Genomic DNA, 144,179 nt, shown 5'->3' with positions numbered 1-144,179 from the left:
CACAGGACATTGATTTATGGTACATGAAATAACCAAATTGCACTTTTGAAATTTAGAATTCTAGAGTTCTCCTTACATTATTGGCCTTGAACTCAGCTATTTTGTCCTTTAAGTTATAAAATATATACCCTTTTTAATTGAAAGGTATATATTGCCTAGTGCAGCAAGTATATTAGCTCAATGTTTGTCTGAGATTAATGGGTCATTTTTAATGTCATTAATGTGCTATTGAATCACAATAGAACATAGCATATCATAAAACTTTCATAATTTCTTCATTAGCCTCATTGTAGTGTAACTGCAATGCCTAGAATACCATTTTTAACTTGTTTTGTTGCTTATGTCTTTTGAGGTTTTTTTCTAAGTCCAGAAAGAAAAGATATTGATAATGCCTAAATGTGAGTACTGCTAGGAATAGTATAGGCTTTTAGTTTATACTGCCCTGGTGGAGTGTGAGTGCTCAGCATGTTTCAGATGCAGAGATTATTAGGGAGAACCCATTTGGTAAAAGTGCCTGAATTAGGAGAATACATGGGGAAATGGCAGGATAATGCCAGAGAGACTAATATTTACTTTTTTTCCCCAAGCAAACATGGATATTCTGAAGTCTGAAGGTAGAAGTCTTTGGGGTTTATTCAGTCAGGACAGAATTTTTCCCTGTCTCAGCATCTGACAAAAAAAGAAATCTCTTTTAAAATATGTTGGACTGGGCTCCTGGGTGGCTCAGTTGGTTAAGCAACTGCCTTCGGCTCAGGTCATGATCCTGGAGTCCTGGGATCGAGTCCTGCATCAGGCTCCCTGCTCAGCAGGGAGTTTGCTTCTCCCTCTGACCTTCCTCCCTCTCATGCTCTCTCTCTACCATTCTCTCTCTCTCAATAAATAAATAAAAATAAAAATAAATAAATAAAATAAAATATGTTGGACTGATAGTCCATCAGTGGTCACGTACATTGGTTCCTACAGTCTTGCCAGGTTAATGCCCAAATCCATTAGCTGGCATATGCAAAGCACCTGGCAGTGACATCCCCAAATTCGTGCAACCGATACTATTGAGTATCTTTTCTATACAGCCATTTTCTGGTCACTGGTGATAATATAAAGAACTATAGAGGTACAGCCTCTATTCTTATGAAATCTGCATTTTGGTGGGTTGGAAAAGAGATAGAAGGTTTTAAGTAATTCATTAATTGCATAATTCAATAAATACTTCTGGAAAAGTGCTACAAAGGAAAAGTGTAAGACGTTATTCCAACTAACAAATGAGAAAGCCTAACCTAATTCTGGAGGGCAGCAGAGACTTCTTGAGTCAGGTATAAAGCATAGACAGGTTGGAGAGGAAATGTCCTGAATCAGAAAAGAGTCTGATAAATTCCAAGACCTGTGGTAGAACTGCTGTGGGTGAATCTCCATTAGAAGGCAAGAAGATGAAAAGCACAAGCAGGTACTCTTGTGGTAGGCTGCGTCCAGACCCTGCAAGGTTTTAGAGGCCATGTTATAGATGTTGATTTTAACTTAATGCTAATGAAACGCAACATCTGTCGAGATATTAGGACCCATTCAACATGATGAATAGCAGGTCAGGCGTAAAGGGATTCAGGTTCCTATTCTTTTCAGCTTTGATGTAGAGATTACAAATATTCTGTGACTTCTTTATAAATGGTAGATTATTTGAGTCAAAATCATCCAAGGGCAGACTAAAAGTACAAACAGGTCTCTTTAAGAGACTTTTAAATCCACCATTAGAGTTGACCCTTCCCAGCATAAACATCAGTTTGAGTTTGTTATATAAAAATCCAGTGTTGGAGCAACATATACAAACTAGGGGAAACTTTGGAAATATTAACAGCATGCAGTGTCCTAAGTTGTGTTTCTCTCTTTCTTTGTAGTGTCCATAAAGCAGTCTAACTTGTAAAACTTCCCTTGGCTTTTCACTGTGTCTTGCTATTGCTCTAATGTGGCAGAGCGTAATGGTCACAAGTATGAAAGGTTCTTTTACATTAAATTACACAGAACAAATTTCCCTCCTCAGAAGATGATAGCAGCTGATTTCTTCAATTTAGTTGCAGAAGATTCTAACATTAAATCTGAAGCTACCACAGAGTGATCTAACTTTGAAGATTACAGTGATGATAATGGGGCTTCTAGTGAACTAAATGAAGGTTTATGGCTTTTTCTTTTCTGTGTTCATTGTTGTTGTTGCTGCTACTTCTGCTGATGCTGGTTTTGGTGCGTGCCTTTCTCAGTAGTGTTGGCTTTATGAACACAAACAGAATAAATGTACATGCAAATCGATAGAATTCCACAAAGCCTTATATTTCTCTAGGATTGACAGGGATGTTTAATAGACTACTTGCTTTTTGCTCCCAAGTTTTAGTTTTGATACCCAGCATAAACCTGTTTTTAAAATTTCCTTGAATTTGAAATGATACTAGTCATCGGTAATTAGATTCTCCTTAAGAATACTCCGTTTATATGATTCTCACCCTCTATTATATTTCTGTCAAGTTAAATCCAATATTTTGATGTTTTACTCTTCTTTCTAAGAATCAAATATGATTTCAACAAAACTTCAAGTACATCAGATTCTCATATCTATCATATTTTATAAGCTGTTTTTAGTTACTACTCTGAATTGTTTTATTTTCCTTTTCAAAATTTAAATTCTTATTAAGAAACTTTGTTAAATGGTCCTTTAGTTTTCCACTTATTTAAACTCTTACCAATTGATTACAATTTTTCACTTAGAAACGGTATTTACCAAATATACACTTGTAGAACAATAAGGAGAATTATAGGATTACTGGCCTCAGAATATCAAGTCAACATGCATTAGAGTAAATAGGAGAGTGGGCTCCCTCCTCTTCAGTAGGAATGAATGAATGAAACTCAGTTTCCTACAGGACCAAGTTGTGCCTTTTCTCAGAAGCTTGAATCTCAATTTTCATAAGGATCTGGAAAGCTAACTTACTTAAGAATCCTCAGAAAATTCTCCTTGCTGCTAAAATTGAGATGTAGATTGCTTGATCCTTAAGTCCTCCCTGTTGATCCCTGCCAAAGTATGTTTCTTTATTTACACTATAAATAGGTAAAGTGTAAGGGGGCCTTGTTCCTCTTTGGAGACGCTATCCCATTGGCCACTGCAAGTCTCTTCCTGGGATGATGATGAATCATGGGTCTTTTCTTTCTCTTGCTTGGCTTTCGGGCTTCCCTTACAAAGCCTGTCCCTTAACTTGTAGTGAATGACATTGTGGTATTTACCTTCATTGACTTTACTACAACCTTGGTACATGGATTTTTGCAAACATTTCTGATTGTTTCTCTAAAGAACAAAAAAGAGAAAAATTACAAATATTCACAGCATTTTATTATACTTGAAATGTCAGGAAATTTGCTAAGCTTCATGTGTGTTATTTTAATTATTTTTTTTTATTCTTTTTTATTTTTTATTTTAATTCCAGTATAGCTAAAATATAGAGTTATATTAGTTTTAGGTGTACAATACAGTGATTTGTCAGTTCCGTATATTACTCAATGCCCATCAAGATTAAGTGTACTCTTAATTCACCCATTTTACCCATCCCCCCACCCACTACTTAATTAATTTGATGGAACTTTAATAACCCCATTTTACAGATGAGAAGACTGAAAATTTAAGAACCTAAATATCATGCCTAGAGTCACATGAGTAATTAAGATAGAGCTCATTCACATCTGAGTTCAGCTTAGAAAGGGACAAAACACACTTCTTTCTCTTCTGAAACTGGCAGAAAGGGAGTGATTGAGATGACTCTGAAGGAGTAGGAAGCAGGTGTGCTGGGATTAAGGAAGTAAGGCAGAGGGAAATGGGAAGCTCTGTGCAAAGATTAGAGCTTTAAGATTTTGAACTTGAAAAGTCTCTTTTGTCCTTTTCAGGTCCACTTCAAGTCAAGTTTTTCAAGTTTAAATAGACTTGAAAAGTCGATTTCAAGTCCATTTTGGACTTGAAAGCTGATAGCTGAAGTGGAGTTAGGGTGAAGCTTATTTTCATATAATAATAGGAGAAGCTTTGTAACTAGGGCATTGTGTGAGTTGTTCAAAGCCATATCTTAATTTCAGATGAAGGCTTAAAATAAAAAGTATAACTCTTCCTGCTTACCAGTTTATTCGTAGAACTAAAGGAATTGGTAAGATCTTGATAGAATTATGAACAGAAATACAAAGTAAGGTGGTTGCCATGCAATTCAAAATAGGAGGCATATGGTTATGTTGGTGCAAAATTAATGACCTAAAATTGACAATAAGGAGATAAGTGAATATTCAGACTATGTCTGGCCTCTGAGATAAACAGAGGATGGAAAAATTTAAAAATTCCCTAAAAGACAGAAACTGTGAATGAGATCCTGGGTTTAGTTATGTGAAGAGGTAGGCAAAAATATATGGGTAAAGGCTGAAGATGAACATGTTCTTAACAACCACATGGAAAGAGTCAGTATTCTGATAAGGAGTGGAGAGAGACTCAGGGCATGGAATGCAAAGTTCCCTGGAGGATATTGAGAAGAGAGAAAATATCCTGATACGTAAAGAGGACAATTATGAGCAAAGTTCATAGGATCTGTATAACTGAGCATTCCTACCTAACTTTCCATATTGCATTAATATAAGTTTCTAAAGTCACATTAAACTCAGTGCTACAATAAATAAAATCTAAGTAAACTTTAAAAAACATCATAGGTTATTATTTTGATTTTGGATTAAAATATAACTTTCTTGGCTCTGATATCTTAACAAGGAACTAAAGGTTATAATCAAATAAATATTAACCAAACTGGATGAATCTTTTCATTACACATTTAAGATTTTGTTATTTGTTGAAAGAAAATTTGTCTACATGCTAACATCATATATATATTAGATTATTTTTCACATCTAAGAAAGTACTTTTCTTCTACATTTCAAGAAGTTACAGTAGGAATTGAGATCAGCTGTATATTGAGTACATTAATTTTACCTGCTTTTGGTTTGATATCTGAATTGACTGTAAAGAATTGATATGTCTGGGCATCAGAAGTTATCTGGAATGATATTTTTGGAGGAGTACATGTATCATTCTTGAATGGATTTATTGCATTCTGTGATAACCTTCTTCTTTGAGGTTCATTTTAAACAAAAGGGGAGAACCTATAGTAACATCCAATAAAACAAACAAACAAAAAGCAATATTGTAAAAAAAAAAAAAGCCAGTTCAAAAGGTAGCAGTGATTGTGCCCAGACCGTTAACAGACTAATACAAGGAGTGATGACCTTGTGGAGTTTGTTGGTGATGAGGTCATAAAATGTGACAAAAAGAGATTGCAGTTTTTATTGTTCCATTGATTTCACCTTTTCCCTTTTCGATATGAAGTTGGATAAAAGACTTTATTTTGTTACTCACTGAGTCTAGGGAGTGTGCACAGAGAATGATATTGGCTTCTAATAGGTGCTAACTGTATTTCGAGGTGGTCAAGCAAGTTTACATGAAGAGAGAACTAAGCTGAAACTTGAATCTTGCAATAAATCCAGGATGTATGATGAAAATTGTAATAGTCAACTCATTAGATAATATGTAAATATCAAGAGCAGATGGGCTTTCAGAAAACGAAGAACTTATTTTCAGGAAATTGTCTTGACTATATAAAGAGACTATATAAAGAAAGGCAAATATAGAACATTATTAGTGTTACAGAAGTGATACTTTGTTTTTTGTTTTTTGTTTTACATATTTCCATTTTGTTACATCTGTTCAGGTTTTCTGATCTCAATCTGTGCTCAACTTGTGACACAGACTTGGTATATAAATATTAAGATGAAAAAGTAAGTAGGGATCATTTCAGGCTTTATTTTTTACTTTTATAAACTTTCTACCAAATGACCAATATTTTACTTAATACAATATGACTTTGAACTTCAAGAGTCCATTGTTTGAGAGAAAGAACAAATTTCCAAATATTTTTTTCTTATTGTTAACTTGCAATGAACCAGTAGGACTGATCTGAGTAAAATTTTAGAAATTGAATTAAAATGCAATGGCTATGTAGAAGACTCTATATACTCTCCTGGGGTAGAATCAGTGAGGAAATATTACAACTGTTTAATCTTGAGAAAGTCATTTAATTTTTCTGACTATTTACTCGTGTGAACTGAGAGGAATAGACTTGCTTTCCAGATCAAACATACTGTGTTTCTGTGATATGTGATGCACGGGTAAGATAAATTCCTCAAAAATACCAAAATCAATCTAAATAGATGAGTTAAGTCAACCACAAAGGAAAATATCCACCAGTTTCAGCTTCTGCCCAAAAAGGCAAACGGCAAAGCCAGTAAAGTTTTGAGGACAGTGGTTCAAAAGCAAAGAGATATAGAGAATATATATAATATAATATTATATATATGATTTTTTAAAAGATTTTATTTATTTATTTGACACAGAGAGAGAGCACAAGCAGGGGAAGTGGCCGGGGAGCCTGATGCGGGACTTGATTCCAGGACCCTGGGATCATGACCTGAGCTGAAGGCAGATGCTTAACTGACTAAGCCACCTAGGTGCCCCATATATATATATATATATATATATATATATATATATATATATATATATATTTTATTAACCACATTATGTGCAAAAAAGAAATGAGACTCATCAAGTTTAAGTAATATATTCAAGGTTACTAGAGTTTTAAGATTGAGGTTCAACCTCTGGTACGTAACTTATAAAAACATGCTTTTCCCATTATTCCTTGTGGTCTATCCTTTCTCAGCAATTCAGACTGAAAATTGTTTAAATGATGGGGGTGACTGGTTTTATTAGAAACTTTACAGTAAATTGATTTACCTTCTCAAGGTGTTGTCTAGGCCTGGTCTATGATATTAGTATTAATTTTCATGTGATCATTTTTCCTTAAAAAATAAAATTATAGAATTTAAAATAGGGGCACCTGGGTGGCTCAGTCAGTTAAGCGTCTGCCTTTGGCTTGGGTCATGATCCTGGAATCCTGGGATCAAGCCCCGCATTGGGCTCCCTGTTCAGTGGGGAGTCTGCTTCTCCCTCTCCCTCTGCTGCTCCCCCTGCTCCTTCTCTCTCTCTCTCCCCCTGTCTCTGTCAAATAAATAAGTAAATAAGTAAAATCTTTAAAAAAAGAATTTAAAATATTCCATTTGGACATGACCACAGGATATTTAATCCAAACTATTTGATTTATAAGTTTACAACATAAACTTGAGATGAAAGTTTAAACATCTTTAAGTTCACATGGCTAGTTAGAAAAATTACAGTATAAAACAAACTATAACCTGCAACCCATAATTCTAATTTTAAGCTAAAAGCTCTTTACTTGAAAAGCTTTAACAGAAAAAAAAATAGCTATGAGCTTTTATTACACAAACTTTTGATATCATTATTACAAATTCTCATGGCCATATTCAATACAATTTGATCTCTTTGTCCATTATATTGGTTGTCCCCAAAATTCAGTATAGAATATGATCTAATCAAGTGTGGGACAATTGCCTGAAAGAAGTAATAAGTACAAGAACAAAAACTTGTAATGTGAGGTGAGTACTTCATGGCTTGGAAACGGAATTTTGAAATCATAAAAATCTATTTGAGATCTCTCTAATTTGGCTACAAGCTATCTTCCCCATACAGTTTATTACCTTTTTCTCTTAGCTCTCTACTGCAGCTAAATGTAGGCATGTCCCCATGCTGTGTTCATGCCCCATATTTTACCAACTAGGATCACTAGCTGTTTCACTCCTTTGAAATGCCCTTTCTGATACCATTTCTTGAAACCTTACCTCTCTCCAACAAATATCAGTTCTTATGCATGATCAGCCTCCTCAATAAAGTTTTTACTCATCAGTCCTTCTTGTTGTGGTTTCTATAGATTCTGAACCCTTAACAGCCTTCACCATTTATACCACTCTTTTGATTTTTATCACCCAGTGCCCATGCTGTTCGTTCCTGAGCTGCAGTTCTTAACAGTCCCCCAATATTTCAAGTACTTCTTCCTCTAGCTTCAATTGCACTGAAGTCCCAGTAGTTCTGACTTCCTTTATGGTCAGGTCAGTTAATTTCCTTGAGATAAAATTTTGTCCTAGATAGAAAGGAAATAAACAAGACAATAAATAAATTTAACTTGATACAAAATGGACATGGCAACAGCAATGCAAGCATTTAAACTAAGTCCCTCTTTATGTCTAATCCTGTGTCCTTTCTCATATGCCTCTCTGGAAATCCATGCCACACTGCTATATGATTTTATGCTATTGATTACCGATTCTAATTTTGTGGCACTTTGATTGCTTCTAGTTGGTAGCAAATGATTCAGGGAGCTCTCAAAAAAAATCTTGAATTCTTATCTTTTTCAAGGTAAAGACTGTCAAACCTCTATAAAAGTAGACACTTTATGGAACTGAACCAAGAATAGTTAAAAATGTTTAAAAACATGAGGAAGTACAGATAGAAGAATTTTATACCTTCTCATTTTATATAAATAGAAAATGAGGTCCTTTGGATCACACATAGAGTTAATGATAGAAATTATTTTCCCAAGAAGGCACCCATTTGCTCTTTGGTTGACCATTTAATTTATCATCATCATGATTAGCATTGTTAGTAGTAGAATTAGTGATAATAATAAGATACAGCAGGTGTTATGGCTTGATGATGAATTGGATTACCCTTCATTATAACTGGCATTTTTTTCCTCTGTGTTTTCTTACTGTTGTATTACAGTTTTTCAATAAATTATAGGCCTTTTTAATACATCTGAACCATCCTTATATTGTAGGTGACACGCACAGAATCTGATACCTAACATATATTGAATATATATTTATTGTTTTCACAACAAATGGATGAATGGATAATTTGGTTATTGAAAACTTTCTTTGAAGGAAAAATGACTATAAAGGTAAAGAAATTAAAATAAATAAATGATACTTATCAGGCTGAAGAAAATCTCTCACTATGATATATAATTTACTTATACTCATTGTCAAATACTAAAAAGAATCCCAGAAACAAATAATGATTGAGGAATTTTGTCAAAATGGAAATTGGATCATGTCACTCTTGTGTTATTACCCCTCTAGTGGCTTCCCAGTTCTCTAGGAGGCCAAAAGTGTTTCCATTTTATAGTGGCTTCTGAGGCAGAACCTTTTATGACATTCTTCCCCTCCCCCTCAAGTCCCTTAGTTGGCCTTAGTCACATGACCACCCTGCAGTTTCTTTTTGAGGCCAGACATCTTCCAGCCATAGAGCCATTTTATTTACCTCTGCCAAGAATACTCTTCCCCCATATATATATATATATATATATATATATATATATATATATGTATTTTTTTTTTACCTCCCTCAGCTTCTTTTCTTAGCAGTGAGATCATCCTTAAATACCCTATATAAAATCGCAACTTCCCTGTCCCATGTAACACACACACACACACACACACACACATACAGCGCAGTTTCTTTCTTGCTTGCTCTGTTAATTTTCAGAACACTGAACACAATACTTCATAGCACTCATCACCCTCTAAAGAACCATATTGTTTATTGATTGCCTGTATTCCTTCATCAAAGTGCATGCTTCAAAATGATGGTGATTGGTTGGTTGGTTGGTTGGTTTATTGGTATATCCTCTGGCCCTAAAACAGAATGTAGAACATAGTAAGTGCATAATAAATGAATAGCCAAGTCAGTATTAGCTATAGTGTACCTAGAAATGAAAGTTTCAATCGCAGTGTTTCTGCCACTTATGAGGCCACATTTAAGTTTTGAATGGCAAAGAAAACTTTTTTGGGATGTTTTACTCCATAAAATTTTTTTCACTTATTTTCCAGTCATGAATTTTTCCCATGGAGGTTTGTGTACTTTATGTCTTAGAACTTTTTGGTTGATGGAAGTATTTGACAATTGAGGTTAGTTTCATAAAATAGAATTTTATTCTAAGGAATAATAGCAGTACTGATAGATGCAATTCCCAGATCATTCCTCATTTTAGCTGAGACTAAGCAATTTTCTTTTTTTTTTTTTTACCAAAAGAACAGGAAATGGGCTGAGTTGTTTTACTTCTTTTCTCAACTGTAATCATATAGTTCAGGGGTGGGCCATGATAGCTGGTGGCTCTGATCTGCCTCACCTTCTGTTTTTGGTTTTGTTTTGTTTTGTTTTTAATAGGCAGTAAGCTAAAAATGATTTTATATTTTTTAAATGGTTGCATTTTAAATGATTATATAAGTATCTGCATAACATCCTTGATTGTTTTTTCTTGACCTACAAAGCCTAACCTATTTACTATCTTGCCCTTTAAGAAAAAGTTTACCAACCCCTTTTCTAGTTATTTGATATGAAACAAGGATCTAAAACTCACTCGTAAGATAATGAGTAGCTCCCATTCATTAAGAACCCACTGTGTGCTTTGCACTGTGATAAACTTTTTATTTGTTATTTCAAGTCCTTAATATTTATGCAAGTAATATTTTTAATCACAGCTTTACATGTGAGTGAATAAAGGCTCATAAAGATAAACAAATGGCCAACATCATATTAGCAGCTTCCCCATCAGATTAACAACTATTTGGGAATGGAAACCTTGGTCTTCCAAACCCCCAAATTCTGTTTCCCCTCAACCTTCTTGCCAAATAACAGTAAAGATAGCCTCAGCAACAACAATAAGGCTACTTAGGGAAAAAATTAAGACTTAATGAAAAACCTTTGAACTCCTTAGAGTTTAAAATTTCCTAATGGGCAGTCTGCTGCCTTAGTTTTCAGGACTGTCTTCTATTTTCTGCTCTGTGTCAGTAGTATATGAAGCAAAATGGAGTTTGTCAGCTGGTGGCCAGGAAAATAAAGAATTCTTGCCAATATCCAGATATCCCATCTGGTGGTTGGTCATGACTCTGTGCTTCCCACATGTTGCCACAACTGGGGGTGCATCCTAATTTCTGAATCGTATGCCATGAGTAGAAACTGTGGTTACTAAAACAAAATCAGATGTTCCCAAGGTAAAGCCAATAGGAGCTGAGTGTCACACCATAAATATTTTGAAATATATTGATCATATGAATAGTATTTCTTGCAAATTGCAATAAATGTTTGAATATTTAGGTTTTTGAGAGATACTACCTTGAGAGAACAGACTGCCTATTTCTTTTATAGGTAAAGACCAAATTAAGTAGTTCTCAGGTGTGAATTAACACTGGATGATTTCATAGAAAAGTATGTCTATAAAATTTTTCATTAGACCTATATGAATTTGGAAGTAATTGATAAGTGACATAGTGTGCTTAAAAGAGAACTGAAATAAGAATCAATGAGAGGTGTCCAATCCATGCTTTCCATATTACCTTTTGTGAGATGTACAACTGACTTTTAAAATAAGCTAGTCCTTAGTGTGTGTGTGGGGGGTCATCACCAATTAGTTCATTTTTTCCATGTGTAAATTAAAAAAATAATGTTCATTATTGCAAAACCATACATACATACATACATATATACACATACAAATTAAACACAGACTGACACAACTACCTCTGTATACCTTTCTATAACATGTGGATAAAATATTTTTATCCTTTTTAAGTTTGGACAACCATTAAGTCCATTTCCCAGGGAACTATAGCATATCCAGTTTTTAGTGTATTGTGTTTACAATTCCTGCTGTTTTTCCTGATTGAGTTCTTTGCTGTTATTTAGCATTTGCTGAGATGAATAGGCAGGGAGTCAGCTCAGAACATAACATTACATATGAGCCACTGTCTAATATAGAAAGTGCTAGTCTAAATCCATCTGTATATATACACACAATCTATACAGAGGTAAATAAGTTGGAATATAAAGGTATACAACCTAAAACAATGGTAAATAAATTGGGGAAAATGGAAACAATTTAAATGTAGAAGATATTGGTAGGATGGCAGTTCAGAATACTGATAGGTGATTTCTACAGGATTTACACCAATAATGCACAATGTTGAAAACACACTTTCTCCTATTTGTTTTGCCGTTCCATGTTGCATTTATACAAATACTGCAAGGGAAACTGCAAGCCTGTATATTCTTAGTGCATAGAATTCTTTTTAAAGTCTTAGTTTCTTTAGTGTGTCACATAGCTATTGAATTTGTTACGTAGTAAATACAAATTGAATTAATACTGAATAAAGTGAAATGAGTTGAATTTATTTGAATTCATAAGGGAATTAAAAGGCAAAAATGGTTAAGATTTGGAGACTTTCTAGCAGAGACGGTGGAAAACTGGGACTTCCATATAACAGTGAAATAAAAGGATAAGGAAATATTTCACCAAATCCAGTCAAATAGCTCTGTAACTAAAAGTCAAATTATTAGCTTTAAACTGTATACAACAAGTGAGCCTAAGGCTATTTCATTTTGAAATGGCAGTTGGATATCTATTTAGTTTTAAGATAAAGGAAACTTAAAAATATGTACACACAATTGTAGGAATTATGAGAGTATTGGTATGCGTTAGAGTTGAAACTAACTGCCAAGATAAATTGTTGGACATTTGTAGAACCTAAAATTGTCACCTGAATCCAGTGAGCAATAATACCTTATCTTCTTAAAAGCTGTGTTCTTAAAGTTCATCTTTGAAGCCTGAAAATAAAATATATTACAAAGAGTTTAAATCTTTGTTATCTCAGTAAAGCCCTTTTTCCTATAAAATTCACTTGAATTTTAATTAATATTAGGATATCTTGTCTCCCTTACCAGTATGCTCTGTTTAGAATCTTGGGAAGTAATACTGGATGTACTAATAAAGTAGGACCTTGGGCCATAAAAAGTTCTGCAAAAGGACAATCCACTATATGCCATACACTGTGCTCTGAAACTTATAGCGTTCTGCTAGACTGCATAACCTGAACAAATCCCTGAAAGTCACTTTATCCTCTTTTAAGATTAAAGAAAAATATTGGTAGTGAATTCTGTACTTTTGTCCTTAGGCCTATTGCAAGCTACTAGCAAGGGCAATTTTCACAGTATACTTCATTGTGGGAGGAGGAGGAAGATTTTGTTTTTCTGTAGTAGGTATCACTAAAATTTTGTTAAATACATGGCTTTAACAACCTGCCAAACTGTTTAAACATATTGTGGTAGCCACCTAGGTAGTGATTTTGCTTCTTTGCATTATTGAGAAAAGGGGAAAATTTTCTCTAGCTCCCAAATAGAATTAGGGCCCTAATGTTGGTAGTAACTTTGGAGACCATCTTGTGTATTGAGGTTTACTCTTTTTTTATACAATGAGAAAAATGAGTTGCAAAGCCTTAGAGAAGTTGGCAAGTATTTTACAGTAGAGCACAAACTAGAATCTGAATAAATGGACTCGCATTCATCGGTTCTTACATCAGTCACTGCCACCATGTTGTGATCCATGGGATGTTTGGGAGAAGAGGGAATGATTATTTTCCATGTTCTTAGATCCAGTTTCTGTTTTACTGGCATGCAGTGATAAGAGCCATTTACCTGAAAAATACTGTTTCCCTCATTGTTAGCAAATAAAATTTGAATTTTATGATGTCTATTCTGTGGATATATCCTTCGCATGCATACGTTATTTAGATACTGAGTGAGTGCTAAAAAGGTGAAAAACACAAGATTACTTCTCAGTGTTACTATAAATATGATGAAACAGTAATGTAAATAATATAAAAATCATAATTATGTAACACACCTTAAGGTTTTGGTTGCTCAAAAATCTATCTTCGCAGTTACGTGTTATTTAGGTTAACCATGGTATTAACTTTTTTTTTTTTTTTTTTGGACAACATATAAGCTGATCAATAGAAAGATATTGCGGATGGGTATTTTGGGGCACTAAGAAGTTATTCTGCATTTCAGTATATGATACCACAGTCCAATGAGTGTATAGGCCACTCAGAGATAATGTGGAGCTTATTGCTTATTAAAGTATATTGCCATTTACTTTGACCCTTGACAAATTCTATTCTTCAAGGTTTTTTCTCTGCCTTCCTTTTCCCCTCTTGACAGGTAATGATTTCAAAAGATCTATTAGATATTATATGCATAATGAAAGTACAAAGCTTGCTGTCAGGTAAAATAGACTGCAGTTTTTATTTGAGGCCTCAAAGTTATACTGTGTCACAGGTATCTGGAAGGTCAGTGAGGACTGTGACTTTTTCCTATCTCATTTCTTTGGCAGACATTGGCAAAATGATTTGGTTAACGCACAATAGTTTTCCTTTCTTCTCCTTTTATCTTGAAGGACGGTTTATTCTTCCATAAGGAGAAGGTCAATGATTTTCTCTATCCTAGTTTCCTTCCTATTCATTGTTACGTACTTTGTAAGTTTGCAGTGATATAGTATAATAAAATTTGGCTCATTAATTTACTCTTATAAATAGACATTATATTGTCTAAATACAATCATTTGTTTTAAGGCAAATTCTCAAGGAATAGCAACTTTAAAACATCAGCCATAATTCTATCACTATTTCCATTTGTGAATATTCTCTTCCACATGCATAGTCCTTTTTTACATAATCACTGTCATAGTATATATATTACATGTTAAAGATCTCTTTTTCACTTAAAATTTTGGTCTTAATAATTATGAATAGTAGCCATAGTTAGTTTTTTAATGGCTTTTGGTAATTTTACCATTTCAATGTACCAGATTCTATTTAATGTGTCCTCAGAGTTTGGACTTTTTTTTTTTTAGTATTACTGATAATGATGCAACAGATGTTTTCATGCATACTATTTGAAACTCTATTGAATTATTTCCTTAGGGTAAAATCCTAGAATCAGAATGACTTAGAAGAGGCATGTACATTATAAGACATTTGCTATAAGTTCTCATAATAATTTCCAAAGAGTCTGCACAAAATTATAATCCCACCAGCTCTGAATGAAGATGCCAGTGTCATGACAACTATGGCAAACATTCAGTATGGTCATTTATGTTTGGTTTGTTATAAAATTTTTGCTCACTATTCCAGGTGCTCTTTGGCAGTTCTTTGATAACTTGCAAGAAAGAATATTGGCATAAGTTTTACTCTACTAGTCTTATTTCTTTTTGTATAAATTCCCCATAACCTTTCATATACTTCTATTGGAACCTTCACTTTTTCTAATAAATGTTTGAACTATTATGTATCTTATTATCTTCCTATTTTTATTATTTATAAGACCAAAGTTTGAAAAGTTTTTGTTTAATTTTGTCAATTTTTTATGATTTATTCTGTGATTTAAAAGCAAGGAAATTCATAATTGTTCCACATGGGTAACAAATATTCCCAAATGTTCCTTATCCCTTATAAGTGTTTTTATATAAATCTACAAGTGTTTGATTTTATGTGAAATTTGTCATGGTGCATAGTGTTATGAATGTAATCTGCTTTGCCTATGCTTACCAAGTTATTACTCAGTTTTTCTAAGGTTGCTTTCCACTATTTAAGTAATGCTTTTAACTTATGGTTTTGGAATTCTCATTATATATAAATAAAAATTGGTCCTGGATTTTGATTTTTCTGGGGATATCTCCATCAGGTAAAATTTCGAGAACCATGGTTATTTTTATCATATATTTTTTCTTGAATTTTCTTGAATTTTACTGTAAGATAAGTTTAGGGAAATGAATCATGGACATTTTAAGAAATGCTACATAGTTTAGAGTGAAGAGAGTTTACTAGATACCTAATCTCATATATTGTGTTTTTATCTAAATCCTTATTTTATTTCTTTGTAATTATGGCTTTTACAGGTAAAAACTTGGATGAAATCTTCCTTTTTATTTTATTTTTTGGTAAAATTTTCTCCTTGCATGTCTATTAGTTTTGGCTTTATGCATTTTGTAGGACTAATTGGAACATTCAGGCTTGTTAGTATTATTTAAGCATCATATTTTTGTTAAAATATCTGATTTTCATAAATCAGAAGCTTTACTTAGTCTAGCACAATAAAAATTTTTGAATTTATGAATATGAATATTTGAAATATGAAAATATGAATATGAATATATATACTATGAATTAGCCTGGTCATCATTTCCCATTTTCCATCATTTTATATTTTTATGGTATTTTGAGGTTTTATTGTTAGTTATAAGTTATTGGGATTTTTTTAATACTCTGCAAGTTTTCATTTGTTGCCTTTGCTGATTTTATTCATTAGTAAGTTTAAATCATAATCATTGTATATACCACTATTAGACTGACTGTCACCTCATTTGCCTTTAAATAAAATTAGTTGGAAACTATTTTTCAAATGCTTTTGAATAATGCACAATATTATATTGTTTCCTTTCAAATCTTATAAGATTTTGAATGCAAATATCAAATTAGCATTATTTGTGTTTAATTTGTTATTCAAAAATTTTTCATGCCATTATCCCCAATAATAACCTATTGAATCATAATCACGTTACTCCATTATTAATTTTTTTAGTATTGAATTATCAAGGGCTTAAAACCTCTTACTCTACTTTGCATTTCTACTATCTATCACAAAATTAAAAATTAGGATCATGATTTAGACTTTGGTTACAGCTCTGTTTGGACCCTGTATTCTCTAATGTATGTCTCAATTGCCAGGTTGCAAATGTAGGAATAGGAGATTGGGCCAGCTATTCTAATTATTTCAGTATCTCAAATTATTTCAATATCCCATTTTAAATTTGCCTATGTAAGTAATACATATAACATACAATTAACATACAATTTATATATGAACATAAAATTTCAGTGAGTTCTGAAAAATGTTTATCTACATGTAACTAGCACCCTAATAAGGACATAGAACATTTCCATTCACCCCAGAAAGTTCCCTCACTCACTTTCCATTTCATTTCTATACCCAAAAGGCAATTTAATTTCCATTTCCAAGAGGTTGATTCCTATCAACATGGCTATTTTTGCCTACTGTAGAGCTTCATATAATTAGATTTATACTGTGTGCACTCCTTTGTGTTGGCTTTCCTTTGCTCAACATACTGCTGTGAGATTTATCTATGTTCTGTGTAGCAAGAGTTTGTTTATATTTGTTGCTATGTTGCATTTCATTGCTTATCCTATCTTCTGTTGAAGGATATTAGGGTTGTTACCAGTTTGGGGCTGTTTTGAATAAAGTTACTATGAACATTTTTAAACACATTTTTTGGTAGGCTTATATTTTCATTGTTGGGTAGAAACCTAGAAGTAAAATTGCTGGATCAGAGGGTAGGTGTATGTTTAACTTTTCTTAAGTAGTTGTACCACTTTACAGTTCTTGCTGCAATGTAGGGGAATTCCAAATCTCCATATTTTGTCAACACTTGAAAGTGTGATATTCTTGATATTTGTTATAGATGCTAGTGAATTTTATTCCTTTCTTGATCAAGTTCAGTACATTTTACCAAAGAAAATAGGCAAGAGAGATATTTGATATTTTTACTTACTAACCTATCTAATTTTTCCTTTCCGTTTTGTAACATTTAAAACGTAGTACAATACTTACAGAAAAGTGGAAATGCATAATTGTTTAAAACAATTAGCATAGAGTGAAACCCATGTAAACAATACTCTAAAAATCCCCTCTTGCTACACCTCATTCATTATGTTCTTTCTTCTTTCCTAAAAATAACTACTATCACAACTTAGAATTCTATTATTTAGTTTTGATTAACTTATAATTTGAGTGTTATTAAAAAACAGTTGTCTTTTGTGTTTAAATTATTTCATCCAATAAAAGATGTGAGAGGATATCCATATTATTGTGTGTGGTTATAATTCAGTAATTTTAATTTATTTAGTTATGCCCTCCTTTATCTATTCTGCTAATGAACATTTGGGTTGCTGTTATTAAAAATAAAACTTCAGGGGCACCAGGATTGCTCACTCAATTAAGCTGTCGACTCTTGATTTCAGCTCAGGTCATGATCTCAAGGTCCTGGGATTGAGCCCCACATCAGGCTATATGCCCAGCGGGGAGTCTGCTTGAGGATTTTGTCTCTCTCTCCCCCTTCTCCAGCTTGTGCTTGCTCATTCTTGCTTTCTCAAATAAATAAATAAATCTTAAAAAAAAAAGAATAAAACTTCCATGAATGGTCTTAGAGTTGTCACTTGATGCATTTCTGTTGCATATATAACTAGGAATAGAATTACTGGGTCAGAAAGTCAGCATATATTACCCATGGTAGATAATAACAGAGTTTTACAAATGGTTTAACAACCTGTATTCCATTAGCAGTGTTCACAAAATCCAGTTTCTCCACACCCTTTTCAACAAGTTATATTTTTAGTCATTTTCATTTTAGCCGTATGAGTGAGAGAATTCACATGTCCTGATTACTGAGGAGTTTAGTTCCTTTTTTCAAAGTTTTATGAGACATATGGTTGTCTTTTTTGTTTATTATACATTTTTCTATTCAGTTTTCAGTATTTTTCTTATCAATTCATGAGTTCTTTTATGTTATACTGAATAGTGGCACTTTGTTATTGTAGTGCAAATCTTTTCTTTCCCTGAATGGCTTATTTTATCAGTTTATCAGTTGATTTGATCAATTTATCAGTTCTTTCTCTTCTAGTCATTGCATTTGTATCCAATTTAAGAAATCCTTTCCTTATCTAAAGTCATAGAAATAGTCTCTGTATGGCCTTCTAAAAGCTTTATTGAAATGGTCTTCATAATTAGATGTAGAGTTCAACAGGGATTGATGGATGTGTGAAATCTGAAGTTGGAAATTGTTATCCTTTCTCTACATTGATATTTTATTTACCAAGTGCCCACATTTTATTGAAATGATTGTCCTTTATCCATTAATTATAAAATGTGTCTCCATATGTAGGTGTGTCTATATTTGGCCCTCTATTTTGTTACTTTGGTTTTGTAGTTCAATTTTGGGCCAATGCCATGATATCTTAATTACTGTAGCTTTATATTAAGTTTGATATTCTGTAGAGAAAACCTCTGATTTTGTTCTTGTGTGTATTAACATTTCCTGGCTTGTTTCACTGCCATATATATTCTAGAATCACATAAATTTCTGCATTCCCACCTCAAAAAACAAAACAAAAAAGTGGGTAATTTAATAATTTTTTATTATGTTACAATTGAAACTATATCACAATTTGGGAAAATTTATGTTTACAATATTAATCTTATTACATAGTATTTTAAAATTTTATTTTCTTGTGTTTTATATTTAGAAATGAAATTGATTTTCATGTAGTATCTAACAACTTTAATTACTGATGGATTCTAAAATTTATCAAGTGTAGACAGTCCTGTGATCTGGATATAATGAGAATTTTGTTTTTTTCAGTCCTCAACTATTTCATTTTTTAATCTTGTTTATTACCTAGAAGCTCCCATATACCACTCAACTGAAGTGATGTTTTTAGGCATCATCATCTTGAAACCGATACTGGAGGGGAAAATCTTCAATATTTCACCATTAACTGTGATTGGGATATGTTCTCTCTCTTTACTGTGCAAAAAGTTAGGATTCTGTAGTATTGGTATTATTTATTCCATTATTATTTGAAACTGAAGTTTTCCCTGACAGAGGGGTTTTGATTATAGATTCAAATAATTTAATAAATATAAATTCTTAGTTTCATTTATTCTTGTATCAGTTTTAGTGTGTTATCTTAGGATTTTGTACATTTTAGCTACATTTTTAAATATAATGGCATAAAATCACTTATAGTGTAATCATATTTTCAATGTCCATTGAATCTATAATTATGTCTTTTTTTATATTCATGAAAATATTTTTTGGATCCCCCCTTTGTCTCCCATTTTCTTGATCAAGCTTGTCAGACTTTACCAGTTTTCTTAATTTTTAAAAAACCTTTGATTTTGTTGAGCCTTATATTATTTATTTTATTTTATTTTGAATGAGAGAGAGCATGCATGAGTAGGGTGGGGAGGGGCAGAAGGAGGAGAGAGAGAGAATCTTAAGCAGGCTCCATCCCCAGTATGGAGCCTGATGTGGGGCTCCATCTCATGACCCTGAGATCAAGACCTGAGCCTAAATCAAGAGTCAGATGCTTAACTGACTGAGCCATCCAAGTGCCCCAATTAAAACTGTTTATTAAATATTTATTTTATTAAATTTTTAACTTATTTTTTATGTACTTTCTTATACTTTATTTAGGTTAAATTTGCTGTGTTTCTTTTAATTTTTTTTACTTTGCAAGAAAAAATTTTAATATTTAAAATTAGAATTGTAAAAACATTTTAATTGAAATAATGTGGTAACATTAAAATTTTTTAAAAATATCCCATAATCCCATTTCCCTAATACAATGGCCATTGTCATTTAAATGCACAGTTTTTCTGAAGTTGTGATGATATCATAGATTTATTTTATTTATTTTTTTGAGAAAGAGCAGGGTGGGGAGGGGGAGCAGGAGAGGGAGAGAGAGAATCTCAAGCAGACTCCTTGCTGAGTGTGGAATCCCCACTGGATTCTATTTGCTAATATTTTGTTGAGGACTTTTGTATTGACATTCATGATAGCTATTGGTCTATAGTTTTGTTTTTAGTGTTTTTGTCTGATTACCTGAAGTGTACCTTCCTCTTTTATTTTCTGGAAGAGATTGTATAAAATTGTATAAAATCAATGAGAATTTTTTTAAATGTTTGGTAGAATTTTCCAGTGAAACTATCTGGGCCTGGATATTTCTTTTTTGAAAGCTTTTTTTAAAAAATTTTTTATTATTATTCTGTTATGTTCATCACCATACATTACATCAATAGTTTTTGATGTAGTGTTCCATGATTCGTTGTTTGCATATAACACCCAGGGCGCCATGCAGAACGTGCCCTCTTTAATACCCATCACCAGGCTAACCCATCCCCTCACCCCCCTCCCCTCTAGAACCCTCAGTTTGTTGTTCAGAGTCCATCGTCTCTCATGGTTCATCTCCCTTTCTGATTTCTCCCCCTTCATTCTTCCCCTCCTGCTATCTTCTTCTTCTTTCTTTTTTTTTAACATATATTATTTGTTTCAGAGGTACAGGTCTGTGATTCAACAGTCTTACACAATTCACAGTGCTGACCATAGCACATACCCTCCCCAGTGTCTATCACCCAGCCACCCATCCCTCCCACCCCCCCACCACTCCAGCAAACCTATTTGTTTCCTGAGATTAAGAATTCCTTATATCAGTGAGGGCGTATGATACGTCTTACTCTGATTAACTTATTTCGCTCAGCATAATACCCTCTAGTTCCCTCCACGTCGTTGCAATGGCAAGATTTCATTCCTTTTGATGGCTGCATAATATTCCATATATACCAAATCTTCTTTATCCATTCATCTGTCGATGGACATCTTGGCTCTTTCCACAGTTTGGCTATTGTGGACATTGCTGCTATAAACATTGGCGTGCATGTACCCCTTCGGATCACTACATTTGTATCTTTGGGGTAAATACCCAGTAGTGCAATTGCTGGATCATATGGCAGCTCTATTTTCAACTTTTTGAGGAACCTCCATACTGTTTTCCAGAGTGGCTGCACCAGCTTTCATTCCCACCAACAGTGTAGGAGTCCACATCCCCGCCAACATCTGTCATTCCCTGACTTGTTAATTTTAGCCATTCTGACTGGTGTGAGGTGATATCTCATTGAGGTTTTGATTTGGATTTCCCTGATGCCGAGCGATGTTGAGCACTTTTTCATGTGTCTGTTGGCCATTTGGATGTCTTCTTTGGAAAAATGTCTGTTCATGTCTTCTGCCCATTTTTTGATTGGATCATTTGTTCTTTGGGTGTTGAGCTTAATAAGTTCTTCATAGATATTGGATACTAGCCCTTTATCTGATATGTCATTTGCAAATATTTTCTCCCATTCTGTCCATTGTCTTTTGGTTTTCTTGACTGTTTCCTTTGCTGCGCAAATGCTTTTTATCTTGATGAAGTCCCAATAGTTCATTTTTGCCCTTGCTTCCTTTGCCTTTGGTGATATTTCTAGGAAGAATTTGCTGTGGCTGAGGTCGAAGAGGTTGCTGCCTGTGTTCCCCTTTAGGATTTTGATGGATTCCTGTCTCACATTTAGGTCTTTCCTCTGTTTTGAGTCTATTTTTGTGTGTGGTGTAAGGAAATGGTCCAGTTTCATTCTTCTGCATGTGGTTGTCCAATTTTCCCAACACCATTTGTTGAAGAGACTGTCTTCTTTCCATTGGACATTCTTTCCTGCTCTGTTGAAGATTAGTTGACCATAGAGTTGAGGGTCCATTTCTGGGCTCTCGATTCTGTTCCATTGATCTGTATGTCTGTTTTTGTGCCAGTACCATACTGTCTTGATGATGACAGCTTTGTAATAGAGCTTGAAGTCCGGAATTGTGATGCCGCCAGCTTTGCTTTTCTTTTTCAATGTTCCTCTGGCTATTCAGGGTCTTTTCTGGTTCCATACAAATTTTAGGATTATTTGTTCCATTTCTTTGAAAAAAGTGGTTGGTATTTTGATAGGGATTGCATTAAATGCGTAGATTGCTCTAGGTAGCACTGGCATCTTCACAGTATTTGTTCTTCCAATCCATGAGCATGGAACGTTTCTCCATTTCTTTGTGTCTTTCTCAATTTCTTTCATGAGTATTTTATAGTTTTCTGAGTACAGATTCTTTGCCTCTTTGGTTAGACTTATTCCTAGGTATCTTATGGTTTTGGGTGCAGTTGTAAATGGGACTGACTCCTTAAATTCTCTTTTTTCTGTCTTGTTGTTGGTGTATAGGAATGCCTCTGATTTCTGTGCATTGATTTTATATCCTGCCACTTTACTGAATTCCTGTATGAGTTCTAGCAGTTTTGGGGTGGGGTCTTTTGGGTTTTCCACATAAAGCATCATATCATCTGCAAAGAGTGAGAGTTTGACTTCTTTGCCAATTCGGATGCCTTTTATTTCTTTTTGTTGTCTGATTGCTGTGGCTACAACTTCTAATACTATGTTGAATAGCAGTGGTGATAGTGGACATACCTGCCACGTTCCTGACCTTCTGGGGAAAGCTCTCAGTTTTTCCACATTGAGAATAATATTCACTGTGGGTTTTTCATAGATGGCTTTTATGATACTGAGGTAGGTACCCTCTATCCCTGTACTCTGAAGAGTTTTGATCAAGAAAGGATGCTGTACTTTGTCAAATGCTTTTTCTGCATCTACTGAGAGGATCATAGGGTTCTTGTTCTTTTATTAATGTAGTGTATCACATTGATTGATTTGCGGATGTTGAACCAACCTTGCAGCCCAGGGATAAATCCCACTTGGTCGTGGTGAATAATCCTTTTAATGTACTGTTGGTTCCTAAATGCTAGTGTTTTGGTGAGAATTTTTGCATCCATGTTCATCAAGGATATTGGTCTGTAATTCTTTTTGATGGGTTCTTTGTTTGGTTTTGGGATCAAAGTAATGGTGGCCTCATAAAACGAGTTTGGAAGTCTTCCTTCCATTTATATTTTTTGGAACAATTTCAGAAGAATAGTTATTAATTCTTCTTTAAATGTTTTGTAGAATTCCCCTGGGAAGCCATCTTGCCCCGAGCTTTTGTTTGTTGGGAGATTTTTGATTATTGCTTCAATTTCCTTAGTGGTTATAGGTCTGTTCACGTTTTCTATTTCTTCCTGGTTCAGTTTTGGTGAATGCATCTCTAGGAATGCATCCATTTCTTCCAGGTTATCTAATTTGCTGGCATATAGTTGCTCATAATATGTTCTTATAATTGTTTGTATTTCTTTGATGTTGGTTGTGATCTCTCCTCTTTCATTCATGATTTTATTTATTTGGGTCCTTTCTCTTTTCTTTTTGATAAATCTGGCCAGGGGATTATCAATCTTGTTAATTCTTTCAAAGAACCAGCTCCTAGTTCATTGATCTGTTCTACACTTCTTTTGGTTTCTCTTCTTTTAATTTCTTTCTTTTTTTTTTTTTTTTTTTTTTTTTAATTTTTTATTGTTATGTTAATCACCATATATTACATCATTAGTTTTTGGTGCAGTGTTCCATGATTCATTGTTTGTTCATAACACCCAGTGCTCCATGCAGAACGTGCCCTCCTCAATACCCATCACCAGGCTAACCCATCCCCCCACCCCCCTCCCCTCTAGAACCCTCAGTTTGTTTTTCAGAGTCCATCATCTCTCATGGTTCGTTTCCCCCTCTGACATACTCCCCTTTTCTTCCTCTCCTGTTATCTTCTTTTTCTTTTTTCTTAAAATATGTTGCGTTATTTGTTTCAGAAGTACAGATCTGTGATTCAACAGTCTTGCACAATTCACAGCGCTCACCGTAGCACATACCCTCCCCAATGTCTATCACCCAGCCACCCCATCCCTCCCACCCCCAACCACTCCAGTAACACTCAGTTTCTTTCCTGAGATTAAGAATTCCTCATATCAGTGAGGTCATGTGATACATGTCTTTCTCTGATTGACTTATTTCACTCAGCATAACACCCTCCAGTTCCATCCACGTCGTTGCAAATGGCAAGATCTCATTCCTTTTGATGGCTGCATAATATTCCATTGTGTATATATACCACATCTTCTTTATCCATTCATCTGTCGATGGGCATCTTGGCTCTTTCCACAGTTTGGCTATGGTGGACATTGCTGCTATAAACATTGGGGTACACGTACCCCTTCGGGTCCCTACATTTGTATCTTTGTGGTAAATACCCAGTAGTGCAATTGCTGGATCGAACGGTAGCTCTAATTTCAACTGTTTGAGGAACCTCCATACTGTTTTCCAGAGGGGTTGCACCAGCTTGCATTCCCACCAACAGTGTAGGAGGGTTCCCCTTTCTCCACATCCCCGCCAACATCTGTCGTTCCCTGACTTGTTAATTTTAGCCATTCTGACGGGTGTGAGGTGGTATCTCATTGAGGTTTTGATTTGGATTTCCCTGATGCCAAGCGATGTTGAGCACTTTTTCATGTGCCTGTTGGCCATTTGGATGTCTTCTTTGGAGAAATGTCTGTTCATGTCTTCTGCCCATTTCTTGATTGGATTATTTGTTCTTTGGGTGTTGAGTTTGATAAGTTCTTTATAAATTTTGGATACTAGCCCTTTATCTGATATGTCATTTGCAAATATTTTCTCCCATTCTGTCGGTTGTCTTTTGGTTTTGTGGACTGTTTCTTTTGCTGTGCAGAAGCTTTTTATCTTGATGAAATCCCAATAGTTCATTTTTGCCCTGGCTTCCCGTGCCTTTGGCGATGTTTCTAGGAAGAAGTTGCTGCGGCTAAGGTCGAAAAGGTTGCTACCTGTGTTCTCCTTTAGGATTTGGATGGACTCCTGTCTCACGTTTAGGTCTTTCAACCATTTGGAGTCTATTTTTGTGTGTGGTGTAAGGAAATGGTCCAGTTTCATTCTTCTGCATGTGGCTGTCCAATTTTCCCAACACCATTTGTTGAAGAGACTGTCTTTTTGCCATTGGACATTCTTTCCTGCTTTGTCAAAAATAAGTTGACCATAGAGTTGAGGGTCCATTTCTGGGCTCTCAATTCTGTTCCATTGATCTATGTGTCTGTTTTTGTGCCAGTACCATACTGTCTTGATGATGACAGCTTTGTAATAGAGCTGGAAGTCCGGAATTGTGATGCCGCCAGCTTTGCTTTTCTTTTTCAGTATTCCTCTGGCTATTCTGGGTCTCTTCTGGTTCCATACAAATTTTAGGATTATTTGTTCCATTTCTTTGAAAAAAGTGGATGGTATTTTGATGGGGATTGCATTGAATGTGTAGATTGCTCTAGGTAGCATTGACATCTTCACAATGTTGATTCTCCCAATCCATGAGCATGGAACGTTTTTCCATTTCTTTGTGTCTTCTTCAATTTCTTTCCTGAGTATTTTATAGTTTTCTGTGTACAGATCCTTTGCCTCTTTGGTTAGATTTATTCCTAGGTATCTAATGGTTTTGGGTGCAATTGTAAATGGGATCGACTCCTTGATTTGTCTCTCTTCTGTCTTGTTGTTGGTGTATAGGAATGCCACTGATTTCTGTGCATTGATTTTATATCCTGCTACTTTACTGAATTCCTGTATGAGTTCTAGCAGTTTTGGGGTGGAGTCTTTTGGGTTTTCCACATACAGTATCATATCATCTGCAAAGAGTGAGAGTTTGACTTCCTCTTTGCCGATTTGGATGCCTTTGATTTCTTTTTGTTGTCTGATTGCTGTGGCTAGGACTTCTAATACTATGTTGAATAGCAGTGGTGATAGTGGACATCCCTGCCGCGTTCCTGATCTTAGGGGAAAAGCTCTCAGCCTTTCCCCATTGAGAATGATATTCGCTGTAGGTTTTTCATAGATGGCTTTTATGATATTGAGGTATGTACCCTCTATCCCTATACTCTGAAGAGTTTTGATCAAGAAAGGATGTTGTACTTTGTCAAATGCTTTTTCTGCATCTATTGAGAGGATCATATGATTCTTGTTCTTTCTTTTGTTAATGTATTGTATCACGTTGATTGATTTGCGGATGTTAAACCAGCCTTGCAGCCCAGGAATAAATCCCACTTGGTCGTGGTGAATAATCCTTTTAATGTACTGTTGGATCCTATTGGCTAGTATTTTGGTGAGAATTTTTGCATCCATGTTCATCAAGGATATTGGTCTGTAATTCTCTTTTTTGATGGGGTCTTTGTCTGGTTTTGGGATCAAGGTAATGCTGGCCTCATAAAATGAGTTTGGAAGTTTCCCTTCCATTTCTATTTTTTGGAACAATTTCAGAAGAATAGGTATTAATTCTTCTTTAAATGTCTGATAGAATTCCCCTGGGAAGCCATCTGGCCCTGGGCTTTTGTTTCTTGGGAGATTTTTGATGACTGTTTCAATTTCCTTAGTGGTTATAGGTCTGTTCAGGTTTTCTATTTCTTCCTGGTTCAATTTTGGTAGTTGATACATCTCTAGGAATGCACCCATTTCTTCCAGGTTATCTAATTTGCTGGCATAGAGTTGCTCATAATATGTTCTTATAATTGTTTGTATTTCTTTGGTGTTGCTTGTGATCTCTCCTCTTTCATTCATGATTTTGTTGATTTGGGTCATTTCTCTTTTCTTTTTGATCAGTCTGGCCAGGGGTTTATCAATCTTGTTAATTCTTTCAAAGAACCAGCTCCTAGTTTCGTTGATCTGTTCTACTGTTCTTTTGCTTTCTAGTTCATTGATTTCTGCTCTGATCTTTATGATTTCTCTTCTCCTGCTGGGTTTAGGCTTTCTTTGCTGTTCTTTCTCCAGCTCCTTTAGGTGTAGGGTTAGGTTGTGTATTTGAGACCTTTCTTGTTTCTTGAGAAAGGCTTGTATTGCTATATACTTTCCTCTCAGGACTGCTTTTGCTGTATCCCAAAGATTTTGAACAGTTGTGTTTTCATTTTCATTGGTTTCCATGAATTTTTTTAATTCTTCTTTAATTTCTTGGTTGACCCATTCATTCTTTAGTAGGATGCTCTTTAGCCTCCATGTATTTGAGTTCTTTCCGACTTTCCTCTTGTGGTTGAGTTCTAGTTTCAAAGCATTGTGGTCTGAAAATATGCAGGGAATGATCCCAATCTTTTGGTACCGATTGAGACCTGATTTGTGACCTAGGATGTGATCAATTCTGGAGAATGTTCCATGGGCACTAGAGAAGAATGTGTATTCCGTTGCTTTGGGATGGAATGTTCTGAATATGTCTGTGAAGTCCATTTGGTCCAGTGTGTCATTTAAAGTCTTTATTTCCTTGTTGATCTTTTGCTTAGATGATCTGTCCATTTCAGTCAGGGGGGTGTTAAAGTCCCCCACTATTATTGTATTGTTGTCAATGTGTTTCTTTGCTTTTGTTATTAATTGCCTTATATAATTGGCCGCTCCCATGTTCGGGGCATAGATATTTACAATTGTTAGATCTTCTTGTTGGATAGACCCTTTAAGTAGGATATAGTGTCCTTCCTCATCTCTTATTACAGTCTTTGTTTTAAAATCTAGTTTGTCTGATATAAGGATTGCCACCCCAGCTTTCTTTTGGTGTCCATTAGCATGGTAAATGGTCTTCCACCCCCTCACTTTCAATCTGGGGGTGTCTTTGGGTGTAAAATGAGTCTCTTGTAGACAGCATATTGATGGGTCTTGTTTTTTAATCCAATCTGATAGCCTGTGTCTTTTGATTGGGGCATTTAGCCCATTTACATTCAGGGTAACTATTGAAAGGTATGAATTTAGTGCCATTGTATTACCTGTAAGGTGACTGTTAACTGTCTGTTGTCTGTGTTCGTTTCTGCTCTTTGCTGCTTTTAGGTTCTCTCTTTGCTTAGAGGACCCCTCTCAATATTTCTTGGAGGGCTGGTTTCGTGTTTGCAAATTCCTTTAGTTTTTGTTTGTTCTGGAAGCTTTTTATCTCTCCTTCTATTTTCAATGATAGCCTAGCTGGATATAGTATTCTTGGCTGCATATTTTTCTCGTTTAGTGCTCTGAAGATATCTTGCCAGTCCTTTCTGGCCTGCCAGGTCTCTGTGGATAGGTCTGTTGCCAATCTAATGTTTCTACCATTGTAGGTTACATATCTCTTCTCCCGAGCTGCTTTCAGGATTTTCTCTTTGTCTCTGAGACTCGTAAGTTTTACTATTAGATGTCGGGGTGTTGACCTATTTTTATTGATTTTGAGAGGGGTTCTCTGTGCCTCCTGGATTTTAATGCCTGTTTCCTTCCTCACATTAGGGAAGTTCTCTGCTATAATTTGCTCCAATATACCTTCTGCCCCTCTCTCTCTCTCTTCTTCTTCTGGGATCCCAATTATTCTAATGTTGTTTCGTCTTATCGTATCACTTATCTCTCGAATTCTGCCCTCGTGATCCTGTAGTTGTTTCTCTCTCTTTTTCTCAGCCTCTTTATTTTCCATCATTTGGTCTTCTATATCGCTGATTCTCTCTTCTGCCTCATTTATCCTAGCATTTAGTGCCCCCATTTTTGATTGCACCTCATCAATAGCCTTTTTGATTTCGATTTGGTTAGATTTTAGTTCTTTTATTTCTCCAGAAAGGGTTTCTCTAATAACTTCCACGCTTTTTTCAAGCCCAGCTAGTATCTTTAAAGTCATGATTCTGAACTCTAGGTCCGACATCGTACTAATGTCCGTATTGAGTAGGTCCCTGGCTGACGGTACTACCTCTTGTTCTTTTTGCTGAGGTGATTTCTTTCGTCTTGTCATTTTGTCCAGAGGAGAATAGATGAATGAGAGAACAAAAGGCTAACAGGTTTACAACGTCCCCAGCAAATATACTGTATGCAAATCAGAAAAGACCTGAAACCAGGGGAAAAGAAAGGGAAAGAAAGAAAAAAGAAAGAGAAAAAGAAAAAAAAAAGAAAGAAAAAGAAAAACAAAAACAAAACAATTCAAAAAAGGCAGAATATGATCAAATATGATCAGGCTAGTGCATAGATCAGTGCCACACACTAGATTTTGGGCGTATTTTGGTCTGTTAGAAAAAGTGCCTCCTAAAATTTTAAAGGAAGAAAGACATATATGTACAAAATAAGGGTTGATACAATGAAGGGATGGAAGATGACTGTAAAGATGAAAATTATAAAAGATTTTATAAAAGGACTTGGTAAGATAAGTTGTTTGAAAAAAGAAAGAAGATTTAAGGAAAAAAAAAAAAGGAAAAAGGGAGAGAATGTGATCAGGCAGGAGACTAGAACAAAGCCATACACTAGTGGTTTAGGGTATATTTTGATCTGTTAGAAGAAACTGTACCTCAAAATTTTAAAGAGAGAACAACTTATATATATATGCCAAAAACAAGGATAACTACTATGAAGGGATAAAATATGACTCTAAAAATGAAAAAAAAATAAAAAATGTTTTTTTTTTTAAAAAAAGGGATTTATAAGATGTTGGTTGAAAAAGGGAAAAAGAAAAATAAAAAAAGTCAACAAAAATTAACTTTGATGAAATAATGAATCATGGTAAAAAAAAAAAAAAAAAAAAAAAAAAAAAGAAGGCATGAATCTATGTGCAGTATTCCCCTAGCGCTGGAGTTCTCCTATTCTCCTTGATCGATCAACTTGGTCTTGGCTTGCTGGCTGTTTGTGCTGATCTTCTGGGGGAGGGGCCTGTTGCTGTGGTTTCCAAATGCCTTTGCCGGAGGCGGAATTGCCCCGCCCTTGTCGGTCCGGGCTAAGGAAGCTGCTCCAGTTTGCTCTCAGGAGCTTTTGTTCCCTGCAAGCTCTCGGTACAGCTTTGGAGGACCAGGGCGAAAATGGCGGCCTCCCAGTCTCTGCCCGGAGGAGCCGAGAACTCGGGGCCCCACTCCTCAGTGCGCACCCAGAGAAAAGCAGTCACTCCCGTGTCCCCGGTCTCTGGCCGCACTCCGTGCTCACCCGGCCTGTGACCGAGCGTTTCTATCTCTGGCACCCGACCCCGCTCGGAGTCTCCAAACCCAGCAGATCCCTGCAGTGTGTTCCCGCACCGCTCCTCCCCGGGAAGGAAGGGGAGTCTCCCCGGATCTGCTGCTTGTTGGGTCCCTGCTGGGGGAGCCGTGCCCCGACTGGGCCGCAGATCACAGTTTGTGGCAACCCCGAGCTGAGAGCCCGCGACTCTGCTCCGTCTCTGCAGCCGGCTTCCCTGCTCTGATACCTGGGAGCTCTGCCGCACTCAGGCACCCCTGGTCTCTCTGTGACCCCAAGGGTCCTGAGACCACACTGTCCCGGGAGGATTCCACCCCCCGCTTAGCCACTGCAGCGACGTCCCTCCGCCGAGCCAACTTTTAAAAGGTCCGATTTTGTGCTCCACGGCTCTAGCACTTGCCAGAAGCGGCCGACGGAGGCCCCCCCCCCGCCGTCTATCCTCCCGAATATCGCCTCGGATTCACTTCTCCGCACGTCCTACCTTCCAGTAAGTGGTCGCTTCTCTGTTCAGAGAGTTGTTGCTACTCTCCTGTTCGATCTCCTGTTGAGTTCGTAGGTGTTCAGAATGGTTTGATCCCTATTCAGCTGTATTCCTGAGACCAGACAAAATCTAGGTCTCCTACTCCTCCGCCATCTTGCTCCGCCTCTTCTTTTAATTTCTTGAGATGATTTCTAGATAACTGCTTTTTAGCATATCTTGCTCTAACATATGAATTTTAGACTATAAATTTCCCTCTACATACAGCTTAACCTACATGCTACACATTTGTATGTATTTATTTTTTATCTTCAAGTATTTTCTAATTTCCTTAGTGATTTCTAACTTGATAACATGAGGTGCATTTATGGTTTAATTTCCAAATACTTGGGGATTTTCTACTTTTTATCCTTTGTTCTTGGTATCTATCTTAATTTCATTTCTGTCAAAAAGCATGAGTTTAAACCTTTGACATTTCTTGGGAGTTTTATTAAAGCTCATGTATGCTGAAAGTTGGTGAATGTTCCATGTGTATTTGAAAAGAATGTATATGCTGAATTTGTTTAATACTTTGTTTTATATATTTTGATTAGGCCATTCTCTTAATCTTATTATTTAAATAGATTTATCCTTCCTGATTTTTTTCGCTTTGTTCTATTAGTTACTGAGAAAGTTTGTCAAAATATTTTTATGATTTGTGTGTTTTTTTTTTCTAAGATTGTGTATATTTATTTGACAGAGAGAGACATAGTGAGAGAGGGAACACAAGCAGGTTTTTACTTTTAGTTCTCTCAGATTTTGCTATATTCAAGGCCATCTAAGTTTTCTTCTGTTTTACATTCTCGGAGTTCTAGAGTTTTACATTTTATATTTAGGTCTTTGATTCATTTGCATCAATTTTTGTTAAGAATATAAGGTCTGTCTAGGCTTTTCTTTGCTCCTTCCTCCCTCCCTCCCTCCCTCCCTCCCTCCCTTCCTCCTTTCCTCCCTCCCTTCCTCCCTTCCTCCCTTCCTCCCTTCCTCCCTTCCTCTCTTCCTCTCTTCCTCTCTTCCTTCCTTCCTTCCTCCTTTCCTTTCTTTTCCTTTCCTTTCTTTTCCTCTCCTTTCCTTTTCTTGTCTTTTCTTTCTTCTTTCTCTTTCTCTCTCTCTCTCTTTCTTTCTTTCTTTTTCTTTCTTTCCTTCTTTCTTCCTTCTTCTCACATGTGGATGTCCACTTGTTTCAGCACCATTTGTTGAAAATACAGTCTTTGCTCCACTGTCTTGTCTTTGTCCCTTTGTCAAAGATAGGTAGGCTATTTATGTGGGTCTATTTCTGGGATACCTATTCTATTCCATTGATCTAGTTATTCAACAATATTAACTGTCTTGATTACTGTAGTTTTATAGTGAGTCTTGAAGTTGGGTAGCATCAGTCCTCCAACTTTGTTTTTTTCTTCCAATATTGTGTTGGCCCAGTTTTTAAAATGTATGTAGTAAAAATGTTTATCAAGTGTTCAAGTTGTTCATTTTCCAGAAACTCTAATATATTTTATTTAGATATTATGAGAATTTTATGAAGTAGATGTTAAAGCCTCTCAAAGACTATGGAATTAATATTCATAATTCATAGGGATCAAGAAATCAGGAGTTATAGTAAGCAGGAGAACTGAGCTTTCTAATCTAAGTAATCTGATCCAGATCCCATATATCTAGGTTCTTTTCTTCTTTTTTTATGCCTGCCTTTCTTCCTTCCTTCCTTCCTTCCTTCCTTCCTTCCTTCCTTCCTTCCTTCCTTCCTTCCTTCCTTCCTTTCTTTCTTTCTTTCTTTCTTTCTTTCTTTCTTTCTTTCTTTCTCTCTCTCTCTCTCTCTCTCTCTCTCTCTCCCCCCCTCTTTTTTTTTCCCTCCCTCCCTCCCTCCCTCCTTCCTTCTTTCCCTCCCTCTTTTTTCTCATTCAATTAACTGTAGGCTAGACATTAGTATAGGCCCTAGATGTCACCTGTGGAAAAAACAAATAAAAAATTCCATTTAGCCTTTTTACAGTTTATGATCAAGTGTGTACGGTAGTGGTAGAGAGATGGCAGTGGTGGTGGTAGGGGCAGGGGGTAATTTAAAAAGGAATAAATCAGAAAACTGTATAATATATTAGATGGTGAAAAGTCCCCTGGAGAAAAATAAATCAAGTAAAGACCAAAATAAATAATTATATGACATACTGGATACTATGACATACTGGGATTACAATTACAGTTTTAAATATGGTCATCAGAGACTGTGTCATTTGAGCAAAGACCTAAGGAGGAAAGGAGCTGAGGAGTCATAGTCATACTGGAGGGAAAAATATTCTAGGCAGAGTAAGAGTCAGTTAAAATGTACTAAGATAGTAGTACATTTAGATTTTTTGGGAAATAGGGGAAAATCTTAGTGTAGCTGGAACAAAATGAAGATGAGAATAGCAGGAATAAAATCACAGTAATAATGTGATAAACATTGTACAATATTTTTCAGGCTTAGATCCACAAGATGGTTCTTAATGGATCATTTTCATATACTGAGAATTACTCAAACTTCTTATGAGCCTTAGTCCCAATTTCAGTAATATTCCTAGTTTCTGTTTATTCTCCCAGAGTTTTTTAAAAGCACATTCTAACAATCTTATATAACTTTGATAAATTTCACACTCCTAGGCTCAGTTTTACTCTATTTGGTTATACTATAGTCTCTAATTATAGTTTAACTCTGATTATATTTAACACATGAATATGTTAATATGCGTTTGTCAATTTATTGGATGATTGGAATAAAAAATTTTGACCAATGTTAGATATTGACATTTAAGCCTAATGCTTGCATTTCTAATATGGGACATTGAATCAAGGGCAGTAACACTTTTAGGTCTACCTGTGTAAAACATTATAGACCAGGCTAGGAACAAAATTGTCAGGGGTTAATATGCATATGCATATTCCCAAGTAGATAGCTGCTAATTGAACATCTCTATCATAAATAGTGAACAAATATCCATGAAGACAGCCTTCAGCTTCTAATTAGAATGTGGAAAGTTGCAAGAGATGACACTTTTGCCTGAACAAAGCCATCTCGGTAACTACAGAAATTATAGTCGTTGTTATTTTGCTTTAACCCATCTGAGAGGTAAAGATGAAAGAAATGCTAATGAACTAAATTCTATGTAAGGAGCCCTTTATGGGAGCACAGGGATGTATGATTACTTTTCATACCTGGTGGAGTTCTAGAAAAAGTGGAAATTTACCCTATCCTAGGATAATGAGAAACTAGCTGAACCTTTAGAAACTTTTAACCTGAAGAGCCCAGTTGCAGCGTGAGTCTGCATCTACTCGTTTATTCTTTCCCATGAATTGTCATATAGCATAATGCAGTATTATGCTGAAGAATGGGAGGGGAAAGGGAAATTTGAGTGATATTTCTCCTGGGTATGCGGGCCCTTCTGCAAAAGCAATGCAGGACCCTTCAAATGCTGAGACAGGGCAGCAGCGATGAATGAAGTTCTCTAGGACAGCTCTTTTCTAAAAGCTCAGAAAGCTGGAGCAAGCCTGGAGAATAAAAAATCCTCATGGCCCTCCAAAAAAAGGTGACTGCTAGACATTAGAGCAATTTGAAAACCTGGTCAGTAAGCTATAAAACAAAAGAGATTGCTTGAATCTATCTCATCATTGATTAGATTTCAATTTCTGCTGAAGTCAAAGGAAAAGTCTCCTGTTTTCCTCAAATCATCTTAAGCCAGTGGTGATCTGAATTGAATAAAGTTGCAACAAAGCCCAGACCCAGATGAGCTCAGGTTGTATGGACTCAGCATCCTAAGTCTACTGGTCTTTTTCTGGAGGTAAACACTATGTACTTGAGTCTTTACTGCTCTTACTGTGTGATAAATGTTGAAAAGTTGTAAGCTAATGAGGCTTATAACTTTGGGATTTTGTGAGGGTAAATCTATCAGTTTGAGGTTCTTTGAATATTAGAGTATTCCATTTGTCATCCCTTAAGTACAGGGTGAAAGAGGGTTATAAGGATGAATAGACTCAAGGAGGAATGGCTTTGTCTGAGGGAAAAATGCTGAGGTTTAATTGTGTTGATTGGCATCTGTTCTAGAATTTTTGAAGATAAAAAAATGTAACTTCCAGTTCAGTTAGCTACTGCTGCCTAGCAAACAACACCCGAACTGAATAGCTTAAAGAAAAACCCACAAAACCCCAAAAAACTCATTGTTTAGCTTGCAAATCTATGCATTGGCTCAGTTCAATGGTTCTTCTGGACTCTCTGGGACTTCTCATCTATCTGGGTTCAGTTGCACGTTTAGTCAAGAGGCTTCTCTTGTTGAGATTTGACTGAATTTTGCTTGGAATGACAGGCTGGGGACTGGAGAATGGTTTACAAGGCTCTCTTCTCATCCATCAGGCTTGCATATACGTATTTTATGGTGACTGGGCAGGTCTCTGAGAGAACTAAAAACTGCAAGGCTGCCTGAGGCTAGAAAATGTCAGTTTCACTGTTTTCTATTGGATAAAACAAATCACAAGGCAAAGCTGGATTAAATGGTTAGGGAAATGGATCCCACCTCTTGATGGGAGTGACTGCAAAATAACATTGCAGTGAGTTGGGGAGGTGATTTGGTGGCAGGAGACCCATTATGTGTTGATAATCCAGGCAAAAGAAAAAGAGTTCTTGAACTAAGGAAGTGACACTGTTAAGTGAAAAAGAGAACATACTCTATATATGTGGAATACATATAGAGTACATGTTCCTGCAGCATGTTTTCTCTTTAATCTCTTCCATGTCTATTCTTTTTTAAGTTGTGAATATCATACAATGCATGATTGCTATTAAAATATATGTTACAAGTACATGTATTTTCTGGCTAAGTACCACTGGGCATTCTATAGAGAGAATTTGGAGTTAGATATCAGCAATGCACAACTTCATGAATTTTTCTCAGAACCCAGTGCTGTTATTGAACAACAATAAACAAAGCTGCTTCTCCCAGGAGCTGAATGCTCTGTGTTACAGTGTAAGTTATGCCATCCTGTTTTATTTTGATAATATATAGTTCAGAAAATTACAGTGTAGTGTCTGAAAAGCTCCAATACTGTAGGACATTATTTGGTTTAGAGCCAAAATTTTCTTTATGTATGTATTATAGATGGAGCCAAAATTTTCTTTATGTATGTATTATAGGTGATAAATAGATTGACATTTTAAGTATTTTATTGCTTATTTTTCTGCCTGAACTTCTATATTTTTACAGTCACCATTGGGTGAAATGTAAACTAATTAGAAATTTGACTTTATATATGAAAGTCAAGAAGTAACACAGGAACTCTGGAATCTGACTTTATTGATGATATGGCAAAGAAAAGCACATGTTAAAAAAAAAAAAAAAAAAGAAAGAAATACCAGAGCTAACACTGCCCAAATGTGAAGTGAGAAAACTGCCACCAGAATGTCTCTCAGAAATCATGTGATGAATGAAATTCTTTGTCATCAATATATGAATAAAGAAATGCTTGTTCTGAAGCAAAATCTGTACTTCTTCCTCTCTTAACAGGCAACCTTAAGAAATATTGAATCTTAAAAATATTCAATTTTGAATGTTGAATCTTGAACTAAGCATGTAATTTCACACTGTTTTAAATTGAGACTCTGTCACTTTAACATGACTGTGATATTTAATGACCTATGTCCTTTCTGTTGCTCCTTTTAAAAAAATCCATTATAATTAACATACAGTGTTTGTTCTCTCTAGTGAAGAGTCTATTTTATGGTTTGCCTCTCTTTCCCCCCGCCCTATGTTTATCTGTTTTGTTTCTTAAATTCCACATATGAGTGAAATCATGGTATTTGTCTTTCTCTGACTGACTTATTTTGCTTAGCATAATAATTCTAGCTCCTTCCACGTCATAGCAAATGGCAAGATTTCATTCATTTTTGTGGCTGAGTAATATTCTATTGTGTGTGTGTGTGTGTGTGTGTGTGTGTGTGTGTGTCACAAGTTATCCATTCATCAGCGGATGGACATTTAGGCTCTTTCCATATTTTGGCTATTGTCAAAAATGCTACAGTAAACATCAGGGTGCATTTATCCCTTTGAATCAGTATTTTTGTATTCTTCAGGTAAATGTCTAGTAGTGCAATTGCTGGGTTATAGGGTAGTTCTGTTTTTAACTTTTTGAGGAACCTCCATGCTGTTTTCCAGAGTAGCTGCACCAGTTTGCATTCCCACCTACAGTATAAGATGGTTCCCCTTTCTCCGCATCCTTGCCAAAATGTTGTTTCTTGTGTTGTTAGTTTTAGCCATTCTGACAGGTATGAGGTGATATCTCATTGTAGTTTTGATTTGCATTTCCCTGGTAATGAGTGATGTAAAGCATCTTTTCATGTGTCTGTTACTATCTGTATGTCTTCTTTGGAAAAATATCTATTTGAGTATTATGAAAATTTCCATCTTTGTGTCATCTTCAGTTTCTTTCATCAATGTTTTAAAGTTTTTAGAGTTCACTTCTCTTGGTTCAGTTCATTCCTATGTATTTTATTATTTTTGGTGCAATTATAAATGAGATTGTTTTCTCAGTTTCTCTTTCTCTTTCTACTACTTCATTATTAGTGTATAGAAATGTAATGGATTTTCATATAATGATTTTATATCTATTGACCTTACTGAATTCATTTATCAGTTCTAGTAGTTTTTGGGTGGAGTCTTTTGAGTTTTCTATATATACTATCATATCATCTGTAAAGAGTGAAAGTTTCATTCTTCCTTACCAATTTGGGTGCCTTTTATTTCTTTTTCTTGTCTGATCACTGTGGCTAGGACTTCTAGTACTATGTTGAATGGAAGTGGTGAAAATGGATGTTCATGCCTTGTTCCTGACCTTAGGGGAAAAGTTCTCAGTTTTTTACCACTGAGTATGATGTTTGTTGTGGGTTTTTGTTATAACACTCTTAGTATGTTGAGGTATGTTCCTTCTAGGCCTATTTTGTTGAGGGTTTTTACCACAAATTGATGTACTTTGTCAAGTACTCTGTCATGCTTTTTCTGCATATATTGAAATGATCATATGGTTTTTATCCTTTCTTTTATTGATGTTATATTATCAGATTGATTGATTTGCAAGTATTGAATCACCCATTCTTCCCAGTAATAAATCCCACTTGATTGGAGTGAATGATATTTTTAATGCATTGTTGGGTTCAGCTTGCTAATATTTTGTTGAGGCTTTTTGCATCTATATTTATCAGAGATACAGGCCTGTAATTCTCTCTCTCTCTCTCTTTTTTTTTTGAGTGTCTTATTTGGTTTTGGTATCAGGGTAATACTGGCCTTGTGGGATGAATTTAGAAGCTTCCCTTCCTCTTCTTTTTTGGAATAGTTTGAAAAAAATTAAGTATTAACTCTTTAAGTGTTTGGTAAAATTCATTGGTAAAGCCATCTGGTCCTGGACTTTGTTTGTTGGGAGGTTTTTTTTTTTTATTACTGATTCAATTTAATTACTGGTAATCAGTCTGTTCAGTTTTTCTATTTCTTCCTGCTTCAGTTTTGGTAAGAGATGTTTCTATGAATTTATACATTTCTTCTAGGTTGTCCAATTTGTTGGCATGTAATTTTTTATAATATTCTTTTATAATCCTTTGTATTTCTGTGGTATTGGTTATTCTCTTTCATTTCTATTTTTGTTTGAGTCTTCCCTCTTTTTTTCTGTTTTTTGTTTGTTTGTTGTTTGGTTGCTTTTGTTTGGCTAAAAGTTTATCAATTTTGTTGATCTTTTCAAAGAACCAGCTCCTGATTTTATTGATTGGTTTAATTAATTATTATTTTATTTTCTGTTTTGTTTATTTCTGTTCTAATATTTATATTTCCTTCCTTCCACTGATTTTGGGTTTTGTTTGTTCTCCTTTGTTATAGCTCCTTTAGGTATAAGGTTCGGTTGAGGTTTTTTTTGTTTGTTTGTTTACTTCTTGAGGTAGGCCTGTATGGCTATAAACTTCCCTCTTAGAACAGCTTTGGCTGCATCTCCAACACTTTGGAGTGCTGTGTTTTCATTTTCATTTGTCTCCATATATTTTTTGATTTCCTCTTTGATTTCTTGGTTGACCCCTTCATTGTTTAGTAGAATTTATTCAACCTCCATCTATTTGTATTCTTTCCAGATTTTTCTTGTGGTTGATTTTTAGTTTCATAGCATTGGGGTCAGAAAAGATGCATTGTATGAATGACTTAAATCTTTTTTATTAATGTTCCATATGCAATTGAAAAGATATATGGTTCTGCTGTTTTAGGATTATATGTTCTGAATATATCTCTTAGATCCATCTAGTCCAATGTGTCATTCAAAGCCACTGTTTCCTTGTTGATTTTCTATTTGGATGATTTATCCTTTGATGGAGATGGAGTGTGAAAGTCCCCTTCTATTATTGCATCACTACCAATAACTTACTTCATGTTTGTTATTAGGTTGCTTTTGTATTTGGGTGCTCCCAGTTGGATGCATAAATATTTACAATTTTTATATATTCTTGTTGGATTGTTCCCTTCACAATTAAGTAGAATCCTTATTTGTCTCTTATTACAGCCTTTGTTTTAAAATCTATTTTGTCTAATACAAGTATTGCTACGTTGGCTTTCTTTTTTATTTCTATTTGCATGATAAATCCTTCTCCATCCCTTTACTTTCAATCTGCATGTGTCTTTAGGTCTGATATAAGTCTCTTGTAGGCAGCATATCGATGGGTCTTGTTTTTTTATCCATTCTGTCATCCTATGTCTTTTGATTGGAGTGTTTAGTTCATTTACTTTTAGATCAATTATTGATAGGGATGTACTTACTGCCATTTTGTTACTTGTTTTATGGAGTGGGGTCTGCTCCTTTCTTCTACCCACATCCATGGTGTCCCTCCCTCCCAGGGATAGTCTCATGGGTCTGTTTAGTTTCTGACAGCGTCTGCCCTTCCTGCTTTCCTTGATGTGGCCTCTTCTCTACATTTTGCTGTGGATAGTCTATTCTGCCAGTCTTGTGTCATTTTCTGAGTTATTTACACTAATGTGGGTGTTATCTGGTTGTATTCATGTGAAAAGTGAGTCCAGGATCCTCTTACTCCACCATCGTCCCTCCCTGTTCCTCCTTTAAAAAAAATACTTATACTAAAATTAGTTCACTTAAATGAATAAAATACCTTAAAAAATAATACAGCCTCCACTTTTAAATGGGAGATTGACATTGCTATGGACTGAATGTTGATGTCCCCCTAAAATTCTTATGTTGAAATCCTAATCCCCAAGGTGATAGTATTCTGAAGTGAGGCCGGGGAGGTAATTAGGTCATAAGAGGAGTCCTTATGAGTGGGATTAGTGCCCTTGTAAAAACAGACCTGAGAGAGATGATAACTCTCTCTGCCATGTGAGGATACAGGAAGAAGGTGACTATCTGCAAACTAGTAAGGTGTTCCTCACCACTGAATATGCTGTCGCAAGACATTTTCCAAAACTGTAAAAAACAAATATTTGTTGTTTAAGCCATTCATCCAGTCTGTGGTATTTTGTTACAGCAGCCCATACTGACTAAAACAGACCTGTAATTAAAAGTGCATCTCAAAGGATTCACCTCTCATTTCTTCCTTAGAATGAATAGGTGATTGGAAAGCGCTAGTAGCAAGTAGAAACATTTTTCTACTTTGTTTTCATTTTTCAAAATTCTAACAAGCTTGTGCTGAGATCGATAAGAACTGCCCACTGCTAAGGTCAGTATGCCCTAATTAGTTTTGCTATATTGCCACTGTAATTTTTCTTGACATGACATTGAGGGGAGGCTCAGAAGGCAGTCAGCATCTAAAAACCATGATGAGTTTTAGTTACACCTAGTGACAGAGTAATTAGCAAAAGGATGAATCACTTGAAAGGAAAGAAAAAATGTGTTGCCTCGTCCCCTTATAAAAATACCAGTGACTATCCCCTTCCTACTAAAAATTTCTAACTCATGAAAACCTTACAATAATAATAAAAATCTGTGTCCCTTACTGGTTGTATAGACCCTGGGTTGACTACAAGTGTGGGTAATGTTGTGATCTGGTAATTTATCAAGTTCTGTGGTATTAAACTCCTTTCTGATTCTGTATCATCAAGATCCTTCTTATTTGAGGAATTGGAGAAAGCTTTTTGCATGATAAAGTGAAATTTAGCATCTCTTTACTGACCATATTTTTGTCCAAGGGTCTGTTTAGAGAAATATTCTGGGAAATTGAATTTTCATCAAGCTTATATTAAAAGATTTTAGTAAAATCATTTCCTCAAAGCTGAAGTGAAGACCAACTCTTTTAATTTCTTGATAATCTATTTTCCTTTGAAGATATTAGAAAGAATTTACCTAAATTTCAAAATTTGTTCTGATTCTTAGTGATTAATTCACTTCATTAAGTTGATTTATTGAAGTTTGTGATTCATAATATTTTAATTTCTTGAGTGTCTACTTTTAGGGATATGAGAACAGGATTTATTTAAATTCTGAAAAGTTTCCTAATTTTTTTCACAAACTCTTCTATTGTGGAATTTAAAAAATTGAGTTGATTTTTCTGTTGAAGTTTAAATGACTTCTCTTGATTCATTGCTCAGAAAATCAAAAAGTCTTTTCATCATTCTTTGTGATAATTTTACACTTGACAGAAGTCTCATCTCTTGCCTTTTTTTTTCCTCATAGGAATAACAAAATATTTACACTCATAGGTTTTCCTCAAGGTGTCCATGTTTTCATTTGTGCAAATCTTGCCCCTAGAACTGTAAAGCTGAAATGTTCCCTTTGAATATGTAAAATACCTGCTGACTCATAATGATGGGGAATACAATAATCAGTATTTAATAGGTCCATTTATATTACCACATGGAAATGTAATAACACTTTGCCTGGCTTCATTAAACATGGTCACTTTGTGATACTCTAACTGTAAAAAAACCTGACTTCCTCCATGTGCTGAAAATACATAGATGGTCAGAGCCACTGATTGATTGCCATACTCCTATAATTAATAATTTCAATTAACCAGTGGCCAAACATCTATTTCCTTTTTAAAATATTCTAGAATGCTTCCATTTTAGTCTGTAACACCAATGGGAAAAATTGAAGCACCCTCTCTAGATAGTTCCTCAAATTATCTATGCAACTGTGTTTGATTACTTTATCTTCCCTCAGACCATTGCTCCTGTGGGGAGGAAACCATTTTTCACAGAGCAAAAACGGTACAAATTAGCTTGTTCTTTTTTGTCACTAATATTTACTGAGGTACAATTAATATATTATAAAATAATTATTCAAATTTTTAGTCTCCCCAAAAAAGTTTCCCTCACAGTCTTGTGGTGAATCCTCCCAACCCAGACCAGTCTGGTAACACTACAGATACTCCTTCTGTCACTTAGGTTAGTATCACCTGTTCTTGAATTTTGTATGAAGAAATATATTCAAGATATACTCTTCTGTGTCTGGCATATTTCACTAAGAGTAATTATTTTGAGATTTATTTGTATTGTTATATGATTTTGTAGTTTACTTTTTTTTTATATTCCTGAGTAGTGTTCCATTGTCTGCATTAACACAATTTCTTTATTTCCAGTTGTTAAGGAGAGCTAGATTGTTTCTAGTTTATGACTATTATAAATAAAGTTGTTATGACCACTCATCTTTAAACCTTTTTCTGAACACATATTTTAATTTCTCTTGTGCAAATACCTAGGAATGAAATTGACTAGTCTTATGATAAGTAAATGTTGAGCTTTATAATAAACTGTCACTATGTGTTCCAAAGTTGTTAGACATATTTTATGTTCTCATCATTGATATATGAGGATTCCAGCTGCTCTTCACCAATACTTGATAGTAACATTATTTTTAATTTTAGTCATTCTAATGGATATGAAAGGTATGCCACTTTGGTTTAATTTGCATTTTCATGGTAATTAATGATAATGAGTACTTTTAAGTGTTTTTGGCCTTGTGTATATGTGCTTTTTAAATGTGTCCAAATTATTTACTCATTTTAAAATTGTCTTATTTTTTTAGTTGTGGTTCATTTTATGTATTCTCTTTTTATATTCTACATATCTTATATATGTAGCATATATAACATCCATATATATAATTTTCTTGTCTCTGATCCATTTTCTTCAGAAAATCTTTTGAAAAGCAAAGTTTTAATTTTGATAAATTCCAATTTATAATTTTTTCTATAATTTTTTTGGTCCCATCTAGGAAATCTTGTGAATTCTGCACTTTTCTTCTGTCTATGATCCATTTCGGGTTTCTTTGTATGCAAAAATAATGATTTTTTTCAAATACATACCTAGTTTTTTTAGCTCCATTTTCCCTTTGAACTATACTGTTACCTTATCAAAATCAATTTACTATATACATGTGAATTTATTTCAGTACTGTGTTCTTTTCCACTGATCTACATCTTTATCCTTATTGCAATTCACATTGTCTGAATTTATGTAGATCAAAAATCCAATAGTTAGGTTCCTTTAATTTTGTTCTATTTTTTTCCCATGATTATTTTGGCTATTCTAGGTCCCTGGCATTTTTATATTCATTTTAGCCTCAGCTTGTCGAATTCTAAAAAATGACTTTGTGGATTTGATTGGAATTACCCCGAAACTAGAAAATTTTGGAATGAAAATACCAACTTAATATGAGTTCTCTAATTCAGGCACATGGTACATCTTGCCATTTACTTAGATTATCTTTCATTTCTCTTTTTGTAGTTTTCAATGTATACTTATGTATATTAAATTTATTCTCAAGAATTTCATGTATTTTAGATTTAAAAAAATATTTTCCAATTTTATTTTTTAACCAGTGTATACAGTGCAACTGAATTTTATTTATGAACTTGTATGGTACTGTTTTTCAGTAAATATGGTTAAATAAGTCCTGGGTGATGTAGAAAAGATACTGGATTTGGAGCCAATGGCCAAGAAAGAATTCTTAAGACATCTTTGGTGCAAAAAGGAAGTTTTATTAAAGCATGGGGACAGGACCCAGGGGCAAAAAGAGCTGCCCTGGGATCATGAGGAATGGCTGATTATATACTTTCAAATTGGGAGGGGGTTAAGGATAACGTAAGTCTCTAAGGAATTTTGGAAGTGAGGTTTCCAGGACCTTGAAGGGGCAAGCTATTGTTAGGAAAAGGTCAATTATGACTGGCTAATAAATTTTTTTTTTTTGCATCCTTTGCTTCACCAATCTTCCTTTCTTTCTCCTAAAACATGTAACCTGTTTGACATTAAGAAGTGACTTGGCTACTCTGTACTTCAGCTTCTCCATCTGTTTATGAGATAAAATGAGATGGCAAGTCTACAGATGCTTGCTTAACTGTGCTAGAGGGAGGATAAAAAAGGAAATATATGAAGTATATGAATAGAATAGGAATTAAATAGTATTCTAGATTTAATTTCTTTTATAAAATATATTCCATTTTCTGCATACAAGTTGCAGTATAAAAATAGGTTCATGGAGTAAAATAATGCTTAATGATTTTTAAGTTTGGCTTGTTCATTTTTCATTTTTTCAAAGCATTAAGTAACTATTGCAATAACATGAATGTAGCTATGATTTTTACATCTCTTTTGACCTAGTTTAAAGTTTCAGGAGTGGGCATGAGATCATGAGTCTGGACAAGGGCATTCAGTTAATGGGGGATATAACATTATTGAAGGCAGATCAATATGCTGATGTGTATGAACTATGGACCACACCCATATAGGGAGAGGCTATATCAGTCCTCATTATATATGGCCTAATTCTATCCATAATAATATGTAAAAGTGATGTTATCTCAGAGAGCTCTTATTACACCAAAAAGGTAAGTTGAGCCTGGCTATAACCACATTGTACAAAGAACTAAGCAATATTTACTATGTACACAAAAGGCACAAAAATACGTAGCCAAACATGTTGTGCAACTAATGTGTGTCTCTAAATCCTTTTTCCTAGGAAAGTAGGAAATCTTACTCAGCAAGGTTAAAGAAAAATGTACTATTTTTATGCTTCACTGGAACTTTTCATTTCTCATCTTCTTTGTTATTAGAAATTAAGCTCAATCAAACAGAGATTCTGTCTCCCTTGCTTAAAACCAAATTGCTAGTCTCTCACAGAATGCTTTATGTAGTACTTGGGCTATTTTGAACACTTAAATGCTTTTGAATCAATACATATGTTTTTCTTGGTCTCTGTCATTAGGAGATTCACTCCAATATCCTTCCACTAAAATGTGTTTTATTCCTTCATATATTTCATCTATCTGCATTGAAATAAAGATTTACTGAGCATTTACAGATACCAGGATTTATGCAAGGTTTCCAGGAAACAAAGATGAAGGATGAAACTAAATAGAATAGACATTGTCCAAAGTGTAGAAGATCTCCATTCTGTAACGGAGACCTCATCTATATACCTCTTGTTTCTCTATACCTATTGTTACGGCAGCCCGACAGTACCTAAAGTTCCAGACCCTAGCGTGCACTTTCTTATCTCAAAGGCTTTGGTTGTATTAGTTCTCTCCTGTCAATTGTCATACTTCCATTACTGTGTCTAATAATTCTTTTAATATGTTTGAAATGTGCCTTCTTTTTGAAACACATTTCTCAGATCCCGCACCCTGCTTCTCTGTGCTACAATAAGTTCTGTCACCTAATTGCTTTCCTTTGGGTGCTAATCAGTTTGTCCCTAGATTATGAACTCCTGGAGGGCATGACTATATCTCATTAATCTGTTATATAATATGACAGAGCTCACTGTATATTTACTGAATTACCGAATTACTAAATGGAGATATCCCACTGAAAATTGAGATTTCTTCCCATTTGCTGCACAGTGTCCTTTGCCTATTTACCCTGAGAATGACTTCTCTATATGCTACTGTATTAGGGTCCTTCAGATGAACAGAAACAATAGGATATCAATTATTTAATTAGCTATATATCAAGTGTTATTTATTTTAAGAAATTGGCTTAAATCACACAATTGTGGGGGCTGGTAAGTCCAAAATTTATAGAGTATACCAGCAGGATGGAAATTCAGGGAGGAGTTGGTATTATAGACTTCAAGTCCGAAATCTGCAGACTGGAAACTGAAGCTCAGTTGCAATATTATAGTCTTGAGGCAGAATTAGTGCTTCTTTAAGAAATCTCTAGTTTTCCTCTTAAGACCTTCAACTGATTGGACAAGGCCCACCAACATTATGGAGGTCAGTCTACTTCACTCAAATTCTACTGATTTAAATGTTAGTCACATCTAAAAAGTACCTTTACAGAAACAACTAGATTGATACTTGACCAAAAAACTGGGAACCATAGGCTAACAACAAAGTTGGCACATAAAATTAACCCTCATAGCTGTTATTACCTATCTTTTTGTTCTTCCAAATATATGATTTTTATTAATTCATGTAATAAAGAAATTTTATAAATAATTTTAGAAATTGGTGATAAGAGAAAAGCATTTGTGCTATGTGCAACAGGGAAAGAACTCTCTCTTGTGCAGAAGTCTCCAATCATTAGCTACTTCCTGTGTCTTCCTCTCAAATATCACTCCTGGTGGTGCCTACATGTTTAAGAGTCATTCTGTCTATGTGCACACCTAAAACACATGTTGTGAACATGTTTAAGTTGGAGGCTGCTCCCTTGTGGACTGAGTCAGAGGTGTATTCTCTAACTGGAAAACATCTACATTGGAAGAAAACAAACTTACTGTGCTGAATTATTTTTCAGAGAAGAGTGGCATAGGGTCTAAGTTATAGAAGCACATAACATTAAAAATATAGAAATTGAGGTCTATTAACAGCAACAAAACAGTAAGAGGTTAAATTTATATAATGCTTCTGTGGGCCAGCATGCGTAAAGCATCCTAAGTGCTTTACAATAACTGACTCTTTCTTACAAAAATCCTACAAAAAGATAATATTTAGCTCTCAGAACAGATGAGGAAATAAAGGATAATTAAGATATTTTTAAGTTACATATACAACACTTTGAAGCTATAATATCAACTAGCTATTGCCATATTAATGCTGCATAATACAGAATCCTGACATTTAATGGATTAACTGAGCAGCTGACAACAGTAATTATTTCTTGTCCATCACACACCAATATGGTTTGGCTAGGTAGATCTGTTTCAAGCTACTGTTCCTCACTGAAGAACAGCCTCAGGTTTGCTCCATGTGTGGAGCACAGAATGGGAGGGCAATGATAGTTTTTCTCATGGAGATGGCAGACCCAACTGTACATGCGTATTTTAAACCTTTGAATAAACCACTTATGGTAACATCCCATAACCTGAAATGAGTCACATGGTCAAATTCAAAATCAAGGCTGGATCTGCAGATCACATGGTAAAAGGTAGAAGCAGAAAGCAGTGAAGAATTTGAGTATGCCTCTATCAAGTGCCTTTGTGAGTTAAGAAATATGGCAGTGACTTTACACATTCAATTCCCTCATTCACGCTATGTATCTATAAAGTAGATAGTATAAATGTCATTTTATAAATGATAAAACTGAGACTCAAGTATTTTCTCAAGGCTACACAACTAATAAATATTATAGTTCCATGTATTAAACCATTCTGAAAACATGGTTGTGGCCTATTGTAATATATATCCAAACTTCCTTGAAAGGTGTTATCATTCATGTGAATTTCAGATGATCTTATTTCAATATTTAGTATTTTTAAATTTGAGTTCTCAATGTTCAAAAGTTAATATAAATGAGATTGCATTTGAGAAATGGCACAATATGTTGGAAACAACTTTTTTGCTCTTCTAAGCAAAATTCAAGGCTGGATAGTGTGAAAAGATAAAATAGAGATTAGTTTGAATTTAAGAGGTCCCTTAAATAGTTATAATTTGGAAAGTGTTTAATCTCTAAAGTAGGGAAAAGTTAATTAAATAGTTTGTAAATCTATTTTAATATTTATTAATTTATTTATTTAATCTAAATTAAATAGTTTGTAAATAATTCTTTTAACAAGAATTTTCCAGTGTCAGATTTAGATACTGATTTAGATATTATTAGATATTATTCTGAATAACTGCTCCTGACACCCTTAAGTTATGGAAGTGCGTTAGGATTGTTTATTTAAAACTGCATTAATTATTTTATCAATAAAACCGTGTTGATTTTTATGGTCCTTTAGGGACTTTTTTTTAATTAGTGATCTGCCCTCCCATACATATACCACTTTACTATTTCTGTCCAGTGAGAGTTTAAATATGCTTTACAGAATCTGAAGTACAGCAGATCATTCAAGAAACCTTCAGGGAATTACTTGGCCTTTTTCTCCAGCTAGAATCTCTTCTGTCCCAACAGTGGAGTTTGTAAGGATAAAGAGATAATCATAAATGAGTGCAGGACCAGACCTTATAAGAGAACCAGTAGCAGTTTTGATTCTCTTGCTTTTAATACACTTTACTACCTTAGCTCTTCTGGAAGTGAAAACAGGTATAAAACTGTGGGTTCCTGGAATTTCCAAGGGACAGGGATAGCATTGAGTACCTGCTTTCTACTACCCATTCAGGACCTGGCATGAGAAGGCTGAATTCTAAATGAATTCAGAACTTCCCACTCAGTAACCCATATTTGCTTGTTCTTCCTTTATAAAGGTAGCAATTGACAAGTAGAAAGACTATTTTGTATTTCTGAATGACAAATATAATTGAGAAAAAACTCTCATTGAGCATTCACTATATTTTAAACAGTATCTGAAGTACTTTACTACTATTTCGTTTAAAACTCACCACATTCCTGAGGGAGATAGGATTACCCCCATTTTACAGAGATTTAGTAAGTTTATCTGAAAATTAGTAAACGTATCGAGCAGATAGCAAAGAAAGGATTTTATTTCAGCTATTCTGACTCTGGGACCCATGCTCTCAACCTTTATGCTTTGTCATTCTGACAGATGTATTCACTGGGTAGCAGGGGATCCTATAGGAAAATATCCTAACCCAGAGAGAGGGAAGCTGGAGGAAGCAGTGGGAGGAAATTCCCGTAGGAAAGATGATGCATTTAGATTTACTGAGGGGACAGCATGAGGTAGTAGTTAAGTTCACCATCTCTGGAGACAGTTGGTCTATCTTCTATCCTGGCTTCACCACTGACTGACAGTGGCACCTCGTGTCTCTTCTGCCTCTCAGTGCCTTAAGTTCTGTGTCTCCATCTGTAAAATATCTTTGAAGGTACTTATCTCATACTGTTTCTGTGAGGGTTTAATGAAAAAGTTAAAGCATTTGGTACATAGTTTTGTGCTTAATAAATGTTTGTGAAATTATTGAAGGTTAACTATGGGCTACTTGAAAAGTAAGAGGAGGAGGGAGCTGGTAGACAGGGTATGACAGGCGGAAGGACTCGCGTGCTCTTTCTCGCTGCCCCTTGATTTCTTATGTTTGTCTTTAAAAAACAGGAGATCAAATTAGTTTAAGCCAAAGAATAAATAGTTGAGAATTTGTGTAAGATGTGGGCTTATTTACATGTGGGGAGACATGGAGATATTAAATATGGCAGCTTCCCTCTGAGGTTCTCTGTAATGTGGTTTCCAACTATGGGGATAAAGTCGATGTAATCTTTAAAACAAGTTTATTCCTCTATAAACAATTAAGATATATGTTGTAAGTAAAACCTGTGCTGTTGAAGACACCAACAATGACTTAGATTTATGAGAAAATGGATTCACTGACAATTTTTGAAAAGCGCCAGTTTTGGAATCAAAAGCATTTTAATTTCATCATTCTTTATCAACTGTGTGATCTTGAACAAGTTATTCATCTTTTCTGAGTTTTGCTTTCTCTTATTGACTATGAATTATGAGAGATATACACACAAATAGGAATATAAAATTATATTTACATTTTGGAAAAAAATAACCAAATGCTGTAGTGTATTCATTAACCTTTTAGAAAAACTCTGCATGCCCCTCTTTCTGTTTGGCAGTTCCCTTCTTCCAAACCCTTGCCCTCCAGAAGTAATGTATTTTTGTGTTAATTCCACTGATTTTCTTTATAGGTCTATGCTGTATATATGAATCCCTTAACCATACAGCCTAGTTTTCCTTTCCTTCAGTGAAAATCACATTCACTTTTTGTTCTGTGACTTGCTTCTTTTGCTCAACATTATGTTTTTAGGATTGGGCTGTGTTAAAGATAGAGCTTTATCAAAGATTTATTTACTTATTTGAGAGAGAGAGAGAATGAGTGGGGAGGAGGGGCAGAGGGAGAGGGAGACAAGCAGACTCCCCACTGAGCGAGGAGCTCCATGTGGGGCTTGATCCCAGGACCCTGAGATCATGACCTGTGCTGAAGGCAGATACCTAACCCACTGAGCCACCCAGGCACTCCAAAGATAGAGCTTTATTTCATCTCTTTTAATATGTTGTAGAGCATTTGATGGCATGAATATACCACAGTTAATGTATTACTTGTGCATTCTACTGTCTCTGGGCAGTTTTATCCTCCTGCATGCCTGTGTGTGTCTTATTGGAGAAAAGCTATTCTGAACATCCCTACATGTATCTCTTGTTGATATACACCTAGGAGTACATTTGCTGGGTAATTTGTGCATCTGTAGCTTTGTTAATTAATGCCTGACTCTGTCCAGAGTAGTTGTACCAATTTGTACTTCTACTAGCAGAACTACTTCCCATGACTTTCATTTCACCATTTTTATTACCAATCATTATTTTTTACCAATCTGGTCGGTTTGTAATCTTATCTCATTATGGTTTTGATTTTCATTTTCATAATTATTAAAGTGGTTTGTCTTATCATATGCCTATTGGCCATATGAGCCTCCCCTTTGTGAAAATCCTATTCAAGACTCCTAGCAGTTTTTATTAATTGGTTCTGGGTAATAGATCTTAATTAGCTATATGTGTTGCAAATACCTTAGCTCAGTGTGTGGTATGTTATTTCATTCATTTACTGAATCTATTGAGGAACGGAAATTCTTAATTTTAATATGGTTGAATTTATCAATATTTTCCTGTATAGTTAGTATTTTGTGTGTCAAGAAAATCTTTACTACTCCAAAGCTAGAAAGATATTTTCTATATTTGTCTTTTAAACTTTTGTAGTTTTTTTCCTTTTATTATTCATTCTTTAATTCACCATGAAATGATTTCTATGCATGGTGTGAGGTCAGAGTATATGGTGACCATGAAAATGTGTCACTCAAATCTCCTGACATAGGGAGGGTAATCAAAGGATGACACTCTGAATCTACTGTGTTTGCACCAGGCATACTTCCTCATGAATTAGTGTAGCGGGGAGACTAAGGCCCATTCTTGGGAGATAGTGATCCCCTCTTGTGACTTTGGCTCACTCCATTGACTTGACCAGACTTTAAAAAATTGAACTGCAGGCTGGGCCTCTTCCTTCTTAGGGGTCAGACCTACATCACAGTCTGATGTTTCTCTCGACATCCCCACTCTCTTCCCCTTTTAACTCTTAAGTGTTTCTCCTAATAAATCTCTTAGGTGGCAAATATTTATGTTTGCTTCTTGGAGGATCTATTTTTATTTTATTATATACATTTCATAGAGATAGTTGTTCCTACATCTGAGCTTCAGTTTTCTTATCTGTAAAATGGAATTTTTATGTCTACCCAGTATGCTTGCTCTGAGGGTTAGAGAGCTAAAGCATTTATCACAGTGCTTCAAGATGTTAGCTACCAATTTATTTCCATTCCTCATGATGTCCTTTTCAGAATGTAGATGAATTGTAGTTGGTTGTCGTGAACTAGGTATTCTTGGGTAAACTCTACCATAGAGTATCTCTGTGCATTTAGACCAGCCACTTGACACTCCTAAGTCTCTCCTTTACCACTTAAAGAGCTAAAAGAAGATAATCTGCTCTACCTAGTTGATTACTTTGGTGTAGCTAATTACTTACTGTATTTGACTTTTTTTTTTCTGGTAATTGCTAACTAATCAGTTAGTTAATGTACATGAAAATATTTTTAAGACTGTGAAGAGTTACACAAAAGTAAGGGACAGTCAAGCCTTAGTAATTTGAAACTATTAATTACAAACCAGTACTATATACAGTGTCATCGTGTATTTGCTTACATCCTTTCTACCTATGCCATGGTTCCAGACTACTAAGTTTAAATAAATTACAGGCAGGTGATTTTTTCTCAATGTTAGGTAAAGTAGGTAGGTAGACACATAGAGATATTAGCATAATAAATATTTTGTAACTCCATCATGGAAGCTTTGCTGTAAGCCTATAAAATATAGCTATACATTTAAGGATTATACAGTGATTAGAAGAAAAGCTCAGATGTGCAGAATATAGTTTTTCTTGATTTCTGTTCAAGTAGTTTCATTGTTTTGATAGCACACCATATAATATTTGATAGTTGCTAACTTTGAAAAATGACATCAAGTACTCACACTGAATACAACCACATTTCCAATATTTAAGCACTGCCTACACTAGAAATAAGAAACATGGAGGAGGGCTTTGTTTTCAACAATTACAGATCCTGCCTCAACCTTCAGAGATATGATTCAAAACTTACGATTTAATTTTAACTTCTCCATTACATTTAATGTTATCTTGTTTATCTTTGCTATTTATATGTATCTCAGTATCTTTCTATTATTGAATTCCATTTCTGCACATATTGCCTCTTAAAAAGTTCTCTATGTAAATACAAAGGCAAAGATTTTCAACATCTGGTTACTACATTCAGTGTACCAATTGCATATTTCAAGAAATATTTGACACAGATTCCATTGTAGCCAAATAATATAGTGAGTTCCAAAATGATTAATTAGTACAATGGAATTTTATCAATTTATGAGTGTGTGTGTGTGTGTATAAAATTGATTCTAAGGTAAGGGCAGATTTGGATTTATACAGGCCTGGTGAATGATGACCAAATAGGCCATTCAATTCAATAATAATTTTTAGAACCCAGCATACCATGGTGATGATAGTCCAAAAAATTTGTAAGCCTCACCTTCTCTTCAGTGAAATGAATTTTTAATAGAGTATAAATTATGTTGTAAAGATTCAACTTGAGAAAATATATAAATCACTTGATTTTCTGTCTGAAATTTTAATTTTTTAGTGTGATATTTGCCTTTGAGAAGAAAATTTGTAAGTAAGATGAGGATTTAATTAAACCTTTATAACTTCAAAATATACACAAAGCATTATGATTGATTACATGATAAAATTGAAGATGCTGAACATGTTCTCAGAGTGTGTCCCCTAGAAGCAGAGATATATGTTATTAGATATATTCCAAGAAGAATCCCCAGGTGCTCCTGAAATAAAAGGTTCTGTGGCTAAATTACTTAGGCAAATGTTGACTTTGGCAAAGTTAATCAGGTTTTGTTTGTTTGTTTGTTTTCTTAAATTGCAGAGCTTCTCAAAATTCTATGGTAATGTGAATCCTCAATAGGCAGCTTGAGTTTGCAGTGGTTTCTAAACTTATTTGACTGGAACTCTGTTTTCCCTCAGAGATTTTTATGGTATACACACTGGCAAATGTTGGTATAGTCATTAAATGTAATTGGACTTTGAAGATGGGAGAGGTGACTCTTGGTAAGAAAATGGACAAAATTTCTGAGGAATTAGTAATTAAATAATGGGCTTGGGGATGGGAGAAAAGGGAAAGAACATTCTAAGAAACAGTTCAGGAAGCACTGTGGGATTGATGGGCTCATTGAAGCATGAGAGAAGCTTTCCTACTGGGAAAAACTGGGCAATATATCCATATCTAGAGAATATCTATATCCAGAGTTTGTGCAGTTCTTCACAAGTAGAAAAGAAGATTGGATTTTATCTTAATTTTGACTTTACTGTTTGACTCTTTATCTGTAATGAAATTTCATACATAATGCGAGGTAAGAATTGAAATTCATCTTTTTACCATAAGGTTAAGTAGTTCTTTGAACTACTTTTGGGTAACTCAGTTGTATCATAAATCGTATTTCCAAATACTGTGTATTTCTGTGCTAATTTATTTCATTTGTCTGTCCATCTCTTTGCTAATAATGTACAATTTAGTTTTTTAGTTGTTAGGGCAAGTCCTTGATCATCTTCAGGAGTATCTTGGAATACTTTGTGTTTTTCTCTTATCAAGCTCCACAAAAACAAATAATAAACAAAAATGGAATTTTGATTGAGATTACATTGAATCTATTGATTTATCCTGTGTTAGTTGACATTATTATGATAATGAATTTCCCAATTCATTTACCTTGATTCACGGCATGGATTGAAATTGGTAATCCTATTTTTAATTAGGTCTTTTTAAATATATTTCAATAAAGTTTTGTATCCTTCATAATAATCTTTCATATGATTTATTAGACTTATTCCAATGTGTTTACTATTTTGATTACCATTTAAAGTAGTATGTTTTAAATATATGTATTGCAAATGTCCCCTTGGTGTATAGATAATCAAATGATTTTGTATGCTAATTTATTTTTCAGCAAATGTATAATGATCTCCTGTTAATTAAAATAATTAATTTTTTATTTTGGATTATCTTCATAAAATATGCTAATTTACTATTCAGCTGGATGGTTCCCAACTACAGTGACTGGGTCCCTCTTGTTTTCAGATTGTAGGTTTTTTTCCAGCATTACAAGAGCTGGCTGGGCCTCAGGCAGGCAAAACTCAGTAATGTGAGGGAATTAATATCACAGAAAATTCCTCAAGCAATAGGAGTGGGAGTTAGTGGGTTGATCTCACATCATTTCTTCCCTCAACTGAGGTAATTTGAGGCATGACCCAAAGGGTTTCTTAGGTATATAGTATGATTGAGCTCAGTTGCTCATAACTTATTAATGGCTCCTTCTTTGGCTTTCTCTCTTCTCTGCTTTGTTTTTCTCACGTCACCATTTGTCCTTCTGGGATCACCTCCAAATTAAACTGCTTGTACCTCGTTTTTTTTTTTTTCTTTTAAGTCTTTACTTTTGCATTTGGTGGTATATTAATTAGCATTCTCCAGAGAAACAGAACCACAGAACCAATAGGAGACTCATACATACACACACGCGCGCACACACACACACACACACACACAGGGCAAGAAGAGAGCATGCACAAGTGCTCTATTCATATATATTTCTATTTATTTATTTATAAAGGTTTGTTAGGATTGGCTCACGTGATTATAGAGACTGAGAAGTCCAACAATCTGCCACCTGCAAGCTGGAGACACAGAGAGCCAGTGGTGTAGTCCCAATCTGAGTCTGAAGTATTAAGAACCAAAAAAACTGATGGTGTAAATTCTAGTTCAAGTCCAAATGCCTCAGAACCAGGAGAGTTGATGAAATAAGCTTCATTCCCAAGTGCAGAAGACCAATGTCCTCGCTCAAAAAAGTCAGACAAAAGAGAATGAATCTCCTTTACCCTACCATGTATTCTATTCAAGCCTCCAAGAAATTGCATGAGACCCACCTACATTGAAGAGAGCAATCTGCTTACTCAGACTACTAATTCAGATATAAACCTTGTCAAGGAACACCCTCACAGACATAGTTAGAATAATGCTTAATCATATATTTGGGCTCCTTATAGCCCAGTCTGGCTGGCATGTAAAATAAGCTAACATGATTTTGTCACCCTTAGGATGGTGGAAAGGATCTTATTGCACCTATCTAATAAGAAATAGGCTATCTATGGTCTTTATTTAGTAGAATTCCCTCTGCTCAACTTGAATGAAACTGGACCTTCTTGTTTATCTCCTAAGTCCTATGAGGATCTGAAAAGTGAAGATCAAATTTATGGGGTTTAGTTATAATCTCCAGACAGGGATTAATTTTAGGATAGAGTTCTGCTTTCTGGATTCCCTTCTTGGCTTTGAATTTTGCTGGTTCATTTGCTTTCGTTTTGTTTTGTTTTGTTTTTTGAATAATCTTTTGTTCTTTTCAGCTTAGAAATTCATTTGATGGGGCACCTGGGTGGCTCAGTTGGTTAAGCGACTGCCTTCGGCTCAGGTCATGATCCTGGAGTCCCGGGATTGAGTCCCACATCAGGATCCCTGCTCAGCAAGGAGTCTGCTTCTCTCTCTGACTCTCCCCCTTCTCGTGCTCTCTCTCAAATAAATAAATAAAATCTTAAAAAAATTCATTAAAGAAAAATATATATATACGTATGTGTGTAAATATATATTGTATATATATAAAAGTGATGTTTCTCAATAATTTATATATATATATGGTCTTTATAGTAGATATCCTGTAGGGATTATATTAGTCCTTGGTTCCTTCTGTTACTTTATCATGCAGAAAAGTTCCATTTGGAATTTATTGGGGTAGTGAATTGAAATTCACCCTGCAACAATTTTTATAAAACTAGAAATGTGCAAAATTGGCCAATTTTCATGATATTTAAATATATGCTAATGTGCAATTTATTTGGACTATATTCATTTTGTTGGACATGTTTTATACCTAAGGATTCATTTTATGAAATGTAAAATGCATGCAAATGTATGCCTCATCAAAATGCTGGTCAGATTTTTGCTTTTGATTTTATCTGTTGCTTTAGATGCCAATTTTTTCTAATGTATATAAGGCTATCAGTAGTGTGGCTTATGATTATTTGAAAATTCATCATAACTGATCCTGGCCTAAAAGTGAAAACTCACCCTGCTCAGTAATGAAATATTGAGTTGTTTTGTGTCCTACGGTGACACTATGGGGGTTTCATTAACTTATTTATTCACCAAGTATGTATTGATCACCTATTACGTTCAAGGCAAAAGAGATATAATAGTGACAAATTAAGCAGAGTTAGTGTTTACTATCAGGGAGCTTTCAGTTCAGTAAATGAAACTTTTGGCTCTGTAAATAGAACTCACAGTAAGCAATTACACATTTTGGTAATGTCACTGAAGGAAAATAAAAGCAATCCGAAGAAACAGTATCAGGAATACCCGGCTTGGATTCAGGGTCAGGGTGTTCTCTGTTGCAGTGATGCTAAGACGTAAGAGACAAGATGTATTAGTAAAAATTTGGGGTAAGATTGGTCCTATAAAAGGGAAGAACAGGAGTTGAAATAGGGCAAGGTGGTTTGAGGGACAATAAGTAACAGAGAATGAAACTCATGTGGTGAGCAGACACCAGATCCCATGAAATCTTTGTCATGCTAATTTGAGATTTATCAAAAGTAAGATAGAAAGAAAAGCCATTTGAGGGTTTTAAACTAGGAATTACATGATAAAATTTTTACTTCTAAAATTTACTTTGGTAACTTTGTGGAGAATGGATTAAAGGGAAAACCTGTGGAAAATGAGCACCGGTTAGAAATGCAAGAAAAACATAGACTTGACAGGCTAATGGACTGAATGCGATCTTACCATCCTGCCATTCCATACGGACAGTTGAATCCACTGTTGCCATCTTGTTAAATTTTAACTATATTCCAATATCCATGTTCTTTAAGTTATGACACCATATCTAGAAAACATTATATACAAGCCTCTTTGTGAAGAAAAGTGAATGGCAAATATAAAGACTGTCCTTTGGAATGCTGCCATGGTGAGAGTGAGAAGGTGACCCAGGCAGGAAGCCAGGGTGAGTGTAGACTCCGTATCTGGGGGACAGAGGGAAGTGGATGGATAAAGAAAGTTCCAGGTAGTATGGAAATTTGATTTCTCTTAATTTTTTGTCAGTTCAATAGAATATGATTTAATAAAGAAAGAGTTTACTGTAGGGGCACCTGGCTGGCTCAATTGGAAGAACATGTGACTCTTGATCTCAGGATCATGAGTTTGAGCCTCATGTTGGGTATATAGATTACGTAAAAATAAAACCTTAGGAAAAAACAATAACCAAAAACAAAGTTTATTGTCTTGTTTTCTGTCCTTCCTGATAAAGATACTGCTAAAAACAAGGGGGGTGGGGGGAGAAAACCCTTAATTCTATTAACATACTGTAAAAAACTGCCATCTCTAATATCTAAGGTGATAGGAAAATGTGGTTTGGGGGAACTTGAAAATGAGAAACTCATAGATTCCAAATTCTTCATTTTGCCAGTTGCAAGTTTCTACCCCTTCCCAATAAACTTTTTATTTAACTTACTTAAAAGTAATCAGATCAACTGGCTTTACACTTGACAAGACTCATTAATCTTTTCAATATCTACTTCTTCAATTATACTCAATGACTCTTTGCCTGGAAAAAAAATGTGCAAAATTAAACATACTCTTCCCATATGATCCAGCAATTTTACTCCTTGGTATTTACCCAGGGGAATTAAAAACTGTGTCCACACAAGAGCCATACCCAAATGTTTGTAGCAGCTTTATTCATAATTTCCAACGGAAGCAACCAAGATAACCTTTGGTAGGTGAATGGGTAAATGAACTCTATTATATCCAAACAGTGGAATATTATTCAGCACTGAAAAGAAATGAGCTATCAAGCCATAAAAAGACGTGGAAGAAATTTAAATACCCATTACTAAGTGAAAGAAGCCATGTGGAAAGGCTACATATAATATACATACATACATATACATATGATTCCAACTACATGACATTCCAGAAAAGGCAAAACTGTGAAGACAAGAAAAGGATAAGCGATTGCCAGGGCTTAGGGTAAGGAAAGGAGGAATAATAGGTGGAGCACAGAGGATTTTTAGGACAGTGAAAATATTCTGTGTGACACCATAATGATAGATAGGTATGCGTCATTACACAATTATCCAAACCCATAGAATGTACACTAAGAGTGACCTGTAATGGAAACTGTGGACCTTGGGGGGGATTATGATGTGTCACTGTGAGTTCTTTACCATTCTGGTAAATTGTTGATAAATGGGGAGGCTGTGCATTTGTAGGACAAGATATATATGGGAAATCTCTGTACCTTTCCCTTAGACTACGTGTGAATCTTAAATTGCTCTAAAAAATAAAGTCTTAATAAAAAAATGTGGACAACTGATTTTTGAAAATTTATTAACTTATTCTAAAAGGAAATAAGATAATTTTAAGTTCTGGTTGTTGACATATTATACATTCTGATAGGCAACTAGGTTTTTAAATTATTATATAAAATGTTACTTTCTGATTTAAAATTTAAGGATTTTCATAGGCAGTCCACTTGCGAAGAATGCTGCTCTTTGGGACATATTTTACCTTTTCATTTTTAGAGATTTATTTATTTAAGAGCTATTTATTATGAATTTACACATCAGATTGTTCAATGTTCTGGGTAACATGAGTGAACAAAGCAGATAAAAATCCCTGCCCTCATGGAGAGATAAGATAAAAATAGCTGTTGTGGGGCACCTGGGTGGCACAGTTGGTTAAGCGACCAACTCTTGATTTTGGCTCAAGTCATAATCTCAGGGTCGTGAAATCAAGCCCTGCATAAGGCTCAGTTCTGGGTGTGGAACCTGCTTAAGATTCTCTCTCTCCCTCTCCCTTTGCATTATCACCCCCATCTGCCCCCCAACCCCCTTCTCCCGGTCCACTAGCACGTGCATTTGCCTTCTTTCTCTCTCTCAAAAAAAAAAAGGCTGTTATTTGTTTTTGTTTCTTTTCAAAAACTAATTTGAGACCCCTATAATAGGGTCCCTGCATCCTTTATTTTCTAAACCAAGACACTTTTGATAGTATAAGGGAATATTATTAACAGTTACTCTGAGGCAATGGGCAAAATTAGGGATGGATATTAACCCTACTAGACAGAGTATTGGTCCATAGTATTGGAAGTAGGAATGTCTGAAGATTCTGACTCAGTTATGAAAATACATACAAAAAAATGGTCATCTGAGGATTCCTATAGCTTTCTGAGGAACTTGGAACATGTACCGTTTATATTTGATTGCCAATGCAAGGAAACATCTTTTGTAGGGGATGTTTCAATTCAAACAACCCCTAAAAACTGTGGTTTTGGCATGGCTTGGGGCTATAATGCGATGTATTCCCCCGAGGTTCTTGTTCAGAAATGAGAGACTATTGTTCAGAAATACTGTGTTGCTTAATATCCCGAAACAGTCTTCACTTTTTTTTTTCCCACGGAAAAATGTTAGAAATTTTTTGAAAATTGTTTTTTATGATCAAAATCTACCCACTCTCAGAAGTGTCCTCAATAAATTATCAAAAATCTTCCCTGCAGTTTCTTTAGGATATGTTGTGTTTTTCCCACCACGATTACTTTAGTTGAGAGTTTTACGTTTCAAAGATAGCAAGGAAAGAGATAGTAAAAATGTGTGGGTTATTGATGTTTCTTCCAATACATGATTGTATTCTACTTAAGTAGAATGGACTCCTAATAACTTGGGATGTGTTTTGTTGTTGTTGTTTTCTGTCTGATGAGTGAAGGGGGAGATGGGGTGGTTTATTTAATTAGAAAGGAAAATTCATCTTGTGTTAATTGAAAAACCTAATTAAATTCCTTGGGAATCATAATTTACATTGCTTATTTTTTATTGCCACATTTTAGCCCTTGTATCCCTTTTTGTGATCTGATGATTTATTAGAAGAAATTGACCTGGAAGAGAAAACAGGGCAGGATCATGCAGCATTAGATTCACTAGTTAAATTTTTAATTCAGTGCTGATGTTCAAAATACCAGTAAGTTATCTTCCTGACACCATCAGGGAGTGTCATTTGAGTGATGCACTTTCTTGGTCTAGTCTACTATATTCCACTTGTTTAGGTTTTCTCCCTTCTCACTGATTTATTTAAAGCCATAGGATCATAATTAATAGAAGCAGCAAAATGAGCCTTCAGCAAATTAGTTATAATTATGCATGCCATGCATATGAATAATCTGGTTGATAAATTTATAATGGTGGAAACTATTATGTGGATTAAAATGATAAAGGCAGTTTTCGCATGGAATTGGGATGAATATATAACTTAAAGATACTTGCAATCTGTCCTTCAGTCTAATTTGGCTCCCAGCTGTTGTTTGTGTTTTGATATGAAGCTATTTATTTTGAGTGCAATTGTCATGAATACTCAGAGACGTTATGTGGTTCCATTGTGTCATATTTGATCAGCGAACTGCGGTAAAATACAATATTGTGCTTTTGGAATTATTCACTTTACCAGAATTTACCAGGCGCATTTAAACCAGACTTTAAAAAATCTTTTATGTATGAAGCACTGTTTGTAAAAAAGTAACCAAATATTATTTTATACACTAAATTTTAATAAGACAGTGGCATAAGTGCATGGGATAAAATTCTTAGTATTTTTTGGTGTCTATCTTTAGTCCACCATTGTGCTAATCAGCCAATCCATTTTTATGACAAGGTTTACATAATATTATGGTAGGACAGTAATTCTAAGGAGTTGGTTGTCTTTTGTCCTGCTCATCTATATGGTAGTTATATTTTTGTAAAGGTGGTCATGGTCATATATATTGAGTATCCTAAACAACATTCTTACAACTTCTCCATCTTGGGTTCCAAAGTTGGCCATTATGACCAATGGTGGTGATTAAAATCCCATTTAGTCTGGAGCAGGGAATTCCTAAGAAAATAGGAGAAAATAAGTGGTAGAGAGATAAGCTATGGTAGAGTCCACTAATGAGAACTGAGATCTGATTCTGGAAGAGATTTAAAGTGAATGCTAAATTCAGAGTTCAAAGCAAAAGTCATAGAGGTTACAGAGACAAGAGTAAAGAGCTAGGAAGATACTATCACATGACATTAGGGAGAAGTGAGTGCAACTCTGTTTGTGTGAGTATAGAGATTAGGTGTTGAGTGGGCTTGGCACTTAATTCTGTAGTAATCACCTACAAATCCGTTTTTTTTTTTTTTTTTTGATAGTGTTTCTCAAACATTACTGCACAGTAGAATCACTTAATGGGATTAAAAAAATTCTAATTACCTAGAGTCTATGCAAGTCCAATTTTATCAGGGTCTCTGAGCATGAGCACAGATAGGAGTATTTCTTAAAAAGCAAATATTTTTATTTTGAGGCCAAAATAGAAAAATCGTGCCTTATGATAGTAATACGCAGTTAGAGAGGTTTCAGGTAAGAATCCTGCCTTTCTGTTGTAATTTTTATTGACATGAACCAAAGGAAGCAAAGTTTGATATCAGTATCCAAATGGATCCTACATAAAGAAAACTATTCTCTCCCTCCCACTCTTCCCTCCTTCCTTCCTTCCTTCCCTCCTTCCCTCCTTCCCTCCTTCCTTCCTTCCTTCCTTCCTTCCTTCCTTCCTTCCTTCCTTCCTTCCTTCCTTCCTTTTCTGGAAACTGATATTATTCACCTGGCGCATCACACTAATTTCTTCTCTACTTGGTAGACCACTTGGTAGGCCATACAGATTATGGAAGGAAACAATTATGTTGTTCTGATGAGTGGTAAAGCCCAGTGTTTTCATGTACAGTGAACTAATTTGAAAAAGCTGTAGCAGTCCGAAACCAAAATGACTGCCTGCAAATTGGGTATATCCTGGGTGGTTTACCCATATGAACACCATCATGGTCCTGCCTGTGAACTAATATGTATATTTTCTTCATTTTTATATTTATTGGTGTATATGCTGTCAAGGAAGAGACATAGATTTTATAAAATGTATGGATTAAAGCTACAGTGATTATGTATAATTAGCTTAATATTTTTACCCCTCATCATTTTTTTATGAGCTCTACTGATAATATAATGCTTAAGTAATTTATGTAACTCATTTAATATAGAGCTTCACAGAGTAGGTGACTGAAAAATATCTGTGTTCCACCTTCTGTCCCATACTTTTTCTAGTTCCAAGAAGATTTTAAGACATTTTATGATGAAAATCTACCTATAATAAGATTGACAAATATAAACTGGAATAAAATTAATGAGGTGAATATACTGTCCTTAAGAACTTATTAGTTACCTGAGTTAGTATTGAAATACCACTTTGAGCTTCCTGGCATCCAAGACAAAAATAGAAAACAAATTTTCACTTTATTTATAACAAGAGAATGCAAATCACTTCTACAGAAAACATTTCCCCCCGATATGATGTTCTAAAAGGATATCACTCAAGGTCTTTTTTACAGGGAACATTGAATAATGTAAATGGATAATGCCTTCAAAAATGATTTTATAGCTGATGCAGAAGCCATCTGCATATGGCTGTTCCTTGCATCAACCCTCAATAAAACCCAAGGGCATGGCTTTAAAGGGTAGCAACCTGATCATTATTACATTTTTATGGATGACTCAAACATCCTTCTCCATTGTACAAGGAAAAAAGTCAAATGAGAGATCATCCGGCTTAGTATAACTCAAAATACTCCTCTATTAGGGAAGAGGATTCACCCTACATTTACAATTCTTCTGAAACTCTTTTGTTAGTAAGTTTGTACACTTTATCTCTCATATATTTCAGAAGGTTAAAATAGAACATATTATAATATTTTAGTGCAAATAAAATATATTTGTGTTCCATGGCCCATGCTTTGATGTAACAGAAATAATAATGACATTGGTCTACAAAAGCAACCAGTTATACAATATACTAAATTACAGATGTGCTAAAATTATATTTCAGCAAAAGAACTGAAGATTAGCAAGGCTAACAAAGTGAAAAATTTCTTAATGTTTATTTTGACTATCAAATTACTTGAAATGTATAAATATGTAGACTTTCAGAAAATTTAACTAATAGGTAGCTGTCACTGGGGAAAGGTAGTTTCTCTTTATTTGATTTATAAAAGATTTTTATTTTTTGAATATTTGTAAAGTATTTCTTCCTGAATGCATTTGTCCAGTTGCTGACTGTATGGTATTTATAATGTCACACCATAAATGTAACAAATGCTTTTCAGATCTGTACTCAGAATTGCAAATGTTAAAATGATGGTAAGATACAGTGTGAGCGCAGTGTAAGACAGATTATTCTGAGGTATCAAGACATTGATTCAGATGTTCTGTGACTTTAATTCATAGTAAAACTGAAAGAAAAAAGAAAAATTACTCAATTTATGAATAAATTGTACATTATAAATTTCTTGAATTATGAAATTCTTAAAGAATTTCTGTAATTTTTCAGAGGTCATGTAACTAGATAGAGGTAGACTCAAGAATTCAATTTCTTTTCTCCTTGTTTATTACCCCAGCAGGTGTCGTTTGACGGATTGGTGTCATATGGACCCTGTGTCCAAGTAACCATGCCTAAAATGATGCTTTCAGACCAATTTTCTTTTAAATTGTAGAAAAGGGAATTAGGTTGTGCATTCAATTTTTTCAAAGATTCTAAATTCAAAGTGTATAAGTGAGTAACACAAACATTATGATGGCACATATATAAATATTTCTGTCATTGTACTCAATGACAGACACATATGCAATTCTAGCTCCATTGGCGAGAATAGCTACAGGAACTGTCACTCTTCCTACTACAATTGTCCACTGGAAATAATGTGCTACCTCTCACTGTCAGAAAATCGCCCAAGCTATGTGATAAGTTCCTGCACTCATTGTTTTTACTTGAGAAAGAAAATTGAGAATAGTCCCTTGTCCCATTCAAGGCATAAGAAGATAAGTTCCTAATATAAGATTGTATTCAAAAGACTTCATTTCATTATTTTTAAGAATGGGGTCAAAACTTTGAGCAATACCATGCACAGTTCCTCTGTGAGCTGGAACAAAAATCATATAACCTCCTATACATCAGTTCACCATCTGTAAAATGGAGTAATATAACCTATCTGGTAAGGTTGTTGCCTGGATGACACATGTAAAGTGCTTGGAAAAGTGAATTAAGTGTCTCACAGAAATCAATAAATGTGAACCATTTTTATTAGACAAAAATGATAAACGTTTTACTTCTAAATTATTAGAATTGTAGGGAGGTAATTTTTTTTTTTTTTTAATGAATGTTAATGGACTAGCAAGGTAACTTCAAGTGGAAACAGGGAATTGTAGCCTGAAAACCACTCTTGGAATTTTCTAGGCTCATAGGTTCTAAGAATTAAAAGGACCTTAAAATTGTTCTAGCTCAACTGCCATTTATGATTTGATTACCAAACAAAATATCCTGAAAAAGTGATTAAACTCCCCTACACATGGACACTTCCCACTACCCGCATTTCATCTTCATACATGAAACTCTAGACAGATTTGAATACTACGAAAACATGCTAATTTGTATTAAAACTGAAATCTGACAACCCTCTTCATTAGAAGTTGGCAGTCTGTTTCCCTTTTTATTTTTAAACAATAGGTAAGAAAAATATGGACATTTTGGAAAAATTTATTTAAAATGCCATCTTCTGAATAAAGCTTTTGTTACTATTTTAGCCTATGTTATTCCATTTTTTCTATGTACTTTTTCATTGTTTAGGTATTATATAGTCATAAAATCATTACTTTTTTTAGTTAACATGAATTGTATTAAGGACTTCACCATGCGAAAATATTATACGATTTTAATGACCACATAATTTTTCATTTTGTGAATTTGTTGCTTCTACTGCTATAAATTGTCTACTTTTGTTATCCTAGTCTCACTAGGTATAGACTATGTGTTAAATATCTGTTGTATAAATTATAACATTAGAATAGTCTCTAAGATTACCAGTAGGAGATCAAGGCTGTGAATATTTTTAGGGCTCTTGATTTATATATTTACAAATTACTTTCCACAACGATTGTGGCAAGTTAGAACCACATTAGGGGGTGTGTGAGTGATTACACCACTGACATCTAGCCACACTGACCTTATTCTTGTGTCAAAAAACACTGATTAATGCAGAACATGTAATTCCAAATCATAATTCTCCTTAAAAATTCTCCATAATTCACTTTTTTTATAAAATTAGAAAAATAATTAGATAGTAACAGGCAGGTACACGGTACTAATTTTAACAGGTAAAGAACTAGAAGTACAAAGAGGTTAAACAGTTTACCATTTGTCATAAAGCTGGCTAGGGCTAGAACCAGGATTAAAATATAGGCCTGTTGATTGCAACTAAAGAAAAAAAAATGTTCTGAATTCCAATTAGGTTTATGAACCAATATTTGTAACACAACACATTCAATAAATTTTATCTCGATGGGATATAGTAAAAAAGTTTGAATGGGTTAGCAGTATTAGAACAAAAAACAAATGGCAATGAACATGGAAAAATTATCCTAATGAAAATAGTCAGATGGCTTAAATATCAAGGAGAGCAGTTTAAATATACACATAATATTGGAATGATGGAGATAACTGAGAGAAGTGAATATTTTGTAAACTCAAGGGAAAGCAAATAAATAATAGTGGTCTAAACAAAGCATAGTCTAAAGGTGAAGCCTGTGAATTCAACTAACATTTATTAAGATTCTGTCACCTGGTAAACTAATTTGCAAAATATCATAAACACATTATTATAGAAGTATAGATATTATCACAATATTATCTACATGAATAAATTAAAAATTTTATTTGTACACTTATATAGGGACTTTCAATTTGTAAGAAGCTTGATATTCACCATTTACATACATTCTCATTTAATTCTCCAAACAGCCTCCTATGTACCTGTTGAGCCAATGAGATACTATATTGAAACTCAGGGAGGATAGATGGCTACCCAAGTGCAATACATTTTTACAAGGTGAGAGATTCAATCATGGGGTAAATCTTTTACTCCATTGGAAGGTGGATCTCATCTCTGTTTTAGGAAATGCTTCCTGCTGTTCTTGACTTCAGTGGCTTAGCATAGAGGGTTGCTGTTGCCTGACTCAAGATTTTACTTGAAATGTCATTTTACTTAAAATCTTCCAAGTATGAGACATCCCATCTATTTACATTTGTTAAAGTATCAGGATGAAGGCTTGTTTTATAATTCATTCATCGCAAATTTATTGAGCACCTGTTCTATGTATAGCACTCCAATAATTGTTAAGAAAATGACAAATCTTAAAAATATAGATCCTATTCAAATAACTGATAAGTATATTGTGGCAGATAGGAGCACTGAACTCAGAAGTAGGATTTGGGGATTTATGCCTAGCTTTGTGTGTAACTAGTTAAAGGACTCTATAAATTATAACTCTCTGAGCCTTTATATATAGTTTAAAAATATATTTACATTCTATCTTTAGTATATATGGCATCCATGTTACATTATTATATAATTAAATATATAATGTTTATATTAATGCATTCATATATTCATATCTAGATATCCTCGCTCTCAAACTTAGGCACTAATACATTCCTTCTAACTGCAAAATTCCAAAAGTTGCAGATTTGGCATTTCCAGATTTCTAGATCTGGCCTGAGAAGACCTCGTGGTCTATGCTAGGAAATATCCTGGACCTGGATCTAAGGAGCCTGCATTCCCAATAAGCAGTGGGATGGTGGGAGTCACCTTTGGATTCTCATTTATTCTCTTTTTTCCTCATCACTGAGGTCATTTACAGGCCTCTGTCATTCTGCATTCTGTCTTTGATCCCAAATGCTTCATTTCGACTCTCTCTAAGCAGACATGCAATAATTCTATAATTTCAGAGTTCATCAGGTATATTGAGACTGAAACAGGGATTGCTCCAAGTGCCATCAGTGGTGGGTGTTAAGCTGTTGAGTAAAGCTCAGTTCTGTGCAGCGACACTTTTTGGTGCTCGGAGTGAGTACTGAGAACTTGGGAGTGGACAGTTACAGGAGTTCTGAGAGGCCAAAGCTAGGCCTAAATATGACTCTTGATGCCTCACTTGCTGTATAGCTCTCTGCCTTTGTCATAGGTTGTGTATTGTGATGAAGAAGATTGTGGGAGCAATAAGTACCAGAACTGGGAGAGAACCGAGAAATAGTCCAACAAAAAAGGAGGAAGTTTGGTGATGTACAAGTTCTGTTTACAATTGCTCTAAGAAGGAGATGCTTATGTTTGGTCCATATAATGGTCCAGACAAACTGATAGGAAAAATATGAATAAAATATCCCAATATACTGTAGCGGGAAACTGGTTTTAAATGTCTCTGGGATCCCAGAGGCCGCGGTTGATTTTGATTTTTTGGTTGTTTTTGATATAATTTTGATTATATCTTGGGATTGTAATAGAGATGACCTCTTGACTGCATGAGTCATTGCATATGATGAGGGGGTGGCAACAGTGAACGACCAGAAGAGAATAGAGCCTCTTTTGCTGAATATTAGAATTTAAACATAACTAATGCGATGTGCCCATGTGTTTCTCAAGATATAAAGAATAAGCTTGTGTAAATTTCCCACCCCCCATTTTCCTGGGAAGAAACAGAATCACTGTATTCCAATCCTGCATTTGATTTTTCTTCTGTAATATAGATACATCCTGAGTGATTTACTAGGTGTTTTTCTCCTCTTGTTTCCAAGACGTCTGACAGGTGAAGGAGAGTGAGTCTGTCAAAGCATAACATTTGAGAGGTCAGATTGAGACAGAGCAGGATTCATTCTTCTGACAAAGATATAACAAGATGAAATGGATTTTTAGTTGTCCCTAGCAGATAGCTCTATAACACAACATATTAGACACTTTTAAACAAGGTGTGGAAGAAGAAATCAGAGGTATGAGTAGGGAAACGATTCTCTAAGACTAACCACTGGATTATGAAATTTTTAAAGAGCTGAAACATGAAGCTTGCCTTTCCAGAGAGTTATTATTCATATCATGTCTTGTCTCTGCTGACATAAATATATATGATTCAACAAAAGGAAATATAATTAAAAGTATATGATGAGGAAAACTAGATAAAACTGAAATGAAGATAGGAGTGGTCAGGTGGGAGAAAGGTATAAACCATAAGCAAGCTTGAGAGCTTGAGCTAGGTCCCAAATTTGACTCTAAGCATTCTTGAGGTTATTGCAAAGAGAGGCACATAGCCACTTATAAAATTCTTAGAATTCATTATATAAAATCAAATTAATCATTTAAAAGAAGGATGGCCATTTTTAATGTTGGTGTAAAATTTTCTTTCAAAGTGGAGTCTACATTAAAGGGATACAGGCGGTATTTTGAAAAGTTTCCTTAGTGTAAATACTAAACAGCAACACATTTTATCAGAATACTCCATAAAATGTACAAATAGACCAAGTGTGTGCTGCCAGTCTGTATTATGGTAGATGCAGCGCTGGCTTTGGATTGGAGAGAAAAATGTTCAGGCGTATGTCTCGGTAAAGTTACTTTGATCTCTCTGAGTCTCAGTCTCTCATCTGTTAGATTAAGAGAAAGGATAATTATGTCTTCTGGTACAAAGATAGTCTAGCTAGTTCCAAGTGTGTAGAATGCACTGAGTAAAGTGAAGTTCCGTATAAAATTCTACAACACTCGAGTGGTGCAATAGTATTGTTATGTGTTGTCCCCCAAATGATTATTTATGAACTATTTGTTTTGACAGGGTTGTGAGATTATTAGTGTATATGAACTGCCTTTTGCAGTTCATGCCCCCTTCCTCTGCAGTTCCAGGACTCAGTCATGCTGAACTCTGGGACTGAGGGACCTTCGGAGGCCTCCTTCCTTTTGTTCTATGCAAAGAGCTTGGCAACCATGGAAACAGTCCTGACTGCTCATTTTGCACATTTCTTCCCCAGCGTGTTAATCAGCCACAGCAAGAAGATAGCATCCGATGCCCCACGTATGCTCACTTTAAAAAGGAAACTACTCTAGCTTCTCCCTAATACCGTTCCAGCAGTCCTGGTGACAGACGATACGATATATTTTATACTGACTCAATATTTCTCAGAGAGAAGGTACCGAAATTCAGAGAGACTATTTGGAGGCTGGCACAAATTCTAGCTAAAGTGGTGGGTGTTTTGTTTATTTCATATAAAAGTGCTATTTGGTGTGATTTCGCATAGTGGGATCCAGCATGGCTTTTCATTCCCTGGCAGGTGAATAAGACAGTGGACTGTGTGAAATAATACAGAAAGAGAAGATATTAGTATTGAGCAGTATGTAAGTAGCACCAAGTATTTTTACTAGTTGAATATGATTCATAATAGGAAAGAGGAATCAAAGAGAAGGCTGCAAGTAGGTAAAGGAAAAAAAGAAAAAAACACCCTTAAAATAAAAGTAGGTGAAACCAAATAGTAAACAATGCATTGTTTTCCTTTGGTGTAACCAATCCTAAGTTTTGTGATACTAATTTCTTGTTTTCTTTATAAATACGTGCATTTTTAACCACATAATGAGTTTTTCCTGAGATTGAGCTTTACATGAATAGAATTGCACTGTGTGCATATTTATACCCATTTCTTTTGCATAACCTTATGTTTTTGAGACTGATTTGCTATTTGTTAGTAGCGTTTGCTCTTCATTTCGTACAGCATTCAATTATATGATTTTATTGCTATTTATTCATCTTAGTGATGACTATTTGAGTAATTTCCAGGTTGGGGCTATTACGAACAGTGCTGTTATGAGCACTTTTGCACATAAGCATCAATCACTAATTTCTTGAGGCTGTACATCGAGGAGTCAAATTGCTGGGACAAAAGATAAGTACATCTTTAAATTAGCTAATGCTAAATTGTTTTCCAAAGTGATTTATCAATCTGCATCCACTCCAGGAACGCATCAGAATTCTCATTGCTTTATATACTCACTAATAATATTGTTGGGAGACTTAACATTGTTTGGGGTGAGGGCATCCACACTGGACCCACCCAACTGGAATCTCTGTGGAGTGGATCATATAAACACTTTTAGAAACTTCCCAGGTGTACCAATTTTCAGTCCGTTTTAAATTTTAGATTAAATCTAAAATCACAATTCTTAGTCTTCAGTTGTAATGCCTATTTCTTCCTGCCAATGGGAAAAAAAAAATCACTGTATGTATAGTTTTAAGTTTCATTTGTTTGGTGTTCTTGCAGTATGCTAAGAAGCATTCAACATATATATCTAAAGAAAACCAAAATTAATCCTTTTCTTCCTAGAGAAGGGAAGTATATAGACCCTTTGCAGAAACATATCCTTTAAATATTTTACTCTCAAAGGGTTGCATGTAAAATTTCACTATTCGATCTGTAATAAAAACTGGGGAGAAAAATCTGGGTTATTTCTGTTTTACTTTCTTTTGTACAGCAATAAATAAAGTAACAAAAGTAAAGCAGGAAATGAGTGAGATCTAAAATCCACAAGCTGTATTATTTACTGACCATATTTTGTTTCTTAGCTTCAGGAATAGGGCAAATAGAATGACGGAGAAATTTTCCTAATGTGTCTTGTTCCATTCATGCCTGGGTTCAGGCACTCACTGACACAATCCCATGTTGATTAGCTAAGCTTCACCAGTAGCCGAACATGGCTGACTGTTGCTGTTCCATTTTTTATTCACAGCATCTGCTGGTATCCTGCACAACAAATCTGATGATTTTCCTTTTGTTATTTTGTTTTCTGTGAGGTCAGCAAAATCATCCTGTTGTCACAATCCATATTGGAACTCCAGGATACAAAACGGAGAAACAGACTTCTTTGAACATGAGGGCTGTGCTGTTTGAGCTACTACCACTTCCCTCATTGACTGGTTGGTTTACCATATTGTAAGAGAAAGTTCTGTGCAGGCACAGGCAGGAAGCCTTTTATCTCTCCATAAGAACTGAGGAGATGCTCATGCACCTTCCCACAGTACTCCCTGAGCTCGGGGAATTCCAGGAGAAGTGTCCAGAGTCACAGACATTTTGCTGTCTTTAGCCTCCAGAGTTCCCATTTAAGCAACAAATGACCAGAGCGCTTGCTGTTTAGGATTGGAGGACTTTGTTTTCCTCAGACACACAACCTTTCACGTAGGGTGTTCTGAAACAGAACAAAACTCTCTGCCCGCCTGCCTTTGTGAAAGCCTGCCTTTTATAACTTCATTCTAGTCTGAGATCCATAAAAAGAAAAAAACAGTATTCCGTATATGATAACTCTTTATAACCAGGATTTTTTCTTAGATACATAAGCAGGTGGTTTTTTGTTAACTGGGGTTTCTAAACAGTCGCTTTCACCAATTTTGTAAGATGAGGAATATGCAAGGAAATATACTGAAATCAGTTATTTTTTAAAAAATAAGTTCCATTCGTATAGTGAGGTCAGGTCTATCTCCTATACTTCTTGCAACTTCTACTCTTATCAAGCAGATCAGAGACCTTTGGATGATGACTTTCTAAGTGTTACATCCATTTGAATATAGAAAATGAAGAGGCAGAGCTTGCTTAGCTTGGAAAACAGCTGCTTTCAAACCAATGTTCATTCAACATTCAAAATCTATATTTTTAATGCCTACTATAGTGCGGAGAGTAAACATTGAGGATTGCCCTTAAGTTGAGGATGAGGATCAACGGTTAGGAATTATAAAGAGGGACGTCTTGACTCCATCTAAAACACAATGTCTGATGGCAAAGTGGAAAGAATAGTGGACATTAAACCTAAAAATGTTGTTTTTGTTTTACCTATCAGCTGAGTGGTATTTCTTAAGGTATTTGAGCTCTCCAAGCTTGAGTTCATTTCATTATTTCACCTTTAAATGCATTTGGGAAAATAAGTTATTATTATTATTACTTTTATTTTTCACTTTTTTTAGGGGGGAGAACAAGTACTTTTTAAATGTCAACTTAATATTTAATATAAATTATTTTATTATATAATAATGAATTATTTTTAATGAATATTAACTTTACATAATATAAACTATTATATACTACATAATCAGTATCATAAAATATAAATGTGTGTGATAATCGATATGTAGAGATATATTGTATATGCAATATTAAATTATGTATTTATTAAATTATGTATTAAATTCTATATATAAATATACATATGTTGTATATACATTTACACACAAACACACACGTATGTACACACAGATCAGACATTCCAGGAGCACAAAAGCAATATGTCATTGGAAATGCTCAAGGAGAGATAAGATTCACATTTAACCACGATTTTGTTAGGAACTTAGGTCAATTTATTATGCTGCCACTATCCATGATAATTCAATAGTTGAAGAAATTATGAGTATAGAATAAAAGAATGGGATGTATTTATAATGAAGAGTTTTCATCTAAGCTCTCAGATCAGGAGATTGAGAATAATATGCAGATTCTGCCATGTCATAATTGTGGTTGTTGGACACAGGGGCATCACATCTCTAAGCCTCAATTGCCTCAATTGTAAAATGAGGACCCATGAAACTACCTATTTAGCATGACGTAATGATTAAAGAGAAAATGAATTTTGATCACTCAGGATTTTTAACTGCTCATGGAATCTGCAGGGATGTTAGAAAGGACCAATATTGAATGCTATATAACCAGGAGCAATGAAGCCAGAAACAATGTAGTCAAAAGAAAAAGCAAGATACCATATGAGTGTAATAATAATTCATATCTATGACTTCATGGACTGGATGCTAAAAATTATGTGATAGAGAAACCGTACTTTTGTTTATTTATTCTTTTACGTAGGCTCTATCCCCAGCATGGAGCTCAACATAGGGCTTGAACTCAGGACCCTGAGATCCAGACCTGAGCGGAGATCAAGAGTTGGTTGTTTAACTGACTGAGCCACCCAGGTGCCCTGTAAAAAACCATGTTTTTAAATACATAGTAGTTGTCAAATACTTTCAACATGTGGTACTTTATAACTCCCCAAGTAGTTTCTTCAAGATAGATATTATTATTCCTATTTGAACATAAAGGAAACAGAGCCTCCAATAGGAAGTAGATTTTATGCAAGTTCCCTCATCTAAGTAACTGAGATGAGCTTCCGCATAAACCAATGATAACATATTGAGTGGAAATGTAACTGATAGCTTTCACAATTAACTGTGAATACGTCATTCATTCATTTCATGACTCAATACTTATTTAGGTCATAGTAAATATTAAGCATTTTGAGAAGTGGTAGAAGTAGAACTGTCTATTAACCATATATAAGTACCCCCATTTTCTGAGACTAGTGGGAGAATTTAATATATATTCTGAATGGCTCTCACGTTTTCAAAAAAACCCTCTCTTTCAAACGGAGAGTCTCTGCCCTTGTACTGCCCCCACCCCCTTTTTGGTATTATATCATTCACTAACTTTGTGTTTTATTTATTTATATACAAAAGTTTTGTATTACTTTTTAAAGTACATCAAACTGCATGAGGCTGAGAATACTATCTTCTTCACACATATATTCCCATGGACCACTACACTCAATAAATATTTGCCAAGTAAATGACAGTTCAAGGTCATGACTGTTAAAAATGCCATAGAGGGAAAGAGAAGATAGTGTTCGTCTTGGTGGTTCCAGAAATTACTTCCCAGAAGAGGTGAGGCTTAAGCTGGACTTTGAATAATTAATCGGAGTTGCCCAAGAGAAAAATGGGTGAGCAAGAAGAATTGACCAAGTTTGTTCCTGATATTAGAGATTAGAGATCTTTGACACCAGATGAAAGAAAAGTTAACGAGAGGGAGAAGTGGTATGAAAGGAGGCCTACAAGGCAGAACTTTGTATTTCCTAGTCTCAGAAGTTAACCAATCGCTGATCCTTCGGAAAGCAGAGTTGGAGATGGAGGGCATGCAGGTTGATCGGAATAGGTTATTTCTGCCTGCCCAAACTGTGAATGGCCAGGCATAAGGTCCTGCATGAAAGAGTAATAAACAGGCAGAGGGTGCAACTTGATCCTGCTATCTTACAGCCAGGGGCATTGATTTTACTCATTCTAAATGAAAAGTTGTTATTTTGCTTGGAGCAAAGTGCTTCATATATAATAATTTTTATTAAGCCTCTGTTATTCAGTGTTAGTTGCCACTTCGTTAAGAACAACACACATAAACTTTATAAAGAAAGTAAGAAAATAGAGTTACTCCTTTTTTGGTTTATTATTAGAAATGGAAGATGCGAAAAGTGAATTTGCTATATCCAAGCATAACACGTTAGGGAAAGAAACTGAGTGGGACCTGGATAAAAGGAGGTGGAGATAAATCAGAATGCTGTGACTTATTTTGCTTTCTAGAAATCATTAAGGTCATGAAGGCAAAAAGGAATCCTCCTTTTTAAGGCCTCAGTTTTCCTTCTTATCCTTTTCACTTCCAGAATTGAACTTTAAATTTGCATTACAAAGTCTGTAATTGGAAGTCTAACTTGAAAATAGGAGCTGCTTTCCACTTTAATTTCCATGAAAACTAAGAATTGATCTGTGGAAATAAAGTCTATGGAGATTTCTTAAAATGTATATATAATTTTGGCTTATAAAACTTTTGTGCACAGTTTGAAAGGTGCTCAGAGAAATAAAACATTTTAAACTGATTTTTCGTTAAGTTATAGGCATAGTCCCTATTGACTCATGAACTGTTCTAGCTGGAAAGAACATTAAAGATTATGAAACCCCATTTCTTCAGTTGGCAGAGAGGACTTGGGGCACAGCAAGGTGAAGTAAGCTTGAGAGGTGGGGTTGAAGTGAGGGCTCCCAGACGTGTCGACCTCATAGGCTCTGTCCACCAGTGTGGTCTGGAGTAGCTGCCAGTGCAAACTGCTTTGTTGAGTGATACTTAAGAGTCCAGACTTTTTGTCCAATGATCTCCTTACAAGCACTTTAGCTTATTTCTGCATAAAATATTAAGGACAAAGATAACTATTCCTTTCTTATAGGGTTGTTGTGAGAATTAAATGATGTAGGTACTCATCCTAGAGCATGGTGAGAGATCAGTGCATGCATCTATTTAAAAAATGATAGATTTCTCTGTTGACTTTCATCATCATTATGTATGCTAAATTATAGTTAACAAATCTGTGTGTGTGTGTGTGTGTGTGCATGTATTCCTTTACAATCCACTTCTGCTTCCTAGTGCAAAAGAATATTCAAATAAACAAAATTAATTAATCTCTAACCAAAGGAGGGAATTAAAGAACCAGAGTGTGAAGGGAAACAGTACCTCAGAGATTGTGATCAAGTTTTTCAGGGGTTTTGAGGAATATGGAGTAGATGATTTGACAAGCAAAATGGCAAGGCTCAGGAGATCTCCTGCTTTTCTTACAATGTTGTAACAAATGACTGAATGCCTTTGTTGAGGATATTTGAGAACATCCCACACATTGATGTTAAGGGGGAATTTCCCAAGCATTTTCCTTTTCACTATTTTCAATGCATTGCTGTGATGATTTTATTCATATTTTGCTTATTGTCTGTTCTCCTCCAAAGACTTCAAAAAAATCCTCAAAGTAAACATAATCCTCTAAATCACCATGTGAAGTATGTAGAGTTGCAATTATTTCATTAAAATTCTAATTAAATTAAAAAGAAAATCAACAACAAACTTAAGCATCCTGTGACTACTGATGGGAAAATTGACTATGGTTTTAAACCCTTACTGCAATATTGGGAGCAGGGAGGGAGGAGATGATGTGAAGCAGACAAAAAGCCAGAATCAAAAAGTATGTCGTAAAGAACAAAACAAAACAACAAAATCTCTTTTGCCTAACAGTCATGGTTTGCATTTGGATAACATTTGCAATATTTTCTTTCTTATTTTTTTTAAAGATTTATTTATTTTAAAGAGACAGAGAGCATGAGAGGGACAGGCAAAGGGAGAGGGAGAGAGAATCTCAAGCCGACTCCATGCTGAGCACAGAGCCAGCACGGGGCTCGATCTCATGACCCTGAGATCATGACCTGAGCTGAAACCAAGAGTTGGCCGCTTAACCAACTGTCACCCAGGCTTCCTTGCAACATTTTCAAAGCACTTTTTCATCTGTCATTTCATTTAATGTAAACTGCAATGGACCCCTGGCCTCCACTGTCATCATCTTTTGTTGTTAAAGGAGTTTAAGAGTCAAATAGTAAGGTTATTTCAGGGTTTGTTGAAAATATCAGAACTAGCACTCAGATTTCTGAACTCTTTTTTTCTTTTAAATTTGCAGTATATAATCACTTTATGGCAGAAATTCAGAGTATACTTAGGTCTAGAGATACTAGCTTCTTATCCAAGTCCAGAGTTATATTGAATATTTGATTTTATTAAAAGAGAGAGATTGATTGAGATTTCTCTAGAAAAAGGACAAATAACAAAGTCTGCCCTTCTAGACAACTGTGGCCCCAGGGAACGTGGCTAAGAGAGTGAAGGGTGCTTTGGCATGAAGAAAAAAATATCTTTTCCTCCAGGTTGACATGACCCAGAGTCAGGAATCAGGCTTGGAAAGTGGCTTGCAGTCACTCCTTAGCCCTTGGCTGAGTTTTTTTATGATGTACAGCCACATTCAGTGGGCTTATTCTCTTTTACCTTAACTTTCCTGTCCTTTCATTTTGTTTTGTTTTATCTCCAATTAAACTTCAGGGAGAGAAAAACAAAAAACCTCTTAGGCCGGCACAAGAATAAAGCGATGATAGAAAAATCAGTGTTGTCTGATTTTTCTGAAATGAAAGTATTTCAATAAATTAAAGATTTAGACCTCCATTATCCTGGATTGGGATCATGCTTTTGTGATCTTAGGCAAACAAGGCTCACCTGTAGAATACAGCTTGCTTCTGGTTCTTTCTCAAAGATTAGACCCACCAGGTGATAGGGGTGACCGCATGTCATGTGATGTGGTGGACAAAGGAAAGCCTAATCATCCTGAAATATTTCACCAGAATTTTCTAGGTTGTCATATTTAAGTAACCCCTTTAAAAAAATGAAAATGCCTTATCTGGGAAGCAAGTGACCCACAGGATTTTCTACTGATGAATGTTGCTTCAGAAAATGCAAGGTTTGTGGTACAAAGATTATATATGACTCAAGGGCATATGTAGATGTCATTCAAATGTATTTTACTTTGTTTTATCTCCTTAAGAACCTAGTTTCATGAAGAAATCAAATGTAAGCAGAACCACATTGTAAAATTAATGACATTAATTTTGGATCACAATTACTAATTGATCTAAGCTAGTTGTTTGAGACCTAGTAGCCACTGGCATTTTGGGATATAAAGTAAAAGAAAAATTATACTGCATACTTGTTAAATATTATCAGTTTTTCAGAATAGTTCTAGCAATTCACATTTCCATCACCAGTATCTGAAAAAGTGTATAAAAGCAATGCATGAGAATTCTAATTACTCTACATCCTCATCTGTACTTTGTATTAGCCATCTGTTAATTTTTATTCAGGTTGTTGTGTAAAGTATCTCATTTGGCTTTAATTTACACTGCTGCAATAACTAATATTGAGTGGCTTTTCACAAACTTATTGGAGGTTAGAATACATTCTGTGTGAAGTATTTGTTCAAATCTTTCAACCATTTTTTAAAATTTAGGTCTTCCTGTCTTTTATTAATGATTTATGGGAATTCTTTACATACTTTGGTATTAGTTCTTTATTTATTATGTATGTCCTAAATCTTCTTCATTCACATTCTGTGTTTTGCCTTTTCACTCTCTTAATGTTTATTTTTTTATGAACAGATGTTCTTAACTTGGATATAATCCAAAATATCAATTGTTTCCTTTATGGCTGGATGATTCTGTGTCTTCTTAAAAGATCTTTGACTACCATATGTCAGGAAAATGTTCTGTTATTTTATTTTCTAGAACCTTTATCATTTTACCTTTGACAGATCTTTAGTCCTACTAGAATTTATTTTTATATATAGTGTGAGGTAGGGGTTTTTATCCACTTTTAATATCCAGATTGTGTGTCCAATGTAGTAAACTTTATGACAGTATACTTTGCTTCTATTTTATACCTTGACGTTTTCAAACATGCGTATCGCCTTCAACTGTGGTATTGTGATCATGTTCAATCAAATAATTATTTTTCTGTGGTGTGATGTTTCTATTGATGATTATGTTTAGTTGGCATACTTTCCTTGGTAATCTCTTGAATACTCTAGAAAACTTTAAATACTTCTTAGATATGTTCCTATCTAAATTCTTCCTTCAAAACTCTTTCTCGCCCATCTATCCATCTTTGTCTTTGCTTTACAAAGGTCTTTGCTTTAGCAAAAGGTTTTTTTTTTTTCATAGTATAGATAATATGGATTTTGAGAATAATTATCTTTTCAGGGTTTCTAATGAATAGAAGAAATGGCCACATCCAAATCCTCTTTCTCGGCTGCTGATAAGATTAATATACTGATTAACACCTTTTCCAAGTTGGACTGGAGGTGAAAGTAATTCCATTTGGCAAAGCCTCATCCCATTTGCTGACATCTTCATTAACCTCACTGATAAGGAAACCATTTCACAATACAAATTTCTCAAGCCTGGAGATTTTATCTACACAGAGTCACCTAACAATACTAATTTGAAGTATGAAACATGCCAGTTCAATTGCTTCAATAATTTCACTGTGCCCTATCCTTTTATTTTTCCTTTTTAAAAGGTTGAAATAAAGAAACCATTTACTTCACACTCACTAGTAAGAGCTGATTTTCAAAAGGACCTTTCACATTTTCAGAAAAGAAGCTGCAGTGGCATAGTTTAAAATGAATGAAAGTGTCATCATAGTAAGGGAAAAACGAATGGATAAAAATCAGCAAAGGGAAAAAGTAATACCATTCTGTTTGGAGCTTTATTAAACACAAGAAATAAATCTTAGACTTGTAACAGAAGTTTGTATTTTAGCCATGTACCTTTTCTTTTGTACAGTAAGTTTTTGATTAAATGAAAAAATGCCAATGTTTTATTTTTATCTTATAATCAGTTGAATATGAAATTTTTTTAACGGACTAACTTTGGCTTTTATGAACTATCTGACATTTCTTCTGTTTATGGTAGTTTTTCCACAGTGTCTACTGTCTGTTCCTCAAAAGCAATTTTTAATAGGACTTCTAGACATCTTCAGTCATAGCCAATGGTGTTCAGGTAAATATTTAGCAACTGACTCTCTAGAGAAAGAAAAAAGCATCATGATTTGTCATGTTTGTCAATTTTCATGGTATAAATACACCCCTGTGACCAATGTGGACTACAAACATGATGTCACTTAATGCAGAATTGGGTGGAAATGTGCAGTATACATCATTACATAGTGTTATGATGTTTGGATGCAATCGATGTAGATGACCTTAAATCACAGATGATATTAAACGGTATATATTTCAGTATATATTCGGTATATATTGCAGTGTGTGTGTGTGTGTGTGTGTGTGTGTGTGTGTGTGTGTGTGTGTGTATTTTGGTATATATAGAATTTTGTTTTTAATTACTATGTTCTTTCATATATTTTCTAATGAGTAGCTATGTTTAACAACTGGCTTGTGAGGTTCCTTTAAAAAATTTTTTTTAAAGATTTACCTATTTGAGATTGTGTGCAAGAGTGAGCACATGGTGGGGGGAAGGGCAGAGGGTGAGGGAGATAGAGAGAAACTCAAGCAGACTTAGCATTGAACATGGAGCTCTACGTAGGGCTGATCTCACAACCCTAAAATCATGACCTGAGCTGAAACCAAGAACTGGGGGCTCAACCGACTACGCCACCCAGGTGCCCCGGCTTTGCAGTTTTTTAAAAGTTGATCAGTTCTGGGGCACCTGGGTGGCTCAGTTGGTTAAGTGGATGCCTTTGGCTCAGGTCATGATCCCAAGGTTCTGGGATCGAGCCCCACATGGGGGAAAGACTGCTTCTCCCTCTCCTGCCCACTTGTGCTCTCTCTCGCTATCTCTATCTCAAATAAATAAATAAAATCTTTAAAAAAAATAAAAAAAATCAGTTCTGAGGAAACGGTGTGGCTCAGTTCTAACACACAGCTGGTTTATAACCGTGGTCAAAAGGGACAGCAGCAATAATTTTTCAGTAGAAGCTTACAAGCCTTTTTTTAAATCTCATGATGGGGAAACCCAACTGTCATCTAGATTTTTAGCTGCCTAGTAGTCCTGAGACTAAAGGGTTTGATTTTGTCTCATGGTAGAAAATCCGTGTTCCATATTCTAGGAGGACTGTAGTCCTAAATGCCCAGAGTATGAACCATGGGGAGACTCAGAGATAAGGTCTCCAAATGTATCATCCCTGGAACTCCAGTCCCCAGAAGTTTCAGCTTTAGGGGCCCTGACTGGAGGACCCTGAGAAAAGTTAGGATGTTGGGCAGAGAAGAATTAAAAAAGTACAGCTGCAAATGAGTTCATGCATTATTGAAAAATGCAAGGAATAAAGGAAGAATATGTCTGTAGCTTTAGATTTTTACTTTGGAAGAGTTGGTTTGCTAGCGCTCACTTCAACCAACATCAGTTGATCTGTGTCCTGTGCCCTTTCAGATACTACCATCTGAGCAAAACATGCAGATTGCTCTACTTGAAAAGGTATGGTTTCAATCAGAGGTTTTTAAACTGCAGCATGTTTTAGAAACATTTAAAACACAAATTTCTGGACCCAACTCCCAGATTTTCTGATTTCATGGGTGTCCTATGACACCTAAGAATCTGCATTTCTGCCAAGTTCCCTGGTGTTGCTGTTTCAGATCTTGGGGACCACATTTTGAAAATCATTTGTTTTAATATTCTTTAGTTTCATTCTCTTACCATGAAAAGTGAACCCCATAGTGAATAGAGAATCTGACATTCATTTATTGTGTTATCTTTATCAGTGAAGTACTGTTCCATTGTCATACGGAGTCTTTCCCAAGTTATACATAATGGAGATCCTAACTAGCTAATCTTGGGCATAACAATTCCTTTTCCATCTCCTCTGCGCCCCCCCTCCCACTTTTTAAAATAGAGACAACAGGAGCACCTGGGTGACTCAAGCAGTTAAGGCATCTGCCTTGGGCTCAGGTCATGGTCCCAGGGTGCTGGGATCGAGTCCTGCATTGGGCTCCCTGCTCAGAGGGGAGTCTGCTTCTCCCTCTCCTCCCCACCTGTGCTCTCTCTGGCTATCTCTGTCGCTATCTCTTTCTGTCTCTGTCTCTCTCTCAAATAAATAAAAATCTTTTAAAAAAAGAAAATAGAGACAACAAATATTTTCTGAGTGGTTGGGCTTTCTCTTTTCTTTTCCCTTCCCTTCTTTCTTCCCTCTCCTTCCCGTTTTGTTCCTGACTTTTCTTTATCTGCCCATCCCTTTGCCTTCCCTCACCTCTCCTCCACAGTTCTCCCTTCCCCTTCTCTCATCTCTTCCATTTCCTGTGCCTCTCCTTCTTCCCCAAGCCTTTGTTCATTCCCTCTCCACAATTATTCTCATAAATGACAGTGCTTTCTCCCGCCCTAGTGGCTAGTAGGATGTATTCCGTACTTATCGCAGTTGATGTCTACATTGAAGAACTATTTGTTATAGTTTTCTGTAAATCCTTTTATTTGTAAAAAGGTGGAAATATGTGACTTTACATAAACCAAATAACAAAGGTGTACTTAGTGAAGCGTACTACAGTATTGACTTTTATAACAGTTTAAAGAGAGATGAGGGTAGGAAAGGGTAAAGTGGTTTTAAAATTATTTTCTATTCTTCCAGATACTGTTAATTTTATTTTTGTTTTATATTTAAAGTATTTTAGTAGTACATGTTTTAAAACATTATCTAAATAATAATATTACATATACCATATACTGATATAGGCATTTACTATAGAAATATCCTATAATGGTAATTTCTGAGTATACTACTACCTGAAGAGCAGCGCCCAAGTGTGACTAGACATGCCGTGAATAAGAAAGAGGAAAGGGAAAATTAGACATTTGAAAGGGTTTTTTGTTTGTTTTTTAGACAGGTTTTTGATCACAAGGGGAAAAAAATAAAGTTATCTGTTCTTTTCATTGAAGAATTGGCCAGATTCTGAGAGTTGGATCCATAGGGCCAGGAGAGGAGACTGGATAAGAAATCAACAGCCTGAATTCACATTTGTTTCCCAGGAGTTGCAAAAAGATCACAACAACGCTACTGATTTTATCTCTCTGGCTTTAGTCATTGACTTAAGAAGCATGTAAGGGATTGGCCAGGGGGAGGGACCGAGTCACTGATGCCAGCAAGGATGTATTCATCTGGGGCAGTGAGGTGATGGAGGGCAGCCCCTATATTTGAGGCCTGCCAAAGTCTCTGCTAGTTCACACAGCGATTCATGCATCCAATCTACTCAAATAATTTCTGAATTGTCAGATGTAGCGTACTCTCTGTGTATTAAAAAAGTGTTGATAATTTCCTATTGTTTTAGCTGTATTTAGGAGTGCTGGGAATTATAGGTCCTAAAATAAATCATATGAGTGATGACAGGAGAAAATTCCTATGACAAAAGATGTAGAGAGATTGTGGTATATACTTGGCTGGGCTTAGAAAAAGACGTCAAATTTTTTTTTATGCAAACATTAGACGACATCATTCTGAAAATACTACATTTTAACACATGCATTCTATTGGATTGTTGTGGCACATCACTGTAACATTCTTGTAAACTAGTTCCTTAGCAATTAATTTAGAAAAATTGCTGGTTTAATGGTCCTGTGGCCCAATACTCCTGAGCATTTGTGCAATATAGTAGAGAGAGTATTGTGTTTTAGCACATGCCAGCAATTTCCTAGGCCTGGTGTAACAAAATACCACAAACTGGATAGTATAAAACATCAGAAATTGGTTCTCTTACAGTTGTGGAGGGTAGAAGTCTGAAGTGAAGGTTTTGGCAGACTTAGTTCCTTCTGGATGTTCTGAGGGAGAATCTATTCCGTATATTTCTTCTACTTCTGGTAACTTCCAGCAATCTTTGGTGTTCAAAGATGTATTACTTCAATCTCTTTCTCCATCTTCACATGATGTTCTTCCCTCTAGGTATCTTTATGTTTTCACAACACCTTCTTAAATGGACAGTGGCCATTGGATTTAATCTAGTATGCCTTCATCTTCCTAATTACAACTGCACGCATCTTATTTCCAAATAAGGTCACATTCTGAAGTTCCAAGTAGATGTGAATTTTGAGGGGACTCTATTCAACTCAGAACAAAATTCTAACCCAATACCATTAAAGATTACCAAAGAAGAATGTATATTATGTGTGCCAAGTGTCATATATGAAGAATCGACATGAATGCTAAAATTTCCTCTCACATTGACTTTGTTGCAAATTCGTAAATGTTTGGGCACTGTAAAGAAGACTAAATAGTACTCTGCTACTGTTCTGGAAGCCAGATCTTATGTGTCCATCACTGCTAAGCCCCATACATGCCTAGTCAATACTTTAATAATTAATGTTTCTTTAATGGCAACAGATTATTTTTCAGCTCTAGTGGCTCTTCAGGTTTTTTGTTGTTGTTCTGCCTTTCCTCTTACACCATACTAGAATATCTGACCCTCTTTTTGACATTTTGCAGCAAATGAAATTGTTTTCAGGCTTAACGTCCTTCAGAGAATCCCTGCCAGTATTATTTACTCATTACCTATCCTACTATTCCAAATAACATTCCATTACACATTAAGTCCCTCACATGGATATACACTATGGAGCAAGATGTTTGCTTGTTTTTTGTTCTTAACTATACCATTCTGGTTTAATATCCTAAACAACTAGGACAGAATTCTGAGACTATATAAGAAAAGGTTGATTATTTCTGATTTCAAGTAGCAGAAAAATACAAAACACGAAGCAACTTCCATAAAGAATCATACAGTGATATGGAGCAGGTATTTGTGCCATGAGTAATGGTCAAGTTTCTTACAAATCACAACTTTGATATCTTGCATTCTGTAGGATTCTCTACATTTCCCTTTAGATTCTAGAATACATGATGTTTTGGAATGGCCATGCAAATATAATCATACTCTAAATTTTTAAATGATTGTAAAAAACTTTCCTGGAATATATAAAATTGGAATGGTACCAAATCATGTTCTTGAATATATCTTTTTTTTTACATTTTTAAAAATTTTATTATGTTATGTTAACCACCATACATTACATCATTAGTTTTTTTTTTCTTTTGTGCTCATTAGGCTTTTATTTTTTATTTTATTTTTTATATTTTTTATTGTTATGTTAATCACCATATATTACATCATTAGTTTTTGGTGCAGTGTTCCATGATTCATTGTTTGCGTATAACACCCAGTGCTCCATTTAGTATGTGCCCTCCTTAATACCCATCACCAGGCTAACCCTTCCCCCCACCCCCCTCCCCTCTAGAACCCTCAGTTTGTTGTTCAGAGTCCATAGTCTCTCATGGTTGAATATATCTTAAAAACCATTTCCAAGATGATAATAAGAATTAAAAATAGCACAATGGGTTTTGGATTTATGTTATTAATGATTTAAAGAGTGAGATTCCATAATTATTTGGTACTCTGACAAGGTCTTTTGGACTTCTCTCTCCAGGCATGGCTTCTAGAATATATGGGGGAAGCCTTTTGGTGTGGGTTTTCTGCTTCTGTATTATAATAGAAATTCTAAGACAGTGTCTCAAGTGCCAGTGATTTGGTGATCCTGCTGGTGAAAAATAATACTTTATAAGATAACAGTTTTTGGAAATTATTTCAAACATCGAATTTCTACAAAAGTCAGTAGCCAGCTTCTTAGTACCTAAATGATGTGTATGTATAAATGATAGAGGAAGAAAGAGATACAGAGGGAGAGAGGGACAAACTGTGTGTGTGTGTGTGTGTGTGTGTGTGTGTGTGTGTGTGTGGTTTGATGGGTGGAGGGGTAGGGAGGTAGGTGCTTTTTATCTAGTGTCTACTTAGTAGGACAGTAGCACATCAAGAAAGGGGAATACGTATTTTTCATTAGAAGAACAGTTTATTTTTTATGAGGAATATGATTTCTGTACGGATGTTGTGGTTTAAAAAAGCTGAAGTTTAAATATATCTGTTGTGTTATTAAAAACATAAAGACATTTATTACATAGGTAGAAATTGAATTGTCATCTAGAACATCTGGAAAGTATCAGTTCAGGTATAGAAACTTTTATTAAGGATAAAGAGAAAACCTTTTAATATCTTCTAGAAATAAATATGCTATTGTAACCTTAATTTGAAGATTATGACCTGATAGAACCTCTTAGTCTTAGGTGCATATAGAATCCCTCTTCCATTTACCTTATTATCTATCTTACTATTTTAGGTTTCAGTGTTTGTGTAACCATATTTTAGGGCTAAAGGACTACCCTTTAAGAACACGTGTTCAATCTCCTCAGTTTGCTAAAATGCTGCAGTTGACACATTATCTTGCTTTCCACTTTTGGGTCTCCTTGCTAAGATATTCTTAAAGCCACTTATGGCTCATTTTTCCTGTAGGCACAGGTGCATATTGACTGTACACATCCATTTTAAATTTCTTGTAAAATAGACACTGTGAGGGATAACATTGCAAGAAACATAACTAAAAAGAGCATTGTGATTTTTTTACTGAGGAATAAATCAGAATATTTGATAGATAGGTTTTTGGAGAACATGCTTATCAAGTTTTTAATAGGTTATTGTGATGCCTTTCTTTGCTCTTGTTGAAAGTTTCTGTGTAAAATGAAATAAAAATTCACATATATCTGGGTTTTCTTATTTCCTTTATAAAGACTGGAATTTTCAAGACACATTAATACTCCTGAGACTATATAAGCAAATTATACTATAATGATCTATCCTAACCCCTTTTCTCTGTTTTTCTCATTCATTATTTGACATTTCGCTGTTTCTGTCACCTGTATTTAATATATTTATTTTACTTATTGGCACTATCCTCTTTATTTTTAATTTTTAAAGTAAATATATTTCTATGATAAAATGTTATTAATCCTCTTATTAGAGGTCTTTTTGGTTTGTTTTAGTTCCAGTAGAGTTAACATACAGTGTTATATTAGTTTCAGGTGTACAATATAGTGTTTGAACAATTCTATACATTACTCAGTGCTCATTGTGGTAAGTATACTCCTAATCCCCTTCACCTGTTTGACCCCACCCACCTTTATTCTAGTAACCATCAGTTTGTTCTTTATAGTTAAGAGTCTGTTTTCTGGTTTGTCTCATTTTTTCTTTGTTCATTTGTTTTGTTTCTTAAATTCCACATATGAGTGAAATCAAATAGTATTTCTCTTTCTCTGACTGACTTATTTCACTTAGTTTTTATACTCTCTGCATCCATCTATGTTGTTGCAAATGGCAAGATTTCATTCTTTATGGCTGAGTAATATTCCATTGTATATGTGCTCCCGTTCTTTATACATTCTCTATCAATGGACTCAGGCTGCCTCCACAATTTGGCTACTGCAAATAAACATGGGGGTGTATGTAGCTCTTTGAATTAGTACTTTTGTATTCTTTGGGTAAATACCTCGTAGTGCTAGGATTTAGTGCTACTGGATCATAGGGTAGTTCTATTTTTAATTTTTGGGGGAACCTCCATACTGTTTTCCACAGTAGCTGCACCAGTTTGCACTCCCACTAACAGAGCATGAGGGTTTCATTTTTTCCCACATCCTTACCAATATTTGTTGTTTCTTGTGTTTTTTATTTTATTTTTTTTTTAAAGATTCTATTTATTTATTTGAGAGAGACAGTGAGAGACAGCATGGGAGGGAGGGGCAGAGGGAGAAGCAGACTCCCTGCTGAGCAGGGAGCCAGATGTGGGACTCGATCCCAGGACCCTAGGATCATGACCTGAGCTGAAGGCAGACGTTTAACTGACTGAGCCACCCAGGCGCCCCTGTGTTTTTGATTTTAGCCATTCTGACCAGTGTGAAGTGATATCTCATTGTGGTTTTGATTTGCATTTCCCTGATGATGAGTGATATTGAGCATTTTTGCATGTCTGTTGGCCATCTGTATGTCTTCTTTGGAGAAATGTCTGTTCATGTCTTCTGCCCATTTTTTAAATTGGGTTATTTGTTATTTTGGTGTTGAGTTGTATAAGTTCTTTACATATTTTGGATATTGACCCTCTATCAGATATGTCATTTGCAAATATCTTCTCCCATTCAGTAGGTTTTTTGGTTTATTGATTGTTTCCTTCGCTATGCAGAAACTTTTTATTTTGATGTGCTCCCAGTAGTTTATTTTTGCTTTTGTTTCCCTTGCCTTCAGGACACATACCCAGAAAAATGTCGCTATGACTGATGTGAGAGAAATTACTGCTGGTGCTCTCTTCTAGGAGTTTATGGTTTCAGGTCTCACATTTAGGTCTTTAATCCTTTCTGAGTTTATTTGTGTGTGTGGTTTAAGAAGGTGGTCCAATTTCATTCTTTTGCAAGTCACTGTCCCTAACAGAGTTTTTGTTGTTGATGTTGTTGTTGTTCATCTTTAGTTCATAAATAATTTTCTTAAAATACTGAAATTATTTGATTTTCATTTTTCAAAGCATAGCATCTTTAGAGATTTCTGGAGACTATTGTGACATGAACTATTTTTGCCTCTTTCTTACTAACCTGGCTGAAATGATTAAGGGGAAGTAAACAGTAGGGCAAGGCTTCATCAGCATGGAGGGCTAGTGAAGGGTATTAAATACATGCCAAGAACTGTATGGAAGCAATAGGTGCTCAAAGGAAGCAAGTATAGAAAATTCTTGAATTTTAAAGGGATTCTAAATTAGAGGGGTAAGGCTGAATATGAAGGAAGTCCCCAGTAAAGCTGAGAATCTTTATGGAATGGTTCAATAGAATTGGTTAGTAGAATTGTGGTGGCTTATGTTTTCTTTGTATAATGATTGTACAGGTGACTTTTTTTATTTGAACTTACTGTGTTTCCTGCATATTTCAACAATGAACATAAAATATTTTATAATTAGGAAAATGTATACTGGTTATATAAAAAATTGATAGTGAGCAGTCCCTGTTTTAATAAATTTGTTAAAAATTCTGTGATGTACTCTGAAGGAAAATGATGCAGATTTTCTGAAGTTTTCTCATATTTGTGAGGTCAAGAGTTAAAATAATAGAATCCTTTCCTTATGCTAGCCATTCTCCTATTGATGTTGATCCCAGCTCTGGCAGGTGTAAAAAGGTATGTAAATTGCCTCTTCATCAATCTGGTAGGTAAAGGTATAGTGCCAGACGAAAGAGTCAACTTGTTGAAATTTTTGAGGAAAACACTAACACTTTAAAGAAAAAGAAAGCTCAAAGAGACATTAATATGAAATCACTAAGTATATGATTCAATATATAGTGTATAAATTCTAAATCTGTGAGTCTTATTTAAACTTAAAGTTCTTTCTGTAGAGATAAAATTTCCACCCTTTTGTGGAAAATGTAGTATCACTGTTTGCTGCATTATCCCACTCATACCCAGGGTTTTCCTGTGTTAAAATAATGCAGCCTCTACTGTAGTATAAGCTATTGCCATAGTACTGCAGTGTGGCTGAAGAAATAAAAATGGTCAGCCAGGGAACCAAAAAAAAAAAAAAAAAAAAGTAGAATGACAATGTATATTTTCATCTGAGATCCAAAAAGATGAAGTGAATAAGGAAAATGTAAAGGGTAGAGACAGAAGTTTCTAGATGAAAAAATATCTATAAAGCAAAAGATACTGTTCCCACAAGATTTTAGCATGTAAAATAATTCTCATCAAAATAGGAAATGTGAATCTCTATGAAAAACCATCTCTCTAATTTTGCTTTCAGAAAAGTTTTGAACAGGTCTTATTTCAAACAATTAAATAATGAGATAAATGTCTTTCAGCCCCTAACAGTTATTTTAAAAGATAGTCTACACTTTTAAGATTGAAATTAGGTCAGTTTAGGATACAGTTGAGTTTTGACAGAGAGTAAGTCTAAAAACTTGGGTTCTGGTTAATTCACTAACTATTTAATTCTTATGTAAGTCACTAAAATTGAGATGATTTGTATGAAAGCCCTTCGAAATATTCAAAGTGCAATATAAGTGGTTGTTCTTATTATATGATGATACAAGCAAATACATTTTAGTTTAAGTCATAACAAGATTCTTAAAATCATGGGCCATTTATTTATTTATTTTTTAAAGATCTTATTTATTTGACAGAGAGAGACACAGCGAGAGAGGGAACACAAGCAGGGGGAGAGGGTGAAGGAGAAGCAGGCTTCCCACTGAGCGGGGAGCCCGATGCAGGGCTTCATCCTGGGGCCCTGGGATCATGACCAGAGCCCAAGGCAGACACTTAATGACTGAGCCACCCAGACGCCCCAATAGTGGGCCTTTTAAAAGACAGTTAAATCAGGGCACCTGGGTGGCTTAGTCAGTTAAGCATCTAACTCCTGATCTCAGCTCAGGTTTTGATCTCAGGGTCCTGAGGTTTATTTGGCTGTCTTAGCAGTGACCGAATCCTACATTCCAGTACCAGATCCTCTCTTGAAGTAGTTTTGGGCTCTTTTGTCAACAAGCATGTGACAGGATGCAATATTTTTTATTTCCTTCAGGTATATAAGGATTGATAATTGTTTCTTGTCACTTACAAAATGATAAACTAGAGCCCAGAGACATAAGGACCTTGCTGAAGGTTTCTTAACTAATCAATCATAAGTAAAGTTCAAGTCCCCTGATTCTCAGGCTAGTACCGTTTCCATTGCACCATGCAGTTTGTTACGAATGGAGCAATCACTAAGTGGAATAACATTGCAGCTTTGGAACAAAGTGGTGATTCTTTTTGATGTTGGCAGCAGTGCCTTCGGAATAGGAAAGTGAGCTGTTATAATCGTGCTGTGTGCTCATTGAATCCTAAAAAGCTGATTGACTCTTCTGGATGTCTTGGTGTCAGAATTCATATCAGTGGCTCAGTGTATAACTTTGTGCTACTCAGAGGGTATACAGGGGTGCAGGAAGAAAAAAAATAAACTCTTACTAAATTAAGAAATCTAGATATTAATATTTAAAATGCAGACATAGTTCATGTATATAAATTAAAATAGATAAGTCTATGTTGGAGGTTTAGGCTCAACATTATTTTACTGGTAGAGGTACACAATCAAAAACACGGAGATCAAGTTGAAATTACCAACGCTGATGAATACATTATTTACCTTAATGAAATTAAGATGTCCAGGGTAACTTTTTAGAATACTTTTTTACCATATTATCAAATTGTGAAGGTCATACCTTTATCTTTCAGTTGATTAATTCAGATTCATAATTTTAAATATTTGTTGAGTGATACTGTGCTAAACACTATGGCAAATGCTAGGAATGAGACAATGAGGGAGCATGGGCCTGGCCCTCATAAAGCTTGTTATTTAGTAACGGAAAGTTTAGGAACTAAACTGAGGAACTAGATGTAGCATTTCAGAGATTATAGCAACAACAAGCCCCTTATTTTTATAACAGAGAAATAGTGGTTAGATGTCTTCTATGTGGTTAGCTTAAAGGATTTTGGTTTCTAGAATTCTCATAAATTTCCATCTTCATCCATCTTCTTGTTACTCCTTATCTCTTCAAACATCAGGCACTTGGTGGGCATCTCATACCCTGGTCTTTACCCAAGTAAATTCCTAGAGTCTTTGCCAATACTAGCTGCCATAGACCTGCCTTGTAACAATAGTGTTCCACTCCCTCTCCCCAATTACACTCCAATTCTCAGAGCTTGTTATTGGGAAGAAAGTATCTAATAAAATTAATTTATATTTCAGTTATTTATGACTCATATACTTAATATAAGTAAACTATAAGTGAATATAGTTCACATTTATTGAGTGGTAGTAAGTTTCTGAGACTATACTATCAAAGGGGAATAATTCAGGGAGCCCCTACACTGTGCTTAGGATCCATAGTATAGAACTGTCCAGTCTTGGTGCTTAGTAAATGTTGATTAAATGGATTAGTAACCTTTTTGTTAGTATCTGCATTTTATGAAATGTAGTCTACTAGAGTGGAAATAGAATGAAATTTGGAATTAAAGATTAATTTGACTCTCATTTTGTCTACTTACTTTCTAGTGACCTTTGCTAAGCTATTTAACTTTGGTAAGCACAGTCTCTCACTACTTAAAATGGGACTAAGAGTATCTCATTTCCAATGTTACAAGTAACATGGTGTTAGTATCACAACTAATACAGGCAAAGTACCTTGAAGATCGCATATAGTAGGCATTCATCAATTTAAAAACAAGAGTTAAAACAGGAATAAATTTCAAATAGAATTTTAGACAATATCAAACTTATGGGAAGAATTGATTAAGTCAAGTGTTTTGCAATAAGGGAAAGAAGAGCACTGGTATGTGCCCCACTGACTGTGGACATGGTATGGATAGAGGTAGATCATATAAGAAACTTGAAGTGTGGAACATACTTTTTTAATAAAATTCACTTTATGTGGTTTTGGCTTCCTAAGACAGAAGGAGTCTTCATCCTTTAGATGATAAACAGGAGGAAGCATACTTTACTTAGGTTGATTAGGGTTCTTCACAGATTGCTGTGTACTTCATAGTCTTCGTTCTGAGAACATTCAATGGTCATGAATATGGGCTGGTTAAGAATAAGATAAGCAGGTTAAAAATACCAGTAACATCTTACTCTTATAGAAAAGCATTATTTTAGTATTCATGAAACTTTAGTTTCTAAACTTTTTTTTTCCATAGAAAAATAAAGTTCTTGGAAAGATGCAAGTGAACCGCTTAGACTTACAGAATAATTTGAAAGTTAAGCCTCCAGAAGCACAGGAATGAGGGAGGCTTTAGAGGTTCAAGTACCACTAACTAAAAGTCAACCTCTTTGATATTCCCTCCTCAAATCAGTCAGTTCCATAGATGGTTGATTGGGGCACCTTGACTAACAATCCTACCAAGTTTGTATGAGGTGTGGAATGAGCAGTTTACTCAAAGAAAATTTAAGAAACCTCAGGTATTTTTGCAAGTATGTTAAAAAGAAAAAAAAAACTTTTTATGAGCCAGGTTACTGTAATAAATACATGTTTACTTTAAACTGAAATATGTGACTTTAATATTCTTACAACTAATATATGGCTATGGTACGAAATAATTTTGTTTTCGTTAGGGTACTCCAAAAAGATCCTTAGATGGGATTAGATGCGAAAAAGATTAATGAGGCAAAACAGCTCTGAAGGATAGAGAAGAAAACAGTAGTAGGTAGGGAGAGCCTTCAGTCCACTCTGCAGGGCTGAGAGCTAAGAAAGGAAAGGATGATTTGCTAGGAAGATTCTGATTACAGAGTAATTTTAAGAAAATTTTAGCCAGGCTGATGGGAAGTCCTGTAGCCAAAACTGTTGAAGTCCTGAATAATAACTTATTAGTGGAGATGGTACTAGAATCAATGTGGCGCTCAGTCATTGGCTCTGAGCAATTGGGGAAAGCATGGCCTCTGTATGAGTCTAGTTGTATATCCGGACGGTTGCATCTGGGGCCCTCAGCCGACTGATTTCCCTGTTCAGCAGATCTGAGTGACACCTTTCTGGGTTGCTCAGTAAAAAATGCTAAGAATCCTCTACTCCCCAGTTTCCCAGGCTCTCGGTTTTCCTCCTTGCCATCTTTACACCAAAATTAATAGTGGCTCACTATATAAAAGGTTTTTGTTACTTAACATACCTTGCAGATCTTTCCATATCCCTTCAGGAGAGGTACTTCCTTCTTTTAACTTGTCGTGAATAAACCCATTGTGCGAGATGCAAAAATGTACCCGTCTTCTCTCGATGAGTTTTTAGGTGGTTTTTCAATCTTTGGCTATTTTGAACAATGCCAAATAAATTTTATTTTATTTGCCTTTTTTGGTTTTGTTTTTGTTTGTTTTTGGTTTTGTACCTATGTGGATAGAGTCTAGAAGTAGAATTACCAGGTCATAAGTAATTTCTTTTAAAATGAAACATTTTATTTAGAGATAATTATAGATTCCCATGTAGTTATAAGAGATAATACAGAGGTCTACCCAGTTTCCACTAATAGTAATGACTTGTAAAACTACAGTAAAATATAGAAATTGGGATATTGACACTGATGCAATGCAGGTATCTTGTTCAGATTTCTCCAGTTGTACTCATTTGTGTATATGTGTAGGCATGTGTGTATGTATATGAAAGTGTATGTGTTTTTGTGTGTGGTGTATATAGAACCATGCAATTTCACTGTAAGTATAAGTTCATGTACTCACCACAACAGTCAAGATTCTAAGTAGTTCCTTTACCACAAGGAAAAAAAGCAACTTGCTCTAGGAGTTACAGCTGAATCAAAGTTAGATTGAAGCAGCATATGTTAGTTAAAGAGCACAACCAATCCCTTTCTAATCAGTGATCTATCCATAAGCAATCAAAGCAGAATTGTCTTCCTCAAAAATTTAAGGGACAAATTATAGTCCTGAAGACACTTTGTGGTGAGATAGAAATATTGCGCAAAAATATATACATGTCAGAAATGTGAGGATTTGTGCAATTTATGTTAGAGGTTACAGGGTGCCTGGGTGGCTCAGTCAGTGAAGCGTCTGCCTTTGGCTCAGGTCATGATCCCGAGGTCCTGGGATGGAGTCCTGCTTCAGGGAGGGAAGGGAACCTACTTCTCCCTCTGCCCCTCCCCCTTGCTCGTGCTATCTTCCTCTTGCTCTCTCTCTCTCTCAAATAAATAAATAAATAAATAAAATCTTTAAAAAAAATAAATTACATTAAGATTATACACTACATTTATGAGTACAAAATTCACATGCTTCAACTTTGTTTCTAGAACTTAGGGTATTCTGAAGAATAATGCCTTCAAGTATTAAGATTTCAATGTTCAGTAGAAGTGTCTTGACACCAGTTTCTGGTATCTTTGAATTCATGCTGATTTCCAGTTATAATTTAACCTGGTCAAAGAAAGTTGAAGGAATGAAGCAAGAAAATAAGGGAAAAAAAGGAAGAATGTGAGGGAGGAAGGAAAGATGGAAGGATGAAAAAAAAAACCCTCTCTTTTATTTTTATTTTGAAATACATTTTTTACCCTACTACCTCAAATGCTCTTGCACAGAGTTCACAACTATTCTATTGGAGTGGCAATTGCTATGCCTTTTTGGAAGAAGCATGGGGATTGCTAATTAAAAATTAATGGGTGGGCATGCTCCTATTATCTAGAATGAAAATATTTTTGTTTTCACAGTTCCTTCTTCAGACCACATTTGATTATTGAGGTTTCACGAGAGTTCAATGTGGGTTCCATACCCAGTTGAACTCTGCAAGGAAGCTAATTAATGATAAGTCCATAGATAGTGGACTATTTATGGTGATATTTATGATTTGTTTCTGAATAACTGCTAGAAAAAAAGCTTTATTTTATAATTTCTTGTATTTTTCCTTTTTAAGCATATTTTATTTATAGGCTCCAAGAACCATCAAATCAAAAACATTTGATTCTGTAGTGTTTATGATACAATATATGGCTCAATAAATTCAACAAATGCAAAGTTGATGAGAAGGAGAAAATGTGTTTCTGTTTATTTAATTTGGAAGGTAGAGATGAGGCCATAAAATTCATACTAAACTCAGAAAAAATACATTAAATCATCACTTTTTAGTTTTTTTATTAAATCCCAATTGTTTACTCAGCGGGGATAAGGGAAAGGAGGCAGTGAGAAGTTTACAAACCTCCCTTACAAATTCAGGAAACATTGAATAAAGATTTCATTTTCATATTAGATGTGATAGTAAACCAATGTTATTTCATGACTCATCCTTACAAAAATCCTCCCATGATATGGTTTTATTTTATGGATAAAATTTTTTTTGTTTTAAAGATTTTATTTATTTATTTGAGAGAGAGAGAGAATGAGAGATAGAAAGCACGAGAGGGAAGAGGGTCAGAGGGAGAAGCAGACCCCCTGCTGAGCAGGGAGCCCGATGCAGGACTCGATCCCGGGACTCCAGGATCATGACCTGAGCCGAAGGCAGTCGCTTAACCAACTGAGCCACCCAGGCGCCCTATGGATAAAATTTTTATCAATTTTAATCCATCCACCCATCCATCCATCCATCCATCCATCCATCATGTATCTCCTTAGAGCCATAAGAATATAAAGTGAATATATAGCAAAAAATTGAATCATAAGAAGCAAAAGAGACGAGCAAAGGTACAACTGTTAATATAAGGCCAATTATTATATAATATAGTGAAGAATTTTGAGAACATTTTTGTAATGAATTGCAAAAATGACAAATTATAATTGTATCCCAATGTATTCCTGATTTGGCTAGCAGGTTTTAAAATGACTAAAACTCTTATTAGCTGCTTCTGCACTCAACAGTAATCTTAGGTACTACAAAGCATTGAAGATAAAGGAATTGCTCTGTTTTACTAAATCATAGACATCTCCGATGATGCAGTATAGACCGGAGAAATTAGAAACATTTCCTAGATGAGTACTAGACAACTCGATTAGACATGAAGGGCTCCCTGCTCATAAATACAGGACAACAGGACAATCAAGTAGTAGGCATTGGAGGGAAGTGTTTAAAAGACGGTAGGGACATATTTCAGTCTAGATTTGTCACTTGTTAGTCATGAAAAAAAGCCTTCAGGACTATCCTGCCTCCTGATTACTATTGTATTTTTTTATTATTTGATTGTCTGTTTCTCTGCTAAAATGTTAATTCCACTGAAGGCAATGGCTGTATCTATTCATCCTTGAATAGGTCTTAGAGTACTTAAAGTAGTTGCTATATTTTTCTTCTAGGCTATGAGTTATTCTAGACTTGTTAATAAAAGGTTTCAGATACACAGATTAAGCCATGACTTGAAGGGAAAAAAATTGCAGTTTGCAGCTTGACAGTATATAACTTCTCAGTCAGTACATTGAGAGGCCGTATGATGTTGTGGTGTAGGTTAAACTTTCTGTATGCAAATCTCAATTATTATCCTTTAAACAGCTTAATCTTCCATGCTTCTATTTCCTCAGGTACAACCTGCTGATTAAAAATGTAAGCCAATGGGTTAAGTACTTTATCAAATTTTATACAGCGGAGGATTTCTTGTGTTGAATTGTTCTGTCACAGTCTAAATTGGTACCACCATGTTATAGGATATTTCACGAGTTATACATAGTTAATCATTAGCTGCTACATGAGTTTTACTTAAATGGTACTTCCACACCAAAATTTGGCAATCAGAATACTTCTGTGAGCCATATAAAAATTTAAATTATAGCTATGTTCACTGCTTTTGCTCTTGTATATTAAAAATTGATACAACTCAATGACCACAGTGTTATTGTACATCTCTAGCCATCAAACTTGCTACAGAATTGCCAGAAACTATCCAGTAGTGCAACTCTGCATGACCTTGACACTAAGGATTAATAGTTTCCATATGAGTAGAATCTTAAGGTCATTTGAGTTTTTGTTACCTAAATAATTCATGACACCAAGGCAGTCAAAATGCATATATTTTGTTCAGGCAACAAAATCAGTAAAGCTTTATGCAATTAGAAATTTTATTGACATCAGTTGTACGACCTAAGTTTCAGTGGAATCCCTTGTTCTTATCATTGGATTCTTATCAAAGAATCTCACTGATAAGAACAAGGGATTCTTTGTTCTTTTGTTCCTTTGTTTTCTTCATGAGGTTAAACAGGATTTATTGTGCTAAGTTGTCAAAGCTGGTCTTCCTAAAATGTATATACAGCTTGATGAGTCAACTGATGTTGATCTGTTAAGTTACTAATATGTACAGAGTAAGTAAAGAAAAAGTGATCACAGAGCAGTTACTATGCTTTGAAAGAATGTGATTAATATAAAAGGAATCAATGTGTTTAGTCATATCGCAGACTTCTTCAGGAAGCCTAGATAACCGAGGCTGTTTTTGGTTGGCTATCAAAAGCAATTAGGGTGTTTTTGTGTCTGTGGGAAGAAAGTATCATGATCATAAAATGTATGTTGTACCTTCATGTACTTGCTACATAGGCTTCGCTAATGGTGCCATGCACGATAAATAACATCATAGGTATACTCTGAACTTTTGGGTCCTTGGAGGTTTTATCAGAGAAAGAGATACTGAGCAAAAGATCCTTTGACAAATAAATGTGAGGTGGCTCTCCCGGCATGAGATAGTTACTAACATTTTTTGAAAGGGGTGAAAATTATATTTTAGTTTAAGACCCAGCAAAAAAAAAAAAAAGTGATCCTTCTGCTAGCAAATATGGTAAATGTTTTTTTCCATAAATGAGGACAATAAACATATGCAAATAAGTGGAAATAACACATTAGAATACAAATAGAAATTTTGATAAAGCATTCTGAAAAATTTTAACTAAATTTTATTTTCTTGAAGGAGCATTTGTTTTAGAAAATGAGAGACTGACCACAGTGATTGATATGACAGTATTGAATCTATTTCATTTTAACTTTATCAGTGATGGTGATTTGATATATGGATGTATTGTTGAACCTATATGTTAGTCACCCCAAAAATACCCCAAGGTGTTAGTAAATATCTCACCCCAGGAGAGCCACCTCATATTTATTTGTCAAGGGATCCTTTGCTTAGTATCTGTTTCTCTGGTAAAACCTCCAAGGTGACAAAAGTTCAGAATATACCTATGATGTTATTTATTGTGCACGGCACCATAGAAAATCTGTAATTTAAATTCATTGGCAAAGTCTAAGTTAATGAAACTTGAGTATTTGCTTTGTTCAATTAGCTCTATTATTATAACTAGCAAAATAGCTACATACACAGGAATTTGGAATGTTCTATTTTAGTGTGTGGGTGTATAAGACACTGCCCCCAAAGGTATCCCAAAATATAGCATGCTCCACCCCAACTGTCCAAAAGACTGTCAAAACTGTCAAAAAGTTTAGTATTTTTTTCTCCCAAGATGTCAGGCCTAATTGCTTTTTCACATCCAAAAAATGAATGCTATTTGCTGCTGAAACCCAAACTATTCAAAGAGAATTTCAGCTCACCCAAGTCTTTGCTGTTTCTGCCACCCCTTTCATCTCATTCCGAATGAAACACAGCACCATTAATTCTGTCCGAGAGCTCATGACACTGCCACGGGATTACATCCCAGGACTGGTGGTAGGGCTGAGCTGCTTGTTTTATTTCTGTCGGCTTTGGGGATTGAAGATTTCCTTCTCAGGCTACCCTGGATCCTTCAAGCTCTAGGAAGGAACATTTGCCCTCAACCTACTATTCTTTCATTAGCTGCCTTATGCTGTCACATTGTCTGGATTTCCTTCCCAGCAGCACATTAGATTCAGCCACATGAACACTTCATCAGGGAGAGAGTATGTCCTTTGGTAGGCTGTGGCTGAACGTGATTCAGAGTCTGCATAATTTCATAGGCCACAGGAAGGTGCTCCTTTCACAACCTGACTTGAGGCAGAATCCACCAATGATTGTTTCACTTTTTACCTCCATGGTGATTTTTCATGCTTTACTTTTTCTTGTCCCTGTGTTAGGGTCCCCTGCTTCAACCTGATAGATGATGATAATTGAGAGTAAATAATTGGGTTCCTCATTCCCTTCTTCTCAAAAGATCTCTGGGTTCCTTAGTCAAGTTCCTCAGCCCCCTCCTCTTCAGGAACATTTTAGAAATACTGATCAATGCTTCTGTCAAGAGAGGAAAAAAATCCTGCTTTGGTGGATATTATTTGTATTTGATATGGGAGAATTGTCACCAGTATACATCAGTACCAAGACCAGCAACTGCCTAAACAGGAATGATAAAATATATTATGGCAGGTCCCAAAGTAGTTCCTCATTTGTTGGCTAACACTGAATAATGAAATAATAGGAAAGCCACTGAACCAGTTAACTAAAAATGTTTAAGGCACATACCTTTTTTTTTTTTTAAGATTTTATTTATTTATTTGAGAGAGAGAATGAGATAGAGAGAGCACGAGAGGGAAGAGGGTCAGAGGGAGAAGCAGACTCCCTGCTGGGCAGGGAGCCCGATGCGGGACTCGATCCCGGGACTCCAGGATCATGACCTGAGCCGAAGGCAGTTGCTTAACCAACTGAGCCACCCAGGTGCCCCTAAGGCACATACCTTTTAAGTATTATTTTATCATTATCTCAAAACTAAAATATATTCTAATTTTTTATCATTTTATAATTAAAGAAAACAGCATCGATGAGTTTTAAAGAGACATGAAGAGGAATTTTGAAACAAATTGCAAGAGAGGTTCAGACTCACTGGTCTGGCACAGATTTGGCCATTTGGGCCATATTTATGAAATGGATTAGAAAATTAATGTGATTTCATTAATGCACGAATGAGCAGAATTTACAGATTAAGAAAACCTTATAAACATTATTTGAAAAGATTCTCCGTCTATGAATTTGGTAGAAAGAGGAAGACCTCATGCCCATATTTTAAAAAATAATGCTATAAGCTATTCAAATAGTGTTTTCAGAAGTACAGTCAATAACTGAGAAAAAGTGTGATGAACAATTAAGTGATTTGCAAGGCTTTAGATAGATTATTTTAGATAAGAGGAGGCCAACATGACCTGTTCTCCCTTATGATCTTTATTTGGGCTCAGAGCTCAAGTATTATTATCCGTAAGGAAATGCTCTTCCTGCTCAGGCATTAGGGACACTGACTCACGCACGCTCTTTCAAGACCTTCTCAGTCCTTATATTTACCGAGATTTTCTCTGGAAAGCAGAAGTGCCTTTACCATACCTTCAGGGCTGATAAAGATGATATTCTTTTGTATCGAGGAGAAATGGGTCATATAGATAATGTGGGGGGCCCTGACTTAGGTAAGAAAAATTCCTCCCAGGAGAGAAAAAGACCTACACAGAGAGAACAACATAACAGAGGGACTGAAGGGATTGGATGGAGTTCAGAAACTTCATATTCTGCTTCACATTGACTCTGCTTATCTTCACTGCCACACAGGGTCTGTGGTACTATAGCACAGCTAAGAATCACATCCTAAGAAATTGTGCCTAAAAGAATTCAGAGCAAAACTAACTCATGATCTAATGCTTGAGGGTATCTGCCACTAAATAAAGGATCGCACTTACAGAAAGGCAAAATTAATTTCAATGTTTTTTTAAGAGAGAGAGAACAGGTGCACACATGACTGGGGGAAGGGGCGAAGGGAGAGAGAGAATCATAGGCAGGCTTCACGCCCAGTGCAGAGCCTGAGGCAGGGTTCGATATCGTGACTCTGAGGCCGTGACCTGAGCTGAAATCAAGAGCTGGATGCTTAACCGACTGAGCTACCCAGGCGCCCCTTAATTTTAATATCTATTTAACTGTATGTTAGCAGAATTCCAAACCATTGTCATTGGTACTTGTGTTAATTTACATGAAGTTTTAAGCAACGCCTCAGATGATATACCAACCTCAGTCCGTGAATTAAAATGAAGCATAGTAGGTAGAAAATGTCTTTTTATACATGCTGAAATATCCACTGGTTGCCTTTTCTTTTAGCAGTGGCTTAGTGTTGTGTTTACCCTTTAATCAGAGTGTGACATTCCCTTAGTCCTCTGTGTCCCCTAGCTTCATTAAAACCGTGAACATTTGCCACCAAAAGAAAGAAAATATTTTCGTTCTAGTACAATTCCAATGCCTTAAAGATTAAAAACAATCTTATCCCTGTCATTGTATTGTGAGCTCAAAATAGGAACGCAGTTTCCGTTTGGTAAACTCTGATTGACTTATCTTTTATTGTACATGGTCTTTCTCCTTAAAAGGCCTACCTTGTTTGATCGCATTCTCACCAATTATAGCACTCCTTTGTACTAAGGCATTGTTTCCAGAAGGCCCCTGTTAAAATGCAAATACGCCATCTGGCAAGCCTTTACCTCATTAGCTCACACCATCACAGCAGTGCATATTATGTATTATATTAGATATGGAAGAGACACTGAGCTGATGAAGTCTGACTAAGAGAAGCCGTTGGAAAAATCCCAAGTAGAGGGTGCTTTGGGTTATGGCCTAAAGGCGATAGAGCAGAAAGAGGAGAGAGAGTAAGAGGCCTGGTTTGGGGCACCGGGGGCGGGGGAGCGAAGACAGTGATTCCACATTTGGCATTCCATCCAGGTCCTGGCTGTGACGGGTCCGCAAAGACACAGAATGCCTGAGCTGGAAGTGAAGTCTGAAAACATGTAATCAAACACCTTTACCTTCCAGATGAGGAATGGGAGGTTGCAAATAGCTAAATGACTCCGCTAAGTGTCCTCAGCGACGTTCTCATCATTAGCCCTTGAAACCTACAGGGCCAGCGCTCACCTCCGGCTGTAGCATTTCAGAATGTGGAAAGGTGTGGAATTATTCACATGTCATTTCTTGTGCATACTTGGTGGATTTTATTTTCTTCAAGGACATTGAAATCCCCTTAAATTTTTCTTTTGTGTCTTCCTTCCCACAGCAGTTGAGAGAGTTAGGGTTGTCCCTGGCCCGGTCACTGCTGCCCAAGATCAGCCTCCCTGCAGAAGTAGAGTTTAGTGAAGAATTCAGAGGAAGTAAGCTCCCACACAGCCCTGTCCTGGAGGCTGTGTGTTAAAGCGTTTAGCGACATTTCTCCTGGGTTCGTAATCCCAACCCCAAATCCTGACATACATGGAGAAAAGTCTAGTGTCCTGTCCTGAGAAGCACCCAACACCCCCCTGGCCCTCTCCAGATCTGACCACTGTCATTGTGACTGAATTGTCAAGATGGGGATACAAGATGGGAGCCTAAGGGGTTCCTAAGGTACTTTCCAGAGTAGGATTAGGAGAGGCTTTATTTTTGCAGGTGAATAGCAAATCTTTTCTACTAATATTTGAGCAGAAATAGTGTATTTGTAACTGAAGACATGGTTGTGTTTTGGGTTTGTGACAGCAACAGATGAGATTTTTCAGGAAGTATCCAGTAAACCTCTGGGGTGCTGACATGCTTTATTAGGGAAATAATGTGGATTTCCTTCAAAAGTTCTATTTTCAAATATTCTCTTTCATTGTCCTTACTCATTTTAAACATAAACACTTTTTCTTGCATATAAAACCGACATACTCAGTCTCTCAAAGATATGGAAACTAAGGGAAATACTAAGAAGACTGTAACAGTCTCTTGCACTACAATTCCATTACCGAGAAATAAACTCGGTAAACCTCATATTCTCTCACCGTGCGGGACTGTTAGTTGTGAATTCAGCAGTTCACCATTACCTCCCAATCTCCTCAGATAAGTTGAGAACTCATGTCCCCAAAGTCTCTTCTGTCTGTGAATCCAGGTTAGAGTTTCTTAAGAGAGAAGGCAGGAGATTTGACTAGCAGAAGAAAAGGAGAGGCCTGATCTTTGGAGAAGTGGCAGAGACTCAGGAGCCCTCATGAGATTAAAACTGGCTCTCCCCAGTGGGCACTGAAAAAGAGAACTACCCACTTGACTGCTTTTGACTGAAATAATTGGTTAGAGATTTTCCACGATTATAGAGAATTGGTGAAAGTGAAACCCTTCCTCCCTGGAAAATAAAGAGTGCTTTCTGCCTCCCTGACTGAACTCTGACCATATAGATTTTAGTTTTAAAACTTTTGCATATATATGTAAATTCTTATTTCATTTCTTAATATTATATTAAATGCAATCTACCATTAAATAATTTAATGTTTATATTTAATTACTTTAGCGCCTTTCAATTATTCTCCAGTATTTGCTATGTAAGATTATTCTGTTTTCAACAGTAACCAAAATGCTGACATTTACAAAAGAAAGTACAACTTTTGTCTCTATATCTGATTATTTCCTTAACAAATCCAGAAATAAATTCACTGAAACAAAGAATAGATCACTCTCGGGCTGCCTGGGTGACTCAGTTGGTTAAGTGTTGATTCTTGATTTTGGCTCAGGTCATGATCTCAGGGTCCTGAGATCGAGCCTCAAGTTGAGCCCCGCCTCAGGCTCCATGCTAAGCATGGAGCCTGCTTAAGATTCTCTCTCCCCCTCCCTCTGTCCCTTCCCTGCTCGCTCACTCACTCTCTCTCTCTCTCTCAAAAAAAAAAAAAAAAAATAGAACCATTCTTTGAGGCATTTGATATATATTATTGGTTTTTTGTTCAGGAAGACTGTACAGATTAAATTCTTATTAGCAATATTTCACTGCTTTCATTATTCTGCATCATTAATATTAAATAATATGCTCGTTTTTGTCATACCATGTAGTCTGTCTGATACGTATTTTAGGAAGCATAGCCAGCCACCTCTTGTGCTTTGTACAAAGTAGGTATTCAGTAGATGTCTATTGACAAAATGATAATAGGAAATTTGGCAGGGTCTTTGTAGAAATAAGAATTGGTTTTAAAAGTGATATAACATTAGTTTGCACCCAGGAGTTCCAAAAGGCAACCAAAAATATCTTTTTTGGATGGAGAGCTGAAAGCTCCCATTGATTATCTCTGTTCAGTAACAGACTGCTGAGTGACTCTCTCATTATCAAGCCAATTGGCAAGAATTTCAAGAAAAGCAGCTTGTTCTTTGGGAATTTAAATGGAGAGTACAGCAAGGAGCGCCAGATGCAGCTGGTAGCCAATGAGGCATTCATGGCATGCAATCCTCACGTAGATTGTTAAGATATAAGCCCAGTGTAAGTGCCACCTATAGATTTTAGGTAAAATGTTCAGTCTTTGAATTCTTTAAGTAGTAGTGTAAGACGTTGAGCAAGAGTGTGGGCACTTTAAAGAAGAAAACCATCATGATTGTTCCTGTAGCTCTGGTCCACTGCCTGAGAGTGTAGAAAAGATCAATATCCTGAAAATATTCATCATTCATTGTGGTGATTCAGAAGTTTAAAATCAAAGTAGAATTGGAGAGCAGCTGTATGCCAAGAAAGAAAGTCGTTTTAAAAGTATCTTCAGAACAGGCTCACAAATACGCTGGAATTCTTCTAAGAAAGGAAATTAAAAAAAAACAAAAACAAAAACAAAAACAAAAAACAAGCAAATTTGGTTGGCATTCAGTAACCAGAACAGACTTTTTGAGCTTTGAAAAGTTGAATGCAGAATTACAAATAGTGGTAAGACATACAACTAGAAACTTCTGGATTGTAAAGTTCCTGTCACTTAAATATTTTTACACAAAAACTTATGGCATCACTCAGGTATTGCAAAACATAAAGCATTTTATATAAAAATAAGAAAATAGTAGAGTAGATTTTAATTAAATGTATACCAAGTAAAGTTATATTCTGGTAACTTTGTGTCTCATACCCATTATTTCTTCCTGCTTCTCCCTTGATGCTGATCTCATATACCTTATTCTGTATCAGAACACTTTGAATTTTGCAAAGCCAAGTTCTTCATCTAAGTGCTCACATTTTCCTACAAAAAGTGGCCATAAATTGTTACTCATAGCCTCCCTCAATCATTTGATAGATGGGGGCCTATAACAAAATTGAAACATAAGGCAATGTCTAGTGTTTTTTGACCCAATTTCTGCCAAAGTTCTCTTACCTTTTTACTCTCCATGCACAGGTAGACATGGATGAGTCATCTAAGCACTTCTCAGACCAGTTTATTTTCCAGTTCATATTGTTTTTTTGAAGAAGAGAAAGACTATTCATTCTTTAGACCATTTAGCTTTGATTTAACTTTGGTTTTGAGCTGTCTTTGTTGAGTTTATTATAAAGTGAATTCAAATTCCTCACCTGATAATCATATTTTCCTTAGCACCATCAGATTTTCAGACTGCTTTCTAAGAGAATTTTGAATTTACCTTAGCAAAATAAATCCTTAGAATTTCTTTGTAATATAAATATATGTCATTTAGAACAATAATTTAAAATGAAATTTTAAAAAATTATGCAGAAATATACCATCACCTTAGAATAAGCTACATCATCTGCAGGCTCTGGTGCAAAATGAAAATGTGGGACCTCTTGCTAGACAATTACTAAGACAGCAACAGCAGCACACCATTAGGCCAAGCTGGGCCCTTCTAAGTGTGAGGTCCTGTGGGACTGTACAGTTTGCATACCAGGAAGCTGGCCCTCCCATTACCTATAAAAGAACTATTAAAACAGATAATAAAGTTAAAGCCTTCAAATGTGAAGGAGGCAATAGGCAAATTTCAGGGAACCTGAAGCCAAAATTTGATTCCCTGTACCATTCAGGTAAACGGTCTGTGTTCGATAGATAGTAAGCCAAAAATTTCAGTGTGTTCTACAGGTTTGCCATTACAAAGTATTGGTCACTGTAGAACGGGATTTCTCAGCCATGGCAGCATTGATATTTGGACTAGATGATTCTTTGTTGTAGGGACTGTCTTGTGCATTATAGGATGTTCAGCAGCATTCCAGTTCCCTATCCAGCAGTACCTGCCCCCCAACCAAAGTTGTGACAATCAAAAATGACATTGCCAAATATTCCGGGGTGGGGGGAGCAAAATCACTGAACCACTGTTTTAGATACTAGCTCATTTTCAGGCTTTACTGTTGACAAAGAGTCTCCCCTTAAGCAAACGTTAGTCAGGCTTCCCTGAATCCTCCTTCTGACTAGATCTCACCCTGGGCTCTGTCCTCGGCCCCTTTAGTCCAGTTTTAGCAAGAATTCTGCTGGCTCAGTTTAGTGAAAATCCTCCATCCTTGATATGGGATGAATGCCTCACCTTTCACCCTTGGTATCTAACTTACTCTTGATTCCTCTTCAAATTCCAAATTCTCCACCCTCAATATCTTATTGCCTGGTCTACCTTCAGCAAAAATCCTGTCAAGTTGGTTTAGCCAGAGTCTCCCTTACCCCTCATACTTCCTCTCAGTAATTTTCCATCCACTGACTTCCGCCCTGCTCATTGGCTTTAAAACTCCACTTGTCCTTACTGTATTCAGAGTTAAGCTCTCTCTCCTACTGCAAAATCCCTTCACAGTAGTCCCCTGAACAAAGTCTGCCTTACTGTTCTTTAACGAGTGACTAGAATAACTTTTTTTTTTCCTCTAGTACTGTTCAAGAGAATCTCTGGGGCTGTTTATTAAAAATTCAAATTCTCCTGGGTTCGACTTCAGAGATTCTGATAGTGTAAGTCTTGAGTGTGGCCCACAAATGTGCAATTAAGAAGGCCACCAGGTGACTCCAATATAGGTAATCTAACTTTACCCTTAGAAAAATACTGATGTATAGAGGAATCAATGCAAATAGAGCTCTACCATCAGATGAGTAGAGTTTAATGATAGTTAGATGCTATTGTCATATTTACTTAGGAGAGGACACACACATATGGCCTCGAGATTAATGTTCAAGTCTCCAATTCAATTTGCTTTTGTAGACACAGACACAATCTGCTTTGCAATTAGGTAAGCACCCATCTGGCAGAGAGAAAATTTGGAGGCTGTAAAATAAAACAGGTAAAGATTTTTCTTTGTCAGCAAGGCTGCCTGAAATAATGATCAGCTAATGAAAGTACTATAGGACCAAGCATTGGTGATTGTTTCAGGGTGAATTGGAATGGATGGCCCCATTGAAACAATATCTGGTGTCAGATTATTAATGATACCCCTTTATCTGACTAAATATTTTTTTGAACATAAGCAAGGTCAAATACTTGAAGGAAAGCTCAACAAATTCACCTGATTACATACTTTATCGAACTAAGATTTTAGAAATTAGTTAATTCCCATATGATAGCATTTTAAAACCTGCCAGATGTTTTGGATTTCATACTGTGGCATGTTCAAAAGCCTGCTGGAGATCAAAAACAACAGGGAATCCCTTCTTTTTTGGGTGTCCCCCCTACTTTTTCTGTGAATCTACAAGTCTCTCTCGGTATATTTCTGCCTCAGTGACTCTGTCTCCGGGTTCTGCCTTCTGATTCTGCTGTTTTGCATGTCCTCCTTTAGGAAGACAGGGATCAAATCTGGTGTCAGTTAATGAGTAAATCAAATCTCAAAAATTTTAGTATTAACTTTTAGTTTCTTTCCTAATTACCACCAGTGACCAGCCTGTCACATTTAGTCTCATATTTAGCTATGGCTTCAGAGAACCCAAGTCAAAGTCTCTGATAAACTTCTACTCTCATCTCACACTCACGTGGGACGTCAGAAATGTTTAAACCAGGATTGTTACAACCTTCTTTCTATAAAGCCTGTCTCAAGGAGATGGACCCTAGATGAAACTGAAGATCAGTTGAAAAGAAGTAAATCAGGTATGCAGAGAGAGTATTGTCATTTTCACTGCATAAAGGCACAGACTTGTAGGATCTTTAGAAAATGTTTCTTTTGAAAAAAAAAATCTATCTGGGTCTCAAAATTAGCAATTTCCTTGCACACATGTATCAATGTCAGATGGTTTTCATTGTCTTTCATTGGTTTCTTTCAAAGCATCTGCATATAAGTCAAGGTTCACTTTCTTCAATGCCATGAATGTTGCCCATTGAACAAAGTACTACCAGCAAAAGATATATAATTTATAAAACATAAGGTGACAAAATCTGGACGTAAGGAGGTCTAACTTCCATACACAATATTTGTTGTTATTTTTTGCATTTATTAATAAGCTGAAGAGTTTCAATAATTGTGGGTTAAATTCTTTTTAAAACCCCCTCCAGTTATGAGTATTAATCAGAATCAGAATATCTCAGTGAAGATATTCTTAGAGAATCTGAAATATGCATACCATTCAGAATGAATAAAAGTGTACAGGGAAATCTATGAATATGTATGTGCACAAACTTGGATTTTATGAACGTGCATTTCAACTTTCCATATTTCACTGCAACAGTAAAGAATTGAAAGTCATGCCCAAAGTGAGAAAAAAAAAATGTAGATTTGGGGGCATTGCAAGACTGTCTTGATACGGATAAATTCTTCACAACATACTTCACATTGTTTCAGGTGAAACTTAATATGTGGGTTAGCTTAAAACTTTTCTGGATCATAGAGAAAAAGAATGCTAACAATTTGAGGGGCACCTGGGTGGCTCAGTCGTTAAGTATCTGCCTTTGGCTCAGGTCATGATCCCAGGGTCCTGGGATCAAGCCCCACATCGGGCTCCATGCTCCGCGGGAAGCCTGCTTTCCTTCTCCCACACCACCTCCTTGTGTTCCCTCTCTCTTTATGTCTCTCTGTCAAATAAATAAATAAAATCTTAAAAGAATGCTAACGATTTGAAAAAGGATTTGTACCTAGAATGAGTTTGATAGAGGGCCTAGTCTGACCATTAATAGAGATGTGTTCCCAGGTAAGGTCCCTAGACCTAAGACAAGGCAGAAATTTGGATGGGAGAGAAAATTCTATATGTGCACTGCCACCTTTCTCACTCTTATGGGTTGGGTAAATCGTTCTCATAGACCCTCATGGCTCTGGATATGCCCTGGATATGATGAATTCAGTTTCTCCTGCTTCCTAATGGTACAACCTCAAGGGCATTTTCTCTTGGAGATCCAGGTTCTTGTCCATTGAAAGCTCTTTGCCAGAACACCCCACCGTAGAACTTTTCTAAGGCCATGTGACCCATATTTCTTATTTTCCAATTATTTTTTTAACTCTTCTGACTTACATCAGGCTATATTCTCAGAAGGTCTTAATGGATAGATACCTAATTTATCTAATATTTTGTAAGGTTTCATTTGCCTATCACTTTCACATTAAGGAATCCCTTTCATATATATTTGTCATAGCTTTTTTTCCTCACAGTAACCCTGTGAGGTAGATAGGGCAGTTATTATTTTCATCCAACAGATGGTGAATTTTATCTTGGAACTATTGTCACTTTCCTGAGAACATTGACAGAAAATGGGCTTAGCCTAAATCTGTGGACTCCCAATCCAGTGCTCTTTCCTTATTCCAAGCTGCCACCTTGTGCCACCTCTTTCTCAGGGACACAGGAAGAGTGATCACACCTGAGAGAATATCCTGTGTGATTAATAAGGAACTTCACAATTCCTCAAAAGAGAAAGAATAAAAATGAAGGCTCTGAAATGAGGCAGTTAAATGGTTAATTTTGTAGTAGAATGCCTTTTTATGACTTTTCTTTTAAGCCCTATTCAATACCCAGTCTGCATAAGTGCAAATTTGTCATTTATTCTGGAATTAGCCTTCCCTTTAAGTTCCTAATTTGTACTAAGAAAAGTGATATTGGCTGAAGTTACCTAGAAAGGGGGTTTGATTTTTATTTTAGTATCAAAGTCTAAAAGGGGCAAAAATAATGATAATGGTAGTGACCTTCATTAACTTATATTACAGTCAGCATTCTGATTTGTTACTATGGCCATATGATAAAGATTTTGGTACTAGGAAGTGGAATACTCCTGTAACAAATACCAAAAAATGTGGAAGTGGCCTTTGAATTGCTAATGGGTAGAGGCTGAAAGACTTTTGAGCAGCATGATATAAGAAGTCTACATTGACTTTACCAGACTGTTCGTAGAAATATGGATGCTAATCATTCAGCCAGTGAGGGCTCAGAAGAAAGCGAGCAGTGTGGTAGACAAAGCGTATATTATCTAAGACAATACACACATTATTATCAGAATGTTAGTAGAAATATGCTTATTAAAGGCACTTTTGGTGAGGGATCAGAAGGAAACAAGAAACATGGAAACTAGAGGAAAGGTGATTATTTTTATATAGTGGTAGAAAACTTAGCTGAATTGGGGTCCTAACGTTTTGTAGAAGTCAGAATTTTAAAATGATGAACTTAGGTATTTAGCTGAGGAGATCCACATGCAAAGTGATGAAGGTGTGTACCAGTTTCGCCTTGCTGCTTATAGTAAAAGGCAAGATGAAAGAGATAAATTGAATGAGTATTATTAAACAAAAATAAGCCAGGGCTTGATGATTTGGAATATTCTCAGTCTGTGCAGATTGCAAAGGACACTAAAATTAAGGAGATTAATGGTTAGGATAGCCTGCTCTGAAAAGATAGTCAGGAGTGTGGTTGGACAGCTATTGGCTGGTGCCTCTACAGAATCAAAAATCCAGAGTATAGCCTCACACAGAGGATTTTTTGAAGAGAATTGACGTGTGACTTATGGATCCATTCAACCATCTCAGCTGAAGACAAGAATAGAGGTAGGGTGTGAATTATCACTTATATTTACTAATTCAATGCCTGACATGACTATAATCTTCTGTGTATTTTCTGTATAGTCTTGATCAAAATTAGACTGAAATGATTTTATTTTTAGGAAAACTATAAAGTATCCTTTTCATCACATCATATGAAGGGTACGTGTTGTTAAGATGATTTATCTCTGTTGATGTTGACCTTGACCACCTGGCTAAAGTGGTGGTTATCAGATTTCTCCATTCTAAATTTACTGTCTTTATCCACTTTCTCCATACTTATTGGAAGGAAGATACAATGCACAGCCCACACTTAGGGAGTGATAACCTAGATATTTGTCTCTCATATTTTTTTATTTTTAAATTGTATTTATATCAGTTTGAATTCATGGATATTTATATTTAAAATTAAAACCCAGTGCTGCTTTTTTTTATTGTCCATAGTTGGCCATTGTTTATACTTTCAGTTGGCTCCTGTGTTTCTTCTGCATAGCTCTATCACTGTGGTGTTTTTGAGCACTTCCTTACTTTCTGGCACTATGCATATTTCAGGCTCATCTTATGTTTTTTCTAGAATCCGTCATTTATCTAAGAAGCACTGATTTTTGTTATTAAGGAATATATTAGAAACCAGAATCTGCATTCTAGATGTGCTTATTGCTACCAAGGTGTCATTGCTTTCAGCTGATAGCACGAAAATATATGTGTGTATACTAACCCATGTATATACATATATTAGTTTGCTAGGACTGCCATAACCAAGTACAACTGACTGGGTGGTTTAAACAACAAAAACGTATTTTTTCAGAGTCCTGAAGGCTATAGTCCATGATCAAGATGTTGGCAAGATTGATCTCTTCTGAGGCCTCTCTTTTTGGCTTGTAGACTACAACCTTCCTCTGTCTTCACATGGTCTTTTTCTTCCCCAAATCTCTGTGTTCTAAGATTCTCTTTTTATAAAGACACTGGTCATATTGGATTAAGGACTATTTTAATGACCGTATTTAACCCAATTGCCTCTTTAAAGGCCCTGTCTCCAAATCTAATAACATTCTGAGCTGTTAGAGGTTAGTACTTGGACATATGAATTTGGGAGGACATAATTCAGCTCATAATAATACACATACCTGTAAATATTTCTATATATACCCGGATGCTTCTATATTAAGACAAATATGATTTTACACTGATGCCTCCAACTGTAGTCCATTAACATGTGGATTATTCTATTTTTTTCCACTATTGTCTCTAAACTATACTGCAACAAGGAGAAATCTGGCTCCTACCATCCACCAACCATCTACCATCTATTTACTTTTTTTTTTTAATTCCAGTGTACATTTATAGTAGTTTTATAACTGTTGACTGATATCCCTGTAAGAAACAACTTTGGCAACTATAGTACAGTGCTGACATACGGTTAATTTTGCTTTTCATCTTATAAAATCTATTAATTCCCAAAGTTTCTTAGGTTAACAACACCCAGACCCTCCAGTGAGGTTATTTTATATATTTGAAATAAAGTTAGATTCCTTTGTCACATTTGTTGGAATTCTCCTTTATCCTTGAATTCCTCAGTCCTAGATGCTTGTTTTAAACATATATACAGTAAGACTAACTTATTTTGCTATGGATATTGACAAGGCATAGGGTCATGTATTTACCATTACAGCATAATGCAGAGTAGTTTCACTACCCTAAAAAAACTCCTGTATTTCACTTACTCACTTCTCTATTCCTTCCCAACCCCTAGCAACAACTAAACTGTTTACAATCTCTATTGTTTTGTCTTTTTGCAAATTGTCATATAAATGGAATCATACAGTATGTAGCCTCTTTAGACTGCCTTCTTTTACTCAATGTAATAAATTGAATATATGTTTATTCTATAGCTGAGTAGTATTTCATTGTATGGTTGTGCCACAGTCAGTTTATACATTTAGCAATTGATTGACATTCTTGGTTGCTTCCAGTTTGGGTGATTATTAATAGAGGTGCTATAAATGCTAACTTGAAGATTTTTATATGGACATGAGTTTTCAATTCAGTTGAGTACACTCGATGTGGAGTTGTGCTACTTGCTGAGTGTGTCCATTCCAGTTACACATTCTGGAACTGGAGAAATAACCACGAGATGGATTTGCAGATCCACTGGACCCACTGTGAGATGAACCTAGGCTAAAATTCCATTGATCACCTGACCTCCATAAGTCCGTACTCTGACTGATAAACTATAGTTATGTTTTGGGTCTCCTAGAATTAGTATCAGTTCAGAATCAGTGTCTAATAATCCTTGAAAAGTTCCATTATTTCCTTTTGTCAAATGCACAGTCACCCTGAGAAAAAGTTGTAGGTCCCTATGGAAAAGACTGGGAGAAAAATTAACAGTATATAATTTTGGTAGAGCAATGTGATCCTTCTCAAGAGTCAAGAGTACTCAACCGCTCCTTCATTCAAGGGTTTCTAGGTCTTTAAATTGGCTCAAGTCTGAGAATTGATTTAGGGGACATGTATTAGTCTGTGTGAAATAATAAGAAATATATATATAAATATGCCCTGGATTCCTGACACAGAGCTCCTAGGACTTGCAATTCCCGAGTGATAGGAGAGTCTGACAGAGAGCTTAAAACCCTTGCAATTTCCTCAGAGATTTCTTTTTTAAATTTAATGGTAAGTTGCTCCATCTGGCTCTTCCTACAACCAAGAAAGAGGCACAACACCTAGTGGGCCTCCTTGCTGTTTGAAATTAACATCCTGCTCATCTAGGCATGTTGCTCTGGTCAATTCACCAAATGACTCAAAAAGCTGCTAGTTTTGAGTGGTGTTTAGAACAAGAGAAGGCCTCATGATAGATCTAGGCTGCTGTGCAAGGGCTGATGTCACTTGGTGCATATGACCCAGCAGGTCCTAAGATGCTTAAAATACCAGTGGAAAGTAAGAATGCTAATTGGAGCCTTTGGCAGGACTCCAGAGGTAGATCCTAGGGTTTTGGAGGAATGTTCTACCATCGTCTACAGATAAGTAATTTCCTTTTAAGAAACAGCTTTTGGCCTTAGTAGAGACTGAACACTTAACCATGGGCCACCAAGTAATCATGTGACCTAAGCTGCCCATCATGAACTGGGTGTCATCTGACCCACCAAGCCACAAAGTTGGGAGTATAGAGCAGCAGTCCATCATCAGATGGAAGTGGTACGTACATCATCTGGCCAAGTAGACCCTGAAGACACAAGTAAGTTACATGAAGAAGTACCCCAAACGCTCATGGCCCCTAATCCTGCCACATTGCCTTCTTCTGTTCTGTACCTGTGGCTTCATGGGAAGTTCCATATGATCAGTTGACAGAGGAAGAAAAGACTTAGGCCTGGTTTATACATGGTGACCCACAGTCACTACTCAAAAATGCACAGGTATAGCGCTACAGCACTTTTCTGGATATGTGCATCATTCATATCCACAAAGGAATAAACATATCGTCCATTCATGCTTGTATAATCTGCATTATCAACAGATAGAGTAGTTATCTATTTGAACTAGGTGTAAATAAAATCCAAATATTTCTCTTACAATTTTACATATTGGATGGCTGAAAATGTTTCCAAGGTTAATGCCTAGCTCCATATATCCAAATCATGTTCTTCCTCAACAACTTACACATTTTGTGGAGACCTTGGCATACGCTCATATTAGCCCTGGCCTGGCCATATTTTTTCATATTTCTGGGTGAGTCAGAATAGTGGCTAAGTAGTAATATTCTTGGAAACCATTCTTTCATCTGGGTGGCTGGCAGTAACATCATTATACCTGAAGGTAACTGCCCATCACATAAAAATATTCCACTAAATTAAATATTTTTATAACTCAACTTACCCATATCCAGGTCCTAAAAATGCTGACGGTTATTTTCAAAATCTCTAAACAAACAAAAAATGGACGTGTGCAGGCATATTTTTAAGTGAAAATGACTAGTAGCCTGAACCACGGTTAAAATATTTTACTTTTTCATCTATCTATCTGTCTGTCTTCTGTCTGACTATAAGAATATACTTCCAGGGTTCCTCCCAAGACCTTGGAAGGGGCTCTTTGAAAGTGAGGAGCTCTGGGGCGCCTGGGTGGCTCAGTTGGTTGGGTGACTGCCTTCAGCTCAGGTCATGATCCTGGAGTCCCGGGATCGAGTCCCGCATAGGGCTCCCTTCTCAGCAGGGAGTCTGTTTCTCCCTCTGACCCCACCCCCTCTCAAGTGCTCTCTCTCTCTCAAGTAAATAAATAAAATCTTAAAAAAAAAAAAAAGTGAGGAGCTCTTAATATTAATCTCCATTAGCTTTATGGTACGTCTACCTCTGCTGCATGGGCAATGCGAGTTATATATTTAAGGATGAAATGAGTTGGCCAGAACTAATGGAAAAAATGTTCTAAGCAATGTATACAGCAAGCACCAACCTTCTCTGGAGACATGAAAGAAGTTCACACATAGGAAAATGAATATCTGTGTGTGAAAAAATGGAAGAAAATTTTAGAAGATAGAAAGATGATGTTAAATAACAATTTTTAAACAATTAAAAAAAACTATTTTTATGCAATCTACCCGTCTATCTACCTATATCTAGCATCTATCTATCATCCATCAGCTATCCAAGACTAGGATAAGATTGCAAAGTTAAGGGCGCCTGGGTGGCTCAGTTGGTTGGGCGACTGCCTTCGGCTCAGGTCACGATCCTGGAGTCCCAGGATCGAGTCCCACATCGGGCTCCCTGCTCAGCAAGGAGTCTGCTTCTCCCTCTTCCCCTCTTCCCTCTTGTGCTCTCTATCTCTCATTCTCTCTCAAATAAATAAATAAAATCTTTAAAAAAAGATTGCAAAATTAAATATAGAACTGGTTAATTCTATAGAGCAATAAAAACATTTTCTACCCAACAAAAATAATTTGCGCCTTTGTGGACAAAAATTAGTGGCAAGTTAACAATTTTCTAAGTTCCCATTTCTTTGCAGTCTTAAGTAATAATATTGATAATAAATACTAAGAAACAACATTTCAGAGCCTGTATCACCAGAAAACCCAGAAGATGGGCTTGTTAGACTGTTCTTTATTGTATCATTGAAAAGGCAGGAAATAACTTTTCTGTCTTATTTTCAAGTTTTGGTTGGTTTTTCTCAAGGGGTAAAGTAGGGCACTTTTCAATTGTTAAGTAGTCTGGTTTGATGTTCAGGACTATTTGGGCTCTTTTAAACAAGGTAATAATAAGATTATTGTTATTTATGATTAAAACAACTGCTCTGGTAGTGGGGGAAAGGGCAAGTTGTACCAAAATAGTCTGGTGATTGAACTGTTATGCATTATTGTTGAATTACATTTGGGATAGATACGTGAGGGTAGGAGTTTATGATATTGTCATAGAACAGTATTAAAATGAATTGGTATAAACTGGGTCTGAACCTCTCAACCAACTGACCAAAGATAATTATACTGCTGATATTCATTGGGTGTTCTTTGTATAAATGTTTTCTACTTGGAAAGGATTTATGAGATTTTTTTTCCGTTTTGTTGCAAAATTCATAAAGTTTCTACTGTAATTCACTGAAAGCGCTAGTATATGAAAAATATATTTTGTAGACATTCTAGTATTTTCCTGAAGATTTATGTTATATATATATATATATAAAACATATATATTTATGTTATGTTTGATACTTTCCTGTAAGCTTATGTAATTGATTTCCCTTCTTTTGAAATGTAGAATTGTTTAAGTAGTCATTAGGGGTATTACTATTATAGACTCATTTATAAATGTTACTTCTTTTTTTTTTCGTTTTGACTCCTCACCAATGCCCCCAAATGATAAAATGTTATCATGCCTTTTTAAAAAAACAAACTTTGAAAGAAGAATAATTTAAAAATTTCATAAAACATAATGATTGTAATTTCTATTAGCATTTAAAGATTCTAAGTTTACCATGGCTTTTTTCTACAGCAGTGAGCTTTTATCCTGTGTGGTTCATATGGGAAATCAATCCAGTTTTTCAAGCTGGATTTCCCTTGTTGACAATCAACAGAATATTCCCGAAATATCACTTAACTCATCTCCTGATGCCCTGCATGAATCATAGGTCCAGAAAAGTAGCATCAGGACACTTCATTAATGGGATCAAATGACTAAAATGATGGTGCAACCCCAAGACTGCATCTAATTGAATTTAGAATTTGTTATGCTCAATCTAGAACAAGGTTTTCCAAATATCTGTATATGAGTTATCATTTGCTTTTTTTCTGTCTTCCCATGGACATAACTGTTAATATGCTCTTGTATTCTCCTACCCCACTATTTCTGGACTTTGAAGTTTGAATTTAATTTTTGGGAATAATAATCTTCTAGTGATAGACAGTATCAAGCCCTGTATATAATTTAATCCTGGTGAGTAAGAGGAAACACAGGTGGATCAGTGCATTATATTGTTGTTGTTGTTGTTGAAATGTACAATGTCATAGTTTCAAGAAACCAAAATTAGACCTGCCTGCCAGATTCTATTCTGGGTAAGCTGCTTTCAGAGAAAGTAACAAAATTTTCTCCTGGGTCAAAGCTAACATATGAAGTAATGACTGTAGTTGTCCACCAGAATTGAGTGGCATTTATTTCAAGAGAGGTTTTGGCAATTTAAATTTGTTGCATAATCTGTGAAGGGTAAAAATACATGAAGAAAATATAGAAAATAACATATCAGTTTCCAGATACCTAATTCCTAAGCATAATTTCCTATGTGGTTTTACCAAGCTCATAAACCTGACTTCTTTTCCTGGTGCTTGTCAACTTGTTTAATGGCACATGCCAGTTAATCAAAAATTAATGGTGAAAAATAGGAAAGAGGTGTTATTTGATTCTGGCATATGCCAATGATTTCAACTCCCATTTAACCAAATATTTTATGTTTGTAAAATAACACAGGTACTTCCTTCTTTCTCTCCCTAAACACATACACACACATACATGCACACTCATTTACTTGATACTCGAGAATATAATCTAATTGATATATAGAAAATATGTTTTCTTAATGTTTGTAGCACTCTTAACCTCTGCATATAATAATATTTCAAACTCTTTGGGGAGAGGAAAATATTCAATTAGTAGACTCTTGTAACACTCAGATGCAGTCTTAATGGAATTTGTTTTTCTGCTTTCCCCTTCCCTGCCACCAATGTATCTCCCTAGAATGAAACTTGATATTTAAATTGCTGGATCCATTTCCTGAATATGACCATACATAATTTCCATAGTACTGAAATTCGTCATTGCAGCGTTGCTTATTTCTAAGCCTTTCCTGAAAGTTACAAATTATGTAGAGTTTTGATAAAATGGTGCATGATATCAGGATATTCCTGTAAAGCTATTTTCTCATCTGCCTTGAAAAACATTTAATGATTGAAGATCCCTCATTTTTACCCACCCATAAGACAGAATTGGGCAAGACAATGAACAAAAATCGCGGAAGTAAATACGAAGTTAAGTTTCACTCATTATGTCAAGTGACAAAGGTATTTAATGTTTAAAAGGCACTGGAATGGTAGAGATTATTTTCAGTAAAATATGAGTGAAAATGACTTCATTAGAGAGCCAGTAATATAACCCTTGTAATGAAGTAGACCTTAGAGATGCCCATGTCCATAGTTTTTGAAGGGCCTCAGTAACAGAATGGTGTGTAATGTCACTGCATTTAGAATGCATGTGTATTACTTAAAAGCATATTAATTGCATTGGTTATAATAGCTACATCTATTGATTATTACTATATGCCTCCTACCACTCTTTTTTTGTAGCTATTATCTCATTTAATCCTCAACAATAATCATAGGTGGTGTTAATAATTTATTATGAATTTGATGAAATTAGGCAGAGAGATATTTATTGGGCACTTGTTGAGTACACTGCTTCCTTCTTCCCCCAAATATACAAACATTAAGATTGCTTTTTCTTTAATGACATTGTACTGAGGTATAAAATTATATAAACTCATTTCCCCTTCAGAATTTTCACTGGTTTCTGGAATGCAGTATTAAAGTACAAGCTTCTGTCACCAGCTACATTTGCAGCATATATGTTACACATTTAATACTAGATACTCAGGGCAAATGAAATTCATGATCTCAAAATCAGGTCTTCCTTGCTCTCCCTTGTAGCTCCCACTTCCCCTTGCTGGTGTATAGATTTCCTGTTCACATATCTGCCAATCTCCTATTTATTTATAGTGCCCTACTTCAGTGGTCATCTTGCTAAGAAAAATCTCCTTGAAATGGTCCCTTAAACTTAGGTGATTATTTTGTTCTTTTATTGCTATCACCCCCCCAACGCCCCCCCACCACACACACACATTCATGTTTTGCTATCCCAATAAACTTTGAGAGTCTGTAGAACAGTTACTCAATCTTAATCTTAGTCTTCCTTTTAATTCTAGTACCAATACTTTGACTAGAGGTAGGTAACTACCCGATGAATACTTGTTGAATGAGTAAATAAATGATTGAACTCAAAGTCTATAATGCTTCGATGAATGTAGAAATTTGCTCTCCCCATGAAAGTTCACAAATACTCAGCTAAAATGTGCTGTTCTATATTACATGCAAGTAAATGTTGGCCCTCTTCCCCTCTTTCTACATAAAAAGTGGAGGGATATTCTGGGATTTCAGATTCCAGGAGGTTGTTTAATCCCAAGCCTAGCTTCCTATGATACAATTTCTACTTCTCTATTGTTGCCTGTTTCCCCTCAGTTTGAATGTCTGCTACTGGTGAATGCTAGGAACTCTCATAGTCATAGACTTGCCATTACAGAATGCTCCAAGCTTCATCGCAGTACTTACCCTAATACGGGAGAGTCATATTTTCTCGTGTGTGTGTGTGTATGTATGTGCTTTAAAGATGTCCACTACCCAAGGTTCTACATTCACATTTCTACCAGAGCTCAAAATTATAACTAGGATTTGGAATCTCCTTGTTTATTGTTCACTTTGCATTCTTTGTAGTTCTAAAAGTGGTTTATTTATGCTGTAAATTCAATGTCAGCTAAAAAAAGCTTTGTGACTTTTTAAAACCAATTTGACTTTAAACAATAATATTTTCCCAGCTTCCGAGGAATGTATTAAAACAAAACAGAGTTTCTGTTTTTATTGTCCTTACTAGCTCTTCAAATGTTTTTGAAAAGTATGCTGACAGGTGATTAGTCAAACTGAGAACCAACTGCTCCAACTGTTTAATCTAAATGATAAGTGATTGCTTTGTTTTGAATGCATTTTAAATAAATACTTGAGTAAGTTTCTGAGACACATAGGGCAATTTATTGTAATATGTTATCTCAACTCACGTGTGTGTGTTTTGTACAGAGACAGTATTCCTCAACACTAAGAAACTCACTGAAGTTTTGTTTGTTCCAAATGTATGCCCATTAAAATTGCAAAGTACAAGAAATAATGAGGCAGTTTGACAATATGCTTACTATTTTAAACCTAATTGTCATGCAAAAAATATATAAGGTATGGTAAATAAATTTGGAACCAAGTATTGACAGAAAAACACAAGTATATTCACATATTCATAAAGGGAAAAGGTATTGTTTCAGAGTTTTTCAACAGGAGTCCTGGGAATCCTAGGGAGTCAGCAAGTGGGGTTCTGAGTTGTATGCCATAGTATTAGCTTGTTTTCATGAGTTGAGTGTGTGTGTGTTTTCCTTGACAGAGGTCTTAAAACTCCATATTTTCAGGTATTCATAACATCCAAACCACTGTGAACCTCAGCAACAAAAGTTGCATGCTTTAAAAATTATTTTATTAGTTCTAGAATCATGGTGAGTACTATCACTAGTCAGTGAAACAGTCTACAAAACATTGCCTCAATAATGTTCCCTGTCCATAGTCAGAATATTCCTTTAGTAAGTATGAGGTAAAACCCGGAATGTAAACCTTGTGACAACTCTGAAGTTAGTTCATAGCTAGATTCATGTAATCTAGTGAAAATGTTCACAGGACTCATAGTAGAACATAATAAAGTTCATTGACTCACTTATTTTTAAGTTACATTCTATTACTATTAATTTACTTTGACATCTCTCATGGAGCCAGATCTTTATTTATTTATTTATTTATTTTAAAGATTTTATTTATTTGACAGAGACACAGCGAGAGAGGGAACATAAGCAGGGGGAGTGGGAGAGGGAGAAGCAGGCTTCCCGGTGAGCCGGGAACCTGATGCGAGGCTTGATCCCAGGACCCTGGGACCATGACCTGAGCTGAAGGCAGACCCTTAATGACTGAGCCACCCAGGCGCCCCCAGATCTTTATTTTGATATGAGACTTTATTTTGCCAGTTATGGTACCCTTTGCCTTGACCGGATATCTTAAGGCCTTACTCTGATCATGTTACTTCATTTCACTTTTACACTGCAAAGTAAAACAAACTTGCATTTATATTACTTAGTTTACATTATAGCCAGGTGCTATTGTTGTTGCTTTCCTCTACTGAAATCATTATGTTCATGTTCCAAATCCCTTTATCTATTTCATTTGCATTTTTATAACTTTTCTGATTTGTCAATAAACTACCACTCCCAGACTCACCAATTCTCAGGGAGTTTAAGCTGAACCTGTAACAGTTGTGATATTAACAGGAGAGAAGCACTATCCTTTATGACATGTTCTGAATAGAGGAAAGAATGTGAACTACGGAGAAAGATTTTTTTCAGGAGGATTTTCCTTTAGCTGTGTGGCCCTAAGTATCTCTCCTCTGTGAGCTTCCATTTTCACATCTGTAAATCGCATTTCACAAAATTATTGAGAGAGTGAAATGTGAAAATATATAAGTTCCCAAACTGTACGTTCATGCTCAAATGTTAAAACATTGTCATTACAGTTAGGCTTAGCTTACTGAGATTCTGAATCCTTCCAAGGGCTTGGGGGTTTTAGACTGTTTTTGATGACTTCACCCTGGAGGAAACAGCTTGCCTAAGGCCTGACATGTAGGTCTGCTGAATTGCAAGCTCCCTCTGCTCATTTTTGGCAGGTTGTGCTGATTTATTGAGCTATTTGATTTATTTAATGTACCATGCCTTTGACTGCATATACTCCACAGCAGTCACTCAAAATGCAAACAAACACATCATATGCTCTTTAATTACTCCCATCCCCCTTATTATCAATCACTGCCAATATCAATGGAACAGCTGTGATTCATGCTATAAAATTAAGGTCAGAAAACCTGCCTTTGCAGAGTGAATAGCAGCAGCTCTGTTTATACGCCCTCACTTAATGTGTTAATTCAAAAACTAGTTCTCAGGAAAATGATATTCAGCATCAGTCTTGCTTAAGATAAAAATAGAGTGGAAAAAAAGTATAACTGGGCAAAGAGGAAGGAAAAAATGTGGGGGTAAAAGAAGAAAAAGTTGTTGAGGGAAGTGAAGAAATAAAAAAAAAAATAATAGCGATAATATGGTAGCTTTTAAGACTACTCACCCTGATTTACGAAAGAATGTAATATTCAACACACATTCAACACTTGTAAAAGTCCAAGTGGGCCAGTCTTTGATCCTAAATTAATACAGTTCAAGTTCTTGACTCTTACTCCATTTTCTTCACCTTTTTTGTTGTTGATCCCTTATTTATTCTCTATTTTCTTTTTATTAATCCTAATCCTCCTGAATTTAGTACATCTTTATACATGTACTTTTTTTTTTAAGAGCATTTTCTTTATTTGAGAGAGACAGAGCATGAGAGGGAGAGATCATGAGCCAGGGGAGGGGTAGAGGGAGAAGCACTCTCCCCTCTGAGCAGGGAGCCCGATGCAGGGCTTGATTCCAGGACCCTGGGATCGTGACCTGAGCAGAAGGCTGATGCTTAACTGACTGAGTCACCCAGGTGCCCCTCTACATGTACTTCTGATAATAGTGCAAGTGTGACCAGTCTCTGTAATCTCCACAATGATCTATTATTGCAGGAAGCTTTCTGCCATCTTGATCTTTTTCCACACTCAGAGAAAATATTCAAGTTGAAGGAAGGGACTAAGTTAAGATAATGGAAAAGCAACCAGTTTTCTGAAAGTATTTTATAAGTGCTATAGAATTTCAATTCCGTCCTAGTTTGCTATAGATGTATGGATGAAAAGATTATAGTATACATATACATCTCATATGTACATTTAGGTGATAGTAATATATAATTCATTTAATTGCATCTGGTCATATGCACTTTAAAATTCATACAATGTTGAATATGCTCAATAACTTAGGACAGATAGTATTTTTATGCTATTTGGAAGAAGACAGAACTTAGCCTATATGTTAACCCTAGCAATGATAGATAAATACATCCCTGGTAACAATGACAATTGCCTCACTGAGATTTTCTGAGGTATGTTGCTAGGTAGACCCTCCTGAAAAATCAACATTTAAGGACTCTCTGTAATTGTCCACAGGGTCTGGAATGCCTTCAAATTATATTTCTTCTCTAATCAGTCAATTCAGCCTATTACATGGTATGGTTAATCTTTTAAAATAGTGCTTTTCAAGCTTTAATGTATATTCAATTATAATGTATGACAATAAGATATTTAAGCAATACTTATTGATTTAATAAAATAATTTTTCCATTTATTTACAACTCTATAGGAAAGGGTTTGCTAATCAGTGTGTAAAATAAAAAGAATTTTCAAGTAGTAAAAATAACTGCCATAAATACAGAAACCAGTATTTATTGATAAATTGTATGGCCCAGGGCTTACATGTTTCTCATTTAAACATCACAACAGGGGCTCCTGGGTCGCTCAGTAGTCAGTTAAGTGTCTGTCTTCAGCTCGGATTGTGATCTCAGGGTCCTGGAATCAAGCCTCGAGTCAGGCTCCCCGCTCAACAGGGAGCCTGCTTCTCCCTCTCCCTCTCCCTCTGTGTGCTCGCACTCTCTCCGTCTCAAATAAAATCTTTAAAAAAAATAAAAAATAAACATCACAACAGCCTTTTTGATAGAAATTATCGACTCAGTTTTCATCAATGAGTAAAATGAGATTCAGAATACAAGTTAACTACTGGTGCTAGGTCCCTCTGTAAAGGGAATGACAGATAGCATTGCCCCCCAGGTATCTCTGAGTGCAGAACTTTGCTTCTTCCCCTATACCATATGGTCCTTTAAAGGCACATGGCTTAGCAGGAGGAGCATATGCAAATGTAAAAGAATTGTAATTTGTAAAAGTTTGGTTAACTGTTTGTTTGTTTTTTAAGTTAAGAAACCTATCCCCAAATTTCCAAAATTGCTTGCTTGCTAAGTAGATTGGATGATTTTCACAACGGACAACAAATTTTTTGTGTCCACTTTTTAAACCAACACATGTTCCTAAAACCAGTGAAAAATAGAAAGTGCATCTGAAAAAGGCACAAAGTAACAAAGTAAGTTTGAAAACGACAAGCTTGATTTTCTATTTTTACAACACTACTCTTATTTAATTGGATAAATTTTGCGGACGTTTTTTTTTTTAATTCTAGAACATACTTCTGATTTTTTATTTTGGAAGTATTCAGAGACGACCAGTTCTTTAAGTGAAAATTGTCATTTTGAGAATATGGATGATTTATCAGGTACAAAATTTTTTGTTTCTTGCAGAATGTCTGATGAGGTAAGAGTCTTTCTTAACATCTTACAGATTAGTATCAAAAGCTTGAAAAATACCACTGAAATCAAGGACATTCCTCAGAAAAGCAATCGATTGTTATGGAACAGATAATGTGTTTTCTTGCAAAACAAGAGAATAGCTATCGTGTGGATGTTATTAATCTTCCTTGAAATCATTTTAACATTCTAATGTGCTATGTTAAACTATTTTCTTTTCTTCTTTTAAAGAAACACAAAAAGTGTACTGATTTACTGTCAAATTACAGGCAGCTATATAGCTCAATCAAGGACATTAAAATAACTATTTTCCAATAAGTCAGGCTTATAGTTTGTACTGTGGAATATAAATCTGTCATAAAATTGTCCTTTTATATAGTAAAAAGGAGTTAGACTGGTAAAAAGGAAATTTTTGCCAGTTAGTAGCCTAAGTCAGATATATCTGTATGTATGTATACATGTCTGTTTTTTCCTAAATTAATATATACCTGAGTCAATTTTATTTAAAAGGAAAACATTTTAAGGAGATCTGTGTTAGGCAAATAGAAACACACTTTTCTTCAATACTATCTAATTTTGTCCTTTCCTCAAAATAACTTAGTGTCAGAGATTCTTAAGAGAATAAATTGTGAGTGTACTATTGCTGCTATAAATCTAGTTTCCATGCGCACTTTTAAATTATCTTTATTTAAGGATATCTTCTGTAAGTTGGTCTAAAATAATATATATTCATTAAGTATTAATGTAAGGGCAGTAATGTATTTTTTTAATAAGTTAAAGTCTTCTGAATTATTTTTCCCTCTGATTTTATTAAAGTATGTTTGTAGTTAACAAATACCCTCAAATTGCCATGATTCACATTTGATATTACTGAACACTTTTTATTCACTTAGCACTCTCACGCAGAGTACACTTAATTTTATTTGAAGATTCTTTAAATTCTGAGTGCTTGATTTTATTTTGGTTTATCAGTACTTTCAGGATAGTGATTATGCATATCCATTCATTGCTTGTAGCCTATTCTGTGATGAGAGGGTGGGAACAGTATGTACAGTAACGAAACATTTATTCTTTTTTTTAAATTATGGGTCTATTTATTCCCTCAGCAAGCATTTTAAAGCATTGTGTTGGACTCTGGGTATAAAAAAGAGGTGAAAACATGTTCCCTGACCTAAAAGAGTTCATAGTCTCAGACAAATATCTTTATGGAAATTACAGTAAACGACGATAAGTATTAGGGTCAAAGTGTGGAGTTCCCAACTCCGTGTAAAAGATGGAGTTCCCATCTCTGTAGTAGTAAAGGAGATAGGTTGTACGGAAGTTGAGAGCTGGAGATTGTATCACAATATGTAATGTAGGCCAGTGCAGGAAATCAGCAAGGGAAACAAGCATACCCAGTGACTATGAGGCTTACAAAGTAGAGATTATAAATTTGTGTAATTAATTATAATTTGTGTAATTTGTATAATTGTGTAATTAATTATAAATTTGTGTAAATTCAACATAAAGTGCACTGTCCTACAGAGGGTATTGATACCCTCAATAAACCATTGTTTATTGAATGGTAAAAGGAACAGTGCAATGGAATATTAATGACTTAAACCTAAACAATGCATGGCTGACTAAAGAATGCCAAGTGATAATCAACTATTTTGGAGAGTGTTTTAAGAACCTACCTGACACTAATGACATGATATCACATTTATATCATATAAATGACTTATTTGCTGTTATTTCAGTGCTTAATTTTTTGTTTCCAACTGAGACATTAATATACTGAGACATCTCACCATGAATGCATTTCACTTGGAATACTACTCAAACAAAATAGATTAGGAAAATTATGTATCTTAAAGCAAAATACCGTTGAATTTTAGTGTGTTTCTATACTGAGTCAGCTATAACATCTTAGTTGATCAGTTTGGCTGATAGCTATGTCTGGGCATATGACAAACTTTATTGGGGTAGAGATGAGTGAACAGATAATTAGTCCAGGAACTATGCTATGGTATGACAGTATTCACCAAATTATACCCACCCAATTTTGTATTCCACTGTAGAGGTAAAAAATACTGCAAGAGAATTATGTAAAATGAGATTAGAGAAGCAAACAAGACTTTATGGAAGAGTTATCAAGGACTTCTCAGAAGAAAGGTCTTGATGTCCATGGGATCAACCCTCGAGATGCTCATAGTCTAATGTGAGAGTTCGGTGTGAAAGTCATTCAAACAAATACAATTTATAAATTTGTGATTAGGATAAATGATATGAAGCAGTTTGGGATGAATAGAAGGCATATATTAGGTAATACTGGAGTGTTAGGAGAGGGAGGGCACGTAACTGAAATTGAAGGACAAGTAGGTTGGTCGGGTGGAGAGCATTTTATATCCTCCTCCCCCTCCCCCCCCACCTCTTCCTCTTCTTGTGGCAGGCCTGTTTTAGTATAAACCTCCCTCTTAGAATTGCTTTTGCTGCCTCCCAAAGGTTTTGAAACATTGTGTTTTCATTTTTCATTTCTTTCCATCTACTTTTTAATTTCTTCTTTGATGTCTTGGCTGATCCATTCATTGTTTTAGTAGCATCTTGTTTAATCTCCATGTATATGTGGTCTTCATGAACTTTTTCTTGTGGTTAACTTATAGTTGCGTTGTGTTGTGATCAGAAAAGACACATGGTGTGACTGATCTTTTTGAATTTGTTGAGGCTTGTTTTGTGGCCTAATATGTGATGTATTCTTGAGAATGTTCCATGTGCACTTGAAAAGAATGTGTATTCTTCTGTTTTAAGATGGAATGTTCTGATGTTCTGAATGTATCTGTTAAATCCATCTGAAAAAAAAATCCATCTAGTCCAGTGGGTCATTCAAAGCCATTCTTTCCTGGCTGAATTTCTGTTTAGATGATCTGTCCACTGATGTAACTGGGGTGTTAAAGTCCTCTATTATTATATTATTATCAGTTAGTAACTTTATGTTATTAACTGTTTTATGTATTTGTGTGCTCCCATGTTGGGTGCATAAATATAATTGTTATATCTTCTTTTGGATCATCCCCTTTATTATTAAATACTGTCCTTTTTTGTCTCTTGTTACAGTCTTTGTTTTAAAGTCTATTTTGTCCAATACAAGTATGGCTACTCCAACTTTCTTTTCACTTCCATTTGCATGACGGATGTTTCTCCACTCCCTCACTTTCAATCTGCCAGTGTCTTTAGGTCTAAAATGAATTTCTTATAGGCAGTATGTAGATGGGTCTTGTTTTTTTTTTTTTTTCCATTCTGTTACTGTATGTCTTTTGATTGGAGGATTTAGTCCCTTTACATTCAAAGTACTTATTGATATGTATTAATTGCTGTTTTATTACTTGTTTTGTAGTTGTTTCTGAAAAATTTCTCTGATCCCTTGTTGTCTTTCTCTCATAGCTTGCTGGTTTTCTTTAATGATGTATTTGGATTTCTTTCTCTTTATTTTTTGCATATTTATTACTGGTTTTTGATTTGTGGTTACCATTAAGTTTGTATATATCCTCTTCTGCATATAGCGGTCTATATTAAGTTGATGGCCATTTAAGTTTGAACCCATTCTTTACTCCTCTCTTCCCCACATTTTAGATATATGGTGTCATATTTTACATCCTTTTTATTTTATAAGTTCCTTGACTGATTTTTTACAGAAATATTCATTTATACTGCTTTTGTGTTTCCTACCTTCATAGTGTCATTTTTGATCTTTCCTTTCCATTCAAAGAGTCCCCTTTAATGTTTTTTGCAGGGCTGGTTTAGTGGTCATGGACTCCTTTACTTTTTGTTTATCTGGGAAACTCTATTTCTCATTCTATTTTGAATGATAGCCTTGCTGGAGAGAATATTCTTGGCTGCAGGTTTTTTCCATTCAGCACTTTGAATATATTATGCTACTCCTTTCTGGCTTTAAAAGTTTCTGCTGGGATGCCTGGGTGGCTCAGTTGTTAAGCGTCTGCCTTCGGCTCAGGTCATGATCCCAGGGTCCTGGGATCGAGCCCCGCATTGGGCTCCCTGCTCAGTGGGAAGCCTGCTTCTCCCTCTCCCACACCCCCTACTTGTGTTCCCTGTCTCGCTGTCTCTCTTTCTCTGTCAAATAAATAAATAAAATCTTTTAAGAAAAAAGAAGTTTCTGCTGAAAAATCTGCTGATAGCCTTATGGGATTTCCTTTGTATGTAACTGTCTTCTTTTCTCTTGCTGCTTTTAATTTTTTTTTTTCCGTTATATTTTGCTATTTTAATTACAATACGTCATGATGTGGGTCTGCTTTTGTTGACTTTGTTGGGTGTTCTCTGTGCCTCCTGTATCATCCTTCCCCAGATTAAGGACGTTTTCACCTATTACTTCTTCAAATAAATTATCTGTCCCCTTTCCTCTCTCTTCTTCTTCTGGGACTCCTATAATACAAATGTTGTTATGTTTGATGGAGTCACGGAGTACCCTAAGTCTATTCTTATTTTGCATAATTCTTTTATCTTTTGTTCAGCTTGATTACTTTCCATTACTCTATTTTATAGGCCATTAATTCATCCCTCTACTTTTTTCCAGCCTGCTGTGATTTCATCAAGCATGTTTGTCATTTTGTTTATCAAGCCTTTTCATCCCTGCTATGTTATTCCTTGTCTCTGTGTTAGTGGTCTCACTGATGTCCTCTACTTTTTTCTCAAGTCTAGTCAGTATCCTTAGGATTATTGCTTTAAATTCTCCATCAGGCATGATACTTATATCTGTTTTGCTTAGATCTCCAGCTGTGGCCTTGTTCTATTCTTTTATTTGGGACACATTCCTCTGTCTTCTCATTTTGTCCATGTTTCTGTGTACTAGGAAAGTCACCTACATCTCCTGTTCTTGAGTGCAATGGCTTTATGAACAAGAGTCCTATAGTGCCCTGCAGTGTAGTGTCCCCTGGGCCCTGGGGCCTGGTGCTACTGGAAGTGTCTCTAATGTGTTCTGCATATGCTCTGCTGTAGGTCCTCGTGACTTTATCCTTCAGGTTAGTTGTCTGCAGAGGCTCTCCTTGCCTGTTGTGGGCAGTATTTGATCCTTGGTCTGAATGTGGCATGTTTACACTAGGTATGCTCTGGTCTATTTGTGAAATGAGACCTGTCACCACCGCTACCAGGATCTGAGGCCTTACAAAACTCCTGGGTTGAGAGATGCAGTGTTAGCAGGACTTTGGACCAGTCTTCTGGGAGAAGGGGCCCGCAGTGTGTAATGAGGCAAGGGTGACCGGGAAAAGGGCTATTCTTGCAGAATGCAGGAGAATGAGGCTTGGTATAAACAAGTTAGGTAGCAAGTGTCAGTGCTGCTTTGGTTCCCACAGGCGGCTCTGTTTATGCTGGGGGTGGGGGTGACACCTGCCAGTTCCTTTGTTCCATGAGGGGTCTCTCTGTAAACACTGATTCTCTGGGACAAGTAAATAACCTCCCCACTATGTGCCCCGGGCACTCTCCAGATCTCTATTTCCATGCCGATGTCCCAGGCTATTTGCCTGCTTTCTCTCCAAAAGCAGAGCAATGGCCTCCTATTTCTCCCAAGCCAAGACCACTGGCCTTTAAAACTTCAAATTTTGAGCCCTGCTGGTTGCAAGAACTCACGAAATTTGGGCCCTCTTGTTTTCCAAGCCAAGTGCCGTGGGAAGACAGATCCCTGTGCACTCCCCTGTGTACTAGTCTGTCTCTCACTCTTCTCTGTGATCACGGCTCCCTCACCATGGCAGCAGCTGTGATCTGTTTCTCTCCCAAGTCACTTCTCTGTATTTCTTACATTTTTTAATGCAGCCTTTTCTCTACCTTTAGTTGCAGAGTTTGTTCTTCCAGTCTCCAGATCTATTTCTGGGTTATTTAGGATGATTTGATAGTTATCTAGTTGTATTCGTGGACAAGTTAACGGTCCTCCTATTCCACCACATCTTCTCCTCCCAACTATAATTTAGAATCTTTTAATGAAGCACCTTGCATGAATTCAAAGCTGCACACACAAAGACAAGACATATTGCCATTCATGAGATATTTTAAATTTGTATTGTCTGTAAAACCCAAACATGCTAGATCTGAAGAAAAAGAAAAAGAAAAAGAAAAAAGGGGACAGCTAATCTGAGCTTACATTTTTATCTCACATGTAGGCTACTGAATACAGGTTTTCTTAATTCTCAGATGTCATTTTTCTTTATTTGTTGAGACCCATATTGTATTTAAATTCAACCAAGATTAAGGCAGGAGTGGTTATTGGGAATTCATAATTTTAACTTCCCATTCCTCATGATTAGTAAAGAGCCACTCTTTATCTCCTAAAGTTTCATTTTATTTTTAAATTTGAAATATAAATATATTTATGATATGTATATGTGATATTACACTTTTTTTTCTTAAGGTGGATATGTCATAATTTATTTGGTCAATCTCATACTGAATAAGATTTAGGCATTCCACAGTTTTTCTAATAATAAAAAATGTAGTAATTTAAGTCTATAGATTTGCCTAAGCGTGTACCTTGGCCATGCTTCATAAATGTTAATATGAAGTATTCTTACTGGCTTTATAATATAAATAATAAATACAAATATATAAGACATAAATACTTGTACTTTTGATTTTATTTTATTCAAGTGTATCCTTTAATGATACTTGAAAATTTTCATATTTTCTAGTTACTGGCTTCATAAATAATGCTGTAACAACCCTCTTTGGTAGAATTTTTATGTATATGTTTCCATTTTTTCCACCAGATATATTTTTGTCTTAGTATGAATGCATAGTTTTGCTGGCTTTTAAAACAGGTAAAGGCTTGTGCTAATTAATATATCCACTAGAAATGTGCATATGTGTGTATGTCTGTAGGTATATATGTATGAGAGAGATAATGGAATTTGCTTAACAACTACCATTGCTTTACATAACCAATAAATGATAATCCAAATCCTTCACCCTGCTTACTTTCCTAACATCATCTTGGGAAATTATTTCTCTTATTCACTAAGTGCTGGCCAAGCTTCAGGGCTTTAATACTTGGTGTTTTTTTTTGTTTGTTTGTTTTTTCACCTGGCATGCTCTCCTTTGCTCCTATGTCCTGGACCTTTCTTTTTCTTCAGTTCTCTGCTTAAATTAAATCTCAAAGGGTATGAACCTGATTTGCTATGTAGAGTAGCCTCTCCTCCAGGTCACTTTTCTTTTTCACAGCCCCTTTCTACTTCATTCATCACAATTTGCAAAATTTAATTATATATTTATTATGACTTGTTTATTTTCTGTTTAGATCCCTAGGTTTACAACTTATTTAGGGCCAAGACATCTTGTCATTTTCATTCATCACTGTGCATTCAGATCTTAGTACAGTGTCTAGAAGTTAATAAGGCTGGGTAAATATTTGCTGAATTGATGAGCAAATGAATGTGTGAATGAATGAATGATTGGTGGTAGGAGACTATTTCTCTTTTGAAACTTCTCTAATGAAACTTTAACTATATATAACTGGTCATACAATCCTTCAAAATTCATTGTAGTTGCAAGGTTTTGTTTTAATTTTTTTAGGTAGGGCAATAAATTATATAATTAAGAAATATCCACATGAAACACAATTTTAACAAGTAATCACCCGCTCAATGATAGGGTAGTATTCTTTCAATTCATCTTGTCATTGACTCGTTCACTGACATTGAACCAGATAAGAAAACCAGGAGAATAATATATTACTATTGGAAAACCTACTACGCAATGACAATGTTTAATCAATTTAATAAGCATTTTTCAAACGTAGTTTAAGAGAAGTGATTGTTTTCATAGCAATATTGGAATTTCCAAGTAATTGTAATTGCAGTAAAATATTGATTGCTAATGAACTGTTTTGAGATCTAAGTAAAGCATAACTACATATATGTCACAAATGTTAACTACCGTCAACTCTGTTCTGAAGCAAATGTAATTCTAAGCTATTTAAATTCATTTTTCCCTTGAAGTTTTTTTCTGACATTTTGCTGGGCTTTTACTATTATTATATTGTTTGATTAGGGAGTATAATCTGGCAGTAGGAATTATAAAATACAACCTTATAAAAGTAGTCTGAATGATTTTTTTTTTCATTTAGACATGTACCAGTTCATCTTGCATATCGCCATAACAGTTATATATAAGCTCTGAAGATTTTCGCAGTTATTCAGTTCACAGTTCTCAGACATTATGTGTTTTTCCTTCCCTCTTCCTTCTTTCTCTCCTCTTCTGTTCTGCCTTTCAATCTAAAAGAGACACAACCATGGATTTGAACAGAATTACTAATAGTTAATGGCTATTCAATAGCTGGTAGTTACCTTCAGGTCACCTTCAGAGGTGTCCTGTTACTGCCCTTTTTCTGGGTGCTCAGATTTTAGATTAACTTTACAGGAAATACACGTCCACTTTTAATGACAGGGTCCAGGTTTTTCTGATGAATGTCTGTCCCCTAGCCCTGATTGACATCAGCAGGCTGTGGAGGATGACAAATTGTCAGACAACAGATCAATCTGTTTTCTCCATTAAGTAATGAGGAATGAAAGAGCAGAGGCATGGTGGGGGAGGGGGTTGCTTTCTGCTGTGACCTGGAGGCCTACTAAAGATGTTTGTAAATCAGGCATGTTAGCAGTCTGTGTATAGTTATTATATATGCAGTAGTGTGCATGTTTGAGTGATGAGGACCAAATACTAAACAGATATTCAACAGATACCTTCAACAATAAAACCATGAATAAAAATGATGAGAAGAAAGGTATTGCACAAGCTGTGAATGTAAAACTTAGTATGCCCTGAGGATGGTAAGAATATGCAGGGTAGAGAGATGGAAGGTATTAATAAAGCAGCCTGGATTGTAGATGTTTGAAGATTAGGAAACTGCATTAATTATTAGTTATTACTTGGGGGTTTTTTTGCAAGTTTTTTTTTTCATTTTTTCATTTTTGGTCTTTTTGGTTGACAATGCGGATTTATGAGAATTGCTTGAATTATAAAATGATTCTCTTGGGGTACATTTCACAGAGGCTGTGCCTGGGAATTATCAGGCAATATGCATTTTACCTAATTTTGTCAACTCAAAATTCCATATAGAGACCTACTGGGGCACTTGGGTGGCTCAGTCAGTTAAGTGTCTGCCTTCAGCTCAGGTCATGATCCCAGGGTCCTGGGATCAAGCCCCACACCAGGCTCTCTACTGGAGTGGGGGGAGCCTGCTTCTCCCTCTCCCTCTCACCCTCTCCTTGCTTATGTGCTATCTCTCTCACTCTCTCTCAAATAAATAAATAAAATCTTTTTGTTTTTTAAAAATGAGACCTACATAAGATCTGTAGTTTTTAGGAAAATTAGAGATATTTTCTAGTCTCAATAATTTATGTGCCAACTTTTGGTTATATGATATTCTTGATGTAGAACAATCAGAATGAAAATTTTGGACTTAGGAGGGACACCTAATGCCACAGTTATTAGATGAACTTAGAACCTGTCTTCCAAAATGGGTATGTATCACCTTAGGAATGTTTTTGTTTATTCTCTTGGTTTCAAAGTGAATTCAGTGTAGTGAGTTGAACAAAAAAATCTAAATTTCTTAGGACAGAAGGCATTATCTCTGACTGTCTAAGGAACAGGATACAATTAAGCCATAGATACAGATTTTAGCTTGCAACCCAAGAAAATCAATCTCTTTCTTCCCCATCCCTCCCTCCGCCACCTCGTTGGCTTATTCCTTCATACAACCCCTTTTGTTCTCTTCATATAGACTATATACTTCTTTCTTCATGTAGACCAGATGGGTACTTTCAGTGTCTTACTTTTTTTTTTTTTAATCTTCCCTCTTTAAGTGTGCAGTCACATAGAAGGAATTATTTAGTCTACATGTCAAATCTCCAAACCAAACTTCGGTTGATACACTTATATCAAATGCACAACCACTTATGGCCCAAAAAGTAAAGCACCAAGTATTCTGGGTGTGTCTATGACCATGTAGACAAAGGGTGAGTCTTCCCAGAGAATGGGAGACAGTTACTCCCACAGGGAGCTGTACTGACATCCCCAAAACAATTACATTTCTACTATAAAGCATGTTTTTGAAAAATTCCAGTGAAAAGAATAATGTATATGGAAACTTATTCCCCATACACTTTCATTGCAGGATTGTTGGTGCCTCTGGAAAAAAATATCACTGTAATACAAATACAAACATTTGAGATTGCAGCAAATTTTTAATTACCAGAGATTTTAAAGACAAAACATTTATTTTCATCATATATATTTATAAGGGCATGCCTTATTAATTGCAATTGAGTGAAAGTGAGTCCGTCAGGAAGCCAGATTTAAAAACTTATAAACACCACTGGCATTTGGAAGTGAGCAGGTTAGTCTACACCAATTGTTAAATACACCATGGTTAAATACACATATGCACATGCATACCATAAGCAACAATTCTATTACCCATTATGCAGGATGAGGAGCATTGAATAATTTGCTAAATTTGCCCAGAAAATGTTTTATTAAATATAGGTAATAAACTATATGCTGAAATAAGTCCTTGACCTATAAATCATATAATTACAATTTCAGTATATTAAGTTCATTTGAAATGAATGAGGACCATAGCAAGTGGACCCCAATTTGGACTTGGAGAATGAAAAAAGGGATCCCAAATTAAGTTGTATCTAGACAAAGATTTGAAAGACAAGAAGACATTAGCCTAGTGGACAGGCTGGGGAAGAGAGTTCCAGACATACAGACTAGTTCTGAAGCTGAAAGAGAGCCTGGGTTATAAAAGGATTAAGGAGTTGAGTGGGATTATGAATCCTATAGAAAAGAGAGAGAAGTTTAGAATATTTCTGGAGATAATTTCGCAAAAAAGATTTAAAGGGATAAATAGTCCTGATGTTGAAAAGTCATTTTAAAGATGCTAGCCAACTATGATTCATTTTAAGGGCAATCACCAGTCATTGAAGAACTTTCAATAGGGAATGTATTTGTATGTTAACAAAGAATTTCCTGAAAAAAATAATGGACATTTTTAGTGGCAGCATGGTATTAAGGAAGTTGCCTTAGGTGGATGGAGTGTTGTGCCCACACATATTAATACTTTAAATGTATATATTGAAAACCTACCCTCAAGAGAATTATAGATATTTAACCCTGTTTTTTTTTTTCAGGATGCAATTTACTTTTGTTATTTTCATCTTATAGGTAAAAATACTGAGTTACAGAGTGATAAATGTGTAGCCCCTGATTACACAGTTTCAGGAGTGAGCAGGAAATAAGACTCAAATCTTTAACTCCACAATCTAGACCCTTCTCATACCTACTGTCATACTTCTAGCCAAATGGGAGAAGCTGAATCATTTAACCCAAGGGTAATTGATACAAATTTCAAATTCAAGTGAATGCATGTCAGTTTTATTAAGCCAAGATGACTTGCTTTTAGCATCCAAGGATTTTTGCATTATTTGCAATTTCATGGACATGGACTTATAACTGCAGCCTGCTTTTTCTCTTCAGTTGTAAAATTATTCCCATTTACCCTTTAGAATGTCCATATATTTATATGGTTACAAATCTACAAATTCTCCTCTTCACTCTAACATATATTCTGGCAATCTTCAAGACCTTTCTTGCACAGTCCTAGTTCTGGGACCTACTGGTTTTATTGGATTACTCCAATAGTAACATTGTACTGTAGGCCTGTACATTAGAATGATGTATCATAGTAATTCTAATGCAGTTATTCTAGTATGATTTAGGTTGTAATCCTAAGGCATTATCTAGATATAACACTAAAGCAATCTCCAAGGAAATTTTGTTCATTCCAGCCAAAGAAGGGAAAGTCCTATTTTGTGCATGAATTATTAAATATGTACTTAAAGGGGTAGCAGCCCTTTTAATTTGGCAAAGATCATTGTCTTAATTGGTAAAAATGACAAATGAGCTAATGCTTGCAGTATCCAGATCCAAGGGAAACAAAAGAAAAGGAAGCAAAGAATGCAAACTTGGCCTAGAACTGAGCTGTCTCTCAATAAGAAGTGGAAAAAAATTCTACCAGTTGTTTGACAAAGCTACCAATTAGTGTCCTGCCCCATAGAAGAGATCACAAATTTGAAGAGATTTCTGCACAATTAGGGGATGTAAACATAGGCACTTTTATAAAACACCGCTCAAAGAAAATAATGTGTCAGGCTCTTGTAAGTGACTGAACATGCTATTAAAGCAGATGAAAAACTAGTGGAGCAGTACTTGCTTGTATTAAGATGGAAATACTTATGGTCCCCAGCTTTTAGAGCTTAAAATTTCATCTTGGTGACATTTGCTTTATCATAGTTTTAACCAGATACTAGTAGAATACAAGGCGGAGAGCAGCTTCTGCTCCACACCCTGACACTTCTAAGATGATTCAGTCATCCCCGCAACTTTCTGACTCTATTTTTCTTTAGAACAGTAGGTGCAAGAAAAGAGAATTAGGAAGTCATTAAATATAAATAAGCAATATAGAACATCCAGACCCCCAAATGTATAGAAATCAGGGTGGTTTCCCCCATCTTTTTATTATAAATTTTTTTTTAAATTCAGAAAAGTTTAAAGAATAATACTATAGACATTCCTATACCCACCTCAATTTAACAATAGTTGGAATGTTTACATAGTTGCTTTTACCTCTGTGTGTCCATACCCACATACATACACACAGAGCTATAGTTGTTTTTGTTGCTGAACTATGTGAAAATAAGTTGCAGTTATTACTGCACTTTATACCTACATACTTCAGTATGCATATCCTAAGGAAAAGGACTTTTTTCTATGTAATTAACTATGTACTGCATATATAATGACTACAACTAAGAAAATTAACAACAATTACAAAAGATGACCTATTGTATACACAATATTCAAAATTTCTTGATTATCTTTCATTTATTTTCCAAATCAGAATTCAAAGTCTACATATTATATTTTTTAATTAATAAATTTTATTATTTTAGAGCAGTTTTAGATTTATAGCAAAATTGAACAGAGTGTACTGAGAATACATATTTTACAAGTATATTTTTATAAGTTTTCTCTTGATCTCTTTTAATCTAAAACCTACCTCCCCCCAACTATTTTTTTAAACAACATTGCCTCTTGAAGAAACCAAGCAGTTATAGAATGCCCTAGTATGGATTTGTCTGATTTCCAGTGGTGTTGTGTAATATATAACTCTATTAACCTTTTTTCTATAAACAGAAAAAAAGCTTTAGGCTTGATTAGATTCCAGTTAGATGTTCCCCCTGATACTACTTTTTTCATAGGAGACACTTTATAATTTCATCACATCAGGAGGCACGTTTGTCAGCTGGTCATGGTATTAGTGTTGCTGAGTTGGATCACTTGTTTAAAATTTCAGAAGTCTGATTTTTCCCTATGAGGTTTACAAATAATCTCTGGGGTGTTAATTTTGGCACTGTGGGAATATCTTTTCCCCCAAGAACTCTTGAATCTAATGATATTCAATGCACTGATGAACCATATCTGAAACAACACTGGGGTTGCATATCGGAAAATTAATAATTCTGTCATTTTTTTTACCTTTATTTGTTGGCCTTACTCTGTAAAGAAGAGCCTTCCCTGATGAACACTTTGTGATTCTTAAATATAAATTATTCAATTGTTGCTTTGAAAAAAGTGTTGAAGGATTTTTTTACCTGCTATTAACATGAGGGCTAGATGAACTGGGTGGGGGAGTGGGCAGATTTACTTTTCTTTATAATGTTTTTATTGTTTTACAATAACTTGAATATACACAAATGTTGTGATTAAAAATTAAGGGTCACTGAAAATTCTTCAAATTTCAAGTGTTAATTACTTGGTAACAAAAATTTACTTTTTTTTTGAGCACTTAGTGTTTATAATTGACAATTTGTAAATTAACAACTATCCTTGCAAGTAGAGATCATCATTTTGCAGAAGAGAAAGTATATAAGAAAATCTATATGATTAAACATATTGCTAAATATTTAATTCTCAAGTAAGTTTCAGAGCCAGGATGACAACCTAAATATTTCTTCCTTCAAGAAAGTTTTGCTTTTTGCATTGTTCCTTATTAACTCTCTTCCATAGAGTCCTCAGATTCACATTATGTACATCAGACTTTCCAATGCATAGAACTGAAGTGGACTTGGAATCGATTAAAAGAAAGTGGATTTGATTAGTGTTTTAAAGTGTACTCAGAATTTTGTTTTTATTCAGTGTGGTGAGGCCAACAGACCAGGAGATTATTGCAACTGAAAGGAATAATTTGTTACAGTTCCCAAGAGGAGGGGCATGCCATATCAGTTAGGACCACATAGGGAATTCCCAGGGATGGGCAGGAGTCACAAGAGCAAGGCTTAACCTGAGGCATTTTTGAAGTTTTCAAAGGAAGAAATGGGCAGAGCAGAGTAGGCAGCCTGAACAGATTTGGGATTTTAATAGTTTGAATAATTCCAGTGGGGTCTGGACTATCTGGGTGGTTGCCAGTTGTCCCATATCTGGCGCTGGGGTGATTTAGGGCAGGGGGATAGCGTTCTAGGACTGCAGGAGGCTGATAAAAAGAAGCAGATTGGAGGGAGTGATTTGGGATTGGTTTGCTTTGGGGCACCTGGGTGACTCAGTTGGTTCAGCATCTGACCCTTGATTTCAGCTCAGGTCATGATCCAAGGGTCATGAGACTGAGCCCTGCATTGGGCTCCAGCTGGGTGTGGAACCTGCTTGAGAGTCTCTCTCTCTTCTTCTTCCTTTGCCCCTTCTGCCCCCATTTGCTCTCTCAGGTGTGTGTGCTCTCTCTCAAAATGAAATAAAATGAAATAAAAGGTATGCTTACTGGCAAGTAGTTTGCTATCTGTAGGAATTAGAGAGGGCCAACCCTTGCCTGAGTCTGCCAAGCCCCAAGATGTTAAGATATCATAGAATATAGAAAATAAAAAAACATGATTAATACAATTAGTGATAGACGTTGTCCAAAAGTTAAGGAACTATATATGAATGAGTTAGATTTCCCTGTAAGGTCATTTAATATCATGAGATTATACGCTGTGATAACACATAGCCATAATGAATACAAACTTATTATAAATCATTTATCGATTAAGAAATTTTAAACCCCATTTCCTATTAGATGATTTGTCTTTGTTAAGGACTGCATTTTGTTTTTAATCAACACAAAAGTATAAGATATATTTATACAAAAGTATGTTAGGAAATTCTTGCCAGTTATATAACTGTAATTTTATTTTTAGGGAAACCTAAATATTATTTCTAAGAAAACAACAGTTTTTATCATAGTTTGGCATATTGTGCTGAATATTAGCATATGGATTCTAGATGTTCCAATGCTTTCATTATTAAAAAGATTAATGTCTACATGAATTTCATGTAGTCTGTGTACCATACGAGCATTTTGTATAGTTTATAATATTGTCAGGATACAGTGATATCATTTGCACCAAAACAAAGTAAAAAGTATTTGTTATTACGCTTTTCATTTCCAATGTATTTATTAATTTTAGTAGCAATCCTGTTACTGGCATAGAGTGACAGTTCTACATTTATCAGATGTCAGTGGTAATGATATAAGATTTACAAGATATTAGGTGACTTCCATCTGGGTAGCACCGGAGCATCTGCCAATACATATGATCAAGCAGGGGACACAGACACCAAGTGCTAAAAAGCAGCAGTCTGATTCTCATCCTGTTGGATAAACAGAATATTTTTGGCTCCACCAACATATCAGTGGAATTAAAATAAATTTATGGCAATCAAATTAGTGTCCAAAATAGTTACAACTTTATTTTTAACACCTAGGATATTAATATAGAAATGACAAGTGATAAGAAATCACCTTTCTGGTATTTAAATGCTACCATTTATTGGATCTATGATAAGCTTCAGAGGATCTTCTGCCCTGAATAGCCATTTCTCAGAAAACTGAGACTAGCTCATGATCACTGGGGTCAGGTTTCCCTATTAAGTTTTCCACATGCCAGTTACTCAGGTTTGTTTTGGGGTTTTCTTTTTTATTTGTTTGTTTAATATTTAATGACTTATGTCCTGCACACTTTAGCTTTGTCTAAAAAGTTGAAAAACACTATAGATAAATTAACAGAAATTTACCATTTCTGTTATTTGTTTTTTGGACTTATCTCTAAGTATTAGTTAGACTTAACTTATTAAAATCAAAGAAGTGTGCTTGCTTTCAGATGCAGAAGTATAAGAGGATAAAAATAGGGAGAAGACAATTGAAAGATCCTATTTTTAAAAATGGGAAAAGAGATTAAAGCTAATGGCAAGACTGTTACATAGAAATTCCAATTTTAACAATTATTTGACCACAAGCTGGGGTGGTATATTTTCACAGTCAAAGTTAGAGGGTAACTTGCTTAGTTATGAGAAGCATAGCAAAACTAGCTCATAAGTTGTGGACTGTGGCAAGTAAACCTATGGTTTTCTTCAGTGCTAAGATGACAATGTATAATAAAGTTACAAGGTAGAAGAATGGATATTTACAGGCTTTACAACCACCATTATTTATTTGCTGGTTTGTTAACTAATAATGAACATCTTGTTAAAATCTTTTGAAAATGCTTTAAAACTTATTAAAACATTGACTAGTGAAAGTAAGTAGAAACGGCACTTAGCAAAACCTTTTAAAAATTATTGGGTAATTAGTGAATGGTTGGTCTTTTGGAATCATATTTTCCTGTGGATTTTGTTTGTTCAGGAATATATTCTATTAAAATGGCATGGTTAAGTTTAACTGTAGCCAAACATAGGTACAAGCCAGGTTTATCGATGGCCTCTGCAACCTATAGGTACCCCATGCCTTTCTTCTCATTATGATTTTTCAGGACTCCTTACTTCACGATGGCAACATGGCACAAGGGGAAAATGAGATAAATTTAGCCAGAGCATGTGGGTTTGAATCTCAGCCTTCACTTGATGCCCTGGTTGCATTTTAGACAAATCCCTTTACTTCTTTTACAAGACTTCGGAAACTCTTGTACATTAGATCTCTCTCTTATGGACAAAATTTGGGAAGCAGTGTAGTGTGGGCAAATGTATGTGTTTTGTAGCTAGCCCTCCTCTACCCTTCTATCACTTTATAACTATTTGGACTTAAGCAAAGTGTTCATGAGCCTTCACTTGTTCATCCTCATGGAGATAATGATCCCGACCTTTGAGATTGCACACAGTATTAAACATGTTTTAAAATATGTGGTACACAGCAGGCACTTGCTGAATGAAAGTAGGAGTTGCTGATACTCTGTCATTATTAACATTATTGTTGCCATTATATTTTTATTCAAGATCCTACTATCTTTCTCTTCTTAATATTAGGTGTATTAAATATTTCACATGACTTGATACTGAGAAAAGCCTTGGAGACTGTAGAGTTTGGCAGTGTAGATACTTTAGGCATCTGGGTCCTGGGATCAAGCCCCGCGTCAGGCTCCCTGCTCAGTGGGGAGTCTGCTTCTCCCTCTCCCTCTGTCTGCCACTCCCCCTGCTTGTGTGCTCTTTCTCTGTGTCAAATGAATAAATAAAATCTTCAAAAAAAAACTTGTTTAAGGCTTTATCTTTATACTTATATGCATTTTATTATGAAAACTTAAAACATCCCCAAAGAGCAGAGAGTCAGACAACAAATCCTTATATAACCAAAAACCAGATTTTTAAATTACCAGGATTTCGCCACATTTAATCAGTAGAAGTACTTTAATTCTTTGTTGATTTTTTTTGATAAAGTATGAAAAAGCAAGTTCCCTATGCCATAGCCATAACTACTTGGGTTTTCATCTTTAAAAGTATGAGTATTCTCTTACATAGTCACAAAGACATTATTATACCTGGGAATATAATGCCTAAGGACATTAATCCTTGTTTTCTTCTTCTGGTTTTAAGTACATAAGTGGTCTTCAAAGTAAAAGTAAATTTTTGCTATGTTGGACTCTATTCTGCAGTTACACTGAATCGTGTCACAGACTTAAAAGATTACTTTATACTCATCTAAATGAAAATAAGTATTTATGGCCCTGAAAATATATAAAATATTCATGGTAGAATCAAATATTAGTTTATAGAACACAAGGTTTAATAAATCATCAGCCATTTGAAAATATGTATATGGAATCCAACACATCATAAAAATGTTGGAATGCAAAATATTTTAGTGATAACTTAGGGTATGATGCCTTTGGTTAATATGATTCATAGACAAAGATTTAAGTCATGCTTATCTTCACTTTATGTTTAGTAGCCTATTGATCTGATTTTTTGGGAAAAAAAATCAATAATCTATCTACTTAACAGTCCTACTAGGAATTCTGCCTTCTGAAAGCATTGGTTTTGGCCACCTAATTATTTTAATTTCATGAATGTACTTACTAAACCATGTAAAATCATCATTACAAGAGCATTTGGGCAAAACCTGCATTAAGATAGCATTTCTAATGATGTTTTCAGTAACAGGCAGGGTTAGGTCAGGGAAACCAAAAGGTGTTCTGTATTTTCCATTAATGAAGGATCTTAACCCAAGAAATTAGAGAGTTATATAACCATTAGAAGTTCTGTGAGAGCAAAGGACAGGGAAGCCTGTGCTGAGGATTTCAACTTCTAGAAGCAATGTGCAGCTCTCAAGAACATTCCCTTGAGCAGCTAGAAACACAAGAACCTAATAGAGAATCGTTCAAGCAACTCATGTAGAGCTACTTTGAAATACTCATGTGATGCTCCAGGAGCCACTGCCTAGGCAAAGTAAGTGATTGATGGTAACATTCTGGGAAGCTGCTGTGAACTTTAAGTCTGCCAGATTCCCATGTCTCTGCCTTCTTGCCTCCAGAGAATAATGGCCTCCCCCCCCCTTTTTTTTTTAGTCTTCCAGTCTCACATGAGGATATCTCATTGGTGTATTCTAACCTGGAACTCTATGGGAAGGAATTTCTAGAAATGTAGTTCTTGTCCGCTCTTCTAGGAAGGAGCGGTATTGATGGTGAGTTGACAATACATACACGTAGGCTTTTGGTTGAGGAGTCTGTTTTTTTTCTTTCTACTTTGGTTTATCTTATTGAATATGCATTCTTCCTAAAAACCACGTGGGTGAATAAATGGTAGAGAATAAACCAGACATGGAGATTAAATTTTTCCTTGATTTTTAAATCAGTTGGCAACATAAGATAGTATGAAATATAGGCTCTAGCCTGGCTTGGTCACTTAGGGTCATCCATGTGACCTTAAGTTAGTCACTTAACCTAAGATTTGATACGTTCATCTATTAATTAAGGATAGTCAGATCACTTTGCTATCACCTGTTACAATGGGTTGCTTGAGGAATAACACAAGCAATATGTGTTTATACTGTGTCACACGGGTGTCAGAGAAATGAATGATTGATTTCCTTTCCAGAGTTGCAAGGTACAGCAATGTACACATATAGGAAATCAACAATCAATCAAATTGTCCAAAACAATTTCCAGCCTTCAAAAGTTTTCTCTCCCTAGCCTCTGGAAGACTGGCTTCTGATTATTTTTAAAACCACTTGTTTAAATCATGGATGTAAAAGGAACAAGAGTGTCAGAATACTATCTTTATTCTCCCTTTTGGCTTATCCTAAAAAAAAAAAAAATGAGGAAAACACCTGCCTGGTCTCAGGCTAAGCATGGACAGTCATTTATTCCTAACTTTATTATTCACTGAGTAAACATATAAGGAGAAATGAGTTTTACTAAGTGAGAAATAGACTGACAAAATAGTTAAATGGCATATGAGCAAATATAAACAGACTATATAATGCAGAGCAATACTCAGAAAATCTATGACTGCATATAAGAATGACCTCCAGTACTTTCTACATAAGTCTTCTATGATATGATGAGCCAAGTCATCTGCCTGAGGCCTACCTTTCAGGGTTGCATCCAACACTGCCGTACTTCCTGAAGTGATGTCATCTTTTTCTGGAGGCCCCCTTTTTCACTATCCTAGGGAACTTCCCAGAGAAGCCTTCAGGCTTTCCTTTCTCTTACCTCTTATTTCTAATTCTTGAGTCTCAGAGAAATTGCTTCCTAGAGT

Source organism: Zalophus californianus, chromosome 13 (genome assembly GCF_009762305.2).
Source record: "Zalophus californianus isolate mZalCal1 chromosome 13, mZalCal1.pri.v2, whole genome shotgun sequence".
Taxonomy (NCBI): Eukaryota; Metazoa; Chordata; class Mammalia; order Carnivora; family Otariidae; genus Zalophus; species Zalophus californianus.
Note: the sequence above shows the minus strand (reverse complement) of the source record.